The following is a 122,656-nucleotide window of genomic DNA, read 5'->3' on the forward strand; positions in this document are numbered from 1 at the left end:
GAGAAAGTCTCTTTTCGTTTTGTCCATTCAGTTGTTAAAACATTTGCAGACAGGAGAATTTGTGAGTTGCATAATCATCACATTCAAAATTCCAAGTTTTCATACATACACTGGAGTGAAATAAGTCAGAAAGTCGGTGGAAAAGGGTTTAAAAATTCCCGTTGAAAGCAACAGTCATAATAAGTCATAATAAATCAGGGTGAAAACATTATTATATTCAGCAGATCAATGATGAACTCAATCTGTCAATACCTCCGTGTTTTTCATGTTCCTCTGCACATGAATACGTCTGTACAGTAGAGGAAGACGCCTCGGCTGTAAACGATGATGCAGATTTAATGTGACACGTTGTGTCTGCGCTCCGTGCAGCAGACAGAGTAAAGCTACATCAAAACAGAGTGGGAACTGGGCGGGCCATCACGCTGCATTTGGATATAGGCAGAGAATTAGGCTGAAGTGAATCCATGAATAAATATGCGAGTCCTCAGAGGATCATTAACACCTGTCTGCCCGCTCATAGCTACTACTGTATGCTAATGTGTTGTACATTTATGACCTGCTGCTGGCTTTTAAATGCAGAATAATGGAACTCAGGTGGATTGTGAAGATGTGCAGACGGGATCAAAAAGTCTGGATGTTTCTCGTCATAGCGCGATGGTTAAAGATCACTATCACATTAAACATTGATGAAGTGAATCTATGAATAAATACATCTACATCACCTCTTCCTCTGTGCTCACTGTTACTACTGTACAGAGGAGCTTCTGTGTACTCGCATAGCTTCATTTTGGAAACACAAAATACTAACAAAGCACATTCTTTGAAAGGCAGAGTTCAACTATAACAAAACTATAGCTCAGGGGCAAATTTAAATCACAGTCAAAGCGTACAGGTTTGGCAGGAGATGTGGTGACGTGTGAGTCAAAGGTGTAAAAGACTGAATTAAAGGTGCAGCGAACAAGCAAGCGTCAGATGATAATCACTCTTCTGGGAGCCGTTTTGAGGTGTGGATGAGTCAGAGAGGTGGTTCTCCCAAACTCCCAAACGGATTACTAATTGCAAAACATTCTCAGATAAGTGAAATCAAACGCATCATTCTTATTTTATTATTTTCTACCTTTTTTTTGTCAGGGCGTTTAAATCCCTCACAAGTCAAGAATTCAATGCTGTAAAATCAAGCTGGAGCTCTAAGTGCGCGATCTCCGAACTTCTTCTAGAGCTTCTAAGACAGAAAGTAGTCCGAGCTATTCAAGTGAGGAGAAGCTATCAAGTTATCGTCTCTGTGTGTGTGTGTGTGTGTGTGTGTGTGTGTGTGTGTGTGCGCGCTTGTTTGTTCTAATGAGCATCTGTCAGCACTGGCCTGATAACCACGCTACCACCCCGGGGTGATTTCCCTGCCCGTGTTTACAGGAGCCCTGAGGCTCTACAGCGAGGTCAACATCTGGGCTTAAAGAACAACTGTCACACCCTGCAACACTTTTACCACCGCTGTTGTTAGAGTGATGTAACAGAGCTGGCCTGGGACTAGCTGTAGCACTGGTAGCACTAATATTATGTGTATTTGATGTCAATCACTCCTAATTTTATGAAGTTTGAGGGTATAAATGTCAGGAAACAGGTAATAGTGCTTAAGTTTTTACCGTGCATAACTCTGGCTACCATAACAGCTCTGGGTTTCGTGCCAAAGTCGAGTTAGGTACAAGTTACAAGTCATCAGTGGCGTCTGGTGAAAAATATTCTAGGTGGGGCTTTGCTGTGCCATACTCAGTTTTTAACAACCATCCTACTACGACAGTTTTAAAAAGTAAATACAGGAAGCAAAATAGTGCATTTACATGGCTACATCCAGCTAGCCAAGCCTTTCTGGTGTACCAGCTGTGAGAAAATCCTCTGGTGTAGGTTTTACCTTTTTCACTCGCTTGTTGGTTGATTTTAATATCTGGCTGATCCGGTCCAGTTTCTTTAATCTGTATAATTTTTCACTTAAACTTCTCCTTTTGAACGGATTTTGAAGAAGAGAGCGTACAGAGTTGTTTGCGGTGTCAGCGTCCATCATTGTCATTTCCATCACTCATAGACTGATCAGACTTCAACCACCGAGACAAACGGAATTTACTAATAACAGATTATTTTCTACGAAGCTGATTGGCCAAATTCACGTTGATATGCGCGTACCTTGCCCAAGCAACAGTCCCTGATTGGCTACTCGTCTCTGCTTTAGGGGCGCTAAAGCAGAGACGAGTAGCCTAACGCTTGTTTCCCACATTTCCAATGAACATTAATTAATGTATATATTTTTTTGTATATATACATATATATATATATTACATATTTAAATAAGTAATTTTGTTAATATTAGTTTTTTTAAATAAAATAAATGAAAATAAAAATAAAAACACACTCTCCACTAGGGAGGGCGGCGCCCTTGCGTCTTTCGGTTGATTGATATGATTACAATTAGTCCTCCGGATTGTTCTTCATCACAACATTCTGTTATCGAGAAATAACGGACCTTGGAATGCAGTAATCAATCAGAATCAATTATTTAACACAGCCGTGTAATAACACAAAATACAGTATACTCCATAAAGTACATACAGTTGTAGGAGTACTTGGCAAATACGTAACATTGTGTAATGTAATTAATTAATTGTGTTAAAGTTTTATAATTTAAATGTTCTGAAAACACTTACAAACACATTGTGCTGTGCTTTATGCATTTGTATGTGCAGCCAGTGAGTGATAATTGCTCTACGTAAATATTGTTGAGCTGTTTTCTCTGCAGATATGTCTGGGGACATGTTTGCTTTGCACGGTGTGTGTGTGTGTGTTTGTGTGCGTGTGTATGTGTGTGTGTGTGTGTGTGTGTGTCTGTGTGTGTGTGTGTGTGTGTGTGTGCGTGTGTGTGTGTGTGTGTGTTTGTGCAGGTCATGTAATATGTGTGTGGGTGTGTGGATTTGCCAGAGGATGATGGTTGTCTTTATTTGGACACCTGTGTGACCAGCACCAGCCACTGCCCCTGGAGAAATGGATGCTACATGTTACTGTGCGTGTCTTTGTGTGTGTCTTTGTGTGTGTAGTGTAGTGCAATGCACAGAGCTTCAGTATGTGTTTGTGTGTGTAAATGTGGTATTTTGTGTTTCTATTGGTCCATTAAAGTGAACAACACAGGATGTATGTCAGTTTGAAACATCGCAGGGGACACAGTGTGTTATCCTGAGGCCCCAAAGGTATTTGTGTGTTACGGTGCAAATGTGTGTCTGTGTGTGTGTGTGAGTGTGTGTGTGTGTGTGTGGTGCACAGAGGCGTGACTGAGCCAGTGGCAGAGCAAGGTCACCTCACGTGCACGGCTCAGTGGAACAGCGCCTGGCGACTGTGCGCGAGAAGCCAAGCACCAGCAGTCTCTCAAGGACAACAAAGTGCTTATCCAGGGGAAAAAAAGAAGACGGCTCTCTGATCACACACACACGCGCACACACACACACACACACACACACACACACCTCAGTATCTAGTATATAGTCGCACATGCATGGACATAAAGAGAAAAAACAAGCCTCTTAAATGTCTTTCTCTTTGTCCCATGATCTCTGTGACACTGTCTCTAACACTCACACGTGTAAGAAAAAGCACAGGTGTTAATAATAAAACTAAAGATGGCTGAATTCCATTTAGCTGCTTCAGTTTCAGGGTCCTGGTATTGTTCACTTTGAAAGTGTTCACTGGGACACATGAATAGAACAGAGCCTTGGTATTTCTATGATGTGGAAAAAGGTCTGTGGACTCAAGTTTAATTTAAAAAAGAATAGGCTTACCCATACTGTCACGTCTAACACAACCCTGGGAGCGGGTACACCAGCTCTCGTCTAGGGCTTCCAGGACTCTGTTGCGCGTGTTCATATGAACCCCTGGTGTAAGCAACATACATAAGGTTAGTGAACTTGAACACAAAACCTTACGGACCTTTCCTCACCTGGTAACCACCTGTTTTCTCCCCTAATCACTTCGGCCATCACTCTTTTAATTAAACACTGGCCGTGTGACTAGGCAGGCCCACCCCCCTTGCCAGCCATAAAGGACAGTCAATAAGGAGATAGTGCGCCATGACAATATGAAGTTCAAAGTCGATAGCTGTGTCCCAATCCATGGGAAGGCCATATTTGAAGGCTGACTGCGTCACAGCAGCGCATCGAAGTCTGTCTCATTTGGAAGGCTCCTTCAGATGTGTCCTCATTTTCCACGAGGGATCAATCGGGTGCATCCTTCACGGCCCAACATATCCTGAGATTCGCTGTGTGCCAATTCAAACAAGATGACGGACTCTCAAGCGGCCGAGGGAATACACTTTTAAATGTACAAGATTTTGGTTTCAACTCAATCAAATAGCTAGAGATACCAATGTTAAAAATAAAGAAAGGGCCCTTGAAACAAATTATCTTTAAAATAATTGGTGAAGTTACGTAAAGTTAGTTATGATAGCTAGTTAGCCTACTAGCTACCAGGTGCTAGGCCACAGGAGCTGCTTTTGGTGACGTAAGGGAAAAGGGCGGTAACAGCTGGTGACAGGAAAACAGGAAATCCTCCATAGACCAGACCGTCTCATTTCAGTTCGGTTCAAGCGGCAACCTCCGGGGTTGAAAAGTTAAGCCAATGCGAAAGTGCAAAAAACTGCAGTTCCTCGAGTGGCCACTTGAGGCTCCAGAAAACAAGAAATAACATTAAAGCAGGTGGGAAAATGCCGATTTTTACAGCAGAAATAAACATGTTTACAGCCTGGTACAAAGAAACGGTTTTGTTATAAATGGCTAATTTTATTGTTCAAGATAACTGTACGGGGGGTGAAGTTTTTTGTAACACACACGTTTTAATTATATTAAGCCTTAAATCATAGGGGCCAGCTTACTTGATTGACAGGTGGATCCTGCTGGCTGTCTGCTAGACGTCAACACAGACACACAGACACTGAGCTTAACTTCACCTGTTTGTGTTGTTGGAGCTTTTTGGGGATTTTTTCATTCAAAGTTTGGACAAATAATCTCTCTGTGGGATTTATGGAACTTTATGGCTGTGCAAGAAGTCTGAGCTCCAGCTTTTTCGGTGAGTTGCTAGTATTATTGTATTGATATACTTTTAGCACTAAGTAGCAGGTATACTGTGCTCGGCATTTCTGGCATTTCCAATATGGTGACCCCCAGAGCCGGCGCAATTCAGACTTCAAAACGCTTCTTCAGAAAACTATGGGTGACGTCACTGAGACTACGTCCATTATTTATACAGTCTATGGTTCGGCTTTAGCGGTCTACGCAGGCTTTGAATGTATCATCCTCTGTAGACCGTGTCCTTCGAAGGATGCAGCCCCTGAATTGAGACACAGCTGTTATCTGTTGTTAAAACACTCCAGGAATGGGTGCCAAGTTTTAAATCTTGCTTTAAAGAGCATGGACTTTAGTAATGCCACGATCATCAGTCCACTTCTCTCCTAGTGCTCTTCCACTTAGACACAAATGTTTAAACTTATTAATATGCCCCAATTTAAAACACTTTAAATAAAGAGCACTTCTAGACCATACTGTTTGTAATATTATTTACAGAGACCAAACATGACTCTGTCATGAGATAGCACTCGTAGCAAGGAGAAACTTCCTTTGAACTGGCAGAAACCTCGAGCAGAAGTAGGCTCATTGGTGGACAGCCATTGGTGGTGCAAATAAATTAAAGGGATAGTTCGGTTTGTAGGATGAACGTGCATGTCATTGTCATTCCCATCTACCACAAAACTCTGCATCAGTATATTCTAAGTCATATTACCCATCATACATTGGGGCCAGGCTTTTAGTCAAGGGCACATTAAACATCACCACCTCCGTGCTTATTTTCCACTAAGTATGGTGTCCTGTAACAACTTTCTATTTCCGTGCAGAAGCTTGTTTTGTACAGTAAGTGGAGCTGTCCATCGCCTGCAACCCTCCTCACTCTGCCATCGGTGCTTCAGCTGTTGTTTCTCATTATAAAAACCACCTTATTGTGTTTCTTATTATCCCAAGCTGCTCCGAGCAACCAGTATACTCTGTGCATCACTCTGTGTGTGTGCGTGTGTGTGTGTGTGTACAGTAGCTGCCAAATGGAGTCTTTATTTGCCTCCAACCTTCTCTCTCTCGCTCTCTCTCTCTCTCTCTCTCTCAGGTGTTTGTCTGTTCTGTCCCCTCATTATAAAAAACACTCCCCCCCCCCCACTTCTCTCCTCCCGTCTCTTTCTTCCTCTCCCTCCCCCTTCCCCTCTACTCTCAACCTCCTTTTCCTCCCTACCCCTCCCTCGCTCTTCTTCTTTACCTTCCTCTCACTCATTATCCAACAGCTTGAAGCAACCAGTCAGCCATATGTGGTTGAAAACTATCACCTCACACTGTTAGCTCGTGTTATATCGAGTCTGCTCTTCGCCTTAAACTCTGCCCCAAACCTTTGGCTATTTCTGTGCTTTTTAACGGTAAAACTAATTAAGCGGGCCGCTCGCAGCCAGCACGCAGCCATATGTGGATATAGCTCATAACTCTGGCTGGTTTTGAACTCTTGTTTGCCTTGAATACTTTTCTATTGTGTTTTATTATTTCTCAGTGTAACTAATTAGTGAAGGAATTCCTCGTCATCCATGTGTGAAGCGTGCTGGTGCTGACACAGTGTTGGCCTCAAGCGATCTCTCCCCCGTCCTTCATTGAGGTTGACCATTCTTCTTCTTTTTTTTTTAAAGCTGCTGTAATCAATATTTCAGTCAGACAACTCATGAACATAGCTTGTCTTTAGCGTCTAGGCTCTGACCTCATCACTCCTCACAGATTTATTTTACATGCACAAATATGAGGAGTGATGAGGTAAGAGCCAGAGCCTGCAGGTGGATGCTGGAGCTGAAAGTAAGAGCGCAGTACTGGTGCAGGGCAGCCGTGGCATTGACGGAGCAGAGGGAGAGGCTGGAAATCCTGCAGCTTAAATAGGCCGACAAATTTGGAAGAAGCGTTTGTCAGGTGCTCGTGGAGAAGTGTGAAATCAGCGCTGCTCGAGTTGTCTGCCTGAAATTTACCAATAAAAAAATGCATGTACATCTACATGTAGAAACTAAACAGCTAACACAGTAAATCATCACCAGATACCGTCAGCTAAAAGGATTGTTTTAGTGTCTATCAGTTGATTGTTTTGGTTTGACAGCCCACAGCTTCTGATCACTCTGAGGCAACTGATAACTTAATGGCACCCAATGGAATGAGCAATTAAAGTGAATGCTTCTATCCGGAACCGTGACTCAACAACTGTTTGCAAGTGGTTTAGCTCAGCAGTTAAATCGGCGGCCCACATACAGAGGCTACCGTCCTCGTTGCAGCGGCCCCAAGCTCAACTCCCTTCCTCGGCCCCTTGCAGCACCTCATCCCCCACTCTCCTCTGCCTTGTTTCCGACACTATCCACCGTCCTCTCTGTGAATAAAGGCACAAAAGACCAAAACATAATCTTAAAAAAGAAACATGAATTATAAGTTGATAATTATATGAATGTTGTATTTACAGCTTGATATGCTGCCCCCCAGTGGCCAAAATATGTCAGATTGGAACTATGTTCCTTTCCTTATACATCTTTCTGTGGATAAACTCTTGCGTATTTCCCTTACAGTTAAACATTTGATAAGACAATGTTAGCACGTTCTAAGTTAAAGTGTTTTTAGCGATGTTCTTTGTACAGTAAAGCTATTAAGGGAGCGTAGAGAAAAACAGGCCTCTGTCATTGATTGTTCTTTAATTCAGATTTGACAGTTTGTCCTCTGACAGTCATTAAAGTGAAACTGTCATTCAGTCCACTTCGACGCAGGTTAACAAGATAATTCTATTTCTTAAACAAGCCAGTCAGCAGTTTTTGTGAAAGTCCTCTCCACAGCGATGACAACGCTGTAATTCACTTCCTGTGTCCCAGAGGGTCGAGCGTGACTCGATCCAATCAGAAGCCATGCCAATTAGACGCCTCAACTGGCACTTAATTACCACTGTGAAGAGGCTGATGGGCCATTAATTAGCAGGACATTAACGGCACTGAGTGTTCATTAACAGCAGAGCATATTAGAGGAGATAAGACCCGATGTAATGGACTCTGGTGGAGGAGAGAAAGGCTCAAGCTGTCTGCAATAGAATTAGATGACCTGCTACGGCAGTCAAGTCTGGGATAATAATGTTAACAATGGCCATTAAAGGGGAATACCACTTACTTTTAATGTTGGAGTGTGTCACTCATATGGCTGAGGTCTGTATTAGCACATGGTGCTCCCTCATAGACAGCAGAGACACATCACCTCAATAAACACTTACAGAGTGATGAGGGCTGCTAATGATCATAGCCTGGGCAAGTGGTGTTATAAATACACAGATTGGACCATTGTTACTACACAGGGGTCAGGAGAAGGTCATCAGGCCACTTTCCTTACATAAAATAACTGACTTGAAGCCCTTGAGACTGTCTTTTCTTAAAGAGGGGGTATTATGCTGTTACATTTAAAGACATATACAAATGTTACAATGTTGGATGTTCAGAATAAACGTGGCTGAAGTTTCAAATCTGTAGGTAAAAGTATGTTGGAGTAATCCCCAGGCTTCTCAGCTCAGGCTGCAGGGTGCTGTGAACGGCAGGTTTCACAATGTTTTTTTGACACGCTGCACTTTGTGATGTCACAAAGTGCAGCCTCAGGCTCCAGAGAGCTGGCCAATCAGAAAAAAGGGGGCTTGTAGGACAGAGCTGACTGAGTCGCTTCAGGCAGAGGCTGTATGAGGGCCTGCACAGAGCACCAGTGTGAGATAAATGATGAGTTTTTTTAACTTTAATTATGCTAAGCTACTCAACAGGTATCACAGAGTGAAATATGAAGCTTGAAATTAGCATCATGTCACTCACTGCTTGAGAGGCGGACAAGTCAGGCAGACAATCATTCACACTCACGTTCACAACTACGGGCAATTTTGGAGTCACCAATGAACCTAACAAGCATGTCTTTGGACTGTAGGAGGAGGCCGGAGTACCTGGAGGGAACCCACGCATGCACAGGGAGAATGCAAACTACATACAGAAAGGCCCACTTCGTTCGAATCGGGATTCGAATCAGGAACCTTCTAGCTGTGAGGTGACAGCGGCACCACCGTGCAGTCAGCCCCAGTCAGCTCCCATTGGTCAATGTAAAGGAATGTATCAAATCAGGTGAGAGAAAGCAAAGACACTTTTTTTTTTAATCTGGATGGCATCCCTGATGCAGCATTCATTCTCATACAGTTTGATACACAACACATTTTAGTTCCCAACACCTCACGTCTGTTGGGTAAAGCTTTCATCAGGCTGATCTGATGTTGTCTAAACTCTGCATAACATGAAAAAGTCATTTATAAAGTGTTATAATTCAAGCAGTGTTCTCTTAATATATACAGTCATAAAGGGTTAGCATGGTAAGCGTCACACTCTGTCCACCAGGGGGCGTTTGGATGCAGTGAGACCGCAGGTCTGGTTTTACCCGTCCTGATCTCTCCTGGCCTGGTGTGTGTCAGTCCGCTGCAGAGGCTCCCTGGGGAAGGAATGTTCTAACATCTCTGACTCTTCATTTCACGCTTCATTTACCATCACACTCTCCCAAAACACTAACTCTGCATCTCAGTGTGTGCGCGTGTGTGCGCCTAGTGTGCGCTCAGGGTCGTTCTTCCTCTCCATCTATATGTACTCTTTCTCTCACTCCCACTCTTACATATGTGCACACATAAAGTATGCACACACACACACACACAGACACACACATGCTTATGAGGTAAATGATAGTGACCGGCCGGCTTATGTCTGTGTGCAATAGGTGCTTTGTTGTTCTCCAAGGGCATATGGCAGGATGGACTATAGCTCTTATGCACACTGATATGGATGAATGACGCACGCACACACACAAATACACACGCACGCACTAAGCCTGTAGCCTAACTGTTGTTTTACTTCTAAAGTCAATGCAATTACCTCTTTACTCTCTCCGCGGTGTATCCAATGTATGAATATGGCCAGGAGACATGTAGTAAATGTGTGTGTGTGCGTGCATGTGTGCGTGTGTGTGTGTGAAAAGGGGAAGAAGTTATTGTACACACTGTAGCTCATAAAGCCTCTGCAGTAACAATATAAAGTTCCTCTACAGCTGCAGGGGAGAGGGCTTTTACAGCAAGGTGGTGCTTTTTATTTTCATTTTGCAGAGAGGCTTTTATTTTTGCGGTATAAAAAAAGGGAGTTGTGTTACTCCTGTTCGTGCAGCACCGTGATTCATGGATTTACGTGAAATCTAATGGTCTAAATATCATCGCAGCACAGTCCCAGTAGAAACCAAACATTTAAAGTTCATTCAAAGCCATCCAAGATTATTTTCCCAGTCGGCGGCAGCCATCAGACGGTAAATTGGCTTTTGGAGCTGAGCTGGTGATAAAACGTCAGGGCTGAGACACAGGTCCAAAGACACACAAACACACACACACACACACAACAATAAGCACATTGAGTTGCATCAGCAGCAGCAGTGTGAATGGATGGGTGCTCTCATCACACACACAGACGCAAACACACAACAGTGGTAGGTAGGTGTGGATAGATGGTGTGTCTCGGACTGCTGAGATTGGTTCCATCTGTCGTGGAGAAGGTTGCAGGGTCACATCCCTCCTATTACCTCTCTCTCTGTCCAATGACACTTTATTCACCCGAGTGTAGGTCTGAGAGCAGGCGATGGATGGAGCTAATCTGAGCTACAGAAAGAGATGAGAGAGCAAGAAAAGATAGATGATAGATAGATAGATAGATAGATAGATACATACATACATACATACATACATACATACATACATACCTACATACATAGATAGATAGATAGATAGATAGATAGATACATACATACATACATACATACATACATACATACATACATACATACCTACATACATAGATAGATAGATAGATAGATAGATAGATAGATAGATAGATAGATAGATAGATAGATAGATAGATCACTTTCTATCGCTGAATGAGGTAACACAATGGTGATTGAGCCCATGGCCCACTGATGAAAGCCTTTGCATTTGCAGTATTACAGACTGGGTGTCTGTGGCGACTTCAGCGGAAAAAATCTCAAGCGGCACCCAGTTAGTGGCGCGTTTCCCATCAGCCAGCAGTGGTTGGTCTGCCAGAGAGGGTAGGCGGAGCTAAGCAGCTGCTTTTCCGGTCTCTGCAAGTGTTGCGAGTAAACAGTAATCTACTATGGCTGAACAAACAAAGAAAAGATCGATGACTACAGATGCAACTTCAAAAATAAGTGAAAATCCAAAGAAAAAGAAACAAATTTGACGCTCAGATGAAGGCAAACAGTTTAAAAAGGAAAGTGACCGTCAGCGAGGAAAATCAAGAGTTACAACCGGAGCCAACCGTGGACGTCACACATGCAACACTGTCTTGATATCTTGGAACAGATACAGTTTATCGCCATAGGTGCCGCCAAAGAGAACAAAACTGAGATCTTCGAGATACAACTTTAAACGTGTTTCTCTTTCAATGAGAAAAAGGGAGATAATGTCAGGCAAGACCCCATTCATAAATCTGCCATGTCCTGCTTGTAAGTAACCAGATTTATTTTCTGATAATTTTTTACATAGTTAACCTAATTTGTAAAACTGCTTCTAGCTGCATTTGAACTGACCGTTTATCATTCATTTCCAGTCATTTTTCATGTCTCTTGATAACACATGCAACCAAACACTTAACCCACATCTCAGAATCCACTCTTGAACCCAAACAGTCTCAACATTTATCTTACCATAGAAACACATGTAGCTCACTACATATTTCTATAAGTATCACCCAAAAACAGGCAGCATTACAATAAGTATCATTATTGTCAAAGTATCTTTATCTGTAATGTTGCATAATGTGCTTTATGCCAGTGTTGATTATCACTTGTGTCGTTGCGCTCCTCTTATGGTTTAATCTCTTCCAGTGATTGGCACCTTTATTTACCTGCTTATTTGGGTGGCGGGAGTTCAGAGATTTTCTGTTGACCATTACTGTTAGAATTCGGTTATTCCTTTGTTTAATAAAAGGTTCAAACTAATCTGGATTTTGGATTGTTTTTTTGTGTACGGACGTGTCACAGTGAAGAACACACTTAGCCTCTTAGCAGCACTAAACCATCTTAGACGCTACACCTAACACAGTCACCTACAGCTCCAGATGAAGATACACACATCACATACACGTATCACATTTTATGTCATCTGTTGCAATACTCTTGGGGCCCAATTAGGATGTTATGACATCATGATATTAATTACATAATAATAAGTCGAGTCTGAATGACATAACATCACTAAACACACCTTTATCACCTGAACGGTTTGTGATGTCGTATATGGTGTCTTTTTAATCGTGGACCTGTAAAACATAGATCAGCTTTTCTGTGGTGTCATGTTTGGTTCAGGAGATGTGATGAAAAACATAATGTATTTTTTTGAGCTGGCTCCATTTCCTAAAATGTTCAACGTTTTGGACTTGAATTTTGAAGGTATAATCATGAACAAAATGGACCGTTACACGCTACATGTGACATAAACACCACTTCCCGGACCTGAAACAGGCTTAGCTGGAAGTCGGCAGATAATATAACAGTCACTGTCTGTTATTTTCTACAGGCGACAGTCACAGCATGCTACGTTTTCACACACAAACAGGCCTGAACCAGAACCTCTACTGTTCATAACAAGCATGTGAGTGCTGGGAAATGCAGACGGCGGGGGATGACACAAACATACAAGAAGACAGATGGACTGACAGAAGTCTTATCAATCAAAGACCACAGCGGACAGCTAATCCTGCGGCCAGCGCAGAGAGAGGAAGAGCCAGGTGAGGGGAGAGGAGAGGAGACAGGAAAGGAGAGGAGAGGAGGGTGGAATGAAGAGAAGGAGAAGGACGGAGAGGGGACGTGGCCCACTGAAGGACAATCATTGTCTATCAACATGAAGAATTACCTTTCTCTTTGTCCCACATGTGAGCACACACACACACACACACACACACACAGAGGAGCGGGTTGACCTGTGAGGGAACACTGATGGAATCTTCAGTGGGATTAACAGGGATTTAGCCCAGTGTAATGATATCTGAATGAGTTGATTAGCTATCTGATGACACTTTGCTGTTTGACCTCTAAAGCCCAATAACAACTGGTAACTCATCACATTCACGCAGGCTGCATTCAAAGACAGAGGGGAAAAACGACTCCTTGAGGCAGTGATCAGGGTTTTTTCTCTCAGATAAATGAACCATGAAACTGTGTCATCGTGTGGGCAGTCATGGCATCATCAGTTATGGGGAAATCAGATTTCATTTGGTTTGTTCTTGTGTAAGCAACGGACAAATCACGCAAGCAAGAGACAAAGTGGGACCATGAAGATGGTGAAGGACAAAGGCTTCACAAGAATGCAAGCATACAAGAGCAAGCAAAGCGGCAAGTAGCTGCTAAAGACGACCAAACCTGCGAGGACATGTGATGTTAAAGGTGAAAAAGGGGCAGAGGAGGAGGGAAATAACTGCCCAAGCATCACTGGGAACAAATGCAACAGAGGCCTGTAGGGGCGCCACCTTCAACTGGATTTTGGTGTTTTATGGAGAAAATGATTTACAAAGGAGATTTTGGCTGCTGGAAGGACGAAGTTGAGCTGAGCAGGTGTTACTGTAGCAAAGCTATCTGTCCATTTGAAACTATTTCTTCGTAAAATATTATTCACCAAAATCAGGGTGTAAAGTTTCGTTTTTAAAGTTCTGCTCCAGCGATTTGATTTTGTGGTCTGATAATCAATGAGTTTAGAGCCTTTTTCTCCCTCCCAGCCACCATACTTAATAACAACATTGATATAGTTCAAACAACATAAACTGTAAAGTGTAATTTATTGCATGTACAAGTATATTCCTCCAGTGTTTGTTGAATACGAGCTGTGCCACGTCCCCGTTTGGGAGAGTCCCTCTGTTGTCTCTGGGCAGATCTGTCCCCGGCTGCTGTTCAGAACTTTATTTAGATATCAGCTGCACTCCTCCCGTCTCACACACAGAGGTTATGTGAGGATTATGGATGCTAGCTTTAAGAGCCCTTTGGGCTATCTACCCCCCCTTCTTTAACCTACCTGCACTTTAACATTCACTGCAAGAAGAGAGTGTTGTGACAAGTAGTTTCCCTGGATGTCAACTTCTCACTCCTTGTTTGTGTGAAACGTCGTGAAAGATCATAAGCACCATGCCTACACTACTGTTGTGTCTTTGTTAACATGGAGTAAAGAAGTTCACTCTGCTACTTCTGTTGTTCAAAAAGGTCAAAAACATAAATATGGAAGTTCCCCTGCTGGCTCAGCAGGCACTGGAGCTGCTCTATCGATCAGTTTACAGGAGCCGCTGGTTCAGTCCGTTTCTCTGCCTTGACATTTGAGGATAGTTCTCATGAAATGTTCTCATATATTTTCAAAAATAAGACATTGCCCATAAGTAATGCAATATGGCTTCTATCAATATGGCTTTTTAAGTCATGGCACAGGTGTAAAGCAGGAAAAAATGTATGCCCTGGGAAGGGAAGGAAAATATAGTCCTACTTTCTGTCGCCGTTATACGTCGAAGATGCCAGCTCTGTAATCGCTTAAATAGTGAAAAAAAAAACAGACGATAGACAGGACCTAAATGACACGAGATTACAGAGTGTATGTCCGAGCAACACGGCTGCAGAAGTTCAGCAGAGTATGCATTATGAAAACAGATCGGAGGAGTAACTGGTTGATTTCAGCTCAGTAGCTGTAACGACTCCTGTGAAATGCAGCAGGTGCCAAATCCTCCATCAAAAGAAAGACAAGCCATTTTATGCACACCACAATCAATTTCCTAATGATGGTTATTATATGATTGAACTGCAGCACTAAATTGCTTACATCCATTTTTGTGCCCGTGCTGAAACTACCAATGTCTGTCATCAGCCTGTTTGAATCAGTGTGCTCATGCTTTCATTATAGTTTATTAAGGATGCTACATGTTCTGCTGTCAATGTGCACAATCTGTCACTTTTATTCTAACTAGCTACAATATAACAGTAGTGTTTATAATGTGTACGTTGATTATATAAATAATACAAATATTTAGCCTGCTGATTTGATGTATTGCAGCCTTTCACTGTTGATGTGTAGAAGCAAAACCACAGCTGTGATTGGATACACATTTACCTTCTGGACAAATCTCAGACTCAGCTCAGACATGGACACACTCACGCAACCTGACTGACTCACTCTGGGACTGAGACGCCAAATACACTCAGCATGTCTGGATGGCAGCCTTAGCAGAGCTCTGGCACACCCAGGTGGTGACAAAATGTGACTGCAAGCACATGCATTTATTCTCCAGGGTTTCTTTCTTTCATTTTGAGGAGTTTTTATAATAAAGTCGATTTCTTAAATCTTTATCTTAGCCTGACTTTACTCATAGCCCTAAACACAAACACACAAACTCATAATAAAACTGTGTATGTTGTAGAGAAGACGCAGCAAAGGTGCCCAAAAACATTAAAGCGCACACACACACACACACACACACATGCTCGCAGACACACTCCAGTGGCTTGAGTGCTTGTGTAGCAGAAAGCCCTGGCACTGTTCATTAATCACTATGTTGAGGTTTTGATGCCACAGCAGGAATGGAAATGCTGCTCTGACTCTCATAGATAAACTATACTGCCTTCATCAGCTTCACTAAAGCCCAGAGCTGAGAGAAGTAACACTCAGGCAGGATTGCGACTGTTAAAAGTATAACTGTTGTGTGTTCTGGAAGTATTTTAATAGCTAACGACCACTGAAGGAATCCTAACCTAAAAGCAAGCTAAGCAAACGAGCTGAGCTAACGTTAGCAGCAGCTCTGCTAGCGGCTTCTCCTAACATCCTGTGTCTGCCAAAGGGCATCGGATAAGGACACTTTTTTTTTTATCATACAACTACTTAACTTTGTGTCTTCAGCAGCTACATTATCTTTACTTTGAGTTTAAATAAAAAATACAGCTCCAACATGTGTGACAGATTGCTGAGGCTAAAAGGTTATGGTATCAAAGTCGGGCATTTACTGGCATACTTCTTAATTATGGATATCATATTTTAGGCAGTAACAAAGGCATTTCAGATACTGGTACCTATATCAAAACCATTATACTGTAGTTATTAGGCGCAAACCGTTGTTGGTTTCATTCTTAGTCTTTTTGAGATGTGTTGGTGATAAGAATTACATAAAATATCACGTTAATATTCCTTGTTAGTACCACATAGACCTGACCTATTGCTAAGTTTACTGTGTTCAAAGCTCCTGTGTAAAGAAGGAGTCCCAGATGCTGAAAATGTGTTATTTATATTTTCTCTACAGGTAAGGACTCTAAGAACTGTGGGTGTACAAAGGTTTTTCTTGGTCAGTTTTTGCATTATAGGGATCATTCACATGAGAAATACATGATTCTCATTCATCAAGTTAGTGAAAAAAGGCGTAAAATCTACCGTGGGATGGATCCTGGATGCCTGCCATGTGTGATTAATGAGACGTCCTCTGTCTACCAGTATGAGAGCAAATCATACATCAAATGCAGCTGTGGAATTATAATCACATGGAACCAATTCTACATTTACATATGACATGTAAAATAGGCCTGCTTGGTGACTCTTGGCCAAGCTACATTTGCATAGCTTACAAATGTACGTGCGGGATACAGCGTATTACAGCAGATCTGAGAAGGGCAGCTGGTGTGGATGTTTCAGTTAAAGCACTGAAGCATCAAAATTAGCGCTTTCAATTAAAGTCCAACAAATGTGTTTAAAAGTTATTATCATCAAAATTGAAATTGAAACTAATTTCAGCTTGCAGTTATGCCTCTCAATTTTTAACTGCAGGAAATGCATGTTCATGCATTGAAGAAAGCAAATATGAAAAGAAGATGCTGGAATTAAACAAATTCAAACTTTAATGGACTCCTTATTAAAAAAAATAAAGTACCATTCAATCTGCAAAAGCTCTTTTCATCAGCTTTGCAACATTTTGTGAACAACTTTCCTCCATCACAACCTGATAGGACTTACATCTCTGGAAAAAAATAACTACCACTAGAGGGCCTCCTAGCCAGTAATGCCATTAAACACCAGAGACACAATGATACATTTCTCAAGGATTTTGCAGGAGCAAAGTGGTGCCAAGATCCCAAAAGTATCCCATCTTTATAGGAATGAGAAAAGGGGAAATAATATCAAGGACACTGGGAAATGTATTTAGAGATTTAAGACAGAGGTTTTATGGTTTTGATGATTTTTGAATTAAATTTGAAACCTCTTTGAAGTTTTCTCTTCAACAGTAACCTGTCAAAAAAAATAAAAAGGATGTTATCTCTCACTTCTCTGAATGAAAAAAAAATTGTTCCATTTATTTGTCACAGAGTAACAACTATCAAACTGCCTTCTTAAAAACAGCAGTGCACATGTGCAGCAGTGGCCAGCCTGTGAGCTCCCGTCGATTGGGATCACGACTCGGTTGCCGCTCTGGGAGCAGCCTGTGCTCTCAGAGTCTCCCATCAGGCCCAACAGCTTCTGACTGACAGAAGTTCAGTTCTGGTTTGAACCTGTTTCAGGTTTCAAGCCTGGCTCAGCTGTCAGGGTACGATGCAAGTTGCCTTTCGCAGGGCCAGGTAGCCAGTGACAACATCTGTGGGGAGAAGGCGGATGTAGGAGAACTCCTCAGAGGATGTGAAGCGTAGCTTTGTCTGAGGGTCTGTGTAGTTTGCCTGTGGAGATAAGAGAGAGTTTCAGTCTTTGCTTTATACAAGACTAAACAGTTATTTTGTTTGTTGTACAAAAAGGAATAAGCAATGTGAGTTCTCACAGGAAGTCCAGAAATATCAGAGTATTTCTTGGTCGGCAAAAAGGAGGGAGGAGCGTCAATGCTGTAGTCTGTGAACACATATTATAGAACACAACATTTCAGATTATTACATCCTTTAGAAAACGCATACTATCATAGGTCAAGTGACAGTATGGTGTCCTGCATTTGTAAAACATGTGTTGGGAATTGCTAAATCCCTTTTCTGGCATATAAAAAAGTATGGAAGTACTGATATTTAAATACAGCCTAGAATTTGTTATACACATGAGAACTTATTCATTCATGTCTTTGGCATTACTTTACATTCATGTTTGCATAAAATAGGAGGAATTTTGTTTAAAGAAGAAGGGCCAAATTGTTTAGTGCTAACAAATGTGAATGTATCAGGTAAAACAAGACAACAACACTCACAGCTGGGATCATTGAGCTTCCAGGGTAAAGTCCGCTCCAAAGCCAGAATCTGTTTGAGATTCTTCCAGGTCCGGTTCTTTTTACCTGCCGCTGCTCCTCCAATCCCAGAATGCTGCCATGGTCAAAATAGATGAAAAGTTGGGGCAGGAATCAATGAAAAAGCAACAGAAGCAGAATAACCAAAATAGACAAAGATACTCACCATAAATGTGGGGTCTTTGAATGGCGGAGGCTTTGCTGTAGACTCTGTGGGGGCAGCTGGACCGCTGTCAACTGTTCCCACTGCCTTCACCTCGGCCACCACCTCCACTACTGCTACCTGGGACATGACAGACAACAACTCTTCAGACAACAACTCTTCAGACAACAGTAACAATAATAATCTGAGTAGTAATCTGAGTTTAACCTGCATGTTTACATGCGTTCTAAATGTAAACAAAGTCTGATGTTGGTTAAACACAGTGTAACATGAACCTCAGAGAAACAAATTAAAAAATGTTAAAAAAAAAAAGATCTTGGTTAATTTTCTTTCTTGAACTTTGTCTTCTGAGAAGAAGTCATTACCTTTAGAAAAAAAAAAAGTATCCTGGTTAATTTTCTTGATGGAAAAGTTATGATCTTTAAGTAATAAGTTGTGCTCTTTGGCGCACGTTGGTGATAATAAGTTATTTTCTCACAGGAAGAAGTTATCTCTTGATTAATTATCTTGTGCACACAGGTTAATAATCTTGAGTGAACAATGTATTACCTTGTTGGGACAAGTTTTTGTATTTGTTAATTATCTTTATGGAACAAGTTACTAACTTGTGGCAATTATCTTGAAGGCTAAACCCAATCCGTGTTTACATTACTAGGTTCCCCGTGCAGAGAAAACACTGTGACCACTAAGATAAACGTTCATTTAATAATACTGGCCCATTTGTGATTAATATAGGAAGCAGGACACACATGTGGATTACCTGTGTTTGTGTTGTTGGTGTCGCTGTCAGCTGCCCTTTCTTCTTCTTGCTGCTGTTCCCGGTAGCCTGTGGAGCAGCAGAAACCGCCGGACTACTGGGACGTTTCTTCCCGCGTAGAGCGGCAGAGCTGCTGGCTGCTGGCTGGGCTCTGACGGTTATCGGGATCTGAGATGCCATGTATGATAATGCTGCTTTCTCTATGAATGGTAATGGTAATGCCGCTTTCTCTCTCGAAAGTTAGCTTTAGCTGTCCACCTCCGGAACCGAAGTCGAAAACAAAGCTTCACCCGGAAGTGGAAACATTTAACTTCCGGTTAAATAGTATGTCATGTAGAAATAGTTAACATATTGATTATTAATAACGTTAATACATAACCTTAATTTAAAATACTAAACGACTAAAATACCTTTATACGTTGTAAAACCTAATATGTCAATGAAGAAAAAAGACAAGACAAGGCATGTAGTTTAGTTCTTTTTTTTGTCAACGTTTATTTATTCTATATATTCTGAAAATATAATTTAAAAAAGAAGGCAACAGATCAAATAAAAAAACAAATGAAAAAATACTGACAAATTGTACATATTACATCTTTAGATGATGTTGGCTAGAATATGACTTGAAGGCCTAAAAATAAATGCTTATTCTAATTAATCAACCACTTTACAGCTGTGTGCTGACAAGTCTGTGTTGGCCAGGAGCGGGAGCTACAGATAGACTCCCCCACTTGTGTAGAAAACAGAACATTGTACCTGAACAAGAGAATTTACATCTTAATGTTCAACATTTTCAGTCAGTGAAAAGTTTGATAATGTAGTTGTATTGGTTCTTTTTTAAAATGTGTTTTGTGACACCATAAGCGATTCTTTCTTCAATCACAATCAACACTCCTAAACACTCATACCGGCATGTATTACCTCCAGTATTTCTTTGCAGCATCTGTCTTTTTTTACTCCACACAAATGTTTTGACAATTACCTAAAATGGCAAAGTTACATTTCCAGGAAGAGGTTTTTCCAAAGATGTTCCTTGTTTGTTTTTTGTGGACTCCACCATGTGAGTTTTATTTTTTATTTTTATATTTCAGTGAAAACAAATAGCCAAACCCTTAAGAAAAACATATTTTGAATACAGCATATTCTGGTTTGTTTTGTCAACCATTGTACTTAGTACTTCTGATTAGAGGTTGGAGGTCTTTGGTAATGAGGAAACCATCAAGGAACATGCATCATATACAATAAATGACCTGCCCTGTTTATCAGTTTTTAAGGGTTATATTCTGTTTTATGTACTGTGGATCTTTTGTTGTTTGTGTTATGTTATTCCATAGGTTATAGTTAAATGTGAAATTATTTCTTGAAGTTGTTACATGATCAAAAGTGTGCTCTTGTAGGATGGGAGGTTGTTATCATGATTTTATATATACATATACCACGTCTCCTGCAGGTGGGACCACATATAACATATGCAACAAGCAGAAACAAATAAATATGGTCCAAATTTTTTAATCAATTTTTTCCCCAGACTATTTTCAAATTAACCTAAGTTGCATTTTATTGGACTGTGGGAAGAAACCGGAGCCTCCGGGGAAAGCCCACGCTAACACGGAGAGAAAATGCACTCTACACAGAGAGAGAACTGGAGTTGAGCCCAAAACACCAATCCTTCCTCTGTGCGGCTACAGTGCTAGCCACTGCACCACCGTGCCACCTGCTGTGAAGGAAAACTGGGAACAAGAAGAAGAAATTATGACTTATGTTTCAGAATTTGCAGCAAAGAAAATATAATTGAAGGCTGCAAATTCCTCCACACAAGTAAAATTACACTTTCACATATGGACACTTACCTCTGGCTACACTTACCTGTCCACCACCTCTGCTCTGCATCAGAGGACGGTCTTCAGTCGGCCAGCCTCCCGTGGACTTTGAAGCTGTACAGGCATGTGAAGTCAGGATTTCCCCAGTTGCTCTCGACTTACAGTTTGATGAATTTGATGACCTTGTTTTGATGACCCTGAGAGATAAGAGAGGAGCAGCAAGAGAGAGTTAGTTGGGCTGTCAAAGCGTGACAGCAAAAACATGAGCAGATGGTTAGTAAGCTTTATTATGAATATAATGAAAACAGATTGGCCACGTCCCAAACGGGCATGCCATGTGAGAAAGAGCCAGATATCTAGTTCAGTACTTTGTTGTTCTTTATGCATGTAAAAAGTGAGCGGGACAAAAATGTTTGCAGTGAAATCATGGTAAACTTGTGACTTACGTAGATGGTAAACTCTTTTGGGGCGCTGGGGATAGTTTCAGTCTGGGACATTTTCTTTAAAATGTGTCCCAGTGATACATGACTGACCACAGCAGGGTGGGACAGGGCGATGACTATTTGGCCCCACCCACCTTCGAAGGGCCAGCAGCATCCTGGAACCAGATGTGAGTGTCCCTGAGGAAAGAAAGAATGAAAAGTTTGATTTAGGTTGTATGTTGGAGGTATAAAAAATAATAAGCAGTAAAATTCAACAAATCAACTACATGTAGACATCAGCTTGGTGTGTGTAGTACTTACCTGAATAACACAGTTAGGAGAAACTGGTTCTTTCCATATTGGTATTCCAAAAAAACGTCCGCCCTGTTTTTTTTAATTGGAATGTATTGGACGTCAGACGCTTTATAACACTTGCTCCTGCACACAAAAACACAAACACAGAGAGTTAGAAAAATCTCAAAATTAAAAGGCATGTGCATATGCAATACACTTTTGACTGATAAAAACAACAAGCATGATTTAGATGTCATACCTTGTGCCTGCAGAGCAAAGTTCGACCAAGTGTTGGCTACCGGAAGCAGGTAGTTCACATCCTTTTTAAGTGTCCGCAGCTCGTCCTGCAGCTCTTTCAGGCGCTAAGTCATTTCTACATATTCCGCATTAGTGTCCTATAAGTGAGAAGAGAGGAATTAGGACTGCATGCCGGCAACTTTGGGATGTTAAAATTCTGACATGAATGTGTATTTCACTTGTAGGTCAGTGTGGTTATAGTATGCACAGGTAAAATCAAACAAGTTTCTATATAAAAGAGAATAATGAGCTGGTTTTACTGGGGTGGGTGGTGGCTCCAGGTGGTTGTTAGAATTCATAAAGTAGGCAAGTCCTGATATAAGAGACACAAAGCAAAGGAAAAACAAGTTAGGGATTTTTTTTCTCAAAAGGCAGACACAAAAACTTGCAAAGGCATGTACCAGATAGGGGTGTTTGTGCAAGAAGAGATCACTTACCAAAACAGAGGCAGAGGATGGACAAAATGCAGGCAAAGTTGAACATGTGGCTCCTGCTGTTTCCGTCCATGTTCATATCAAAGCTTTCGATGTTGCTGAAACAGGGTCCATTCTCTCGTCAGCTATGAGATGTCCTCCTACGTCTTCTGAAAACAATGGATGTAATGAAAATGAGAAGAGTGTTAGAGCTATGAAGACCTTAAATGATGGACAAAATTGTATTTGACACATAATTACCATTTGTGCACAGAAAGCAGGACTGTGGCACACAGACACAGACAAAAATATCTTACCTTACCTGTATCTGTACGTTAAATATATTGCCTGGGAATCATAGAATTTAATATAAATGTTTGGGTTTTTTGTTTGTTTTTAAAGAAAACATTTAACAGACATCGAATAAGACAAAAAAATAAGCAGGATATGAATATAAAAGAAAACAAGAGCTTATGAATTAAAACCAATATTATTGTAAACTGGAGGCAGTTAAGTCCTAGCAGTGGATCACTGCTGCCACCACGTGTTTAACGGGGGTCATGACTCATGCACACTAAAAGCTGTAGAAAATCTGTACTAACAGCTTCTTATAGCTGTCCACTTGTTATTGGATCATCCAGGATACATGTTAGTACTGATTGTAAACAGGCTCTTAATGACAGAAACAGGGGGATAATGGAACACTCACTTTGAAGACAATTAAGTTTTTAGCTCCTCAGTGTTAAAGCTGCTTAACCTCCTGGAACGGTTCACAGTGCACTTGTGACTGATCTACTGTCTCACTTTGCAAGTTAAATAATAACCCAGGAAACAATTTTCGTATCCTTTTTCTTCTTTGTATATTCTTTCTCTTCTTTTGTCCACTTATGATCACAAATATGTTGCAAAATAAAAAAATTCACGCTGCTTCTGGGGCCTTGTTCAAGTGATATATTTTTGTTGATGGGAACCACAAAATTGGGCTAAAGTATGGCTCTCCGTAAGATTCTGAACAGGTCCTGTCCCTGTTCTATATATAATAACCAACATGTACACAAAGGTTGTTCTCCTTGTATATAAAAATAACTTTCACTCCCTGCAAAGATGTATGTCAAAGATGCATTATTTTGTGGTTAAAGTTAAACAAACAAGGCAAAATGCTACAGAAATATACTGACAATCAAGAGATGATGTTGTAAGATGCATTGCACCTCCTGCTTGTGTCAACACTGCTAACTCCAGATCAGTAATTCTAAATATTAAATGTACTCTTCATTGACAGTACAATGAAAAAGACCTGCCCTCCAATGGTTTTCACCATGTTGCGTTTAGGGATTATAGGTCCTGTGCTGCTATTTGCTTCACAATACAAACACACTTCAAGCCTTAATACAGGGAGTAAATGTCATACTATGGCTGTAATGTTCTTGGTAAATATAGAGCATAATGTGACTTATGCTAATGCTATTTATGGTTTTTACCATGTAACAGTGTGTCCCTAACTTTTGCCCGATAATCCCTTAATTAAAGCAAGCTAAGCCGATTTCACCAAAGAGCGATTTATAGCTATCAAAGACAGCAACCATAGAGTGGAAGTGCAAACCTTTCTCCTGCAAAGATCTATAAAGTAATTCTGCTAAAACTGAACAAGCTCACCTGCTACACTAACTGTGCAGGCTGAGGTGGCCTCTGGGTATCTGCTGCACGATTATAGCAGGGTGCCTTGGGAAGTACACTGTGATTCTCTTGTCGTTCAGTTTCAGTGTTTCACTCAAACACCTTTGAGAGGAAAGAGCCTCCAGCATATCCATTAGTCTGTGCTGGGACGTCACTGTCAGCATTGAGACATCGCGACACAATAAAGATCTACCACATCCACATTCAACACCGCTGCAGGGACATGGGTGAACCGAGGGATGCTGGTGTAACACTGTGTGTGGGGGCTGTGTTTTAGACACACACTCGGAGGCCTTACCGCTACTTTGCTGGCCTTTTCCTGTCTAACAGAGACTTTAGCTCGCAGGGGATATGCTGATTCATTGGAAGGTCTTTCCAAATGTCTCATTCATTTTTCAGCACTGGCACACTGCTGCTGCCAGCTACATGAATAAAGTATATCTGGAGACTCTGCTTGAGCTCAATTGCAAACAGATATGAATGTTTAATGTGTGAAGTTAAACTATGAGCTGTAACTGTTGGGCATTGGAGCAGTATAGTCCTCTCCTTATAAACACATCACCCACTGTATCAGACGGGCAGCAGGTGGGAGCAGCATGCTGCAACCCACGACATCAAAGTCTTTGCAGCAGCTGTACTCGTGCGTACAGTCGAAGCACACCTGGGTGCCACACAGAGCTCTGCTGTCAAACAAGGGAGGCTGTTTCATGTCGGTCTAAGCTGTCTGCCTCTGTCTATTTCCTACATAAAGACAGAAAAAGCTTTTCAACTGTGATGTTAACTCTCAAGTTAATACACACAAAGTGTATATACATGCTGCTTGTGAAGCAGATTATGTAAGCAGACTGGTAGAGCTTTCGGCTCTAGTGTCTCTGGGTGGTATGCAAGCCAAACATGGAAGCTGTAGCCTGAGGCACAACTTATTGATCCGTGTCAGCAGGCCATTGACTGGTGCTGGATATGTGTCAATGTTTGTAATGGGGATGGATAGCTGTCACGTGTGGGTGCAGGCATGCAGAGTGTGTGAGTGTTTGTGTGTGTGTAGGCAGATCCCACAGAGTTTTAAAACATTTGTATATGGAAAGATACTTTGAATAGTATTAGTCTGTGAAGTCAGATATTTGTTTGCAATTATAGAGTCCGCTGAAAACTGTATTAAAACAACATTCAAGCCTATACAAACTGTATATTTCACTACATAACTGTTTGTTTTTTCAGGTAAGCTTTACCTCACGATTTCTATACCTCTGATAAACCATAATAATGTTTAGCTGTGTTTAGGCAAAGGGCACAGACCCATTCCTTTCCCACTTAAACTTTTCCTGTCCACGCCTGCTTCTCTAACCCTCACACATTCTGTACAACGAATGTTGACAATGTTTATTTATGAAGAATAACAGAAATCAGATTGCTTTGTCAAATTTAGGTCTGCACAGCTTTGTAGTGGATTTGGTGCAGCCCACAAGCAGCTGACAGCAGGTTTTCTCTTCCAAATGAAAGACTCTAATTACAGAGAACCAAAAACCCCAAGGTTGTGAGAACCTTTCGCAGATGTATAATGACTAATACAAGATGGCGAGCTTGTCAGGGGAGAATGCAAATCGGCTGTGTGTATCACATATTTAATCATTCACCGCACTGAATCTGGCTTCCTGAATACATTCTGCATGACCTGACCCAGAAGCGCAGCTGTATTGCTATTCACATCTCATCAAGTCGAGGCAGAGTGTTTTCTGTCTGTGCAGGTAGAGAACGATGAGTCACAAAAATGAGACACAGCTTCTACCTGACTTCATTATGTGCAACAGGAGATTGGCAGTGATGCCGACACAAACCAATTTGCATGTGGAAGCCTAAAAGAGAGGACTTGCCCAGTTTGTATCGGCCACCTTGAACGCTTACAGAATAACACCCAGGAATATATTGCCAATCAGAAACATAATTTACCATCCCAGTGAGTGAGCGCTCACTAAAATGGAATCAACTGAAGAAAATGCACTCACTAAGTCAGGGAACCAGCTCTGCCCGGGACCAGCAGCAGTCTTAGCACTCCCAAGTGCTTTTCTTATTCTGGTAATAAATTGTGATGAAAAAAAGGTTGTGCCTGCAGTCAAGACTTTTAAACACTCCCCTGATGGAACAGGTAATAGTGAGCAATACTGTTGACATCTTATTTATAGTTTTCTTTCCCCATTTGCCATAAACACTCTTCCTCTTCCCTGTCGTGGAAAAGAGGAGCCAATTTCCTGTTCCAGTCTTATTTTCCCCCTACTCTTTCAGACCAATTTTTATCTGCAGTATATTGCAATATATTGCAATATATGACAGGCCCTTAGCTGCATCTGAGCTGTTATTGAATTGATGGTATGTTTGATAGAAGTGGCAAATAAACCAAGCTAAACATATGGCTCTCTGTCATACTGAGCTGTTTGAGCTTCACACCAGTGTCAGCAATTCTCTTCTTCATCTTATAGAAACATGCACCTTTTTGCAGTCAGTGTTGTTGATACTATCAGTGTAACAGAGCTTCTACAAAACTCGAGTTAAAAAACAGAAGGATAGAGAAAGCCTGAGGTTGTTTTCTTGTGTGTTTTGATTATTGATTTGTTAGAATGTGGATTTCTTTCAGATCCAAAATATTCAATGTGTAAGAGAGGATTGGGGTGCCTGTTTTCACACAGATGTGTGTGATACCAATGGATAATGGCTTTTTTTATCTTCTTTTTTGTTTCCACTTATAGTTTTAAAAGTTAGCAATTCATAATGTGAGTGTGTGTGCTGAAAAACATGTTTTCTAAATGAAAGACAGAAAGTTCAACGAGGGTCAAAGTCTTGCTATGTTAGATATAAACCATTGAAGCTCTTGCTACTTACTGCATAGCCTTGTAAACAGTGTATAAAATTGGCATTAGGCCTACTGAGAGGCTTACCCTTTCGAGATTTGTAATGTGTGATTCACAATTACAGTACAATCTGACTGTTTGCTTTTGGTGTGATTTATTATCCTATTGCTACCATCAGATTGTTCAAGCAAATATTGCTGTCACAGGTTAGATCCGCTATAAAGGACGGTTCAGCATTTGGATGCAGTTGTAATATTTGTGGATTGTGTAAAAGAGGATGGGATCAGTTATTGTATTTCTTCCGGGTTGAGGTAGTGAAGGGAGGGATGAGCAGTGATGCTGCCTCTGTTTGCCCCGCACTTCAGCAGCCAGGCTCCTCTCTCTCTCTTCCCCCCCCTCCCCTCTCTCTCTCAGTCACACAGACCCAGGCCAGGCAGGCAGAGGCAGCGCGTCCGCCCGGAGAGAGACACAGAACACCGCATAGGGTTGCTGCCGACTGAGCCGTAGCTTTGTCATATTCTGTCTCTTTTAAAATGGATGTCTCCTGTGATACTACCTTCTGACACTGGACTGCGCTCTTGTTGCCGCGGTCAGCGGGAGAAGAAACCTCCTCCCCGGCTCGCTTTTTGAGGTAACTGGTTCGCCTCGACGACACGGAGAGGACCACACTCCCCCCATCGTTAGCCCGCTAAGCTAGCTAGCCACGCTAACTTAGCTGTGATACTTTGAACCGTATCGGCGTCTGTTTTCTGCCTCGTAGCTAGCCTGCGGTCTCCTGCGCCACAGCGGTGGATTGAGGTGCCCCGTCACTCAAGGTAAGCCAACAATATACGCGAAAACACCGTATTATTGCTGTTTTTTCCCCCTCAAGCCTTACTGTCAATAGAGGGCTTGTTTCAGGGAACGTTATCTAGCAGCAGAGCGGCGCTATGGCAGAGAGCTTCTTGTTGACAGAAGCAGCCAAGCAACGGGGATGTGATGCGACTCACCGTTAAGCACACATTATGTCACTTTGCTCTCCTGCTAATTCGCCGACAATTACTGTCCCACAACCGGGCTGAAATGTGTTGAATGAAAGAGAGCTTGCTCTGTCGGTAACAACGACGCTTTCAAACACTTTTTAAGCCATCATATGTGAGCGTTTACTCTTGGTTCTTCGTGAATGGGCCACTGCCAGGTTAACATTATCTTACAGTTGCCGCATTTGACTGCAGCGAGTTCTCTAACGGTCCATTCAAATGACCGTTAGGAGATAACGCCCAGTAACAGCGATACCAGTACAACAATGTTCCTGTTAAAAGTTGAAGTATAAGGTTTCTAAATCGACTGTTTAGTGCTCTCCTTCCTGTTGGACGTTTCCCCATGTATCTGCGAACATTTTCAGAGCTTCAGTGTTGCATCACAGCCTGGAAAGATGAGCTGTACACCCGGAATTTAACCCCTGGTTGTGTCTACTGTGTCCTGATTAGAGGTCAGATGATCTAGAAACTAACTAATGGCCACGCTGAACCTCCTTCCTCCCTTGCTGGGCTGTAGCTTTTGAGGGCCCTCCTCCTCTGTTGAACAGAGGTTAATCACATTTTATGTAATTTAATCACCAGGAGACCTTTTATAGGGTTTGGTTTGGCCTGACCTCTATGTGTGAGTGTGAGAAAGTGAGACTCATTGAGTGAGAGAAAGAAGAGAGAATGAGGGTGCATGAGTGAGCAGGCATTAACTGTAATTATCTCAAGAGATAGGAAATGGATTCACTATCAATCCTGCAAGAGTCTGCTGTAGCAGAGAGGAGCAGATGAAGATGTAGGATTGACAGGGAACCAATTAAATTAATCTGTCATGTTCCTTAAAGTAAGCGAGACGAGGAGCATGTATTATTTATCCCTAGTGTGCGCGTGTGTGGCGTTGCTGGTACGTGTGCAGCAGCAGAATATGCTGTGTAGCTGGAGGGAAGCTGCTGTATCTTTGTGCTACCTGTAGCTTTGGTCCCATGGTGCCTTAACACGAGCTGATCGGCTTTGATCATGCTTTTAACAGCTGTGTGGTAAAGCTGAATTACGTAAAAGACGAATTGAACATATAGGTCAATATCATAAATGTGGTGGCTGTTGCCTTCAAATGTATACAGAACTGAACAGAAGAAGTGTGTTTTTCCTGACCTGGGAAATATGTGTGTCATGTGCAAGACCGTGCCTCAGAGCTGAATATCTAAACACAGCTCAGTGTTAAGGCATGACTGTCCAGCATTGAAAGGAAATGAATCATGTTCCTCATTTCAAGGCCGTGGAGTCGGCATGATGCGTTTCCTGCCCTGTGTGTGTTGACTGTGGTCAGGCCTCAGCAGATGTGTCTGCTTTTGTGTGTGCGACTCTGCTTTTATATCTGTGGCATCTGATGTGAGATTTTTGCAGATTTAGAACATTTTTGACGATCTTTGGGACATGTTTAGCGGGTGAGTATTTGGATGACGAATAAATTAGTTTTGCGTCTAACAAGTGAATGACATGAGGGCTTTAAGCATGTTTTAAAGAGGTGTGTGAGTGATGTAGGTACGTCACTGTGGTCTTAGCTCATATTGAGGGTATGTGTAAGTAATAGGTTGTGTTTCCACTGTGTAATGGTAATACAGGTGGTAATGATAATAATAATAACATGCAATCTTTACAAAACTCCCAATAATAAAGCATTTGCACGGATGCAACCATGATGTTTTATCTTTGTGAGTGTTATTTCCTTGATTTTGCTGCTCAGTGTACGAGATTGAAACTGATGAAATGCTGAAAATGTCTGATATCAGCTAGTATTTGTTAGTGTTTGTCATAGAGGGTGGCTGTGGGACATTTATTGCTCCAAGCGGGTTTGGAACAATAGCTCTATTCTGGCCCATGTCTCCGGAGGGAGGCAGCAGTGTTCGGCGTTCCCGGCACTCTGTGTGCCAGCGAGGCTTGATTTGGGATTGGGTTTCCACAGCCACCTGGAGCTCCGAGCACAGGAATGCCATTGTTCCTTCTTCCAGACTATGGCCGGATCAGACTCACATGCAAACACACACACATACAACGTAAACAGACACATGCATGTGCACACTTAGTACACAACATGCAACAGGAGCTCATACCGGCCTGCGTGTCCCCAAGTACTTAGGTCACCCTGCTTTGTGACGTTGTCATTGCTTATATATAAATAGACAGAACCACTGAGAGCTGACTTTAGCAGCAGAGAAATTAGCTTTCATTTTATAATCAAAGAAACAGTTAGTTTAATAATTTGTAGTTTCACTTTTTGTTTTGTTCAACGACAAAAAATGATCAAACTGCTTAAGACTTAAAGTGAATGAAAAGTGGTTTAAAATGCAATTAGCGCAGGGACAATTTCTCACTTAATAAATACGTTGCTTGACATACAATCAATCAACAGCAACACTGAGGAACAATTAAAAATTTTAGTCATTTATCAAGCAAAAATGTGAGGAATGTTTAGCCTTAGGCTCAGGGAAATGATGACAGATTCTCACTGTTGTCAGTCATTTTCTAGACAAAACCTTTCATAATTGGCAGATTGATTGATCATAAGAGTTATAGTTACCACCAGACTAATATGCAACTAAACTTGAGAAACTGTGACCTTGAAATTCTATTATGAATTCATTAATGTGGGTATAATGTCATAGTGAGAGTAGAGTGAGCGAAGCGACACCTCCTTTGATATCTGTTCCAGCCGGAGAAATGTCACTCTGACTTTGTTTACTCCGAGGTTGTCTTTTTAATCAAATCCTCCTTTCACAAGACAACGCCGAACAATCACCAGCTGTCAGTACGACATGTGATTACTGACTACTTCCCTGCCAGCTACTTCTCAAAAGTGGCTTTTGTTTTTTAATAATGTTGTCTGATCACAGCGCGTCAGGCAGACTTATCTCCATACTTTGCATCCATTGGTTTTTGCTAAAGGTCGATTTGCTTCTCACAGATGCACCTATTTTAGTAACATAATTATTACAAGTATTATTTAGCCTTTACTAGAGAGGCGATGGTTGAGAGTGACAGGAAATTTGTAGGGCGAGAGATGGGGTAATGACATGCAATAAGGTCATATTTATTGGGCCTATTTATATTTTTCTTACCTAAAAAGAAAGCTTGGATGTGCTTCCTGTCTATCTTTCCTACCCGTCTCCAAACTTCTCCTTGATAAAGTGTAGACAGTACAGAAACTCACTCCGGATGTTGATTACAAGTTCAGTTAGATCAGATATAGCCAAGGCCTAAACGGTTGATCTTCAGACAAAGTGAGAGAAACAAACGGCGAGAGAGATGAGAGGGAGAGAGAGAGAGAGAGAGAGAGATAGCCATCAGCAGCATTTAGTGCTTTTTCCTCAGCCCTCGAGGGATTGGAAGCCGGCACTTCAACTTTTGTGTTTGTGTATGTGCACGCGCATATGTGTGTGTGTGTGTGTGTCCTCCGGCTTTCCAGAGGGTCACATTAGGGATAGAGTTGCATGGAAGTGGGTCAGCTAGTGCCACCAGGGAGTCTTGCCAGCTCCCTGCTCGCTCTCAGGCTGGGACCAACTAAAGGCCAGCACAAACATGTGAACCTCAGTTGTGTTCAGTTTATGTTTATGCCTTTGTTTGTGTGTGTTAATTGTAGTTGTGTGTGTTTATGCAAAGACAGTGTGTGTATTTTATGTTTGTCATTCACTGAGATCACACGTTCCTGCCGTGTTCGCCGCACTTTGACTCCTCATAAATAGCTTCTCTTGAAACTCTAAAGCCTCGAAGACAAAAAGAGCAGCTGGTGTAGACTATGGCGCAGTATGTTCCGACTGCATATAGGGCCTCTACAGATGATTCAGAGCCTGTCACACTGTGTGTGTCTCAGCTGGATGGACACCCTGTTTCTGCTGGCATAATGATAAGGAAATAGGATTTAGCCCAGTATTCAGGGCTTATTTCATCTCCTCGCTGCAGTCTCTTGTTTTCTGCATTGGTTCTCCTCTGACAAACAGTGAATGGTCGACTTCTGTTCACGGTTTGCTTGCCTTATGTCCCTGTTGTTACTGTTGAATTGAGAAGACATCATTAGGTAATAAGTAGACAGTAATATAAGCTCAGTACAAAAGTGAATTATAGCACAATATCGCAGAGATCACACTTCCATTCAAAACCGCTGCTCCCTTTTTTTTAACAATGAGGAGGTCTTGTGGGCACTGCTGGTCAGGTGTGCTTAGGTGTGAAAATGGGAAGTGTCAGCTGCAAATAGTGCTCTGTAATTATTATTATTATTCTTCAAATCTTTGTGGTGAAACTTTCTGGGAACAGCTAAAATCTGTGATGCCTCATTGTGGTTAAGATTACATAAATATTTTGCAGAAGCTAGTCCCAACTTGTAAGTGATCTGCATTCCAGCAAATGAATGATGGCTTCCTTAGCAGACACTGTGACTTGCTTGTTGTTGTCGCTGTGAACAGGGTGGAAACTTTTAAGACATTTAGAATGGTTAACACAAATGAGGCAAAGTTGTAGCATTTGCTGAGACAAAATTTGTTTTAATGTAATTAGGGGCTTTTGTTTTGAAACGACTCTGATCATGGGAAAGTTTCTGCAGGTCGTAACAGTGACATTAGTGAGGATAAACGGTCAAATGAAATATCAAAGAGTGACAGGTTTCATGTATTAGCATCCCCTATAGACACGAGCTCTTTGGTTAGTTGTAGGATTTTAATTAAAGTGTATTTTAAAAAGTATTTTCAAAATAAAACTGGATCTACAGAGCTTTTCCACTTCTTTCAGCTCTTTTTTTGTTTGTTTTATGGGGTGCAACCTCTTCTTTCTTTTATGTTTACTCATCAATTTCAACATGTATAAATCACAAGAACATCAGTTTGTAAAGGTTTTATGTCCGTCATGTGTTCAGAGATCCAAATAGTCCAAAAAATCAGTAACTGCTGGTTAAAGAACAAAACCGGTTCTATAACCAGCAGGGACTCATAAATCCTAATTATCAGTGAGAACTACACAAATCAAAAAGACGAAGCTTCACCGTGGGAATTGCGTGTTAGTTTTGGGATGTAGATATTATGATGGTGAGTAAAAAGCATCCAAATCATTTTCTGTTACTGGAAAGACAAAATTCATTATTTATGTCAATGTTGAACCCAACTTCCTTTTGTGTTGTTGGTATCTAAATCCTATTTTCCCACATCCCCTTTACACCTGAACCTATCAATACAACGTTGTTAGCTTGAATGAAATCCAGTCAGACCTGAAATTACAATTGACTTCTTGTTGGAAGTGCAACAGGCTTTTCCGTCACTCTCTGTACTCTGTACTACTCATCCTACGACGTGTCTGACTTCATAAACAGAACCTTTGCGAGGAAGTTAAGGAGGAACCTTGAACACCTGAACAGAGCGAGGTAACAGGAACTGCAGCAGCTCGGCCGGACAGCATCGGGTAACCCTGGACACAACGTTCAGCTTAACGACAATTCCCGTCTTTGTAAGAGTGTTCATGTGTCCGTGTCGCTTACAGCATCTGTTTCAATGTGTGATATGACCCAACAGGAAAAGACATAGTTTCCATGGAGACAGCCCTCCTTGCCCCCCACACCCCCTCCTCATACACACACTCACCCCCACCATAGGAGGAAGTGGAATATGTCCAATTTCTGCTGACTCGCTGAGAAACAATGGTGTTACACCAGGATGTCTCTCGTCTCTCTGGCCAGGATTGAAAGTTTGTGGGCCTGTTAATGTGCACGTAAAAAAAAGATTATATTAGGAAGAACAGTTGCAGATATTTTTTACGTCTAATTTTGAATAGAGCTCAAGTTGATTTAAAAAGACTCCATCTTTTTTGTTGTACTGTTAAACAACCTTTTGGTCATGTCCAGAGTTTGGAAGCAGCCTGTATGACTCTATACACTGTATGACTCTCACTATCGAAGGTGAGACAACAATCTCAAGGTGCTTCAGATCATGAAATTTTGCAAACATAACCGTAGGCAAAATGTCTCTCCCAAATAGAAGAGTACAGAAAGAGTGAAGAGAACCAGTGGAGGGCATAAAGGACAGACCCCTGCTGTGGGAGCTCTGTGCTCTGTCTTCGTTGTGTGACAGAGCCAGCTATCTGCCCCAGGCTCACCCTGACCCAGGTACACTTCTCCCCCCCCCGGGCACACACAACCATCCATCTCCAGCTCTTATCTGCTACCAGGCTGCTCCTCTGACTGTCTGCGTGCATGTGTGTGGGGTCCCTGTGTTTGTGTGTGTGAGGACTCTTTGAGTGCAGTTGTTCTGGCCCGGTCACACTGATAGCCATATCAACAGTCACTCCTGGCTGATGGACTGCAGAACAACAGGCCCATTGTTTTTGTGAGTGCGCGTGTGTGCGCGTGGACGTGTATGCTAAGCCATCACAAATTGCATTTCTACGAGCCACAAATGTCAGATGCACTGTGCTCATGTATCTTGGGAATGTGTGTGTATGTTGTGTGTGCGTGCTGCAGTGTAATCTGCCAGAGGCTGGGATGTGGGTCAGTGTGGCTGCAGCTCTGCAAGGAGGGACAGCAGCAGGATACTGCCTCTGTGCTTACTGTAGGGGGACTAGCAAAAACATGTTTCGTAATAATACAAAGCAAATCAGAGGACAACTTGCACTTTGCACTTGAGCTTTGACTTTTTTAATTAGTGCCTTTTCTGTGCATTTTCACCCACGCCTGATACACAGTGCTTTGGCAGTTAAAGCCATTATAGCCTTCTTTGCGTGTGCTTTGACACATGTCAATGAAATGTGCATGTGTACAGAGCTAGCCTCATTAGAAACAGGGTCTCTAGAGGCACGGTGTTAGAAATGGAGATGAAGATCGGCATGTCTTAATAACGCTGGAATGGACGAGGATGGCCAGATTAGTCATACCTTGGGGCTCATTGTGGAATTCACCTGCAGCCATTAAGCCAAAGTTATTGCTGAACATTTAGAGCGCACAAAGAAAGCTGATTGGAGGTTATGTAGTGTGACAAGAAGCATATGTGTGCGCGTTGAGGAGCTTTTGACCTCATGACGGGGCTGTTTAAATGAAGTATTGATTGCACAGGCTTGAGTGGGAGATTTGTGTGTGTGTAGGAGTGTGCGTATGTTGAGTCGTATGATGGCTGGAGATGGATACTATACACATGTGAATTAACTCAGCAGGCTCAGCTCATCAGCTCTGTAATATTTGGTCTCCATAAGTCATCCTAACTCTGTGTTACATTAAAAGCACTTACTCTGCTTTGTAGGGAAAAAAGGATCATTAGTGTTTTTGCTGTGTAAGCAGATAAAAAAACAGCCTCCGTTAATAATCTGAAAATGAGTTAACCCTTTGAGCTGCAATAGAAATGGTCTGCCAGTGCCTATATTGGTACTTTGGCTTAATGTGATGCCTTTCTTGAAGTATTAAAAGCTCCTATGCTTATACGCCTTTCCCACCAAACTTAGCGCTTTGATGCAGGTTTTTCAGACACGGGAATGCCGATGGTCTTTTTTCCCATTGCCAGTGGAGTATACTCTTTTCGGTCTCTTTTCTGCTGGGAACAGGGGCGAACAACAAACTTCCCCTCGGATTAGAGGGAGCTCTCTCACCTCTCTGTCTTGCCAGTGTTGCTGCGTCTTGCACGAAACACAGAACAAATTCGCCGTTGTATGTTGTTCTTCTGTATTTACTTGACAGCGGCCGGAATTTCAAAGTCAATAAGTACAATTTAAAAATGTGTTTCATCAAATTTTCATCCATAAAAACAGAATACATATTAATAACAATATTGAATAATAAACATGAAAATTATGTTCTTAACACTCCTCACACTACATTTTATTTAGTGGAAAGATGTTTGGTAGTTTCATCTGCATTACAGACACATTTATTGTGATGTCATTTATTGAGTATCTTGAAATACCCAGAATTATGTAAGTTAAAAACAGTATTATTATGTAAGTTAAAACAGGATTATGAAAACAACGATCTCTCAGGGCCAGACTGCTGCCTCCAGCGCTGCCACAACCGCCCACACATCAGCACCAAGTTTTACATCACACGTATTGTAACATAATAATATTATCAACAAACATAGATAGTGATGAAGCGACAGATGGCCTGAGGCCTTAGCTTTCTATTGCAAAAAGAATAACTACTCTATTTTAGTTTTCATTGTAGAGTGATTTAAACAGAACCATGTGAAATGCACGTTGTAAAGAAGTGCGAGGAAGTCTTTCCTTGGTTGGGAATGTTGCCTGGAGCATCTGAACACACAGCTGGGGGCATGCGCGCACTTAAGCCTGATCCTGTTAACACGGCTGCTGGCCAGTGCAGAGACGAGCCTGGAGATATGGAACCGACAACCAATCACAAGCCTCCAGATGTCACCAAAACACACAGAGATGGATGGGAAAGTTTGGGGCTAAATCTGTTCTGTGTAATCAGTCAGGACACAGAGGAGGGAAGGTGTGTGTGTGTGTGTGTGTGTATCCCTGTCAGGCCTGTTAGAAGCATACCCTCTGTACTCTGTACTCTCCGTAAACAGGAAGCAGATCTCTCTTTCTCTCTGTTACTCTCTCCTTTCATGTGTCCTTTTCTGTCCTCCCTTGGTCCCTCTTTGTTCTTTCTCCTACCCTCCCCCCCTCTGTGAGGACATACAGTAGATCCAGAAAGTGACAGGTCCCCAGCTCCCATAGCACTACCTTATTATAGAAAGTAAAGCAAGCTGTTGTGTTCTATCCAGGTTAAGTGAGACAGAGTGGCGTGTCCAGCTGCTTCTTACCTATTTTTCTCCACGCTCTATTCCTGGTATTCCTGTTTTTCCTCCCTGGGCTTCCCCTGGAAAGCTGTCAGAAATGTTGAACTACAGTTGTTGTCATCTTTTGTTACTTTTCCTCCAGTCCCTATTTAGCATGGATTCGGTGTTTGTGCGTGCAAGAGGGACTGCAGGCTCCTCTGGGCCTTCCTTTCCCACACCACTGGAGAGTGTGACAGGCAGGCCTGCATGGAGGTGGAGGTGGAGGTGCAGTTGGCACAAGATTGACAGGGCACTGTTTGTTATCATCTTTGGACTCCCTCTGTTACAGCATATGCTACACGCAGAGTCACATAACACATGTAGAAACCCTGGCTGAGAACCAAACACACACAAACACACACTTCATACTCATAGGAAGCTCTCACAGGGTTTTAAGAAAAGACACCTTTCTTCCTGTCTCTCCTCTCTGTCTTTCTCTGGCCGTCTTTCGAGAGAGAGCGGAACAGTTTAGTTTTATGCTTCGCCATGGCCGGTTGGTCACACTGTGTTCACGCTGAGCTTGGAGAATTGTGAAGGACCGATTTAACTGTCTGTTAGTTTAGGCTCAGCCCACACTACCCTCTAAATTGTCCAGAGCAAAGGTTGTTTCAGGGCTCCTCAGCCTTGTCTGGCTCTATTCCTGCTTTCAAGGCCCGGAGCCCTCAAGCTTCAGCATGCCAACTTCATCTTGCAAGGTGTTATGTGGGAAGAGCATGCATAGACCACATGATGTGTGTGCTAAGTGATTTCTGGTAGCCGAAACAGAGCATGCGCTTGCGAGCAGAGATTTCATCATTAGTCCGCCCATGAGCTCATCCTCACTTCTGCACTTGTTAGTCTGCCTAACTCGCTGGTCTTTTGGATATATGACAGGGGTGACGTCCACACAGACTGAATGGAAAGAGGCCTGCGTGGGAGAAGAGAAAGACTTGGCGACTTCACTCAGGGAGTGTTCAGCGGGGAAAGAGATGGAGGCAGAGTAGGGTGGGATGTTGAGGACTCAGCCTTTTGGCTGCCAATGCTGCTTTCTCTGTTCTCAGCTGGTCACAGCTGAAACAAAGAAAAGTACAAAAGAGAGGAATTAAAAGAAAACTAGGAAGCAGAGAATTGGAGTTGCACTCATCCAACTTTTTCCCCCACAACACAAACTCTGAGACCTAGACTCAGGGTGTCTGCCAATTCACAACACAGTCAATATAATGCTTCTGTGTGCATTGATGTAAGTCTACACTATCATTCTGTTTGTGGATGTTTTTCTAACCATATTCGGCTCCACAGTTAAAGAGATTGTGTACCCATCATGCATAAACATCAGCTAGGTTTTTACCATATCCAGACTTGAGGGCTTAACGCATCAAAATAAGCTCACTGCAGGAACTCATTGGAGCAGAACAGAAAACTATATTTAATGTGGACTGCTTACGTCTGGCCAAAACCTGATCAGCTTTATAAGGTCAGTATGGGAACTGACACCAATACACCAGATTATCTAAGTGCATTCCTACACACAATGGGTGTTTTGGGATTGAATTGTTACGGTGAAAAATGTGATCATGTTATAGGACAGATTCTTGCAGGAGATTTACTGCGCCTTACAACAACACCAATCCCCTTAACCTGCAGTCTACACGCCGCACACACAGCACATCCGTGTCTCTGCTCCCTGCATGCTTGAGTCAGTGCAGTGTTGGCCTACAAAATGTCATGTTCCACTGGCACAGCTCACTGTTTGGACAGGTCCATCTCTGCTCACTTGCTCTGCATTACACATCTGACTAAGTGTCCATCTGTTAGCCTAACCACTGAGGCATCACATCTCGAGGTGTGTGCTTCTTTGTGTTGAGAGCAGGCCTGTTTTACAGCAGCTGTATGTATTACAACTCCCTTTTGTGGTTGTAAGGACAGGGGTGGGGTTTACATTTATTAAGAAAACAAATAATACCCAGGTGGCAGAAAAGCTGTGGTGGCTGCATATGTTGGAAGACCTCCCAGCTTTGCTGCACTGCTGGAGACGAGCCCAGTAAAACACACAGAGTATATCACTCATTCAAATTAAATATGTTGTATTAGCAGCGCAATAATTATGTTTATTATTGCCAAATCATTATGAACAAGGTTGACGTCCTAATTCTGCGCCTCAGTGTGTTAACTTGTCTCTTGTGCTCTATGTGGTTGCTCTTTTGGCAGTTTCGACTGAAGCATGAGACGGGCAGAGAGCAGCATGAGGAGAGGACGCGGGTTTCTCTGCAGGCAGAGGCAGAGATGGGTTGCTGTTTGCACTGCAGTTTTGTGTGTGGTTCTGTAGGTTTCTTTTGTGATCTGTCAGGGGAATCTCATGAGTATTTATAGACGCTCTCGCTCGTCCTGCTTCCAATTTGCAGATGGATTACGTTCCACTCAAACTTTGTGGAGGTGTGTGTAAGATGAAGAGGGAGAAACGAGGGATGGAAGAGAGGCGGTTTGCGACATGCATGTGAGACCGAGAGTGTAAAGTAGGGAGCAAACGAGGAGGGATGACTCACCCTGGAGGAGACACCTTAGGTGGCCAGGATCCTTCACATACTGAGGCATACCTGCACTGCAGTACAGCCTCCTCACACTCCGTAACGCAGGAGTGTGTGGGCTGGCAGGACGAGATTAATGGTACAGCTCTTCTTGTATTACAAACTTCTAATACACACATGCACATACACAGACTGGCACTATGAAATCCCAGTGGACCCGAATGATGACTTGGCTTTAAAGTAGGCCAAGGACCAGATTGAAGGACACACACACATAAGCCCAAACTGAGTCATATTCACTCTCATCTTTATTCTCTGCGGATTTTTCAAAAATAGCAGATTAATCCAGCGAAATGAGCAGTTCTGAGAATCCGTCAGTTGTCCATCCCGATATCCCTCTGTCTTCTCCCTCGCTCTCTTTTCATCCCGCTCCAAGGCCGGCAGAGTCTTTGGCTGTGTTTGACCTTTGGCTGGCGTTAAAGGAGGGAGGATGATGGATTTATATCAACACACAAAGAGAAACGGCGCTAGGCAGACAAATGTAAATGATTGACATCTGGAAACATGCGTGGTGACACTGTGACTCTGACTGTGTGATTATGTGAGAGGCATGAGTGTTATTACTGTGCGTGCGAGCCAGGAAGTGTGTTTGAAGCCGTTGACTGACAACCTTCTCTTCGTCTTCCTGTGGTTGCTCAGCGGTTAAACATCCCCAAGCTGCCATCAGCACGCTCTCTGCCTCTTTTCCAAGCCATTTGGTACAACCACAGTCCCCAATGCATGTACTGTTACTGAAATGCTAAAGAGATGAATGAGTGAGACAAAGCTCCTTCAGGATGTTTCCGGACTTAGACTCTCTGTGTGTGTCAAGATCACCCGAGGATTAAGAATTTATATTTAACTGCTTAGCATGCATGCTGGCTTTTCACACCCTTGGCTAAACAGTGTTTTAAGTCTCTGCCTGTTTCTGTCTTTTTCAAGGAGCATGTTTGAGTGACAAGAGGAGGAGGAAGTGGGATCTCTGACGCTCCGCCCCCCTGCTGGTGGAGCACCCTGCACATCTGACCAGAGACCGCTTTAGTCACCTGAACAGGTACGGGTATAAGTGTGATGTAACTGAGCACCAGGTTAGCTTAGCCTCTTCAGTCAACCTGCATTTTACACAAATACTTAAATACTATCACTTTTTTTTTTTTAATGAAACCTTTATTTAGACAAGTCATCTCATGGAGACACAAGCTAATACTCAAGAGAGACCCGATCAAGACAGCAAGCAGAGATACACACAGGCAGGATCAGCAAACAAAACAAGAAGTGCAAAAGTAGCAAGTGACAGTCTGATAAATAATAAACTGAGTTGCGTGCTTTAAATAGGATTGGGCAAATTTGTGAGTAATGCATTATTTGTAAAAGCACCATGTCCTGTCTTTTAAGAACAGCCTTTTTATCAGTTGACAATAGTCTCTGTGTTCTCTCTTCAAAGCCTCCCTGGTACAAGTTATACATTTGAGAAAGAGCTGATTTGAACGATTGTGGATTCAGTTTCTGGAACACTTTCTCTTATTTGCTCGTGGCACTCTAAGAGGATTTGGTTTGAGAAAGTAAAAGCAAAGTGTAATGTGAAGTCTGTCACATTTTTCCCATTTTTGGGTAGAGATAAAAGCTAGAGGTAGACTGTTAAAGCGGTTAGTAAGCAGGGAGGCCCTGCTGTGCAGCCAGAGCCTCGTAAATCCGGCCTAACGCTGAGAGCAGCTCACAAACAGGCGAGGCCAGGCACACAAAGCAGCCAGAGCAAACTGAAAGTATTGTTTAGTATTGATATGATCAAGGTGTGTGTGTTAACTCCAATTAACACTCTATTTTTGTGTGTTAATTGTCTGAATGGTGGTTTTAGGTTGAGAGTAAATGTGGGATAATGAGCTGTTAAATGAATAATTGGATAACACTGGCGTCACACTGACGCTGATGCTGTGGTTTTCTTTTCTTACATCTGCTGTAAATGTGTATTTGCGTGTGTGTGTCTGCGGTTTTCTGTCGTCAAGCAGCTGGGCTCACAACAGCCATCAAGGGATCCCCCCTGTGACAATAATGTGTATTGATTTTGGCCGAAAATGCCTGTATGACTGGAGATTGAAAGTGTTTAATTCCACTTTGCGCCTGTGCCAAGCTTTGCATTGGTAATCAATCGCTGCTGGGACTTTACCGCCACCGTGGGCAACTCTGTGTTTTACTTTCTGGGCCTTTCTTACTCTGACTTCTAAAAGTTCTGTTCCTCTGTTTCTCACCATAAAGCTATGTTACCCAGGGTTCATATTTTTTTTCATACATTAACTTTCATGATGAGAAAGGAGGTGGTCTGAAGTGATCCACACTGTAATCCCATGTGTTTTTATATAAATAGGACTATACTTATGCAAAGTAGACCTATATGTAGTGAATCCACAGACAGATGTGTGCACTCTCTTTTCCTCTCCTTCCCACCCAGACCTTGTCTCACTCTCCTGCTCTTTGCGACCGGTCTGTGTGTGAAGTCAAGGTTTTGACCTGGAAATGAAGTGACCCTCGCCAAAAGCGACTGTGTACTTTGACTCCAGCATAGAGAGCAATGGAGCTGGCCCCTCGATGTATTTCACTTCCCTTATTTTAGTCTGTGTCTTGTTTTGCTTCTCAGTTAAGAGACATAACCACTGTAAAGAACATCGCCCGGCCCATCAGCGTCATCGTGGAAACTGTAAAGCTTTGTCAAGCCCACATGACCCAAAGACAGCTTGCACACTTTAAAGGCACCATCTCTGCTTTCTCTCTTTGAAGACTGACAGCATGCTTTTTAATGACTGTGAGCAAGCATATAAACTATGTTAATAGTTTGTTATAAAGCAGCACAAACTTTTTAATGTGTTGTAAGTCAAATCCTCCCCTCTCATTGCCCCTTGCTCATATATCTTCCATCTCCCTCCCTTCCTCTTCATTTTCATTTACACATATAAAATGCCCAGAGGGGAGGCTCCTCGCTCCTGGTCGTAAACTGCAAAGCGAGCAAAGCTCTGGATCCTCTTGCACCAGACTTATTACCAAGTGGTTGTGAGAAAAACTGGTTGTGCAATCTCTAAAGGGGGATTAAGCCCGTGGAGAAGAGGAGAGGAGGGGATATGAAGAGAGACACAGAGAAGGATGTGAAGGGGGAAATTGTGTTCTCGTAGCGGAGTAGTGATGGCAACCGCTCTTGAAAGGAGACTACATCACTAGGAGACGGACAAGGTGGGGGGTGGGGTGGCTGAGAGAAAGAGAGAGCGAGATGCCCAGGATGGAGATATAAAAGAAGGATGGAGGGAACGTGATATGTTAATGGATCCGGTAGATGGAGAGTTGGAGAATTGTGCGGCTGTTTAGTGTCATAGTAAGCCACGATGTGAGAGAGAAGAGACTTCAAAGACAACATAAACTACACCGACGCACACACATGCAACACACGCAGTAAAGCACGACCCAGGGCTGTGAGGGTGAGCGCAGAGGAGACCTGAGGTGTCCGCTGCCATGCCTGATTAGAAATACTGTGAGAGGAGCTGTAGAGCCGAGAGACAGCGGCGGGAAAGTGTGTGTGCATGTGTTAAGTCAATGTACATGCGTATAAATCTTCCTCTGCTGCTGCCGGAGCGCAGCTGCCTGTTTTTTACCCTCACTGGGATCTAATAGCATTCAGGGAAGCAGGTTGACATCTCTCTGACAGCGTTTCTACATGACTTTGTGGGAGTATATGCAAGCGTTTGTGTGACGGAGTGCTTCCACGTCGGTGTCTGAGCACACTGATCTAAGTTTGGCATGTGTGCCTGGCTCTGCAGGGAAAGATGCAGGGTTAGGTGAAAGAAGGAGCCTCATCCAAACTTCTGCTGGGATATCAGACTTTTTCGTGCTGCTGCATTGGGGTCGAGCGAGGCCGGCACGATCCAGCAGAGGTCAGAGAGACATAGAGGAGAGGGATTGTGGTGTTGGAATTTCAGGCTTCCCACTGGTGCTGGAATTTCAACAATTTTGAGAGGAGCGATCCAAACAGAAAAATCTGATGAATTCTTTGAGGATATCCGGGTGATTATTCCAAACGGTTTCTTTGCAGTAAAATACCAAAAGGGCTTTTACAACCAGCTTGCCACTTCATCTATTTTATATGTTGCCTCCTACTTTTCTTACTGTATGTGTGTCTTGGAGTGTATCAAGTATGTGGTGGGAACCTTGAAAGTCGAGAAAACCTGCATCCAAACTGTGGCCTACAGCAAATACAGAGGTTATATATCAAACAGAGTAGACACTATATACAACAGCAAGTGGAAAAGCGGTGTTAAGATACGGTTACAAACGGTACAGCTGGGCAATTTATAGCACTCAGCCATCACCCACGCTCGCTCCACACTTACCGCACTGAGAGTAACACGTGTGTGTGTTAAGCACAACTACAGACGAGGGTTATCAGTGCAGTATGTTCACACCCTTAAGACAGCGCGAAACCTAGTGAGTCCTTTTTCTCTCCTCCTCCATGACACAAACACGCTAACACAGGATCCCACGTTTGTTTATCATCACCTTCTGTAGATTTAGAACTACAAATACATGTGTACATTAGGCTCTTAGAACTGCAACTAACCTGTACTGTTTTGATGAAAGGTTTTATATTTAACACGACTGCACCATTAGTCTAAAAACAGCTGTAGTACTGGAAACAGAAATCAAAGATGTAATAAAAGAGGATGAGTTTGTAAGCTGTTTATTTTTTTGCTAATGTAACTTGCAGCTTTTTCATTAGGATCAAATGATATAACATGAATAATATGGATATGATTTTCATACATTACCCTGTCTGTGAACGTCATTTCTGCCACAGTTATGTCACATAGATTTCCATCTGCAGTAGTGGTTGTTTAACAGTGAGGACGACACTCCCATGACCCCACGCTTCTTCATAACGTCATCCAACTACGTCCTTTGTTATTGTTATGATAAGAGAGTCCTGATAATTGCTTCTTGGAAGACTTTGCTGTTGGCTGACGTTAGGCCACTCTTGGCGCTAAAATTCAAGCAGCTCGGCTTTGTGAGATGGCTTGACCATCTATCTTCCTCTTGATCACATTCAGGTTGTTTTCAATGGGTTCACATCTGGATTGGGCCGGCCATGAAATGTAGAGAGAGATGCTGTTTGAACATTTGGAGAGGTCTATTAATTTTTTTCCAGAGCTGTATTTTCACTATCCGTTAGTCTGGAGATTTTTTTTTTTCATAATTACCCAAAGCCCAGTTTGTGGTCCTGAAATGTCTTATTTGTCTGATCACAGTAAAAAAGACTAGTAGCACAAAGCACAGTTGAGAAGCTGGTCAATGTTTGCTGTGATTGTGTCAGCACTAATAAACACAAACATTTATCTGTTAAGCTGTATACTGTGTGTTATGTTTAATTGCGTTTTGAATTAAACAGGTGATATTTTCTATTGTTTCAGTGTATCTGAGACTGAAAGGAAGGTCCTGAGGTGAGGATCAGAAAAGCTAAATTGAGGATAAAAGGGCCAGACATTTACGGCTCATCATAGCTGCCAGACCATTAAGAGATTTGTAAACCAGCGGTATCAATTTAAAACTGGACTCAGTCTGTGTGGAGTCTGCCTGGGTGATAGATAACACTGCTGTGACATGATGCTCTTTCATAAACTTGTTAAAACCCTTGTTGCTTCTGTGCTCAGCTCTGCTGCCTTTAGCTGGGTAGACCAGGTCAAGCTACTACATCTACACAGCATTGACACTGTGGGCCTCTACAAGTACTAAAGTTTGAGAGAAGACAAACTTTGACAGAACAGATCCACACTCTTGTTTTCTGCTGCGCGTCGCACTTTGTGCTACCACAATCCTATCAGGTGGAATTTAGAAATGCTGCTCTGCACTTCCCCATCCTCCGTGGCTGCTATGCAAAGCTAAACTAAGCTAAGCTAAGCTAGCTATGCACAAACACCTTCTTTTCTCTCCCAGGGGCACGAGAGAAATCACCGTGGCCAAATTAATTTTCTCCCTTCTGCTTGTGCTGTTGAAACCTGAGGGATCAGTGAGGCAGAGAATCAGCCACAGAGAGGAGAGATGGTGCTGGAGGAGAGAAGGAAAGGGGAGCAGAGGAATTTTAATGTGGCTCTGTCTGTCTCTCGCTGCCTGCCAAAGAAAAGCAATTACTATCGCAGCCCCCTCTCTCTGCTGCGTGTGTGAATCTGTGTGTATGTATCTGTGTTTACCTGTGAGTGTGTGTCTAACTGCAGGCGGGTTCTGGATTCTGGATTCTGTATGTTCAGCGTATCAAGTGTAGATTAGCTCTACACTGCAGGATGTGTAGGATCTGTGATACAGTACATGTCTAGCTCTGGTTTGAACTTAAAAGCAGCTGAAGCATTGCTTTGATACTATAAAACATCCTTTCCAAACGCTCGTTGTGTTTATAATGATTCCAGTGACTAACCTAACCAGTACAGTTTACAAATGCCCTCATAGATGAACCGTTTTGCTACTGCGGTGACGCTACAGAATCCAGCTATGCACTGTGCTGATTTTGAGTCGCTCTGAGTGTGAAGGTGACCATTTGAAGAGGTGCTGATAAACAGCAGACAGATAAGAGCTGAGAGTCAGACAGACAGACAGGTGGAAGGACAAATTGAGGTACTGAGAAGATAGTAAGGCACAGAGCTTAAGGAAGGATTGATGGAGTTTGAGAGGTGTGAATAGAGGGGATATGAAAAGGAATGAAGAGCGATCTCCCCTACGGAGCTTTGGAAAAGCCTGTGATTGTATCAGCTCAGGACTCACCATCACTCCTCACCTCTGTCAAACCCTTTAATGTTTCTCTGTTCTCTCCTTACAATTTTAGGATGAGGAGGTTTGCCTACTGTAAGGTGGTTTTGGCCACCTCTCTGGTGTGGGTGATGCTGGACATGTTCATTCTGCTCTACTTCAGCGAGTGCAACAAGTGTGACGACAAAAAGGAGAGAGGACTGCCCGGGAGATACGGTGAGTGTGTTTTTGCCAAACGCATATAAATGTGATCAGCGAGCATCCTCCAGCATCCCTCTTGAGTGGGTTGTATGTTTGTGTGTCTATTGCAGACGCTCTGACCAGGCCACGGGACGGACCCGGCGAGGGGGGGAAGCCTGTGGTGATTCCAAAGGAGAACCAGGAGAAGATGAAGGAGATGTTCAAGATCAACCAGTTCAACCTCATGGCCTCTGAGATGATTGCTCTTAATCGGTCACTGCCTGACGTCCGGCTGGAAGGGTGAGCAGCCTCCCTGCAGATAATCACCTGTCCTGTCACTTACTCTTAGTCCACTCATCAAGCTCGTCTCACTGCCATCCACTGCTGGGATGGTGCACACTGGTGATCAACTTTAACTGTAAGCCAAACGTCTGTCCTGAAACCTGCACAATCATTCACACAGTGACCCACTGTTGTTCTGCAAATGTTACAGGTGAGAGCATAATGGAGACAAATGTATAGATGACCAAAAGGGACTGATCACATTAGAATGGGTGCAATCATTGAAAATCTGAAAGACGATAATTAAGTTGAAAGTATGTCTGACAGTGGATTAGACAGGGTGTGGCGGCCTCAAAGAATCCATGTGCACTTGAACTTCCTGAAAAACAGCACAGCATGTCCAAATTCCATACCATAATCTGATAGTGTTTACTATGTACTAACTGTCCTTGAATGCTGTCCTGTAGTAAGAGTACAAAAATCTGAACATTTTACACAAACAGGAAAATCGTGCAAAACATGCAGAGATGTGTTTTAGTCGAACTGAGATTTTGAAATAACACCACTAATTGGACTCAACACACAGACAGCAGAATGCAACCCGAAGATTTAGTAGTTGGGGTTTTTTTTATTGATGTTCTGGGGCTGTGAGCAGCTCATCCATTGCTCTTCAGCAATGCATTATGGGAACATAAAGCACTCTCAAAAGTCAACAGCTTTTATAGTTATTTCAAAGCGGCTAAACCTAACTGTGGTGTATTTAACCATTTTGTGTGTTAGGCTGATGTGATGGCTGGTTTTAGCATGTCAGTGCGGACTACTATTACTACTACTAACTATTTGAATATCTACTTTTGTGCAATATGTCCACAATAGGGCATACCAGTACAACGAGAGAGAAACTTACATGCAAATACATATTTATTTAAACACAAACATGCCTTTCAAATGATCAACATAGGCTTCCTACACCTTGTAAAATAAACAAATGGACATTCAGCGCTTAGAGCGAGCCGTGCTGTGACAGGTATATTTATTTACACATAAACGTGTAAACAACACACCAATACCTGTCTGTTATGCTGGGGGTGAGAATTTCTCTCTTTCTCTCCGGCTGGGCTTGGATTTGAATTCTCCGCCTACATAACCACACACCACATGGTTGTTGTAGTAGCTTCTTTCAGTTCGAGTGATTTTAACATATCACAGAATAAAGTGATGTTGCGATGCATTCAAAGACGCTCCGTAACCAAGAGTGTGCGCGAGGACATAAGCGGTAGTGCTAATTTTTTTCAGATCAAAAATTAATTGTGATAACTGAATATCCGTTTTATATTTTCTAATTTAATATATTTGTTGATAGCCCTTGTGTCCTCTGTGTATTCTGATTATTTATGCGGTCCATTTAAAATGAATGAAATAGTAATATTGCCCTACAAAATGCATCTCTCCTTTTCTGTCGTCCTGTTTGTTGATAACATGCAGTAAATAAGCAGTGTATTAGTTTTAAAAAGGCTCATAATCACTTCATTGTTTGTGAGCTTTCTGTGACACCACAGAACAGTAATTAACACACAAGAATCGCAGCGTGACTTGCTGTCAGTCACTGGCTTTTAATTTGCCCTCACAGCACAATGTTGTACTGATGTTGTAGATTGAAAGACACAAATCGTGCAGCAACTAAAATACAACAATGTAAAAATGTGTTTCCTGTGGTGTGGACCAAATGAACCAAACTACAGGTGTGAGAGTTGGCTTACGTGTAGTGGCTATTTTTAGGATCATTATTTTGTCACATTTCCGTGTGTGAATACAAGCACAGACTCCAGAACTGCTCTGGATGGAGAATTGGGACACTGCTTGCTATTGTGTTTTACGAGATGACGTCAAGCTACACTAGTAAGTGTTAGTAAGAGCCAATAAAGTTATGACAGATTTTTAACAATCAAGCCTCTCTGGCCGTCCTATCAGAGCAGACTTTCTCTCCGTGAATCAAAGCCCATTGGTTCACCCAAAAGATTAGTCTCATAATGTCCAATTCAAACAGGAAATAAATCACATTATGAAAGCAATGATACACTTCTCATGAGATCTTGAGGGTCACAGTGCAATTACTCAGCTAAGGTGTGGTGCCTGAGACTAACTGCCTTACAGTTTCACTTATGTTTAAAGAAATCAAGACCAAACAAAAACAAGCATTACAGCCAGTTTGAAGGATAATGAGTACAATGGAGATTCTAATCATCACTTTTTTGCTTCCTCTTTTTTATTTTGATTCAGTAATACTAGGTTTTATGTACAATTCACATAATGAGGGGTTTAGTGTCACTAAAATGTCTGTCAGTGCCAGAGGCTGCAGGTTGTTCAGTCCTCAGACAGGCAGAGATGCAGTCAGAGCCGCAGACAGACAGAGAGGCAGTCAGAGCCGCAGACAGGCGAGCATCCGGCCAGCGGCGTGAAAGATGTGTCGAGGTTAGTTCAAGCAGGTGGAAACTAACTCCGGCCTCCCACCCCAGCCCGTGCCCCTTTCACTGCTTCAGTAAAGGAACATGCATAGATCAGCGATGAAGGTTTGTGCGATACACAGAAAAACTGACTGACAGGCACAAGAGTGACAGACAGGTGCACATGCACAGCAGACAGGCAGGTAAGAAAGAGGACATTGATCCGTGAAATGGGTTTTAGTCTTTGAGCGAGAGTTGATTACTAGGTGTGTTTTCACTCAGCCTTCCCTCCGTCTATCCGCTTTTCCAATTAGGAGATAAGAGAGAGTCAATATCAGGCCAGGCAATGTGCCTGCGTGTGTATGTACGTGTTTGTTTGTGTGTGTGCACGTGTGTTTGGATCAGCAGGTGCAGGGGGGAATTCTGAATGAATTCATCATAGCCAAGCAGGACGCCATTAGCACACAACTTTGGTGCGGAGCCCACAGACTGTATAAAAAGATGGCCGACATGACAGCTCCCTAAAAGTAAAGCCGAAACCTTTCAAGCGCCCCCTGCTGACCGGCTGCAGTATAGGTCATAAAGCCCGCCTCCTCCATGTTAACAGATGGGACATGAGTCAAACTATAAAATCAAAATACACGCCAAATGAATTTTTCTCAAACATGGTTCCTGTCATTATAGTTAGTTATTATCATGCTGATTTACGTCCAAGTGTTCATTTTTCTGACAGTTTTAGTACTAATGAGTTATTTGATGCTGTAAAAAGGATGATTGACAGCTCTGTTGACAAATCCAGCCAATGTGTTCTGGATTAGCAGAGTAGAGGATGAGCGGCGAGAGGAAACATAACTAAAACAACCACTACAGTCACTGAAGTTTCCATTTCTGTGAACGTCTGCTTCAGACCAACACAAGAAGCGGTTCTGCTGTTAAAGACGCCAGCGTGCGGGATCTTTTTTTTGCTAAGTTAAGTGTGTGTTTTGGTTAGCGGAAGTGGTTACGAGTCGACGGCTCCACCGGTCAATGTCTACTGCACGGCTCTGGCTCCAAATGACATCACCATTGCAAGATGGCAGCGCCCGACACAGGGGGTATTTTGGCTTTCATTTGTACAATAAGAGCAGATGGAGACTTGTCGTCCATCTTTATAGTTATTGGTGGAAACTCACTGATCGTTTATTTTCATTATGGTCAGCAATGCTGTTGTTGAGTGTACAAAAACAAGAGGACAGGTCATTCTGACTTTACAGTCTAGCCTGTGTGTGTGTGTGTGTGTGTGTGTGTGTGTGTGTGTGCGTATACATTGGTTGGGTGGATCTACAGTGTATAAAAACACTTTCCATGACCACACCTTTCAGAAAACTTGTCATTTTCTCCTTTTTAAGATCCTGCCTGCGACATTTTAATGAGACAAATATATAGATTTATATATGTGTGTGCCTGCGTGTTTGTGTTTGTGTGAGTTACATGTTGCAAGAGTGATTTAATCAGAACCATTCTGCCCGCCCATCCTAACTATCCCCACAATCCACTGGCTGGAGAAACAGCCTGCAACTCATTACCCTGCCTTACTGCTGCCAAAACGTTGCTCAGGCAGCACCCAGACTCTTCGGGACACACAGGACTCACAACCACTCCTCAGTTTTCAAACCCACATCATGTGACACATAGTCACAACATGTGTCAACACACATCCCACTGTTGACACACAGTCCTGCTTGTTTTCCATGAGCTGCATCATGTCTGAATACTGGAACGTCTGGGTTTTTGTGTTTATGTTTGTTACACAGAAAAATAACGAACTGACTCGTGTAGAAGTTGAAAGACTCCAAGGGTGTCTCTGTTTTGGCGATGAATCATCTTGTGTGCTCATCAACCCCTATCCTCGCAGAGAGCGCACACGCAGCACACACTGAGCATCACTGTGTGTGTTATTTAACATGCTCCAGAGGCAGCTGCGGGATGAAGTGTGTTCTTGACCTCCTCTCCTCTGTTGTTACATTCCTTCAGTCAGAATCAGTGAGAGATCAGAGAGAGAGCGTGCAATCCTGCATTCGTGGAGGGAGGGCGTTATGAAGACGGAGGAAGGAGATCATATTCCTTTTGGCTATTGTGACAGTTGAATCAGTCAGAGGAAGGAAGTCACAAGCTTGTTTCAGTATTGTCGTCAATTGATGACAGTTTGAGCAGCTCTGGGAGTCTTTTAAATATAACACTGACACTGTTTGATGTCAGAGAGCTCGTGTACAGGTATAATGCCTCTGTGACTCTAACTGCTGTTTTAAAAATAACACCGAGCCCTGCTTCATTGTTTTTTGGTAATTTGAGAGTAACATTTAACATTCATTTGGAATTGGATGAGTCCATTTTTCTCTGCCATCTGTTGTGCAAATCAATCCATCTGTAGTATGTTTATTGTTCCCAAAGAGTGAGAAAGCTTTCAAAGCTGTTTCCTAGAAAATAATTTGGTCGGTGAGATGATCATTAAAGGCTTGTATGCATTGAGAAAAGGTGAATATGATGTGACAAAGGAAGACTGGCTTGAGTAGTTAACGAAGCTCTGCTGTCATGCCGCCTTTGTCGTTTTACATTAAGCCAATCGACGCCGGTGTAAAGCGGAAGCAACACATGCACGAGGTGTAAACAAACAGTGCGTGCTTCACGTACACACACACTTCCGCCCTGCCGGTTTACACAGACGCCGTTTCCCCTCTGTTACTACCTCCAATGCTGTCTCAGAGACGTCCGACACTCCTTGTGTTTTACATAGAAGACGAAATGTAACAGAGGCGTAATAACCCCGCCTTGAACTGGCAGTGTAAAAGGGGCTTTTGTGACCCTTGTGGCGATTTAGAGATGTCTTTTATCCCTAAACATTGCAGTGCAGTGTGTGAATATGTGTTATAATCTAGTCTGCATTCTTAACACTGAAATACAGCTGCCTAAAATGTAATTTTATTACTTGTACTGGAACCCGAAAATTGAATCATTGTCTTTATCGCAGCCCCAAACCTGATTTTGTTTGCATAAGTAATAAAAGGTTTTGTAAGCTACAAGCTAGAGACAGACAATATGGATACAATCCTCTGTTACAGTAATATTTATCATAAAAGACACATGTTTTCGATTCCTGGAAAATTACATGAGAATCCATTTAGAGATAAAACAACCAGAAAGGAATGTGTGCGTCATTAGCATAAGACATTAAAATAACTAATCACAATTATCTCTGGAAGCTGATTTTCCTACAACAATTAAATAATCCCTAATCAATGGCTGCCTGGGAAGCATCAAATCCATCTTAAAAGCATGGATGTGCTTTGAAGAGTGACCTGGTATCATTTAAACAACCTCCGTTCTCCATGGCCTGAACAATAGAAACCCACCGAGTATTTAAATGAGCATGTGACAGTCTTCACTTCACTCACATCCATCGTCTCTGATCTCCACTCTCCTCTGCGTCTCTCAGTAGGAGAGTTTGATGTGTGTGCCGCTCTGCACGGCTATAATAATGACTCACACTCTAATTAGCATCACTAATCAGCTGTCATCGTGCTGACCCCCGCTATTTCTGTATCCACTTTCTTCGTCTAAATTTGGGGATACACGCTCGGTTTGCGCGCTCATTACTCCCTCTCGGTTTCTCTGTTCGAAGTCGCTAAAAATATGATTTTTCACGAGGCCATAAATGATGATCTGATTAGTGCAGCGACTCCATGACTGACTAATGCGCTTTAGCTGATGTTTTAGTCCCAGCTTTTCCCCTCTTGTTCAGCTCTCTCTCTCTCTCGGCCCTATGTGTAGATTTGGTTTAGCTGCGGCTCTGCCTCTCCGTGTAGCAGTCTCTTACAATCAGACAGAGGCTGGATTGTGATGTCTCTACGCCACTGTTTTTCTCTTTTCTCGCTCTGTCTCTGTCAGCTCAGTTTTGTCTGTGTTCAAAGCCTACAACTTCACTTATTGCACATGTGGTTGTCTTGTTTTGTCTGTGTGGGTTTCAATGCCTTTCGCACACTTCCTCTTGTCTGCAGCTGTGCGATAAGTTCTGTCATTTTGACAATGTGCTGCCTGGTCCATGTTGGATTTGCAGTTTGCTTTCCAGAAGCATAACACATCTTATTTATCTATTCTTTTTTTGAATTAATATTTAATTCTGATTGTTTTCTTTTCTCTTTGTAGGTGCAAGAATAAGTTATACCCCGATAATCTTCCTCGCACCAGCGTGGTGATTGTATTTCACAACGAGGCGTGGAGCACGCTGCTGCGAACGGTCCACTCGGTCATCGACCGCTCCCCACACACGCTGCTGGAGGAGATCGTCCTGGTGGACGATGCTAGCGAGAGAGGTATATATATATACACACACACATACACACACACACACACTGCACATAATTCCTTCAGTGCTTGTGCCTCTTGTTTGAGGCTTAGCCTATTTTTTAGAGCTACTGTATGATTTTGCCGGGTTAGCGTGTGTGTGTATGTGTGTGCTGATGCCCAACAGCCAGTCAGCATATATGAGCTGTGTGTGCCACTCCACCCTGTGCAATGCTGCTAATCCCTGTTTGGGGGAGATTAGGTCTTTAATTCACCAGCCGCAGGGATTACACTCTGTTATTACCCTCAATCCCCCCCTACCACCCCCAAGCCGCCACCACACAGCGCCTTTTAACCCTCTGGGCCCTCAGGTTGGAGTGTGCGAGTCAGAGGGAATCTGTCTGTGTGTGTGTTTGGGGTGGGAGAGATCTCTACAGGTATGATGTCATCAGACATGTTAAGACACATTCACACAGGCACTCATCTGCCTCTGATCTCTGTTACTAAAGCAGTCTGAAGGAGTAGCTTCTAATCCAGTGTCTGCTTCTGTCCATTCTGTGTTTATTAAACTCTTTGATTTTCTTTATTTGTGTGTTTCAGACTTCCTAAAGCGGCCGTTGGAGCAGTACGTAAGGAGGCTGGAGGTTCCTGTCAGAGTGGTGAGGATGGAGCAGCGCTCTGGCCTGATCCGTGCTCGCCTCAAGGGAGCGTCCATCTCTACTGGCCAGGTGTGTGTGTGTGTGTGTTTGTTTGCACATGTGACATCCACTGACCGGTGACCTAATCTCCATATGGCGTGTGCACTGTTGGGGTTGTCTCATGTTTTCTCTCTGTGCTTCCAGGTAATAACCTTCCTGGACGCTCATTGCGAATGCACAACAGGGTGGCTCGAGCCTCTGCTGGCTCGCATCAAGCAAGACAAGTAAGAAGCACACACACTACCAAAGACACACACACCCATTGCAAACATAAAAAAATCAATAAACTATGTTGAGCTTGCAGGGGGCCTGCCCTTGTGTTTATTTGATGCTTAATTACTCATTCTCTGTTAACTGCTTTACACAAGCAGGTACGCACAAATGCCAACACACACACAGAACACATAAGGTCCTATTTTAGACCTGACGCACAGCGGCCAACAGCGCAGCCACACTGGCATCGCTCGTTTCCGACCTCCCCGACTGTCCTTTACATGCCCAGAACAAAGATGTGTGTTAATGGCAAATGTTCTTGCGCCCATCTTTGCTCCCTTGGACGTGTTAGACTAACAAAAACCTTGTTTAAAGTCACAGGGGCAGTGTCCTGCTATTTAAGGTTGCATTATTCTGATATTAAGATGCACCAGCATAGGCTGGTTCACAACACACAGAGGCACCCTGAGCAGTGCCCCTACTCCTCGGTTAAATGATAATCATTTGCTCATAGGCAGTCAAAGTGTGTTGTAGAATGTAGCTCTTGTGTCCCCGTCTCCTGCCGTCATATACCGCTTCTGGCTTTATGCAGCTGCTCATGTGATGACAGAAGAAGCTTCTACCCTGCAGTGCAATGCTGTGTCCTTGCGTCTGTGTTGATGTGTTTGTTTGTGCTGCAGGAGAACGGTGGTGTGCCCCATCATCGACGTAATCAGCGATGATACGTTCGAGTACATGGCAGGGTCTGACATGACATACGGGGGCTTTAACTGGAAGCTCAACTTCCGCTGGTACCCTGTACCCCAGAGAGAGATGGACCGCCGCAAAGGAGACCGCACGCTGCCTGTCAGGTGGGTGACTCAGTTGGATGAAGCATCGAATCAGCTGATCTGTGTTTGATACTTCATGAAGCATCTTTAATCCCTACCAGCTCCAGTTAACACCGACCTCTTTGTTTGTGGCAAAGAGAGAATTTGCATAGAGACAAAATTTCATCATGAGTAAAATAGCCAGTGAATCATACACATTAACTCAATGAGTCCGCTGTTTAAGATAACTTATATCCTGTGAGCTGTGCTGTTGCTGATAGGCATTCACAATCGATGAGTGCAGAGTAATCGCACATTTAATCTACCACAGTTAATATCTATAAAATGCTCCGAAGGCAGAAATGCTGAAGCAATATATTGAACTTCCTCTGGCGCTGAAGTCAAGATGTTTATGTAAGACTGTGTGTAATATTGTTTCTCATGACCCGGGTCCTGGAACCAGAATGAAACATATTTGTGCCTGTCCATCATCTCTTCTTCCTGCTCTTGTTTTTAAGCTTTGCTTGATGCCAATATCCAAGGTCACGCACATAATATACCTTATGTAACTGCGCGCCCCTGTTTTTCTGCTTGTTTTTCACAGCTCTGCATGACAAAACTTTCCTAAGCGTGTCTTCTAAGTGGCCTAAAAAAACAGAAATGGATTGTATTGTCAGGGCAGGGAATTAAGATCTACTATACACTAATGACGTTATTTACATAAGCCCCGTCCTTCCACAAATTACGTCAAGAAGAACTGAAAACTAGTTCATTTAAACACGCTTTCAGAATTATGCATGTGTATTAAGTTTCAGTCCAGCTCACAAAGTGTAAAGTTAACCAGCAGGAAATGAGTAGAGAAGCAGAAATCAGTTATTTCAACAGTACTTTTGCTTTCACTATTCAAACCCTCACAGACTGACACTACAGAAGGAAACCTCGACAGCTGAGCTGCTCATTATGGGCTCATCTAGCTTGTAATTTACTGTACCGGGCAAAAGTCTGAGGTCATTCGGAAAATCTCTCTTCAAAAGTATCCAAGGTCTGAAGGAGACTTAAAAAAAGAACCTCTGAACATGTTCAATGGCCTTGTCTGAATCAGGCGCTGTAATTACTACCGACAAAAAGCTGAGAGAATTCACCGCAGGATCACCAAAGGAAATCAGGCAGTCAGCCGTGTGGAACATTTTTAGGCTTTTATTTTAGCAGTCTCATTTCAGCAATGACTTTTACTTTGTCTCGTAAGTTTGGAAAATATTTAGGGGGGAATTCACTACAGCGTGGCCTTTGCGCTGACTAAATCTGTGCGAATGACACAAAAAGACTCCGCCTCATTCTGGAAGCCCACGCGGAGGGTTAAATGCACACCATGCAGAGCAAGCAGCATCTCGGTGCTCCTGTGCCGTTTGCATGTATTTAAATGAGTCATTATGCAAACATTTGGGGAAAATGTGGCCTCTTTCTATGCAAATGTTTCCAGTGATCATGACGACAATTCCACCTTTTGTGTGATCAAAACATTTATTTGTCTGTAAAAACAATCTGTTTTACATTATTATAATCAGGAGACCAATAAGTCCCGGGGCTGTGCGAGGCTCAACCCTGGCACACGCGCACACTTTGTCCCGTGTGTGGAGACGATCTGGAGCCGTTACGCATGACAGGGATTATTATTTGGAAGAGCTGCTATCACGCGCTTGTTTAAAAAACAAAAATGAAGCTGCGTTACAGAGAGTTGAACAAGCTAACACTTGTCGAGTCTGGACTGCTCTCCCTGCTTATCATCGATCTGTGCATGGAGTTGAGATCCATCAGTGTGCGCTGAGCACGGAGCTGCAGAGAGGGGAGGTGCTGACAGCTTCTCTGCACAATTATACACACAAGAGCAAACTGCACGGATCTGCTAAACTTCATGGGCGTGTTTGCGCTTGAATATCATTAGTGCAATTTGCTTTGTGAATCCGACCTTGAGACGGAGCCGATCGCGGGGGCAAATGATGCGCAATTTATGGCGCTATAAGCGGCCGCAATTCATTCTTAGTGAATTCCCCACTTAATGTTTACCAATATTATTTCTTAAATTCTATTGTTCTCTCCTTGAAATGTTTGATTTGAAACATAATCTAGTGTTTCTACAAAATCCATCATGTAAACCAAATTTGAAACAACCCTGGCTTCATATTTTATTGGCTCCTCGTGGCTCACACCAACGTAGATGTGCAAGGGTGCAACTGCATTTATCGGAACATGTAAGACGGGCTAATAAAGCCTTTAAGAGTCTGGAAAGTTTCGGTTTAGGAAACTTTGAAGTGGATGATAAGTGCACCAACCCTGGTGTTTATTTCAGCGTCACATTGTGGTTCAGACAATAAACACTGTTTTTGTGCAACTCGTTGTAAGTGATAGAGACTAACTGTGCTCTAAGTGCTGCAAGCAAACCTTTACCCATATGCTCTCAGGATGTGTTTCTATCGTCGGCGTGTGTGCAAGGTGTAGTTTGTTTAGTAAAGGAACTTGGATGTGAAATGAAAGCAAAGACTATCTTTATACAGGAGGGAACACTCTGTGAAGGGAGAGCTTTAACGCTATTAAACTCAACCAACAAACAAAGAAAACAGTGAGAGATGTGAAAAATACAAAGGTGTGATCTGTAGAAACTGTGGGACCTTTAGAAAGCAGGCCTTTGGTGAATTCAGTCGCACCAACCAACCATGCTCTTAATTTACCCTTCCTTAATGCTCCCCTGTGTCTCTCTCCAGGACTCCCACCATGGCAGGCGGCTTGTTCTCCATAGACAGAGATTACTTCCAGGAGATCGGCACGTATGACTCGGGCATGGACATCTGGGGAGGAGAGAACCTGGAGATCTCTTTCAGAGTGAGTGAACACACCCACAGCCGGTCGACGTGACTGTATTCTTCCATGCCCCGGCAGGAGTGTCTGAAACACACACTCACTCATGCACATTACACTTGTGAGTTTCACGTCTCTGACTAAATTGTTGACTTGACTAAGACTTTGTCAGGCGTCATCCTGACTGCCGTTTAATCAAACGTGCTAAGACTGTCACAACAGAGGCAGCACCAGTCTGCGTCATGCGTCTCCCAGCAGAGCTCACTGGTCGCTCTCTGCTTGTCCAGGCCTACAGTGTGCCTGCTCTGGACAGTTGACACTTTATATGTGTGTTGACGAGGTTTGTGCTTCGACAGATTTGGCAGTGCGGTGGGACTCTAGAGATCGTCACATGCTCCCACGTCGGCCACGTGTTCAGAAAGGCTACGCCCTACACGTTCCCCGGAGGGACGGGGCAGATCATCAACAAAAACAACCGGCGCCTGGCAGAAGTGTGGATGGATGAATTCAAAAACTTCTTCTATATCATCTCTCCAGGTGAAGTTGTGCCCCATGTGTGTGTTTGTGTGTGCGTTTGTGCACATTAAAGTATGCATGCATGTGCTCATGTGTGGAGGTTAATCTCCGTGGCAGTTTTGATCTATCCATTAACCCTGCGAAAGTGTGATATAGCAGTGGTGACCCAACAGTGCGGCACGGGGGGCGGCGAGTAATTTCACGCTAGGCAGCATCTATTGACTCGCACACTCACACTCACACTCACACAAGCTGGCTCAGGGAAAACACCCAAAAGTAAAGCAGAAGTCCCCAAATAGAAATGTTTTTAGAGGCAAAGCTGCTCAGAGAGGCTCGGGACTCACTCACAAGCTCAGTCAATCCGTTCTGGTTTATCAGGCTGCAGATCCTCCACAAGGGGGAGCTGTTCTGTTGTTGTTAAACCAGTTCTGAACTCGGCAAATGTGGGCAAACTACAAGAAACAGAGCAGCAGCGGGTCAGACCGGTTGGTGCCGCCACCTACAGGCAAAGAAACTAACTGCTTCTTCTTCGTCTTTATTATTGTGTAATGATGAGTCAGCAGTAACTCGTGTTTCGTGTAGCAGCTTCTCAGAACAGTTACTACCATGTTGTTGATGGAGGGAGCCTTCATCTGATGCCTCTTTCCCACCTAAATTCAGCATGTTGACGCAGGTTTTTCAGACCCAGTCTACAAACAACCTGCACAGCTAGTCGCCTTTAGCGTCCCTATTCTTCTCGCTATGACACAGGAAGAAGTCGTCCCCATTCTTTATGCTGCCCACAAAGCTCTGTCTGTCTATTTTTCCACCTGGGGAAACGCTACACCAGACGGGGAATGCGGACAGTGATTCAGAGGTCTGGAACCAGGCTGTTGAACATACTCGAGTGCCTGCTTCCTCTGTTGTAGCTCACTCGATGGCTGCTCTGACCCTGCACATCCTTTAAAAACGGAGCATGGGATTCCTCATGCTCATCAGAGAGGGTCTGAGCACTGGAGGAGGCATGAGAGAACAAACCAACAAACACCTTATGCTGATTGTTTAGAGCACATATATCACTGAAACATCAGGCTGTTAACATACTTGACCAACAGAGAAGTGAGCTCTGCAGCTCACTGACATCAGATCTGGGTTTGGGTGCTTCAAATCAATGTGTGTTCTCAATCTGCTGTGAAAATGACACCCTTCTGATAATACTCAAATGAAACATTAACACTGGATTGTAGTTTGATGATGTAGTTGCTGACCTTTATGTTAACGTCTGTCCGTGTGTGTGTGTGTGTGTGTATCCAGGTGTGACCAAAGTGGACTACGGTGACATCACGTCTCGCACGGCTCTGAGACAAAAGCTTCAATGTAAACCCTTCAGCTGGTACTTGGAGAACGTCTACCCTGACTCCCAGATCCCCAGGCACTACTACTCCCTGGGAGAGGTACGCTCATCTACACACACACACACACACACACACACACACACACACACACACACACACACACACACACACACACATAAACACACAGACATTTCCTCACAGACAGACAAAGGTGAATCTTTGATTCACCACCTTAAGGCTTAAGTCGGAGCAGACACAAAGACTCTTAATCTGTTATACAATGAGGTAATGGTCTTTTCTTAATGTGGTCTCTCTGTGTGTTCTTCTCAGATTCGTAACGTGGAGACCAACCAGTGCCTGGACAACATGGCCCGCAAGGAGAATGAGAAAGTCGGCATTTTCAACTGCCACGGCATGGGAGGCAACCAGGTATCTGAAGACGGAGAGAGAGGAGAATACATCAGGAAATAGCATACAGATACAATTCTGCCATTAAGTGAACAAACTGATATTTAGGGCTGGGTATTTATAAGGATTTCTCATTTCGATTCGATTCCGATTCACAGGGTCACGATTCGATTTTCGATCCGTTCCGATTCGATATCGATTTGTTTAGGGGTATTTCATTTACAATATCAATGCACCTCTAACCTGGTGCATTATCAAAATGTGTACAATAAGAATTGACCCCAAAGAAGTGACATCATGTACTTTTTATTTAACATGACAAAAACACAGTAGCAACATAATTTTATGAATTAGACAGCTGATGAACTTTTTGTCCAGTTTCAGATTTGTAGTCTGAACATCTGGCTTGTGGTTTGATTAAACAAACTGGGGTTCAACTCATGCAAGATTTGGCCACGAGATCTCACAGCGCGAAGAACAAAACCACACGTGACTAAAACTTATGGAGAAAGGAATACTGTTCAACTTGCCGAAAATATACTTGCGGCCAAAGCCGACGCTAACAGAGAGTAACATAAACATCAGTGCAAAACTAACTTACATATTCATGGACGCACACACGATAAAAAGAGCCCGTCTGCGATCGCTGATGTCTCCGTAATAGATGCATTAAACAAGTCCGGGCATGTCTCCCTCACTGCCGTGTTTCGGGGGATGCGCTGGGTTGTGCTGTGTTCAGGAGCAGTCAGAAACGTGAGTGATCAGACACGCTTTGACATATTTTTAAAGATCGATCGTCATTCAAATGATAATTGATTCGAATCGGAAATATCGATTTTTTTAAACCCAGCCCTACTGATATCAACCTAATTCTTGGCAGCTTTGATGAAACAGTGAAATTCTTTTAATAATACATAAATGTAAAATAAAAATACATATTTTTGTAATCTGGGAACTGTTCGTGTCTCACGCAGGTTTTTTCCTACACGGCAAATAAGGAGATCAGAACAGACGACTTGTGTTTAGACGTGTCCAAGCTGAACGGACCTGTCATGATGCTCAAGTGCCATCACCTCAAAGGCAACCAGCTGTGGGAGTACGACCCCGTGGTGAGTGGAAGACATCATGTGAATGTACACGTAAATCTGAATATACACATGCCAACATACGCAGAGGGATCACATACAGGCTTTTCAAGGTTAAATCTTCACTTTTGCCTTGTTTGTTATATTTTCTGGAGGTTTCTCTTGTTTGTTTGTTTCTGTAATACCGATGACATGAAGACAATAGATAGATGTGATGTAAATATCAGACAGCAATAAAGCAACTCAAAGATTTCCTCACTCAAAATGTTCCTGTTTACGTCACCTTAAGTGCCTGACCCTATAACTACTGACTTTTATCTATGCAGTGTTTGCATGTTTGTGCAAGACCCTGACACTGCAGTTCTTTGCAAACAAGGTCCTCTCCCAACAAGCAGAGCTTAGATAATGCATCCCATAATAAAAAGTCAAGTTAACATTTTCTTAAAAACAAAACAAGGTGCAGCTTATGCAGCAAACTTCCTCTTTTCAAGTTCTTTTTAAGGTTTCTAATAAACAAACAGGAACAGAAATTAATTCCCTTTTATAACTTCTGTTTTTGTGCTGTGCATTCACAATGCACACATATAGTAGAACATTAATTTAAGACCTTCTGTCATTTCAGTTGGAGGGATATTTATTGTCTGGAGTTTCATATATCTTAGCTGACACATTACTCAACTTAACCACAGAGTTTCTCTCACTGAGAGCTGAGCCAAAACTCAGCGGAGCCTCATAATGAAGTCTGATAGAGTTAAGAAACAGAAAACTGTGGGAATAGATATTTATTTACTTGCTCTTGTGAATAAAAATGATCCAGTAAGGAGCTGATTTGTATCCCCTCCCCGTGCGTCTCTCTCTCTCTGAGCAGAAGCTGACCCTGATCCACGTCAACAGTAACCAGTGTCTGGACAAGGCCAGCGAGGAGGACAGCCAGGTGCCCAGCGTCAGAGACTGCACACACACACGCTCCCAACAGTGGCTACTGCGCAACGTCACACTACCAGAGGTCTTCTGACCACACTCCGCACACGCACAAACACACACACAATCACACACACGGCAGCCCAGAGCGAGCAATCAGGGGAACGGACAGTGTTTAATAAAAACGGGCTCAAGGAGAGAAAAGACTTCCCGAGAAGGGATTCAAGAGGATAGGAGGACAGATGGGACGGTACTACCTCTGCCCGAGATCAGAGGGAGGAGCGTGTTTGAGCCTCCTCAGTGCGACGCGAGAGGAGAGACTCCCACGAGGAGGCGCTGGCTGTTTGTTTTACGTTTGTTTTTTGTTTTATTTTAAGTCTTTTAACTGCAGAGTGTGACCTCACTCCCGGGCGTGAACACATGAGACTGTCCGATGGAGTGGAGGCTCCTGCGCTCACAGCTTCCCTGGACAAAGCAGTCCATCCCTCAACTCATCACTTAACATTTACTGACTGCCTCTTATGAGAGAATGTGTGCACTTATGTGTGTGTGTGTGTGTATTCTAAGATGAATGTATGCTTTGAGAAGGGGCTGAATTCCTTGTTTTTTTTATTTAAATTTGTAATGAAAATGAACTCCGGAGAACTCCTATGAAGAAGGGTGTATGTGTGAGTCAGCGCGCGTGTATGTGTGTGTGTGTCAGAGCCCCTCCTACAGTCTTGCAGCAGTGTGTGTCTCCCTCTGGTGTTACTCCTCGGTATTTCACCCCACAGACTGAAGCCTCCCCGCTGAGGAATTTCCAAGGGACTGCACATAAAAAAAGGAGAGGACCGAACACGAGGAGCCGACATCTGCCGCCGGCAGAGAACTAGAGATAGAGAATTATGCTGTTTGTGATATCTTGAGATTTCTATGTCCAGTTTTTTATGGTTCTGTCTGTTTCTACAGTCCTGTGAGAGTGCCACAGAGCAGTAACATTAGTCCGTCTACCTGTCTCTGTTGACTTTTAAGATGTTTAACATAGAGCTAACACACAAACAGGATCTCTGCATATGTAACTGATGTTCACTGCCTAATGATGTGTTCAGCATAAGGAACTCGGCCATCAGGCTCTACATAGTCACACACACACACGTCCTGTAAACATATAGGAAACAGGCTGCACCAGTCTGATACTTTAATCCATTTTGTCATATCTTCTCAATGACCTCTAAAATACACTCCAAGGGCTTCTTTCCTCCAGTGGAGTGTGTGGATGGATGTGTGTGTGAGCGTGTGTGTGTGTCTTCAGTACTAATCCCAGTCCATCAGCTCCCTGTTTACCAGGACAAACAGCTCTCTGATTCCTCGCTGTCGGACAGCCAGACTCCGTAGCGTAGACCGACGGCAGACCCGTCGCATAAAAGAGCGAAAATGCTGCTTTTATTTTTCTCTGCGCCGTCTGAGGACCTATCTACAACAGGACAGGAAGCGTTTATCAGAATATCAAAGAGACGTCGCTGAGGGGTGTGAGGGACAGAATAATAAAAGCAGAGCGGAGGGGAGTGAAGGGTTGAACTGTGGGTTACACAGAGCGCAGCAGCAGACATATCTTTAACTGTATATCTCACTTTGCAAGCTCACCTGCAGATTTTCACTTTTCATATCTCAAAGGCAGACAGCTGAACAGTAACATCAGTGTGTCCTTATTTCAACCATCATGCTTTCTTTACTCTCTGTTTTTTTTTAAAGTATCACTCCTGCTGCTGCGAGTCGGGGCAGGAGAACAGATTTCATAAAGGTTTTTACCATTCGGGCTTCCTCCAGTGGAGGAGCGGTTTACACATAGGACGAGTCCCCGGTTCATGTTGTCGTGGACGCGGTAGCGAGACGAGGCCATCGACTGATTTCATGTCTGAGCGAGTGACTGTGTGGTGAAGATGTGGACCTTTTGTTTTTTTTGATTGTGAGATAGAGAAAGTGCATCGATTGTTCTGATATTTGGCGGAGGGGGTTGGGGGTTTGAAGTTAACTGACATGTCCAGGCTTCCACACTGAGCTGATCCAAATGTAGAAAATAAAAGTGAAAACGTTTACAGAACAAGACGAGAGAAACGCTGATTTCTGCCTTTTTGTCCACACACACAGAAAACACACATGTTGTGTTCAGTCTGAAACAGTTTGTACTGAACTTTTGGGTAAACATTTATACTTGAGAGTTTAAAAAGTTAAAAATAGTAAATATGACAGTCTGAGGTTAACATTCATATATGAATATAGCTTTCACCAAAAGGCCCTCTGCGTATCCTTTGGGTGTTACAGACGTCTTTAATGCACTCCTTTTCTCCTGAAACATTTATAATAAACAAAAAAGTCCTTGGAGCCAAAAAAAGATTTGGGCTTGGTGACCCAAATACTACCTGGTCAATGGGTGCTGCTGAATTAAAGTTAAAGTTATAATCTTGATTTTCCTTGCTGACAGTCGTTTGCCTTCATCTGAGCGTCGAGTTTGTTTCTTTTTCTTTGGATTTTCACTTTTTGTTGAAGTTGTATCTGTAGTCATCGATCTTTTCTTTGTTTGTTCAGCCATTGTTGATTACAGTTTACTCGCAAACACTTGCAGAGACCGGAAAAGCAGCCGCTTAGCTCCGCCTACCCTCTCTGGCAGACCAACCACTGCTGGCTGATGGAAAACGCGTCACTAACTGGGCACCACTTGTGATTTTTTCAACAAAAGTCGCCACAGGCACCCAGTCTGTAATTCAGTGGGTCATAGGCTCAATGTGTTACCTCATTCGGTGGTAGATAGTGACTTAACAGACATTTATTTAAATAAAAATCTAATCTTCATATTTCCCTCTGTGATACCTGTGGAGTAGCTTAGCATAATTTACAGTTAAAAAAACTAATTATTTTTCTCACACTGGTGCTCTGTGCAGGCCCTGCCTGAAACGACTCAGTCAGCTCTGTCCCTTTAAGAAACCCCGCCCCTACAAGCCCACATTCCTCTGATTGGCCAGCTCTCCGAAGCCTGCTGAGGCTGTTCTTTGTGAAGTGCAGCGTGTAGAAAAAACTGTGTGAAACCTGGCGTTCACAGCAGCCTGCAGACTGAGCTGAGAAGCCTGGGGATTACTCCAACATACTTTTACCTACAGATTTGAAACTTCACCCACGTTGAGTTTGGACATCCAACATTGTAACATTACATACATATCTTAAAATGTGAAACAGCATAATACCCCCTCTTTAAAGATCATTGCCTCTCTTATCTCCCTCACGTTGCAGACTCAGAGAGACACCAGATGAGTGTTTTGGGGAATTGTGAATCTTTTTAATAAACATGACAGTGTTGTGTGGAGGTAATAGAGTCGGGCAGCAGACTCACTACATGTTGTTTGGAGAGTGGATTATTCAGACTGCTTCACTTGATCTGTTGAATTATTCATTTGTGAGGATTAGAGCGAGCGCAAGTCATCAGAAAGACATATTAGACCTCAGTGTTTTGCATTCTCGTCTTAATACAGGTTGCTTTTGTTTTCTGAGGGAGAATCAGTCCAGTGAGAAGTCTCCAGTAAGGCCTCAAAGATGGACCAGGCCCTCAGAGTTGTATTGTTTCCACATGTTCAATGATGAGAATGGAAGAAAACAGCTCCTCCATGAAGACTAATCCGAGTCTTCTGCAGGGAGACACCTCCATGCCAGTGAAACGAGTGATTCTAAGCAGAGCTCGAGCTGTGAGAGCGGAGGAAACTGGGCTCGGGTTTGTGCGCTGCAGACTTCAGAAGGACTGTATGTCGAGTCTTTGATGTGAAGAAATGGATCAAAGCTGAATCAGACTGCGGCCCGGAGGAAAACTCCAGCAAGAGACGGAGTAATGAAGAACAGAGTGAATTTATGAACCCGGCAGTGTGTCCCTCTGATTAACTCCTTTTATTGTTTTATTGATCCTTGTTTGTTAATTATTATTGAGACGCTGAGCTGACTAATTCATTTACACTCCTCTTTGATTGAGTGAAACTGTGGGTTGGATTCTTGGACACGTTGATTTTCTCACAAAGAAATTATAACTTTGGTTTCCTGAAAGCTCCTGTTTAGTAAGAGTCAGTCCAGGTGAAAGTTTGTCTCCAGTAAAGTCTCAAAGATTACAGATAGATTATAACTATAATCGGCTGGTTGATAATATGAGTGTGAGAGCTAAGTGTTGCAAGAGTAATGCAAGATTTTCTAAGATTAAGACGAAAAAAAATGTCATTCAAATTAATCAATAATCTAGATGATTTTATAGTGTAGTTTATAGATTATTTTTTAATCAACCTTTATTTAAATCTGGAGGAAGCACTGAGGACACGCCCTCATTTTCAATGATGTCGAGAGTAAAACAAAACAGAATAAATACAAAGAATGGCAACACATTTAAAAACAGTTACATACAAAGGTAGTTTATAATTCACCCGGAACACCTTTGTGAAGTTTTTAGGCACGTTCAAAGTGTTTCATGTCAAAGCAGCGGAGAAGCTAAAAGCTATTTCATCCAAATAAGGTGTTTGTCCGCGGGACTTAAGAGCATCAGCCAGTTGCTAACGTGTTGAGTAGTGACTATGAGACCGGATTAATGAGCGAGATATGACAGAACTAGTAGAATTTGTACTTCTTTAGGTGGAGGTTGCATTGTTCTTGACCAGCTGTTACATTAACCAGCAGCAAACCTGAAGCCTGAACCTGACTGACGACCACTGTCTCCATGTTGAGTTTAACTAAGGTTAGTAACTATTATTTTCTGGCCCATTGCTCATTTTCCTCTATAAATTGAAGGAGTCTCTGAAGCCTGAATTGGGTTTTATTACAATAAATGTCCTGTCATGTTTTATAGATATTCAGTGTGTGAGGTCACCTGGAGGACCGTGTTTTAGATCATCATCAGCTCCCAGGTAAGATCATTTTATTCTGTGATCTAAACACAAACCTTTTATGATGTTACACGTGCGCTGTCTTCAATTTGTATTTATATTTTTCATACTATCTTTCTTACCTTGCTCCCAAAACATTTAAAGTCTCATACATCCCACAGTGTGTTTATATGTAGAATAGCTACATACTTCAACATTAACTGTACCACTTTTTTGTGTCCACGTTCAGCACTGATCTGGTATAAAGATCAGAATGCTAGAGGTACTTATTTATAACCACTTCCTACAATTAGAACATTCTGTTAAATTCCTCTGATAGCACAAGCTCGAGGCTTCTTTCACGCACATATAAGAGCTCTGATTATGGACGTTAGTAACATGACCATCATCCTGTGATCACTGTGTTTGTTAATTAGTTTGCTGGAGACTTCAGATGAGAGGTTCCTGTCTGGATTTAGCAGCAGCTGCACCGAAGCTTTATTTATTCTGTCCATCTGTCCGGAGCGGCGCTGACACATCGACAATCTGTAAAGTGCTCACGGAACAGACGACAACGTCTGACTCAGCTCTGCAGACGCAGGAAGAAGATTTTACTTTGTTTATGCAGGGGAAGTTAGATTTTGGCTGCGGCCTTTACATTCACACGTTTCATCATAACCTGAACTGAGTCTTCCGCTGCTGGAGAGTTCACCGTCTCTGAATGGGTCGCTAGTTTAAGGAAGATTTCGCACATTTAAAAACACTTCAAAAGGTGAAAAGTTCAGAACAATATTCTCCTCTGTCTCATGCTGACATTAAAGTACGTGCACATAGCGAGATGTTTGTCAGTAAATATTAAAGTGTTCAGCCTAACCTGTTTGGCGTTTGCATGAACTGACGTCGTGACTATGACGGTGAAATGATGACGTAAATATTTCCTTCAAACAAAGTGTTGAAATAAGGAGTTAATTAATCCGTCAACAGAACATTAAGTCATCTGATAACTGATGCTTCAGTTTAAACGATGTTTATTGAGTCAGTGCATATCCAGTGATAAAAAAATGACAGTACCAAATGCAAACTACAGCGATTCAGTTAAACTGTTAAACTATTGCAAAACACGTCGCTGGATCACACCTCACAGCCCCCCCAGCCCTCCCTCAGGCAGCTAACACAGTAGCCATGTTTGTTCAATGTGTCACACACACTATTCATATGTATAGCTTCTTCATTAAAGCTTCAAAGGATGTAAACTTCTTCATACTCTCTGTTCAGAAAAGTGTTCAGAAAAGTGCTCAGACTGTGGTTTAGATATGGAGCGAGCAAGTGCAACAGTGGAGGAGGTGAATAACAATCTAAAGACATTTTTAATGGGTTTGAAAACAAACAAAATCACAGTTAAAACCAAACCATTCAGTTCTAACAAAATATCAGTCAAGCTCGTCGATGTGAAGGTAGTCTGGGCGTAAACGTGCGTCAATACTGGTGAATCAGCTCAGCGTGTTTGTGTGTATGTGCGCTCACAGTGTTAAAAACAAGGCTTATATAATATATAATATAAACGTAAAAACAGTCCCTCGTTAATCCCTGGTCTCAGATACACTAAGCAGGAAGTCTAATCTGACCCACTAACGTAGTCGTCATCAGTCTGAACCTGCAGCCATTCAAAGGAAAAGAAACATTTAGCAAAAGGTAAAAAGGAGTGAGAGAGTGGTGACAAAGCCTGGTGCAGGGGAGCAGGGCAGGGAGTCAAAGTGGAGTTTTAACTGAAACGTGAATGATGCATGAAATTAAACTATAAAACAGTCATTGACTCCTCCTAAACCAGGCTCGAGGACTTAAATTTGCCTTTACACAAACCAGCCGTCACTACAAGCTCTACTTGAGCCTCCATGAGGAGAGAGGTAGGGAGTACAAACACTGCACGACCACGTTCTGGAGCTTAGCCGCAGCCGGGGGACTGCAGGAGGACATCAGGGGCTTTGGAGATAAGACTTATATTCTTACGATTCACCGCACGGTAATCTGAGGCTTCTCTAAACATATCAAAATCAATTGAGGCGTATAAAAACAGAGCGATGATTGATTAGCATCAACATCTCTGTTATTTAAAGCCCAATGTGCAGTCATTGGTCCGAGTTTGGGATCAGGATGAACGCTCACATCCGTCATCAGGTCTTTAGTGAGAGCAGCTGGAGCCGCACTGCTCAGAGTAAGGGCTCTGGTAAGCAGGCGGCATCGTGGGTAACCAGCGCTTAAGCCACCATCTCTTCTTGGTCGGGGCGACTCCTGTAGAGCCGGGCGGGCGGCGTGGGGAGGAGCTTCAGGGAGGAGAGCAGTCCCACTGAGGAATCAGCCAATAGGAAGTCTTGGTTGTTCCACCTCTTGCTGTCACTCACCGGTCTTCTTCAGGACAGAGGGGGTGGAGTCAGCGAAGGTCCTGAGGGCGACAATAAAGAGAACAATGATGGTCGGGAGGCAACTTCCTGAATGTGTGTGTGTGTGTGGGGGGGGGGGGGGTATTATGCTAATTTCAAGGTTCATATTTCACTCTGTGATATCTGTGGAGTAGCTTAGCATAATTTACAGTTAACAGAAACTCATCATTTTTCTCACACTGGTGCTCAGTGCAGGCCCTCATACAGCCTCTGCCTGAAACGACAGCTCTGTCCCTTTAAGAAACCCAGACCCTGCACTTTGTGATGTCACAAAGCATGTCGAAAAAAACTGTGTGAAACCTGGCGTTCACAGCAGCCTGCAGACTGAGCTGAGAAGCCTGGGGATTACTCCAACATACTTTTACCTACAGATATGAAACTCACATTTAGTCTGAATGTCCAACATTGTAACATTATATATACGTGTTAAAATGTGAAACAGCATAATACCCCCTCTTTAAAGTATTAATGTTCACCTCATGGGGTGCACTGGCCAGGTGGACTGCACGGGTGTCGGCAAAGCCGAGCTGGGGCTCATCAGCATGGCGCTGTAGATGTTTGCTGCGACCACTAAGATGCAGAGGAGGATCGGCCCGATGATGGCGCCCTCCAGACCCAGATAGTACGCTCCGCCTGCCACCGCCAAACCTGTGAGGTATGGATGTCCACCCCTGAGACACAAAGACAAGAGATCAAAAAGAAACTTTCATATTTGATGATATAAATGTTTAACATGTTTAAGAAGCTGGTGTTGAAATCTGCTTCCTCCATAAATTTGTTTCGTGTCTCTTTAAGCCTAATCCAAGCAGCCCTTTTAATAGCATCTAATCATAACCTAAAGATAATCTCAGTGATGTAAAATTAAACATTAAGGGCAGCGCTCCAGGAAACCCGCTTGGACACAAGGCTTGGCAGCTAATAACAGCTGAGCTGGAGCATTATCCGGCCGGCTGTCTGGTGTTGTTTTCATTCGATCTCAAACAGCAGATGATTATGAAACTGACCGACTGAAATAGAAACACTGTTTTTAGACTTCACTAACAGAAAGCTTTCCTTTCTGAGCCGTGTTCATGTACCAACACGGCAGATGGTTTATTGAAATGTGTTGCCATCCTGAAATGTGCCCATGCTTCACAGGGAAGCACACACAACAAACATAGGAACGTGCTGTACTCACCCCGATATGTCCGAGTAGATAGCCGTGTCTACAAAATAGGTTGGAAGCAGGTGGCAGATCAGCAGCAGCACGGCCTTGACGCCTTCTCCCTGTACCAGCCACAGGTCGCACGCTGCTGGCACCGCCGCCCAGTAAGTCCCCAGGAACGGCACTGCGCCCAGGATGGCAGCCATGGCTTCAGGTCAGGAGGGATTAAAAGAGTGAGAAAACACTTAAGGGTGGCCTGGCAGGCGCAGGTAATGTGACGGCAGAATCACGCAGACTCACCTGAGGGAATGAAGACGATGTTGATGCCAAAGATGGTGTGTGTGAGCCAAGTGTAGAGGCCGTAGAAGCCGGCCATTTTAAAAGAGGCGTCGAACACTCCTCTGCAAGACAAACACACACAAAGGTCAAAAATAATGTTACGGTTCAGATTGTTAGGGAGGAGTGTTAGTGTGTGACTACCTGATGGCCTCTTCCACAGACTGGCCTATGATGTTAGACGAGGGTCCCGGCTGGGAGAGGGGAGTCAGGCTGATGACCCATTTCACAGGTTTGTAGTATTCACCGCTAGAGCTCAGCAGGTAGAAGAGTGTGGTCAGGAATATCACCTGCATAAACATAGGAAGCATGTTGACTAAAAAATAAGCAGGAAATGTGATCATCAACTGGGAAAGTATTGATTAGAATGATGAGTTTCACACCAGACTGAGGGCGAAGTTGAGGAGAGCCGTGCCGCTGTGAAAGAGGACGGTGAAGAGGGTCGTCGTGGTGGAGATGAGGAGACCGACGTTTCGACTCATTACCACCCACAGAGACTCCAGGATCTACAAAACAACCCGGCGACAGTAAACATGTCAACCACAGGAAAAATGCACACCCCTCGGAGACACGGAGATGTAAATCTGTCAACAACTTCCAGATGATGTGACAGCCATTGTAGTTAAGAACAGGCATGGCTGACACGAGGAATTTCAACATGATTTATCTCGATCTCCTCTCTGGTTGTTGAAGGGACCGGGTCCTATTCTCGCATGTGCGTTAGCCAAATGCTTTATAATGAAGTGTCAGTAATATATATACACCAAAGAGTAGTATTAAGAGTAGCAATTGGCTGAAAATATAATTACTAAATCATTTTCCGACACATTGATTCACCGGGGTCTCCAACCTGCAAGTTGCTCTTTAAACACACAAACACTTACAGACAGCAGCGTCTCTATGTTTTCCTGCAGAAAGGAGGCGACGTCCTTCCAGTCCAGGATGTCGACCAGCCAGCTGTTCTGCCTCTGAGCCATCATCTTCTGACCGCGAGGGCGTCCAGTGTGCGTCGTGTTCTGTAAAATCCAAGGAAATATTTTATGAATGCGACATTTTAAGAGGACAAAAAAAGGACATAAGCGTAACCGATCTGACCGTCCTCACGCTACCTTCACAAACCAGGAGTGGTACAGTCGGTCCCAAAGCTCCAGAACCTGCTTCTCAATCACAGCTGTGTGGTTCACCTTGTCGCCTAACATCTTATGAAGCTGCACGAGAGAAGAAAGATTCAAGATTCTCTTCCATATTTTAAGTCAAAGAAATCGATCAAAGCGATCATTATTCTTACCTTTAATGTTATCCATTCTCTACCGTGCTGATAGACATTAGTAGCAGCTGAATTGAGAGCTTTCTGCACCACTCGAGCCTCTGGAAGCCAACTACAGGAGGCGAAGGAGATGTTAATTTATGAACTCTTCAAGACAAGAAGTTAAAAGAGTAAAACCATCATACTTGGCCCATTCTGGATGGTTGGATACAGTCTCGTTGATGAGGTTACTTGTGACGTCGATGATGTGAGCACTTTCGTGATGAACCTACAAACATAACGGTTACTTTGTTTTGTCTCTGAGGTGCAGTACAGTGATTCAAAGGAAGAAAAAAACAGTACCATAGCCGTGAGCAGAAGAGCCATGAGCAGTGTCCCTGTGACCAGCAGGAAGATGATGAAGATGCTGATGATTTTATCCAGAGATCGCTCCAACCACACGATCATCTGCAGGGCGCAGAGAAAGGAGGACAGGGAGGTAACAGAGAGAGTAGAGAGAAAGTCAGTGACATCTGAAGAGGTTGAAACATACAGTGATCAGACACATGGAGAAACCTGTGTCCTTCCAGTGTGAAGAGGCCATTTTGGATCTAAATCTGCCCACTTGGGTCCTGAAACGGTAAAGACTGAGTCAACCAGCCGTGACGTTCGAGCATGCATGCACACATCCTTGCACTTTGAAACATGCAAGTGAAAAACGCACTGTGTGCTTCTGAATGCATGAATTATCCGTCAGTTTATCCCAGCCTAAAACTTCTGCAAGTTAATTCTGTTAAAAGTGGTGAAACTCAGGTTTCTCGATGCTCCAAAACTGCAGCAACAGCCAACTTATAAGAGCTCAAGTCTCCAGTTGTATTTGTGTTAATGTCATAAAAATCAATGTGTTACTGGAGTCAATGAGAGGTTACTGAATGGAAAAGGATCTGTTATAGTGGAAACTTCTCTCCCATAAGGCCCAGATGTAAACAACAATGGAGCTCTTTGGCCCAGAGGAAGCTAATTCAGGATGTATTACTTATTACAGGGTTCCTACACATTGTCAATCACACTCACAGTACAGAGGTACTCATCCAAATAACTAAGTGTTGGGATGAGGGCACAGGGGGAGGAGTTTCTTCACTGAGCGCTTATCCTTATCATTAGGGCACAAGTATGTTCTCGGAAAACTTGCAATTCCCCATTCCAACCGTTCAGTCCACCAATCAGGTGTGCCTTGCTTTAGACATCAAGCTCGCTCTGACCCGCGCTCTCCCACACACTACACATTTTGGTTGCGCTTGCTGTCTGCACCAAACGCAATGCATGTATGATCAATTTGTATTTAGAAGTTCTGATTTTGCAGGTTTGACTCCCGGTCTGTGATCATTTGTCACCCCTCACTCTCCCCTACTCCCCACGTTCCCCACGTTTTTTAATCTAGAAACTCTGAGCTTTATAAAACAGAATAGGGCTAATAGTCTGGACACACAAAATTTTTCCGCACCCTCTTTTCTCTTTTCCATTCTTATCCAGACCTGGAAATTACTAAAATCTAATTTTTCTTCCTACTTTTCCACACTGCGTAGGAACCCTGTTATTAATAAGATTAATTTATTGGTGTTTTTTTTCATGGAATTTGTGAAAAATTAGAAACTTAATAAGGCAAACCGTACGCTATGGAAGCCCTCAGAGGCAAGTGAGAAAAACATTCTGATTAGAAGTTTTCTAAGTTTGATCTAAATCGTTGCATCGCTCGTGTTTATCACTAAAGAAGACGTTTTCTCACTTACTTCTTTCACATGTGAGAAACAGGAGTTCATGTTATTATGTTGTAAACTCAGTCCAAAGGGGTCAAAGTGCAACACTGTCACATGTTCTACACAGTGTGACGGTCACTGACTCCCCTTCTTTTAAAAGGCTTGTCTGTATGAAGGTATGCCCCTCTCCTTCCCTCCTGGATTCATCCCAGCCATTACCTGCACATTCTGCCTGCTTATCTTTGTTTGCTTACACCTCACACTTCATTACGTCAGACATCCAAACTCACATGACTGATTTTACTTATTCACACACTCCGTATTTGCAATTTATAATTCAGGTGTTTACTTTATCACAATAAATAACGACAATTTACAGTTGTCTATTGTGTCCATGCCGTATTTGTCATGGCCTTGGAGCCGGGTTATGACAACAGGATTAAAAGCAAAGGTAGTGAATGATTAATGGAACAAGATAACAAGAGAAACTCACACCTAACAGGTTTTTAATTACAAAAAAGTTAAAATAAATCTCCAGGAAAAACATGTTTTTTAACTTGTGACAAAAATGTAAAGACTATCCAGGTATATTTTTATCACTTCTTGCCTCTCAGGGATTCCATATGACCCTTTAAGCAAAGTTAACTTCGTCCTTATAACCTGTAACGTCTTTAAGAAGCATGTAATATGCAGCTCAGGCTTCATATGACAGCACCGGGTTAGCACCCCTACCCCACTCTCACCCATACAAGCTCCTTAAACCTAACGACAGTGCTTCTCCTCCATCTCTATTAAAAACATCCGGCTTATAGACCCACATGTGTTCAGAAAAACTGCCCTCTCCTCCCACTCAGCTCTGCTCTGTCTACATCAGCCATCTCTCCATGCAGCTCATACACTCTCAACGCAAACCTGCCAGTTAGGTCACAGCAGGGAAGGTACAGGCGAGGCTTAGGGACCAAAAAGTCCCCCCTGCCTGACTGTAGCTTCCTTTCAAAATAAAAGCAGGCAGCAGGAAAGCAGCGAGAGGACAGACATATACAGAATGAGGGGGTGGTGACAGTGGATGGGTAAAGTGCCAGTCCAAGCTGCTACAAGGTGTGCTCACGCCTTCACTCACACACTCGCACACTTATAGATGTGTTATTTCTGTATCTTTGTTCTCTCTCTCTGTCACACACACTCTTTCTCTCAGCACGCTGCTCCTCCAAATCATTACCTGCTTGTTAAGCCAATGCCAGAGCTTGGGGAGGAGACAAAGAGACATTGGGAAGATTATTTTTGGAAAGATCTGTGCAGCAGTCATCACAAGTACCCGTGCGACAAGAACACAACCTCTGTCGGTACGGGCAGTGACGGCTGAGGAAGAGAAGTGTGGCAGGCAGGATTTAACGACGACACACAGTGTGGACAGGAGTGTGGACTGGCCGTACAGTGAGGTGTTACTCTTGATTATCAAACAACAGAACATCAGGGAAAGACCTCCTGTAGTGTAAAAGGTGTCAGCAGTGAGGCCATTTTGGCAGCTGATAACAAACATCAACAGTACGGATCCGGCACAGGGTGTTCTGTTAGTAAAAGTAAAAGCTGTGTATCAAAACAATGCTTTGTATGGTGTCCCTGAGAGCTCAACGCACAGCAACTTAAAAAAACATGCAAATACAAAAACGAGCAGCAAATACTGAAACGTTAACGTTATCCTATAAGATTACTTGACTTGGCAGGATAATAATAAGCAGAATGCTTACACTAGCTACAACATCTAAATCCTGTCTAAATTTTGTATTTTGTAGCATTTTTGGTTTTACAGTGTTTTTGTTTGAACTGCATTTTTGCAGCATTTTAGTTTTGTAGTGTTTTTGTTTTTGCAGTGTTTTTGTAGCATTTGTTTTTGTAGTGTTTGTATTTGTAGCGTTTTTGTTTTTGCCACATATTTCTTTTTGCAGTGTTTTTGCAGCATTTTTTTTGCTGCATTTTTGTTTTTGTAGCATTTTTGTTTTTGCTGCGATCTTGTTTTTGCTGCGATTTTGTTTTTGCTGCGATCTTGTTTTTGCTGCGATCTTGTTTTTGCTGCGATTTTGTTTTTGCTACGATTTTGTTCTTGCCGTGATTTGGTTTTTGCCCTATTTGTGTTTTTGCAGCATTTTAGTTTTTGCAGCTTTTTTGTAGCTGTAGCATTTTTGTTTTTGCAGTAGGTTTTCTAAATGCTGCGCATGCGTTGTCAAATTGATGAAAGTGTTGTCTATATTTGCTTGTGTTTTGTGTATTTGCATGTTTTCTTAATTTGCTGTGTGTTGAGCTCTCAGGGCCACCGTAGGCTATGTGAGCATTGAAGTACAGTCAAGTTTCAGCACTGAAGAGACAATGAGCAGGAAAATGCTATAAAGCTCTGTAGCACTAAAAGAGACAGCAAAGTGACGGGACCCTCACGATGAGTGACACCTTTTTACATTACGCATCATACATAGATACTCTTTTTTGGTCAATTGAGTCCAAATGTTAGAAAATAAATATATATTTTTGTTTCTTAGTCACTTGGTTTTTGAAGGAGATGACATACAAGAGATGTCCTCCTGCTCTCACAAAGCTGCCCTGAAACTTGTTCAAGAAAATGTTGTTGCACGCTTCCATTCCAAAGCTCCAGTGGGCCTGACCTGCCTGAGTGAAAATCAAAGAGAGTAAGAAAAGACAGCGCCTGCATCAGCAGCACCTGAAAATCGGTCAGAGACGTTACCTTAGTGTCGATACGCAGCATGAACTGAGCCAAGCCTTTGATCGGTCCAGGCAGCAGGGCCTCCTCCCGCTCACGTCCGAGCTTCTCCAGCACCGCCCACCACGAGCTGAGAGTCCGCTCCGCAAAGCTCTTCAGACCAAAGTGGACCACCAGCTTCTTCAGCACCCACACTACAGTATCAACGCAACGTTAGTTTGAGCAGATGTGAGAAAAAGAGCGTGAAAAAGAGTGTGCATATATGAGCGTGTGTGGTGTTACCAGCCACAGGGATCGGCAGTAGCTGCAGGATCCACAGGTTGAGCCACACCTGAACCAGCACAATGGCCCACACCAGCAGAATGAAGTAGATATCACTGGCTCTGTGGGAGCTTCTCTCACTCTGGAAGAGGCCAGCCGGTAACGTACGAGAGCCCCGAGGGAATCCAGGTGTCGCAGGAAGAGGGCCGACTGTATGGGCTCCATCTTGAAGGAGAAGAGGAAGAGGTCATGGAGAAAGAATATTAGAGGAAGTGGAAGAAAGAGCGAATGCCGACCACTGTTGCTGAAAGGAAAGCTAAAGCAGAAGTGTCTTAAGCTGTAGTTCCCCTGTATGTTCAACTTCTCTACTGAACATTACTCAAACATTTTCAACAAGATGGAAATACATGTAAATACTATAAAGCTGCCTTATCTTACCTGTCGTAGAGTTTTCACTGGGCTCAGTTTTCAGCTGAAGGTTGCTACAGGAGATCGCCATGTAAATAGTGTTAGCAGCGAACGACAGCACCTGCCCCGACAGCTCTCCTGGGGTGATGAAGAAAAACATTAACACATTAGGGCAGAGGATGTGCAAGGAAAAAGGAACACTCGTATTCTTTGTGTGTCTAATGGGCATAACTGTTAGTCCACTGCTTGCAGAACAAACCATCCACCTTATGTCACATACTGTATGTATAAATTATAATCAAGACAAATATTGGAGGTGTATTTATATGAAATACACCTCCGCTTTTTTGTTTAGACTTAGATGAGAAGATTGACACCACTCTCTTTTTTGAATAGCAAATATGAAGCTACACCAAGCTACCATTTAGCTTAGCTTAGCTTAGCTTAGCTTAGCTTAAAGCCTAAAACTAGGGGAATCAGCTACAGAATCTTACAGAGAAATGTTATATCTATATTGTTTTATTCATAGAAAAACATTTACCAGCTTTTATTTAATTACACGTATTAAAGCCCAGCTGATGGGGAGGAGAGGCGTCTTACTGTAGTAAATGTGTGTGTGTTTGTATGTGTGAATGAAGATTCACCTCTGCCAGGGACTGGTGGTTTCTCCAGGGAGCCCACGATGATGAGAATAACCATGAGCACAAATAAGGGCACTCTCCACGAGCCGGTGAGAGACACTAAAAACAGATCAGAAATCAGAGGACGAATATGCAGAATATTTTGTTGACATTAATGGCAGATTATATGCAAATATACTGACTTCTGGTACACTCTTCATGTTTTTACGTAGAATTATAAGAATGTATAAGGATCAAATAATAACTGAGATAATATCCCTCAACTTGGCTAATTGTGTGGTGACGTTTTCACACAGGAAGATGCCAAACAGAGATTTTCTATCATGTTAAAACCCTCCTCCTCGCTCTCCTTGTGACTTCTTCGTAGCTCTCAGTCACTTTTAACATTTAGTGCCTGAAGGTCGACACCTCAGCACGCCTTATGTGTGCTATTAATACTGGGGACTTCCTCATCTACTCGGTATGCTCTCCGCCTGATGGGACTCGTGGATCTGTAGAGACTCCCATTTATCTTGTCTAGAGAACTAGTGTGTATTCTCCTTCTCTGCAGGCTGCATCGAGCCTCCTGCTACCTGTCTACTCAAGTTCACAAAAATGCCAAACATTGTCCCAGCAGGAAAAGGCAGAGTTCACAAAAATGTAGGAAATGAAACAGGTCTGGGCAGGCATCCCCTCTAACACACACTCACCAATGTAGAAGAGCAGGACAGACCAGACAGGAAGAGCCAGAGCCCGCAGGTAGTGCTCAGTGTGCGGACCCCACTTAAAACAAACTGCTAACAGGTAGCCAAACACCACAGTGCACACCTGAGGACAAACATGAGAGGCAGAGTGAGGATGCATGCAAGATTGATTCTCAACAGGCCACATGATTCAGTAAATCAACAATAAATATCATAACATCCACGTGTTTAACAGAGTGTGTGCCTCCAGGACCTCTGATAACAAACTTTAGTGGGTAAAGCATGAAATATGATGTCTATAATCATCTGATCTCAAAGGTCATTAACTAGTTTCCACACAAAGAAATCTTTCAATGTAATTTAATACAGTGTCCTCCATCCTATTTATAGACAAGGCCTCTGTCGATCCACCTCTGTGTCTAGAGAAAGGACGGACTGTCTGAGGAGGGACATTTAATGCAATTTGTATCCAGTTAAAGCGTAGCTGTGCTCAGGCCCCTGGAGCTCTTTACAAATAATAAGGTATTGATTGATCAGATGCTGAAACTGCAGGAAAGTAGATCAGCTGAGAAACAAGTTTAAGCAGAAGTTCCAAGAAAAGGACTTTGCATTAACCCATTCGACACGTTCAAGACTTTATCCTACACTGATGTTATATTCTTTCTTTTTAACTTGAACACATTCAACTTATTCTTTGAGCTCTATCTCTATTAGTAGGATACATGTCTGGATTTCACAGCTAAACATTGTTCTGTCCACTACATCATTTTGTGACTTTGCTTACATTTCCTATACAGTAAAATAATAAATATTGATAATATTTTTATTTGATATCAGCCATATGTTATAACTGCAGCCCTTTTAGTGTGACTCAGCTGACAGACTGACATCACCCACCCAGTTGCAACCACACAGAGGGGCTTTTGTTGACATTAGGGAGGGGGGTGTGCCCAGTTGCCACTGTCCATTCACTTACCCACACTGTGTGGAAACAGTCCAGGAAGGCACCGATGATCCCACAGACGTGCCCGAGGATAACCTGCATCCCGATGACGCTCCAGAACAGGTAGAGGAAGTAGACCAGAGGAGCCCCGGCACCGATCACCAGCAGCACCGTCAGCCTCTCCAGCACCAGCCGGCCCATCGCCTCCACCCCGTAGTTCACACACCACACCGGGACCAGTAGTGTACCCAGCACGATGGGCGTCCCGGTTTCCTGCAGGCCGTTAAGCCACGAGCGGCCGAGCCGGGCAAGAGAGTGCTTGAAAGGGTGGAGGAAGGTGCCACAGAGCGTTGCCCACAGCAGCGGGCGGAGGAAGGCCTCAAGGATGAAGTAGACTAGCACCGCCGCTCCGCAGCAGATAGCCACGAAGATCATCGCCCCAGTGTTGTAGAAGGCCTGTTTGATGTTTTTGTCAAACTTCAGGGACAAGGGCTGGCTCAGCAGCTGGCTCATCATCCCGACGGCCGGCTGGACGCTCTCGGAGAAAGAGACAAAGTGAGGCCGCTCAGAGTGAGGGCTCCGCGGGGGAGAGGCAGCGGCAGGCTCCGGCGCCGAGTCCTCCTCGTCTGCCATGTTGCCCGTCTCCGCTTCGGTTAGGCTGATCTCCCTGAAAGAGCCACCGCGTGAAGGAGGAAAACATGTGACGTAACACCAACGAGACCGCAAGCGGAACTATGGGAAATGGGGTCGATGTGAAAAATAAAACACTTCCGGTAGCCCCTTTTTTTTTTTTTTTAATTGTATTATTATTATTTTTACTATTTTGTATTACTATTTTATTTTCATTATTATTATCAGTAAAGGTTACATTGGTAAATGTAATATCAAACTTTAGTGCCCCTCAGTGGTTGTAGTAGTAAGTAAGGAAAGTTGGAGGACAGCCTTGCAAATCACATCAGAACAATTTAAAGATGGTCTAATCATATTATTTGTTACACCATACCACTATAATAAGTATTTTAAGTATCATTGACTTCAAGAGTCCTGCATGAGGCTTTCATAGACAACGGCTGTTTTTATCTAGTGAGGTTAAATGAATAACCTTCCTGTTGGTTTAGGTTTCCTGTTCATGTCACAGCTACTTATGACACATCTTTTATGTAAATGTTGCAAAAAATATGTGCATGGAAGCCAAGAAAGCAGGCCCCTTAAAGTGATGTATATAATACAATGCTCATTTTTATTTTATTCATCTTACATGGCAAGTGTGACTTTTTGTGCTTTCAGCTACACTGAAAAAAAGGTTCCTGTTGGAGGCAAGTGGCAAGAGTGTAAGTTGGGGTAGTTGCTAAGCACTACCCTGGAAGACTGTTGAAATGAAATGAAATATGAATTGAATTTGCTTAAGCCTGTGCATTCTTAAAAACAGAAGATATTGAATAAGTTATGTCACTAAATACAGCTATTTTTAATCAAAATACATCTCATAAGGCTTAATAGTGTTTGAATGTCAAAGCTGCCTATTCATGCACAGCAACATCCATTTCTTCTTGTGTATACTTTTATTTCTTAAAAGGTTTATTGATAATAAACACAACCATGGCAGATTGTTTCAGCGAGAGGACATTTTAGCATATTCATTCATTTTTCATACAGATCAAAAAGCTACAATAACAACCTGGGGTATAAACGAGTCCAAGTCCAAGCAAACTGTGGTTCAGTCCACAGTTTGCGCCCGTTCAGTCTGTTATTGCTTGAGTAGGCAATAGTAACTCTTTAAGCAGTCTCTTTCTGTGTGTTGAACTCAGTCTCAGTGGCACAGCGACAGCCACTGTGCTGAAGAAAAAAATATTAAAGGGAAATTATTCTAACTTAAACTTATAAACAGGACTAAAAAACCTTTATACTGTGAATAAAACCTTGATAATGCTGTTGTTTTTGTTTAAATCAAGAAATAGACCATCATCATTGTTCTGTTTTTGCAAAGGATGATACCTAAATAAACACAACAGGGTGGGACAGGAAGAGCGGTTGCATTTTTTTTCTTTTTGCACAGAGATCCTTTGTGTTTTGGCCAAATTCAACATGAGGCGCTGTCTTCTCATCACCAGTGAACTGTTTCTGAAATCATTCCCAGATTTTCCAGTGCATGCAGTATTTTGAAGACTAGTGAAGTTTATTCATCGGCATGTGTATGCATATTTTTAAATACTCGGAAGGTATCATATACAGTCTGAAAATAATAAACCTGTTTATACTATAACACTACTCTTATCAGACCTCTTGTTTTGTACTGTATGAAACAGCTCTACAATACTGGTCTAATACTGTCTGTATTCTCTGTATGAGCTCAGAGTAATAAATATATACTCTCTATTGTGTTTAATATTTCTAATACAGTGTCTCTTTGTGCAAAGCACACACTTGATTGTGGCGTCAGACAAAATTGGCAACTTTTTTATTGCTACTTCATCCTCTCTTCCCTCTTTCTTCCAGCTTGTGCTCCGCTGTGCCTCATTATGGCGACCCCATGAGTAGATAGAAGGTGAGAGCTACTATGAGCAGTAAGCAGAGGGGAGAGTTGAAGGTCTGGTAGGCTGTAGATGGCATGAAGATGTCCTCGTACTTGTAGATACTGATCATGCGGTCGCTGACTGGCGGACTGTCAATGTCATGCCTCGTGATGGAACCTGTCGGAAAAGAAAAGAGGGCGTGTAAGAAGTCATGATAGACAAAAAGGAAGTCAGCTAACGTTATGCTAAAGCTGGAGAATTCACCTTGTATGGCAGGTCCCCATGCAAACAGGTAATACCACGACAGGTGTAAGTCCACGAGTGTTTCCTCTCTGGGGACATATAAAGGGCGTTTGAAGCGGCAGGTCACCCGGTTGTTCTCAAAGATGCCCTCCTCGTCTCTCGCCGGGTTCCTCTTTATTTCTTTGGCCCACTGGCCCACGTTGTAGAAGTGATGGATTCGAACGCGTCCGTTGTCGTCGTGGACACAGCCCATGACGTCGTCTCCACCCTGAGGAAATACGAGGCAACAAGAACAAAGAGCTAAATCAGTAACATGTTCATCATTTTTGTGGAACATGTATAGTTATGATGCAAAATATAAATATAGTAAGTGGGACAGAATCATTTCATAGTTCATGAAAGTAGGCCCCAGTGGTTCCTGATTAAAAACTATTGAACTGTGAATGTAGTTACTTTAGGCTGGGGACATCTTTGACTTTACAGCTGTGAGAACGTTACAAAGCACAAGAGCTACTTTTCTTCAGCTCGCAAATGTGTAAAAGTTTATTCTTGGGAGGAGTGTTGAGAATCTCTTTATGTGCTTATCGAGGTGAATCATAATCACAGACTGACACTTTCTTCACAAATTATGTATGGACTGGACTTAAAGTATGGACTGCACGTAAGGGGGACAAAGGTGCCTAAGCCGCCTTCGACTGTCCCAACCATGGAAATGCAAACGCATTCGATTGATGGTAAAGCGACCCTGAGAGGTATCCAGTGTGTCACAATAAGGAGACAAAAAGTAAGAGGAAATCAGAAAACGTGATGTTATATTTTAAAATATCATGTTAGAATTCTTATCAAATGTTTTTATTTACTGTGTAGAAAATGTTGTAAAAGCATGCTAGATAAAAATGATGTTAACAACGAACAACTGCACTTTGAATATAAGCTTTTAACACGTTGTGTAGTTTCCCTTCAGTGTGACACCAAACTCTTAAATAGATGCATAATTTTCACCATACCGATGTGATTTCGATTATGCACCGTGCATCTGCAGAAACTCTGATACAACAAGTAAAAGTCAAAAATTGTCCTCCCATAGATGCACTAATTATTGATCAAAGTCCGAGAGGTTGTGCAGCTGCTCACCATCTTTTTGTCAGAGGAGAACCCGACAGCCACCCAGCCGTCCGTGTCTGCACTCATCTCGTACTCCACATCTGTCCCAATGCGACGATAACTCAGGAAGTAGTCACATGTCTCTGCATCACAGCCTGGCTTCCCATACCTGTATGTAGACAAATAAATGTAAGCACTCTCTTAAAGGGCAGTAGAGAGATCTCAGGTAAGAACGCGATGCTCACAATATTCAGGCCAAACTAGGACATCTAATAAATGATTTTCATTCAACATGAAGATGTCCATGTTTGGCCGCAGTTTTCTGAAGTGAGGACACAGCATCTAGGATAAAGCGGCCTCAGGGAATACAGCTGCACTGGAGCTCTGATTTCAGGCAGTGAGCTGGCAAAGGATGTCTCCTCCTCTCACCTTATGCAGCCTTTGGTGACTCCACAGTCGCTCACTTTGATCCTGGCAAAGGGGTCCACTGGTGGGGCGGTGGGGAAGGGATAACCTGCAAAATGCAAAATCAGCTATTTTATTTGGTTCCACACCAAAACAATTAATGCTTGTTTTCGAGAAAAGGGCCAACTAGGGGGAGGACATCTGCACTTTCTCTCTCTTTCTATGTGTGTGTGTGTTTCTCTAAGTGTGCGTGAGAGGAAGAGGGGGCTGGGCAGGCACCACAGGGAGCTGGCCTAGGTCCTGAAAGGCCCTGCACACTGAGGACAGGTTGGATGCAGGACAAAATAAACAGCACATGTTCAGTTTCTTCTTCTGTTTCCCTGGGCTATAGCCTACACTAAGCTTGTATGTTATAAGTAGACAAGTATGTTTACGGCTCGTGACATGTAAACAAATCTACAAGCTGGGAATCTTCAGTACAAAGCACTACATCCTTACCGTCGTCGGACAGATATCTGGACTCCAGGAACTCGGACGCGAAGGTGCTGTAGGAGTCCTTGTGAGGCTCCTGGTGCCCGGGCTCTCCGTGCTCCCCCTGGCCGGCCCGGAGTGCTCCTTCATCGGTGGGGCTCGGAGCGACCCCCCACCATCCGCTCTGGATCAGCAGCACCGACAGCTGCAGCAGCCTCCGTGGGAAAATCATGGCTAATAATGTTTTTTACTTAAATAACGGCGATGAAACGATAAAATAACTTGAAATTAAATCGTTTAGTCATGATTTTTTGAATATCTTCGCAGGTATCCATCGCAGCGTCACCAGGATCATCTCCGCATCCTAATTGCCTGTTTGGATATTTATTCGCAGGGATGTGGGGGGATTCAGAGCAGATGAGCGCGTGATTCAGACGCTAATCCAATCCGAAATTAGCCACATCTGTAATCTTACTATCTAATTCAGCAACACGCCTTTAATCCTCTTTGAAATCCGAATCTCGTTGCCTTCTTACGCGAATTAATCCTTTTTCAGTCGTAGTCTTGAATGGTTTCGTCCGGCCTCCCTCTCTTCTCCCTCTTCAGTCAATCACAGAAACAGCCAATCAGGAGCCGCTACGTGCAGATATCCGGATCGATAAATTGGGCATTATGCCCCATAGACACAGATGGAAAAGTGTTTCCAAGAAACTATATGAACAGTTTTTTCAAAGATTTGGAGTTTATGGATCGTATCTAATAATGTAATATTAATAAATTACACGTGAGCAAAACAAAGGTATGAATATACTTAAGTATAAAGGGGATTTAGATTGTAGGAGTCAAATTATTGACAAAATCAAAACCATAGCTAGAATTTTAGTGCCCTCAAACTTAAACTCCCCCACCAACATCAACGTCATATGTTTACTGGTCATTTTAGCTGCAATCATAAATGCTGTTTTGGCTACCGCCACACTTCTCACCACTCACATATTCGTCTTGATCTAAAACAAGTTACATTCAAATGGCGTGGGTCTAAAAAATTTAAAATCCGCCTATAAACACTCACCACGTTTCTAATGACCTTATGAAAATTATCCTTACGACTTCTTTATGTCTAAAAAAAAATGAATTCAGTCTAATAATGTGTGAATTTAATGCATGTGCAACTCTAGATGCAAGGACAAAATATGGGGAGCATTTTATGAACTTACTTTTGTGTAGCTCAGCTTTAATATGTGAATTTGGTTCAAAAGGTCTGCATGAAGAAAATCAGGTGACCCTGCAGGTGTAAGCATAGTGCTAACAACTAGTGCAGTGCTGGTGAATTGTAATGCTTACACAACTTGTTTGTAGATTGTATATGCAGTGTTGAAGTATGAATGTTAACAGTTTCAGATGAACTAAGAGGGTAATTCATCGGTTTCCCCATCCTCTCTGTGTCTGACAGCGGTTGTACACAGTCCTGCCACTGGATGGTGATATAAAACCACAGTTTAAACTCCCTACACAGATCAGCATCGAGAAGGTCATCATCAGCTACTTTTTTCTCTTTTTCACCGTCCTACTCATGCAGTTCAGTGGTAAATATCTTTGAGTGCTGTAAACAGATGTCTCATCACCTTTTTGGTCACTTCAGCGAGCCTGTGCCTTAGCAGATGATAAATAGCTCTTAAACTATGTGTTGATTAATGTTCACAGTTGAGAACAGAAGAGTACAGAATAAATCCAAAGAATCTGTAGCCCTTTGATAGATTATAACTGTGAAATAAACATTACAGTTTGCAAATGTCTCTGACTCAGAATGACATGGGTGAAAGTCATATTTTTACACTTGATCTGTGTCCAGTCATCATCCTTCTTTAATTATCTTCAGTCTGCACTCTCAGAGCTGTCAACGGAGCTGTGGAAGTTTAACGCGCTAGATCTCATAAGGAATTTAATTCTCTTAATCTATAACAATCACAAGAAAGATCTCATAATCGTGTTATATTTAAGTGTAGACGTTAGACAACCATTTATTGTATAATCACACACTTTTATGAAGTATAAATAAAGGACATTTGGATTCGTACATGAGGTTAAATTTATTTAAAAAACTAATTTAAAGAAAAGAAAAGAAGTTGCTTAAATCGTTTACTTTTGTTCAGTTTGTACTTGAAGGAGTTTCAGTTAAAAAGCATCTGCAGGTGAGGGAGACACTAACACAGCTGTTCATGTGAGTCACCTGCAGGAGATGCTGGTGTTTCACAATCTGACACACACGAAACATTTAAATAGAAAATAGTGACTGTCAGAGAGATCAAAGGCTGATTGACACCTATAATTGCGCGTGCACACACACACACACACACCTTAGCAATTGAAATTCCACATCACATGAAGTCTGCGAGTACAACTACTGTTGATTGACAATAATACAAAGATGACTCAAATAACAATAGAAACTTTGACATTTGTTCACGCCTCTGTCGAGTTTCCCTTCATATTCCAGCATGTCTGTGTGCGTCGCTGCTTTTAAACTTACATTGGACTGTCTGCAGGTCGAAGCAACATCCACTCATGCATGCAAGACATGTGTGTTTGGTGTATTATGGGTGTGCACAGACGTGTGTGTACATACATACAAGAGTGTGCGACCTTTGACCCTTCCTCTCTGCAAACCGTCTCTCTCTGCAGACACAAATCAGCCTGATCAATCGCTTCTCTTGTTCTCGATCTGCCCAATTATCCCTCGTTTATCCTCCCATTATTCCCACTACTAACCCCCTATCCCCCCTCTTCCCTCCCTCTCCCTCTCCCTCTCTCTTCCTCACACTCTCTCTCTCTCCTTCCCAATTACCATTCTGCGTAGGGGGCAATGCTTGCTGGGTAATGAGGGACTCTGGGCGTACCAATCTTATCTTAATAGCCTTAAAGGGCCACTCATTAACACAAACACTCACTCTGTCTCCACACACACACACACAGATATCCACCCACATCTGTCCCCGCACATCATGAGAGAGATGGAGCGACAGAAAGAGAGAACGAGCGAGGGACTTGATATAAGTAGGAGAGAGAGAGAGAGACAGAATGAGACAGGAGAGAGGTAGAGGATGTTGTGAGAGAAGCGATGAGGAGAGGGTGAGGAAGAAGGGGGAGGGAATGGAGGAAGGGGGGGTCTCTGGTAAATGTCAGCGGTGTGTCTCCTGGGCCTGAGAGACGAGTTAGTGACAGGAGAACAATGACTGCTGGATCCATTCAGAAACACAGCTGCTATGAGCGCATGCATGGATCTGTCTTCTGCTTAGCCACCAGCTTGCACTTGTAGAGGCAGAGCTGAACACACACACACACACATATAAACACACACCAATAGAAAATGACATGCATGGTGCACATCTAGAAACCCACAGTATGTCTGGACACACAAGTTTAACCCTGGATGTTCACGTGGATCAGCAGCATGTGGAGGGTTCAGTCAGGCTGTCAGTCAATAAAAGCCCCTGTAGACTCATGAGGACGTCCTGCATGCTCATATCTACTCCCCGATATTACCCAGGTGGTTGTTCATGGCTGATTCTGTATGTGTCGTAGAAATGCAGAGGTTCATTTTGTTCCCCTCACAGAGCTGCAGAAACAAACCTGTACGTTTGCCTTATTTTGGCGTCTTAACTCAATAAAGACACCTCCCACCTCATTCTCTCTCACAGAGCGCTTAGATCACTTATCGACTCAACTCTTATATGGCCAAGCTATTACCTCCGTCTCTAACTCTCTCTCACACACACACACAAACAAGTCATAAAGCAGGCCTGTGATCCAGCTGAAGGCCTCCCCACCCCCAGGGCTTCATTTAGCAGTTGTCAGAAATCACTTTACTCACAGAGGACAGTAAGCACTATTGGCCTCTGTCTGCAGGACAAATGCACCTCCACCCCTCCCCTCCGCTCCCACTCTCACACCCACAGAGGCGCTGAAAAAGACACGCATCTTTACTGGAGTTTGCTTATTGCACTTATTGGGCAGTGGGATTTGAACAAAAGCATGTCTGTCTTTGTCTCATTTGCATGCGTCGTTTTGTTTGTGCAGTTTGTCTGTTGGGGTCTCTGTGTGTACCAAAGGCTGAGAGGTTCCGTTGTGCTGATGAAATGTTTGCTTTAGAGATAAGACGACACAGATGAGACATCGATCAGCGCTCATTAAACATCTCCAACTGTGCGCACACAAACACGGAGGCACACATTCACACACACACAGTTGACAAACAGAAAAATGATTGAAGCTGTTAATGTATTTGATCTCATTCCAGCCTCTCATGCGCTGGTCTTGACTCTCAAAGCTCGTATTGACAGCTGACTTAAAGCGCTTGTTGTCAGTAGACTTATCCATTAAGCTGTGACACTGCTCTCTCTCCATATAGACACGCAGACCGGCCGGGGCCTTAAGCAGTGATTATGGTGTTGGGCAGTGGGAGCTGGGGGCCACAGCGTCATTAGTCTGGTTAATCAGAGCCTTGCTCCAGGTTAAGCTCCGCAGCCTCCAGAGACGGGCTGATGAGCAGAGAGCCGTGCCCAGCCTACAGTTCTCGGGGTCTGGGCTCCAGCGGCTCCCCTGGCCCCCTGCCTGCTCCAGCCAGTAATCTATAACTCTCCCCTGGAGCTCCGCGCGGAGGCTCAGCCTGCTGGACAACACTGACACACCATGCATAGTAATGAGACACACACAGAGTGACACACTGTCACACACACCTGTTCGCACACACCCACACTTTACACTGATGCAGTGTTAGCGATCAACACAGAGTTTTTATGAGTTGCTCTGCCTGGCCTCCACAGGCATTGAATTATTGACCATATTCACACAGCGGCCATTTTCCTCTGACTTCATGCTCCACACAGGAAGCTAAAATGCTGTTATGAATAAAGGATATGTGACAGATCATTATCGTTTCACCTTCTTGATGGGTTCAAGAAGAATCCCAAAGATATCTGTCCATATTTTAAGTTTAAAAAACATGATCGATAACCTATTAGCACCAGTCAGTTAACCGCTAACATTAGCATTAAGTCATTTGCTAGCTAAATATAACATTAGCTAGGAAGTGATTGAAGATAAGAGAAGATAATCCTTTACTGATCCCCAGGGGGGAAATTTGGGGAAATGTATCTTACTGTTCAGTAGTACGACACGACACAATAGTTAAGGATTTAATTCCTAGATTAATGTTAGCTAGGAAGTAGTTGAATGCTAGCATTACCTTTTGTTTAACAGTAGCTAATGGGTTATCAAATATGCAATTTTACCTTGAAATATAGCCAGACAACTCTCCGGATCATCACCATAAATTGTCTTTTATGCCGTTCATTAATTGGGAAACAGTGAAATATTAACAATCGTCAGATATCTTCCAATTATACAACTTACAACCTAGACGATAGCAGTGTTACTGCTGCATCCTTCAAAAGACGTATTAGAAGGCTGATTGCGTCACAGCGCCATGTTGAAGCTCATCCCATTTTGAGGGCTCAATCGGGTGTATCCTTTGTGGCCCAACGTATCCTGAGATTCAATGTGCGCCAATTCGAATGAGATGGCGGACTCTCTATCAGCCGAGGAATACACTCTACATGTAAAAGTTTTTGGTTTCAACTCAGTCGAACAGCTAGCGATACAAATGTTGAAAATAACGATAGGGACCTTGAAACAAATTATCTTTGAAATAATAGGTTAAGTTACGCAAGGTTAGTTATGATAGCTAGTTAGCCTGCTAGCTACCTGTTGCTAGGCAACAGGAGCCAGGTTTGTTGACGCAGGGTTAAGGGCGGGAACAGCTGGTGACGCAAACAGGAAATTCTCCGTAGACCAGACTGTCTCATTTCAATTTGGCCTTAGCGGGACACAGGCTACGAAACACTCATCCTCCGTAGCCTGTGTCCTTTGAAAGATGCAGCCCCTGAATTGAGACACAGCTTATAACAGCATTTGAGCTTCCCACAATGAGCCAGACATCGAGAAAATGGCCGTCATGAGAGTACGGTGAATAGCAAAAAACTAAAATCCCTCTGTGCATTAGCAGTTAGCATTGACCTTTAACCTCAATCTGTCTTCATGTGTTGAAGATCAGTTTATCAGCTGCGATAAGAGTTCGAGGTGGAACTGAGTCTTCATTTCTGCATCAGCAAACATGTTAGAACATGTAGGGCATCAGTTCAGTCTTTTGACCTCACACCAATATTTTGTTGTTTTTGTTTAAAATGGCAATTCATTAGTGAAATGAAGGCAACAGAATGAGCGACTGCAGTCGTGAGTGAAGAAGCGGAGTCCTGTAAGGTGGCAAAGTTTAAGAATAACTCAAACAACAGGCTGCGACAAAATGCTTAACTACCCCTGTCCACGGAGCGCATAAACAACCAGCTCAGCAGAAAGAGTGCATAATGACCGCAGGGACCTTCAGACAGGAACTACCCAGACACACTCACACTCATATACAAACAAATCCCCCATGGGAGCACGGGGGTCCCAGCTCAGCAGGGACCCTCTGGAGGTGTGTATCTGAGCCGAGCCTGCCACTGCCCGGCCTCCTCCATCCCAGCGTCCCCTGTGAGCTCATTAGCCCCAATCATAACCACTTCCCTATGTCTACATTACATGCTCCATCCATCGCCACCCTGCCACACAAATTACACCCTCCATCAGGATCCCATGGATAGTGATAGTGTATGTGTGTCTGTGAGTGTGTGAATGTATGTGTGTTTAAAGGACAAGGAAGGTCGGAGGGCCCCGTGAGCCCACCCGACATCTCCCAGTGGACGTTGCAGACCCTAGTCGAGCTCGGGGGGCGGCAGGAGAGGAGACAAGCAGCGGGTGGAAAGTAGGTAGGAGGTTAAGAAGTGAATGTTCAGGTGATTCGGGGGCCCTTGTGTTTCTCTTTTGTGCCGTGTGACCCAGATGGGCGGTGAGGGAGAAAAAGAGGAAGGAGGGGGAGGCAGGGAGAAATAAAGAAAGAGGTTTTTCATTTAAAAAATGAGTGTATGCTGCAGACACAGGAAGGACCCCAGAGGACAGCAGAATGGGATGAGACAACAAAGAGCCCCATCATCAGTTTAGTGAATAGATCTGTCCATCCTCCCCTTTTATCTCTTTTTTTCACCACCTCTTCCTCTCTTAATCAGCCTCTCATTGTGCCATTAGCTGAACCTGTACTCTTAATCAGAGGCTTGGCGCAGACATCATCACTTACCACTGCCCTTCTCACACACCCACCCACACACACACAAACACACACACACACACAAACGCTAAATAAACACATTTTAATGCGACACCAATCATGTCATCTACTCAATGAGCCCTCCCTCCCCTCCCTCTTGTAGCCCACAACCCAAACATAACACATGGGACGCCCGTCCATCAGTCTGCCAACACACCGCTGGTCTGAAACTGTGTGTGTGTGTGTGTGTGTGTGTGTGTGTGTGTGTGTGTGTGTGTGCGTGTGTGTGCGCGCTTATTTGTATGAATCCCGAGGGGAGGGAGAATGATTTTAACTCAGTAACCTGAATCACCTCGTTTCCCAAATCTTTGCTGCATGAATACTGTACACACACACACACACACACTCTTCTGCATGTCAGCGAGTGTGTATTGATAATGGCCATTAGCATATTTATGATCATTGCCAGCCTCTTATTGTTTGCACGCTCCATTAATCTTCATCTGCTGCCTGCCGACTGACAGCTCAATCTAACAGGCCATCACTGGGCACTGGGCACGCACACGCACAAACACACACGCACATCAAGATTGCATAGTTGTACATAAAGCGTACTTGCATCAACAATCGTGGGGCATTGTTTCACACATGCAGACACACACACACATTCAGGCAGACAGCGTGATTGACATTCACCCCTGTGAGTGTAATCACTGGAGGTTATCCTCTCCAGCTGTGTGGGGGTCTGCTCGACTGTGGAGTCGCACCCGCAAGCGAGCGTGAGTTTCTTCTGGGCCATAGGTGGGTGACGGTGTGCCTCCCTCATGGTGCACCGCCTAGTCCTCACCAAAACTACACCTCAGGCTAACGTCTGTAAAGAGACAAACGCTCCTTCTAAAGCAAGAAAATCAGAAAAAAGCAGCAGGTAAGAGTGCAGCAGAAACACCCAGGGTGATCAACCGCGCCTGGTTGTGTGCGTGTGGGTGTGTTTAATGTGATGACAGCATGAGGGTGTGTGTGCGCAAGTGAAAGCTCGTGAAACATTCGCTCAGATGTTAATGTGTTTGTTTAAAGCCAGTGTGACTGACTGACTCACAGCTGATTACTGGATGAATGAGTGCTGGAAGAGAGCCAAGTTCAATGGGAGGTCTGTTCTACTGTTGCCTCTTCCTTTCTCTTCCCCCCCCCATCCTCCTGCATCACCCCGCTGCTCCAGGAAGAGCAACCAGGGAGACAGGATGTCAGTGTGTGCATGTAAGTGTGTGTGTTGGCAGATGCTTATCTGGGACATATTGAGGATAGGAGATGAAAGAACATGTAGTATTTCTGAATTCACAGACAAACTGAAGACTAATCAGCACGTTCACTCATCTTAGAGGAATAGTTCGACATTCAGTAAAGTACCACTACAGTGAACTATCATTTTGTTAGGTGTGAAAATTGATATCACTTTCATACCTGGGCTGAAGCCAGGAGGCGATACACCACATGGCAGTCGTATTCGCTGCAGTTTGTAAGTCACTCAAACTTAATGTATCTGACATCGTCATCTAACTGCTTCTTGATTGACATGACATAACCAGCTAAAATACGGAGTGAAATCTCACGCTAAAACCCATAAGCTAAGGTCCTACAAAAGCTAACTTGAGTATTCAGCCATTTGCTAGCTTATATTTCCGTTCGCTAGGAAGTGGCGCAAGCTAATGGGTTATTAAATATGTTGTTTTCCTTTGAATTATGGCCTGAAATCGCTCCACATTTCACTATCTCACGTCTATTCACTCGCTTATTAATCGGAAAGCAATGAAATGATAAATATTTGTCATATTACATACATTAATATGACTTACAACCTGGAATACAGCCGTACATTATAACAGCATTATAGCTTCAGAGGAGAATGGCCGCTGTGTGCATATGGTCATTTAGCTTGAGCTGATAGACTAAATAGGCATGTTGTTTGACTACACTTATTTAGCCCAACATGGTATTCGAGTTAGTCCAGCTTTGTTCTGTTAAGTCCTGGATCAGTAGCAAGTGACTTCACTGTATCTGTACCCACCAAGTCATTTTCAGTTGACACAGACGCTGCCGTAGCAAATGTTTTGCTATTCTCTGATTAAAGTAGCAAGCTAGCTAGCTAGAAGCAAAAAGATAACACTCATGCAAAGTTGGCGGATTGGAATCCTTCTCGGATTCTTTTTTGGTGTCAAGACATATCCAACATGGTTACCCCTGTACCAGTAACCTGGTAGAATCAGCCTAAATGAGCTTATTTTGCTGTGTTTCATGTTTCCACCGATTTCCAAGTAAGTGAAAGTAAGCTCCGTAAAGCTACTTTTGAATTAGCTTTATTGATCATTCACCATTTTCACACACACTGTTCTGCTACGAAAAAATGTTTGCTGTTGTTAGACAACAGCTAATACTACTAGCTAATGTTACTATTTGCTAGTGGCTGAAAGCTGGCAGCTGTGATGTCATTTTGCCACCAGGTAACCACTCACATAGTTCTCTAAATTAAGATATCGCCACTCTAAGAACTTCGCGATATCAACAACTTGGAATTACAACCAGAGGCTATATTATTGCTAGCTGTTAAGGATAATGCTTTTCTATTCTGATTAACCCGTTAAAGCTCTAATTGGTGTTTTGTTTCTTCACCCACAGGAAAGAGTTGTCTATGAGCACAACACCAGCCCATTTGAACCACTAAACAAATCTGAGATGTGGGCAGTGATTCAAAATTCTGGAAGCTGGCTAGGTTAGCCTAACTAAGCATAAAGCCTGGAAGCAGGTTGAACAAAATTAGCTCTATCCAAACTTTAAATAAAATATAAACTCCTCCAAAGTTAACTTACTGGAGACGCTTATTTTTAAGGTGAAACTGCTTTATTCAACGGATAACTAATTCAACATTTTAGGCTGTATCTGAGATATTTCTATTACTGGTACTTGCATGAGAACAACCCCCCTTTAATGCTGGTGTTCCATTTTTGCATCTGAAACAAAACTCCTTACATTTTTATTGGTAAGCCTACTGTGAATTAGATGACGTCTTATGTTTAAAATCTATGGACTCGTTTATCTTGAAGCTATAAGATGGTTTAAACACACACAACACAGCGTAGAACAAGTCGTAACGCTTCTCTTTCCCGAGCCATTAAGTTATTTTTATAGAGGCTATCTATAATATTCCACTATCAGAGATTAAAGAAGTTTTATTATGATCTCCCACAGAGAGAAGACTTTTATGTAGCTTTAGTAAATCATTCCTCAGCTCTGAAATCAGCTGCTGAGACTGTTTGCCTGTGTGAGTGTAAGAGTTGCGCAGTGCTAACATTTATGAGGTGTAAGCTAATATATGTGAATAGTTTATGGAAGCAGTAAAGAGTGAAATACATAATTTGCTAACATGTACCATGTAAAACAGCTCTTAAAGATGAGCTGTGAATACAAATGCAGATTTTTCTACTGTTTAAGCAGATTCTATCATTCATGAGCGGGGAGGCTCTTTCTCTGCTCTGCGTTTATCCAACAGTAAAACTCCTCCTGTCTCTATATGAGAGCAAGAAGGAAGGCTCACATGTCACAGGAAATAAGTAAATATAATCAATCTCTTCACCTATTGATTGGTTAAGGTTACAAACGCTGGACCTGTGCAAAGTATCTAATGCACAGTATTATACATCTAAGTGTACTATACAAACTAATACTGTTGCACACCTGAGTTATTGACAAATGTTATGTGTCAGCCTGCACAATTCACACTAATCTTCTTGAATAGTTTTTACACATATACTGTATGTAAAAGTCAAATTGGGGTTTCTTATGCGATCATTTAATTGGGATTCTTGCTTGGGTGTCTCTGTGCTACAGCAGCGCTCTTATAAAGGTAGTAAGTTCACTGTCAAGGTCAGGTGTTTGATCCCGGAGGGGCAAACTGTTTGTGACCGCTGAAGCATGCAGTTTTGTAGTCAGTATGAGTTGTGTGTTTTTGTTGCTGTGCATTGGAAATTGACTGTAACTCATCCAGGATTTATGGATAAATTAATAAAGTGTTTTGACTGCAATCCAGGTTTGGCTGCTGATCATCATTTAAGGTTGAAAGGCGAAGGGTGTCAACCAGGACACTCCTGGCTCTATCATCTCAATAGCCTCAGTATTAGACTGAGCTCCTTTAACGCTGTATAATTACCTGAGTTTTTCAAACTTAAGTATTTTAATCCTATCAGTGGAAATCAGAGAGAAAAGCTGGTTTGTACAGTGACGATACAGCTTTGAATGTTTCATATAAAATGACATTTTTATTTTGTAAGAGATGCTGAGAAAGAGTGGTTATAATGTTGCGCATTTTAAGCAACAAACTACATTCTTTATTTTGTAAAAGAAAAATTATTCAACTTATGGTAATTGGTGTTTTTCTTTAGTAAAGTCACATGACTAGTTTACAACCAACATAAAGTAAATCCACCTCAGAAACCAATTAAGGCAACTTCATGGAAAGTGACTGTGTACAGAATATATAGATGTAGAGGACTTGTTCTATTGGTTAACTTCTTGTCTTAAATACATTTTCATTTGGAGTAATTCAAATGTGAACTACTTGCCTTAAAATTTACAATTGCCCTAATCTTCAACTTAGTAGTTGCACATTTTAAAATTTAATTTGTATTTCATATAACAAAATTTAACATGATCATCACTAATTATAAAAGAAAAGAAAACAACAATTCTAAAAAATCTTAACCCTACATAAACCAACTTAATCACACTGAAACCTGCGTAACACACCATCCACTGCTCTACACACCATCCATTGCCTTCCATATGTTTAAATGTCAGGTACATTTCTCTGTTTCGGGGCAATGAGTCCGTGACCTGGTTAGAGGCTGGAGGAAGAGTTCAGATTGATGCATTAGCACTAACTGTGTTTCTCGCATCATCATCTTCATTTAGCCCATGATTAACTCCCAATCATGAGGTGTGATTAAAAGTCAGAGTAAAAATATTCCATACATACTTAATATTCCACTAACAAGGAAACCAGCTCCCAAACTGCCAACAAAATAGATCTACACCCGTAACACACACACACACACACACTTACACCGGCACATATATCTCGCCTGAAAACACACACCTAAACATTTCACGGCTATCTCCCCCACACCCCGGTGCTGGCTAGGTGGAATTAGAAAACCAACCCCGCGGTCTCATTAATTAATTAAACAGCATGTGCCAGTGGCACCTGGGTACCGGTTATCACTGCCACTCAGACACACCATGATCTCAATATCCACCCCACCACAGGGCAACCACAGAGGGGAGGGGGGCTGGAAGGGAGGGAAGGGGCATCACTTCTTCTTTAAACTTTGAGTTAAAGACAGTTTCTGTTAAAAGTGAGGGAACAGGAAGAGATAGAGAGCAGCTCTGTGTGTGCAGGCAGTAAAGTGGGACACGTTTACACTGAACGGAGCCTGATGAGTGTTTACTGCTGTGTGTGTGTGTGTTTGAGGCTCCACGGGGCCTTTTTATCATCTTGCCTAGCGGGGCCCCTAAATCACTGCAGCAACGCCCTCCTCATCATCTACTCCTAATACATCTGCACGTGGACACGCGCACACACACACACACACACACACACACACACACATACACACACACACACACACACCCTCTGCTTTTTTATTCTTTCCCGAGCAGCAATCTCCTTGACTTCTTTTGAGCATCTCATGTACTTTGGACACACAAACGTGTCTGCTAAATGAAATTGTGACTTTGTAACAGTAGCAGTTTTCAAAAAGCTATGTTATATCTGCGTTGTGTAATCCATATTACCTTTGAAAACGTGGTTAAAAATCACATGTATTGGACTTAAACAGGAACGTGGATTTCATTAGGTCATAAAAGAAACACTATAATGGACAAATTTGTTGCATTTTATGATCTGTACACCACAGAGCTCACTCATTACAGCTAAGTCACGAATGTTACACCCACATATAGTAGGAACATTTAGTTTTACAGTTTCAAGATGTTCATTTTTATGCTTCTATAATGTTGAACGTCAAAGGTGTGGTCAGGACAGGAGGTGTTTTGTTTTTAATACCTCACAAAGCAGATTCCTAAAGACCACCTGACAATGGGAATGAAGTATCTCATTTTCAGTGTTTATTTATGTGAAAGATTATCAATAATCTGTGTGTTTCTTTTTGAATACACGAGCAGTGACAGATCGAACAACCCACAATAAATGTCACATTTGAAATAATCCACTCACCGGATACTTCCTTAGGTACACCTCTACAATCGAATGCAGTTCAATACAACAGCGCTTCCATGGATCTTGCTTTTATGAAGTTTAATTTTTGTTGACTTTTGTTTTGTTGAGTCTGAAGTGTGTAAATGAAATGATGTTTACTGAGGCCGTAGTTAAAGGTGGTGTTGTACTGAACTACAATATACTGAGATGTGTCTCCTTTTTATTTACATACATACTTACAATATAATGCAGCTCAGTCTAGCCCCACCACCAATTATGACCTTGAAAAGCCTGTACATTACAGGCAACAAAAAAGCAAATCTTATGGCTGAGCTGCTGTGTTGCTTACATTCGATTTTTCAGGTGAAGTATAATATACACACACAGCTTTTAAATTCTATTTGCGCACATCAGAAATATCATAATCCATCTCTGTATGTTAGATATTGGAATCTATTTTTAACAGGCCACCTGCACTAATTAGACCTGTAGGGACAAATCATTTTCACTGCCGAGACACACGAGTGGTCCCACCGCTGATTTCTTCGCATTTCCGCTTTTTAAATTGACTCTGAAAAATAATTAGATCGATAGTAGGAGCAGTGATTAAAAATCAATACATGTTAAAGGTATAATAAGTAGGATTTTCCTTACATTTTGTCAACAACACGTTCAAACTGGGCCCCTCCTCCTGGGCTCTTCGTCACCAGAAGCTCACTCTCACTCTCTCGCGCGAGAACACGCCCACCCCGCCAAGCTAACACCGACACCATCGCGGTTACCTTTGCGCTCGCATGCTAACCGCCTGTTAGCTTGTTTTACCCGATTTGAGGTACTTACCTGTCCAACAGAAAGAAGGCGAACTCTGCATCGCTCTTTCGCCATGTTCCCCGGTCTGAATGGGGCCCAGTTGCTTATTTGAACCACTCCCACACTCACCTATACGCTGTGATTGTCTCAGGGAACCACAACAGCGCCCCTCCTGAAAACGTCCCGTGCAAAGCAAAACAACAGAATAGATGCAGAAGGAAGGGTCTGCACACACACTCACCAACACACACGTATAGAGGCCCATAAGTGCTAATTTATATTATATTATATTTGTAAAAGTCTAAATTTAATTTTTCTAGGAAAATCCTACTTATTATACCTTTAACACACGTTGTAAACAAACACGAGAATAATTTCACTTTTGAATAACTGTTTTACAGCGTCTGAAGCGCTATTGGATTATTAGGTTAGTTGGTAACTTATTAGGCTGCATTTCCTCTTGAAAATATTAAATTGAAGGCTATGTGTGTCTAATAAAGGCATGCAACTATTGCTTAACCTATTAGTTTCCCAATGATTAAAGAATGCACTTCAATCCTACAATTATGGTAATTTTAGGAAACTGAAACAGCGTTTTTACCCAAATGACTTTGCAACAGGTAAGTATTTTTAACTATATTCAAAACAGTTGAAATTGATGTATGTCGACTGTGTTTGAGATGTGGTGTAAGCAAGTTCATTTTACAGAGTGACGTCTTTTAGGGGACAAGAGCTTAAAAAACTAGGATAGATAACGTATGTGTGGTTGTTAACAAGAGGAAGAGGAGTAGAGACTCTTATTACATTTGAGTCCAGTTATTTAAAGAACATCCGATTATTATTCTCCGTCATTCTCCAGCCCTCCTCCACCTCAGCCGCTCCCCAAATAACTGTCAAATTATTTGATTTTATGCCCATCCGTCTTCAGTTTCCCAGATTTATATCATAAATATTACTTTCTCATTGCTCTTTTATTTCTTCAGATTGAGTGTTTCCACAGCAGCGTTTGGAGACTTGCACATTCGTGGTCAGGATTGTCTCTTTGGGCCTTATATGTTGGAGAAGGCGAGTTGGAGGCGGAAGTAAGAATAACTGTCTTAAAAAGTGTTACTCAGAAAACTAAAATGTGTATAACTTAAATTAAATCTCTTTGATGCATTTTCCTAATGTAATTTTAAGATGAGAACATGACACAGAAAGCCTGTCGCAGCTTCCTTCAACAAATGGTGCCAAAGTTGAAAGGCGATCATGTTCTGAGGAGCATCAGAGTCTGCACTCAGGGCATTACGGAGAGCAAAGTGCACCCAGGAACTTGCATCAGGGTCAACAAGAAGAAGCACAACCTGGTTCCATCTTCACAGGAGATGATGAGGAGGCGCAGTGACACGTTTCTGCACCAGGAGTTCAAGTACGACCTGATGAACTTCAACAGTGACCATTTGGCTACGCTGTGTCTGACCAGGTGGGATGAGTAAAACAGTGAATGTGTGGTATTTCAATGTCCTTTAAGAAAAAAGAAAAAGGAGCCCGTTTGGCTGTAACTGAAATGATAAATGATAATGCAGCAGCGGATGGAGACAGAAACTTCAAATCTTCTGCTGTGGACTTTTTTAATGAGCAAAAATACATTGTTTGTGAATGTTTTGAGTGAAGGAGAAACATTAACAATGTTTCCTTCCCTGCATTCTCACCCACAGAATCCTTAGCTTACTCTGTTAAAGGCCAAAAAAAACTTACCCACAAAGCAAACCTCATAAGAGTCAGGAAACTATGTGTCCTCTTGTTTATTAAGACTTCTGGAATGTCAATAAGAGCATTTCTATACAGTAGGAGGGCTGAGGAGGCCAGCGCTCAGACACAATGACCTTCTGCTATTCTCCTGCTTGATAATGACCCAGACAAACACACGCTGCCCATCAGCCAGACCTCTAATAAAGCCAAACACTCTCTATCATCTGCTAATAACCTCCACGCTGCAGCAGGAGTCACGGACAGGCCAGCGGCTTCTGAATGCGAGGAGGGGAACAACAGGAAGTAGTGGAAAGCATCCCGTTTATCGATCTGGGACTGTGCAGTGCCTGATGGGACATGGTGGTAACTACATTCCTCCTCTTCATCCCCCAAACACACAGAGACAGAGAGTAAAAGGACATACACAGTGCAAAACATTTCACTCTAACAATCAATCCTGTTGGTACACTCATTTGCTAGCCTCGTGGTTGCTGCGCTGCTACACATACAATATTGTACACACACACACACACTTGCAGAGGAGGTATTTTTCTTGAGATAGGGAAGGTAAACTCGTTACTCTTTTCTTAATTGGAGTACAGATTCCAGCCATTTTTTTTCATCTCAGCAACCCCTCCAGGGGAATGCTGATTGATTGTGCCATAAGTCCTCATAATACCCCTCCACCGCCTCACTGCACACACACACACACACACACACACACACACACACACCCTGTTAGTAGACACACACTTCAACTCCCTGCAGTTGTATACACACAATTCACAGTTCAGTAGATGATAATTTTCCGAAGTTTCACTGTCTGTCTCCAGCCTCTACATCACTGGCTCAGCCTGACAATGTACCCATACAGCTGGTCTGAGAAGGCCTGAAGAGAGAATTTATCTTGCACCCTCCTCCTCCCAGCTTGTCCCATGTCCCCGCGGAGCTGCGGCTCCCCCACCAGCTTCCCCATGGCCTCAGAGAAGGCCTCTGCCGTGGGCTCGCACAAAAAGCCCGTCTCCCCGTCTGCCACGCTCTCCAGGGGCCCCCCGGAGTTCACGGCGATAACAGGGCAGCAGCAGTACATGGCCTCTACGGGGACTATACCAAAATGCTCTCTGCTCGGGGTGTACAGCACGGCTGCGCTGCCCCGCAGCAGCGCCACCTTCAGAGAGTCAGAGGGGGAGCGCAGGAAGGTGACACAGTCCTCCAGGTGGAGCTGCGCTGTGAGCTCTTTCAGTTCAGTATAGTGTTGAACGTTCTCGGTAACGCGGTCATCGTAGCCCCCCGCCACCACCAGGTGAATACCTGCTCTCTGGGCCGGTAAAAGGCTGCTCATCAGGGCTGCAAGAGCCTCCAGGGCCAGCCCCAGATTCTTCTTTCTCTCGTATCGGTTCAGAGAAAGGAACAGGCAGGAGGTTCCCTCGGGAAGCAGCCCCTCCAGGCTCTGTTCCTCCGAGGACGGCTGGTCGAAGGTTCGTGTGTTGAGGGAGGGATAGAGGACGTCGGTCTGGACTCCTCTGAGACCTTGAAAGGTCTCCCTGAAGATGCCAGCCGTGAACTGGCTGTTTACCAGAATCTAAGAGGAAGTACAGAGAGATGAGTTCACAAGGATCTCACATACATCAGAGGTGTTTTAATTAATAGAGTTGGATAACAGCCTTCGGTCTTTGATTATCCAAAAGTCCAGCCTGACATTGAAATGTCATTTCCTTTCTATTAGGGCCCTGAGCCTTTAACTCTGCGGGCCTGAGGAGATGAGGGTGTAACCCATTTTCAATAATCACTTTGGTTTATTTAAGCTGTTAAAAATAACAAGCACTATATTTTCTATTAATTCTATTACAGCAAAGATTGAGCAGTTAACAAGAGCCGATCTCAGTCAGGAAGAGACACTCAATCTCTCTGAGCTGGTTAGACAACATCTGGGTGAGATAAAAACAACTGAGCAAATAAAATATGTGTTTGTTTTTTTACGCAGCAGTATCTTTAAGTGTGTGGTAACAATCTGATTTGATTGTAGGCACACACGATTCAGCTGACAACAGAATTTATTTCTGGATAAATCACTTGAGGTTTGGGCTGTATGCACTGCAGAAACAGAGTTGCATTGTAGACGGACAAAAACATAAAGACATCTTCATAAAAACATAAATGACCGAACTATAAAATATATATCACTTGTTTTTTATATTTGTATGTATTTATCACATGCTTTGTTTATATAGAGCTACATCTTTGCATGATTATAAGGCTCAGCATACATAACAAGAATACATCTGTAATGTGTTTATTAGAAATTCAAAGGAGCTAACAGAACTGTTCTGCAGAGGAGACAATAACAGAATACTTAGGGGCTGATCGTGTTTTAGGTATATCTGCTATCACCACCAGTTTGCTGTGTAACCTTTCATAACATTCTAAGGATGCTTTAATGTTGTATGTACGGCACTGAGAAGTCCAATGTATAGTTTATCATATGCATTATCTCTGAGAATTGTCTTTATATATGTAATATATGCATCAGAATTACCTTCAATTCCCAAACTTTGTAACTCTTGTTACTGCTGTAAAACTCAGTGTTAACTGTGTGCAAAATGCAAAAACAAGGATTTGAAATAAAATTGAAAAAAATAATCATATGATCTTATTAAAATTGAATGATTTTGAATGTTTCCTAAAAGGCATGCGTGGTTTCGGCCCGTGGCTCTCCTGCAGACTCAACCTGTATCCTCACACAGGACCTTGTGGCCACTCTCTGCATAAAACAAACTTTCAAAATACTCCACCTGAGGAGCTTACAACTATCTTTATTGCCACCATGCTGTATTTAATATGCAACAGGGACATAATATGTCCTGCAGTGAGAAAATAATAACCTGTAGAATTAATTATCCTAAACCCCCAGCAGTTACGTACCATATCAGCCATGCCAGTGGTGCGTTCTTCCAGCCAGTCGATGGGAGCGCGGTAAAGCTTCTTCAGGAGTGACTTCCTCTGGGTCAGCAGCTGGTCGGGGAAGTGACAGTAAAACAACACTTTCTTCCTGTGACGGGACAGTCGCAGCACCGGGATACACGCCGACACCTGGAGAGGAATGAGAAGGGTAAGGAACAACCTAAATATAAAAAATAAAGAACAAAGCGAGAACATACAAACAAATAAATTAACTAAAATCTAAATAAAAATGGTATGTTTACATGTAAATAATGACTTTTTCCCTGTACTATAATTATGTGTGAGAGGAGGGAAGTACCTGTGGAAGACAAAACAGTAGAAAATAAACAAAGGAGTGTCCACTTTATGGAATGGTTTAAAGGTGTGACACAATAAGGGAGACTCAAAGAGACAGGCAACTTTTAACAATGGAAGCTTTGCTCTGAGAGATTACTTTGAGATAAGGAAGGCTCAGAAAAACCCAAATGATAAAACCAAACAGACAGGTAGTAAGGGCCTGTAACTCACTTGATCACAGAAGATGACATCGTACTCCACCCCGCTGAGGAAGACCAGGTAGAGGGCCACATAGATCATCCTCAGGTAGGCACACAGGGCGTGCAGGTAACCAAACACACTGGTGGGTAGCCAGTCCCCAACACATACCTATATGAAGAATAATAGAAACAATTATACATGTGAGTCTAAAAAAAGGATCATTTTAATGGAAAAATATTGCATTGTAAAATGTACGTTAACATACCACAGGCAGTTCTGGGTCCAGGGTCTCAGAGAAGCAGTGTGTTGGGTCATAATGTGCCGTCCAGATCTGAACGCTGCATCCCTGAGACTTCAGTGCGACAGTAGCATCAACCACCAGTCGCTCAGCTCCACCAATGCCAAGGTCTGGATGGAGGAACACCACCCGAACCATCCTGCGCGACAAAAAAGAATAAGGTTTAAGCAGCTCATGTACTTTCTTAAAAGACTATACTGGTTAACATTATGGGCTGGAAATACTCTCAATCGCATTGTTCATGGACAGATTAAGTGATAAGTACAGATAGCCAGTATATAAAAAACAATCCCAAAAGAAAAAAAGTAGTTTTCAATGTCATTCAAACTATCAAAAACGTGAAACACACAACTCTCAAAAAAGGAGCAGGGATTCCCAGAGGACTTTACCCAACATTACATTGATAAGATAATGGACACTAGCCTTTGTTGCTAATGACATTTTGACCCGTTTTGATAACGCTATATTGGTGTTCACTTATCTGTTACTGAACAGCAAATCTAAATTTCTAAACAGTATAATTACAATGCAGTTTTCATTACCTTTCAATCTCTTGACCACCCTGTCCAAGTTTGGAAACCTGTGATTATGCTCGACTAGATGCCCGTGGCAGCAACATCAACTGTCAAGAAACTCTACCGTTGGGACGCCATGTTGGCTCAAATCAACCACTGTGGTCAGGCTTATAGTGCTTCTTGTTTGAACCACAATGGCGCTTGTTTCCTCGCTTTAGAGGACAGCGCTTCCTGTGAGACACGTCTCCCTCAGAGTGAAGTCTGACCAATTATTTGCCTTTTAATTTAAGTACATTTTTATATACAAATGCAATATATTCCAAATTCCCATATGTACTAAAAGTGCTGTTTATCAAAACAAAAGAAAAGAAATTCCTAAAATTACATTTAAGTGATTATTTTTTGCAGTGAACGCTCCCAACGAGTCAGGCATCTGCTCAGCCTCCTGCAGTGGTCTTGTGTTTTGCAGTCGTGTCCTTTTTAGACAAGCGTCAGCTTTGTGGGCTCTCTTCTCAAGTTTTGACCAATTCATACACCGACTGTGTGCTGTTCATTTGACGTGGACATCAGCTTGAAGAGGGGATCAGGGTTTCAGCTCGCATCAGGACAAATAAAACAAAATGGTAAGATTCGGAGCTTCATCTGACACTGTTAGTACTGTTGAAACTAGCTATCCAGCTCTTTTGTATTCATTTAACGTGAGCCCTGAGCTAACGTTTTGCTATCTGTTAGCTAGCTTGCTAACATCAGCTCATCACTTGTGGACGTGGCTTTATTTAAGCACCGCAAAGAGTCTCAAAACACATATTTTGGGCTGGCCCAGCACTGATCTATTAATTATATGTGCAGTTTAAAACATTTGGTTCACAACCTACGTGTTACCACTAACTTAGAAGTTGAAAGAAAAGAACAGGCTAATAGTGAAGGCCTTTGCCATCAGTCTCTGACATAAACAAAGTTTAGCATCAAATGCGATGATATTGAGGAATCACAGTTAAATCTCTTTTTTATCTTAATGCTGTAGGTTATGTCCAAGTGATTTTCTGAGTTTTTTTTATATATATATACATATGTGTGTGGGTATGAATGAGTTGATCCCTGACTACATGTATAAATTCTGGTTTCTCCCCACAGCCTGGACCAGCAGCAAGTGCAACCAATGTTGGGGCGTCTAGCCGTTCCCCAAGCAAGACAGTGGCTCCCCGTGCAGCAGGCTCCACAGTCAGACAGAGGTACATACATAGACTCTGCCAAACTTTTACCTCCACTCTTTAGACTGATGGGTAACATTTTGAGAAGTTCATACAGATTTTCAACAAATCAAAGGAAAGACTTGATTTAATGGGTGCAGTAACAGAATGAATGAAGATTCTTCAATGTAAGACTTAAGGGTCTCTTAATTGCTTGATAAAAAAATGATGACAAAATATTTGCCAAGAAGTCACAAGATTGAACAGCTTTTTAGGTCGGCTCTGCCAATGACCATTTTAAAAAACACCACATGAGGTTACATCTTTTGGACCAGTTTAGTTTAACCCCCCAGGAGAGTCCAGAGACTTATCTCTGCTAGGAAACATTTAGGCTGATGTGGTGACTTGTGGTCTTAATTGTACCAAAAAGCTTTTGAGGACACTTGAAGGACAAACATGAGATGTTTGTAAGGACATTATTCCAATGATCTGTCACATCTGTGTTTGGCACCCCTGTTATAAAAGAAGAAGCCCTTTGAGACCGCTTCACATCATATAAAAAGTTGTATGATCGTCTCATTCTGCACACATTTGTCACAGTTATTTGCCAAATATCCCCAGCATTAAACCCGCCTGCTTGTGGCATCACACTGTAATGAGTGATGGATGATTTTCGGACATCCCTTTCCTGTATTTCATTGTGTGCCCTCCTCCGTAGATTAAAGCAGCAGATGGATGTTGTGCTGTGGGCTTTAATCAGTGTGTAATCACAGGCTAGCTGTTACCTCTCTCATTACCCATTACTATCACCCTCTTCATTACCTCATTAACCTCCATTTAATCTCATCACATGAGTGAGGCAACCATGATTCACTCAGCTTTTTCATCACAAGCTACTGTAGTAACATACATTCTAAATACAGTCTGTTATGGCCAGGACTATACTCAGCTTATCAGATAAGTGTTCCCTTAAATTGCGTCTCTGTTCATTTTCTACAGGGTACTTTTATAACATGAAAATTGCTCTTAAAGAAAGGGTATCATAATATATTTCTGGACAGCAAATAATTAAGCATTTTAACAGATTGAGATCAAATGTGTTGTTGTGTAAATCGTTTAAATGACTGTAACCTGAGTTGTTTGTGTTTCACAGGAAAGCTACCAGCAGCGGCACACGCAGCGGTGGCAGGACCACAGGATCGGCAGGCACCGGCGGCATGTGGCGCTTCTACACAGAAGACTCGCCAGGCCTCAAAGTGTAAGTGGAGTTTATAGACGCAGATGTATACTCCCCCCAACCATACACAAGCGCACACATGCAGCGTTTCCAGAACTCTGGGAACATTTACTCCCAAACAAATCTAGCCTTTGACCTCTCTAACTTTAATCCACTCACAACACTAATTCACAGGATCTCTGACACTTTCGCTTTAAGTGTTATTAAAGTTCATCAGGTAGAATAAGAGGAGAGTGTGATGGCAGGAAATTGGACAGACGTGCCTCTGTGGTAAACCAAATCATCTCCGATCAGTGGCTCTGTCTGTACAAACACACACACAATTATGTGTGTAAGGAAAGTGCAACCTGAAGAAAACTCATAACTTCCTAAAGTTGTATTCGGCTGCATCCTCGGCCCTCATATTAGAGAAGGCGTCCTGTCTCCGGGACGTAGCTGGCCGTGGTTGATCGATGGTGCTGTGGTGGTTATTGAGTGCGTCTCTCCAGCAGTCGAAGGAGGGCAGACCGGCCATACAGTGCTGTATATCGAGTGCGTGTTTGTTCCTGCGTTAGACGCCGGCCTCAAAGCTTCATTAAAGGATCCACTCTGAAAGGTCAACTCAATTACAGCCTCCTGACAGGGGGAGGAGGGGGCCGCTGAGGAGCCGGTTGGCATGGCAATGCTGCTACTTAGCGATGCGCCCCCCCTGCACCCCACCCCCCACTCAGTCCCTCCTTTAGCGATGAGAGCCCCTCCTTGTTTCCGCAGCTCATCAATAAAATCAGCCACTCCACTAAGACTCTCGATCTGGTCGGGGTTACAGCAAATGATGGGATTTTGTGTGTGTGTGTGTTAATCAGTGTGTCTTTGTTGTTGTGACAGCGGCCCGGTGCCAGTGCTGGTGATGAGTCTGCTCTTCATCGCTTCCGTCTTCATGCTGCACATCTGGGGGAAGTACACCCGCTCTTAAACCCCGCCTGACGACCTCTGACCCTGCGCCTCTGCTTCTTAACACATTGGACCTGGACCAAACAACAACAACACAACCTTACTCCCCTTTTTTTTTTGTTTGTCCATGATCACTACAACTCACACAGACACACAAACTCCATGTTTTTTTTATCTGACCCTTCAGTACATGATCTTCATCTACTCTGGCATCGGTATCCACCTTGTTGCTTTTGTTCATCCCGTGTTTGTGAGATCGGACGGGATGAACGGGAGGAGGCCGTGCTGTACGTGTGGCCCTCCCTCCGAGCAGCAACAGCAGCATGTTTACGCCGCTGCTGCGTCAAGGTTTAGTGCCGCGCTAAAGGACATTGTTGTTTTCAGGCCCCGGCAAACATTTCTTCTTGTAGCCTGAATTGCATTCTTTTTGTACAAATGTAATTGTAATATTGTACAATAAAAAAGGAAAAATCTACTTTGGTTGAAATTTATCCTCATTTTATTTATTTTTTCAAAACTGTCTTATGGTTGACAAAAAGATGAATGGTGCTGTTTGTGTAATATGAGAACTATTTTCAGTGAAAAATAATTTTATCACTTCCCAGGGTATTGAAATCTGTACATTTTCCCCGAAGACATTCACATACGTCCATACTAGAGAAACTTGCATTGTGGATGGTTGTGGCTTTTCAGGACATTGGGAATATTAGAAAGGAAAACCACAGAAATGTTAAGTGGTATGTTTCACTCGCATGCGGTATCGTCTTATCTACACGAGACCAACATCCCAGGCTTGTCTCTACGTACAGTATGGGAACCAGCTGCTTTAAATTGAAGTGTGACTGCAACAAAGTGTTCACACCTCTATGGGAGTTTGGAGGCATTGGCCATGGGGTTCGTTATCACCTCCCAGAAGCTTCTTTTATTTTTGCTGACAGGAAAAATAGCAAGTAAAGTCTCCATAATGTCGGAGTAATACCAGAAGGCACAGACGTGCAGGACGTCAGAAGTCGTATGACCTACATACTGAATCTTACATATTCTATATACCTCATCACATGTAGGAGAAAAGAGCAGGCCAGTCAGCTGATGCTGTCAAGAACGCAAAAACCTTCCTATATGAAGCATAGTTACAGTTCTGGGTTAAATAATTCCCTAATCTTTAATATTTGCATGATCAAAGGAATATTGTGTGTGATAGTGCAGCTTTTCCTCCCCTAAAATGTGCTCCTGTACCTGTGCTGAATTTTGCCCAGGTGTGTATCCGTGTTGTCCTGCGGGGGGCGCTGCAGACTACTTTTCTGAACATCACAGGCTGAGAGGATAGTAAGATATAACTCGGCATGAACACATGTCCAGCGTGGTGATCCTATATCATTATAAAACTGTTACCTGTTTGAAAATCAAAACAATTTTTAAGTCTATAACTGAGTAAATGATGAGAGACAACGTGTGATCTGATTGGTCCACTTTAAGTATAAGGGCCATTGCTGTTCGTGGCTGCTTGATTGTTGTAGAAGAAGTTCTGTCCCAACCTGCATCACCCGGTTATCTGTGCTGAATATGAAACAACCAGCTGGCTCTGCTTGTGCTTATGCATCTATGTGTGTGCGCATGTGTGTGTGTGTGAGCTTGTACCTTGTGTTAAACGCAGCATTCAGATCTCCTGTTCATTAATTCATTGTGTTGCTATGGCTCTGCTTTCCCACAGGCCTCCAGTGTTCGTGGCAAACTCGCCGCTCCTGCCACATCACTCTCCCTGTCGTCCCTGTCCTACACACACACACTCACCAACTCCACGGCCCAATTCATGGTGGCACAACACGACAGTGAGCCCGAATAATTCAACATAACTATTAAATATGAAGGAGCCGTGGTGGAGCTGTCCCTCAGTGTTCAGGAGTGAAACATGCGGAGCGCTGTGAGCCTCCACGCTGCTGCAACCTGTAGTTCCAAACTCCTCCTGACGCCGTCGACACAAGTCAGCTCAGGGTTTCATCACCGGGTACAAATGAGGTTTTAATATCCTAAGAAATAAGTCCTAAGTCTTTGTGTTTTAAGAAGGTAGACACACTTAAATTACGCTCTTAAATCTCTTACTGGCCTTAGTGGAGATGTGTGCACAAGGTAACATTTAAAGGTCTATAGCTTTAAATACAACTTTTAGATTAAATAAGGGGAAATAGGACGGAAGGATAGGACGGTTTCACTTGCTTTTTTTTAGCTTCTTAGGTGAACTTTGCTTTCTTTGTAGGCAGTAGTTTCTCTTTAAACTGGAATTTACAACTGAGTGATTTATCCCCACTGCTGATTATTAGATAAAAGGTGTCTGGATGCTTTTTCATTTCCACTACATCAAAGGAAACGTACATGTTAAGTTATGAGACAAGCAAAGCCAACATTCAGTATCGCTCTCTTATTTCTACATAAATCATCCCGAACATCCACGTGAGACAACGTTCGTCTGGTGGAAAAGAAACAGAAAGGAGCGAGCGATGAGAGGAGAGAGAGAAAGAGAAGAACAAGAAGCTTTCTTTCGAGCTACTTCCTCTCTGTGTCTTTTTCACCAGAAACCCATATCCTGTGAAGAAACCGCACGCTTTTACAAGGGATGGTCCCTAACGTGGGGGGTGCATACACATGTGAACGCGGGCACACACACACACACCGAAGGAGACCTGTAAATAGGTCACATGCATTTTCTGTTCTACATAACAAACGCCTCTCTGTGGTTTGGCATGGAGGGGAAAAAGGTATTAAGGTGCACATATTAACCGTTAGCTAGCTGCTTATTAGCGTGCACATTAGCAGCACATTTGCTACATAAAGAGCAATATGCTAATAAAATGTATGCTAATAAGCATAGACTTAATGGTGAACATCCTAATTCAAAGTGTTCCCAACAGAAGAAACTGTGTACTCTCTCTCAGGCTCTCACTCTCTCGCTCATCCATCACCCTCATGTTTATGCCTGTGGATGTTCCGCCCTGCAGGTAAACACAGCTATCAGGATATCAGGTGCATCAGAGGGCTGCAGATCTGTAACTCTTCCTTCCTTTCAAACACGGTGCAGATGAATACCGCTTCTTCACGTGAGCGAGAGCGCCCAGTCATGCACACATGCACGTATGTCATGTCAGAGTGTGTGTTTTTGAACAGATCACATGGTCGGCAAAGCGTGGAATGAACGGAACAGGCGGGTGGAATCGATCCACGCTCGCTGCCCAAGTGAATCCTGAGGGACGTCCCAGAAGATGAGGGCTGGTTCAAGGGGGATGTGGGGACACCTGTGACAGGAACTGAAGCTGCATGCACACAGGCCCGGTCAGGAAATATCGTCACTGTTAACAAGATGCTGTATGTTGTAGTATACAAGAAGTAGCTGTGGTGGAATATGTAGCAACAATACAAGAATGAAATGCACATGTTTTTAATTTAGTCTCAAAATTTAAAGTACTCATTCTAGGAGAAAGAACCTTCAAGGGTTAAATTACTCATAATGTTAAAGAGCAGCTCCAATCATGTATTAAAACATAAAAATACTCGGCTTCTCCTTTCGTAAAATTACAGCCGAAAACAAAACACTTCTCTGACATCGTTTAGTGGCAACTTGTTGAAACTTAGCTAGCTTGAAATGTAATAATTAGTAGTCGTAACATTAACGTTAGTAGTCAGTCGTGAGTATGAATTACGATTACGAAAAATGACGATGACGGTTACAGCTGGCTCGCGTATCACCAAAGTGGTTGCCATAGGTACATTATGATATGCATAGCATCCCCCCGTCCATTCACAGGATTGGGATTTGTGATGTCACAAACCCTGCCAATCTGAAGACGTATTGTTCAGCCTGTCCTTGGTGCACTGCAGTTTAAAAGCAGACAGGCCCAGCCATGGAGATGTCTGCTGCTGTTGTCCCTGATATGTCTTGTAGCACATGAAGAACACCACATGGAGATGTTAACAAGGTTAAACACTTGATTTTCACTGGTGGGGGTCTTTAAAGAAGGATTTGAATAATGTGAGGGTCAATGTGATGCTTAAACAGACCATTTTATATTCTGTATATTACTCAATAAGAATTAAAGGGACACATTTTTTATAATAATCGCATGATCTACTGTTAAAATGAAGATTTTCTGAAGTCAGATGATGTTTAAAGTTTGGATTGTGAAAGCTGAATGTCTCCTGCCTTACGGTGACCCAATACAACCTCGCACTTATGAGTTATATTTGTCCATATTGGTATTAGAAACATTTAAACTACATCTGTTCCTTTAATAGATATTATAGGGAAGGCAGTTGTTGTACATGAATATGCTTTGTTCAGTATTGTGGTACTACCGCACAGCATATTAGGCTTGTAGTTCATGTACAACAACAATTTAATTACTATTATTTAGCAGTAATTGAAAGGTTATAGAGGGAGAGTTAAAGGCCTAATAGTTGTAGAATAGCTGTCATGTAGAATAAGGCATTCATGAGTAGTGTACTTTTGGGACGCTTAATCAGGGGAAAAAATCTGATTTCTTGAGCTTATCAACGTTTTCGCTTTGATGATTGTTCCCTGTAAGATTACTGTGACATCAGCCTTCAGAGGGATGTGGTCTATGTCATACTTTTGATTTTATGGTATTTTGACTCAAATAAGAGACAAAAAATGCTTTTACATAGCGACTCTTCTTAACAACTTATACTTTGTCTTCCTTTAATACTTATACTTTGTCTTCCTAGCTTTTTTGTTTACTGATTTAATCGGGAATTTTAACATTTTTTAAGGTTTATTTGATATGGATCGATGTACAAAGAAAATCTACAAAAAACACACTTCCCTTGAAAAAGTTTAAAGAAAATAAAAGTTGCCAATTGAAGAAAGAAAACCGAACACAGTAATAAAGCACACTTCTATAAACTTAACATTTAAAAACATTTTTGTCTTTTTCTGTTGCTTAAAAAGTACTAAGTAATAATTCAAACCAAATGCTACCGAAGTTCATTTATTAAAGAACGTACAAAGTTCAAAGGTCAGTGCATCAGAGTAGCGTATCGTACATGCGTGTGTTTGTGGGATCATAAGACCCGTGATCAGTCAGTCACATAGCAGCCAATTGGTGCAAGACTCTGTTAATGGGAGCTGATCAGTAGCTCCGGCTGGTCTGCTGAGAGGTGAGAGCTTGTTCACTGTAAATTTATCTGACTCCATATCCTGCCCTCCTGACCACATGGTCCCTGTGATATAACTGTATGTGGGTCAGGAGGGTCCGTGTGTGTGTGTGCCAACACAACCTTCTGTACTTGGACCCTCGGCCGTTGAGAAATAAGAGAGTCAGTGTGGGAGCCAAGGCTGAGTGTGCATCTATCAGAAGCTCATCTCTGCCTCGCTGATCCTCTATAACACACACACACGCACACACACACACACACCTCGTGATTTATGCATGAAAGATGAACCGTATGAAACCCGTTCATCCTACAGAGAGGAGTGACTGCTCAGGAAAAGAAGTCTTAATAACTGATCACCTTCTATTTAGTTGTGTTGCATGTGTCCATTGAGTTCAAGAGATGTAATCATAAGCAAGAAATAAATACATCTGAAATCTACCAAATCTTGTTTAACTGTTCTGTTAACAAAGTTTTTAAATGTAATAACATCAACTGTGAATTGAGTCCTTTTTTATATTATGTAAGCTTGTATTCTGGGGCTGGTAGCTACAGTACCTCTTTCATTCATGGACACACTGTTCATTCATATTAAAGACAAAATTCTCACGAGCACACTGAAACTCTGGCCTTTATCTGTTCACAACAAATTACACAAACTATGACGATTCTAACAGATTGGTTATTCTAAGTACAGGTGGGAATCACTGGGTAACGACACAACACGACACGACACGATACAACACGATATGATACCTGGTCCACAATAACGATAATATCACGATACAGCGATTCTACAACAATTGATTTATTGCTGTATCAGGACGACGATATATTGCTGTATGGATATCTTGTCACACTCCTAATTTTAAGACATAAAAAAGTTATTCAAGATATTTATTGTCACTCCAGTTATACAAGTACAGCTGTGGGGAATTCTTAAGCCAGGGGCTCCATTTAAAAAGGGGTAAATATTCAATATAAAAGACATCAAATATAATAAAATAAAATATATACATACAAAATAAGGAACCAGTACTAAATCTCAAATAAGAACATTTGAGGGAAAAGAAGAAAATGTTCATCTAGAACAAAATTCAAGTGTGTCTTGCAAAAGAGGTTGAATTGCACTTTTGTACATTTGAAGTTTTATTTGAAAGTCTTATGACTTATGGTGGAAGAAGCTGTCCTCAGTCTGCTGGTGCGTGCTTTGAGGGACCTGTACCTCCGGCCTGAGAGCAGGGACAACAGGCTGTTGTGATGTGTTTAAGTGTCTTTAGAGGTCTTTCTTTCCTCACAAAAAGTGGCACTGTAAAACGACTTGTGTGTGAAAGAAGCTGCTCACAGAATTATCTCTGAATCTGCAGCTGCCTTTGACTTAAATAAAGCTTCATGTTAAATTTCAGGTCATTATTTAGCTGACCGGCCCTCTATTGCACGCTGTGGTTCACTCTAACTGCTCTCACACGCCTTTTTGACCACGACTATTTTCATTGTTATAGCTCTAAAAAACCCACTGTACAATGCCTGCTCAGCACCAAACAACAGGAAGACACAGCTAGGGGCTCGCTGGTGGACTTAGCGGAGCACTTAGCAGCTAAAGAGACAGATTCTATTGTTTCTCTGCATGTTTTTGCTGGATGTGTGAATAGCAAGTGTTTGCTAACAAGTTTGTTATATCGACTTGAAAGGTGATACTTAGTCAATGTTTTGTTTTAGCGTCCGTTATTGTAGGTTGAATTTAAAACACCTTCAGCAACTGTGCTTCACAAGAGTTGTTGATTACGTACATAAAAGCAAAGAGAACATAAGAAAGAGGTGAAACAGAGAGAGGAAGAAACGCAGGGCGCAGGAGGGAGATATGAATAACTACAGGAAGATGGAAACAAGTGGAGACAGTTTATGGTGGGAGAAAACCAAAGAAGAAGAGAAGAGGTCTTTAGTGAGACATGAAAAGGACTTAAAAGGTTGGAACAATGTGGAGGATTAAATAAAGATAACAGATGAGAGATGAATAAACTTTAAGAGAGGAAACCAAACATCTCTCCCCAGCAAACACAGGCCGAGAGATCAGTTTAAATATAACAACACAATAAAGTATTTAGTGTGCTTATACCTGCCGTAGTGTGTATGTGCGTGTGTGTGTGTGAGGGGGCTTACAATTAGGTGTATCCCCGGAGTGAGGGCACGTTGGTCTCTGTGACCTCTTCACCCACATCCCCCTCCCAACAGCAGCCAGAGCGCGTCAGGCCTGGTGATGCCCCGTGTGACTGCCACTGGCATGCAGGGCCAACTGGGCTGTGATGTCATAAGCATGTGTCCCCCTAACCCCCCCCGAAACACACACACACTCCACTCCCTGCCAGCCTGCAGAGCGGATCAGACTGGACCCTCAGGGACACCACCGGCCACGGCTGCACTAATTTAAGGAGGAGGGTGAGACGGCTGCCCTGAGTGTCTCAGGTGTCAGCCTTGTGTTTTCTAATATTAAAGACACTTGGTCTGCGCGTGTGTGTGTCGCCATGTGTTTGTAAGTGTGTTGTTTATGTGCGGTGTATTTTTAGGTGACTGTATTTTCCACTCCTTGTGCAGCGCTCCAGGGCAGCGACAGGGGGGAGAGGTGAGGCAGAGGGGGGTGTACAGTGGATCTAAGGATCGTCTGGCACTTCCACAATAAAATCCCTTATTAAAATATTTTAATCTTTATTTTATCACATTCATCTATGTAAAAAACAAAAGCCATATTTGTACCAACCTGTTGCATTACGGCCTAAAACAACAACGTGCCGACTTGTTTTCATTGATCGTACTGTTATCGTACATGTAAGCCCACATGAGCAGCAGAAATAGTCCAAATAATGACGTCTGTCTTTTAAGGCTGTTATTAAAGATAGAGCCGACAGCTTCTCTCTCTGAATCTATGACTCATATTTCTCATTTTCTTGGCTTGTTTGTCTGTGCGGTGCTCCTGAATCTAAGGCTTCCTACATCATGTAAAAATAAAACAATATTCTGAGATCAATATTCTGAATTATGGAGCGACGAGGTGTAATTCTTGGCACGGACAAACATCCTGTCAAAGTGCTGAATGGAACGACATTAAGTTCAATTTTCTCTCCATGAAATTAAAGTGTCAGATTTATGACTTAATTGTGTGTGTGTGTGTGCATAGTACAGATGCATGACTCGGGTGTGGTAGATGGAAGTTTCTTTAAGGGGATTATTTCCTCTATTGTTTATAATTGTTCATAATCTGTCTCTCTCTCTCGGACCCACGCCAGGAGACTACAGGTGTGGTCGTTTTGTGGTTTATTATTTCATCAGCTTTCCACACTTGATCGGCAGGGTTAATGCGCTGATGAGTGAAGGAGGCTGGCCGGAGCAGCTGTCAGTCACTTGACGGACAGGACTCGTGATGCTTTGAATATAAACTAATAAACGTCATTTAAATAATAGTAATTAATGACTTGTCAACATTTACCTCTGTTGCTGTGATTAGCATTCAGCTTTCTGCCAGGTTGTGTTTCCTCTGGATTTAAAGCTGCTATAACTGATTATTTAAAAACGTAGCGGTAGCAGAAACGAGCTGGTAAACCCAACCCTGACACATGGATGATTTTTACATTGTATGGCTAACTTGTCAGGAAACTGTCGCTTTTTTTTGGAAATCCAACAAATGGAGCAGCATTAGCTTTCAATTGAAGGTGCGTTTCTGAATCAGATGGGGAAAAGCAATGCCGCGCTCCAGACAATTGGGAACTCGAGAACTTCCCAGTAGAAATTTCGGACTTCCGACCTCGGAACATTCCAGGTGTACAATGCCAAACGTAACATGATGTTTCTTTCTTTCAGCGATTATCTATAGTAACCAGCTACCTTATCACATTAGCAACATTTCTGTGTTACTATATGATAGTAGTAGTTAGCAGCTAAATATATATAACGTTGCTTTTCAGTTGATAGTCTACCATTAATGTGTCTCACCATGGGTGCGGCCATTGTTGTGTGATGTCAGACATCTGATTCTCGTGAAGTCGGGGTAGATGAATCTGCTCCCGAGTAGGAACTCTGACTTTGAATGGCGTTCCAGGGCAATTTTTCTTGTCGGAGGTCGGAAAAACTCGACTTCTGAGTTGTCTGGAACGCAGCAATAGATGTGCGTGGAAACTGCTTTCTGATTGGTCAGAATTTTCACGTAAACAGAGAGAACAAGAAGAGAGAGAATCGCAGACATTAATGTTTAGTTGTTTTTTTTCCTTGTAAGCGACGTTCCACAATTTGAACAATTCTCCTTCAGTTTTTCACTGAACAGTTTGAACACCTCCGTATTCTTGGGCGTTTCCACAAGCATTTGTGGAATTGTTTGGTCAGCCTTTATTTCTATTACAGCCCTCACCTCGTCACTCCCCCACGTCCTCTACTCATCTTGCTGCGTGGCTGTCTCTGTTTACAACCCACAATGCACAGTGTTTTGGTTTGCTTCCTATAGTAGGTCCTACTTTGAGGGCGAGTTCGCACCAGCCTTGTTTAGTCCGATTGAACCGAACCCTGGAGCGGTTGTCCCCTCGGTGTGGTTCGTTTAGCTTAGTGTGAACGCCGCAAATGGACCAAAACCACAGGACCATGGTCCGCCAGAAAAGGCGGGTCTCGGTCCATTTCCATGCAGAGTTTGAATGTGTGTTCTCACCTGTCCAACGAAAGCTGTGAGGCCTGAATGCAGCCTTATTGTCCTCTATTAACAGGAAGTACATCAGATAAAAGGCTTTTTTAAAATACACTGATTCAAACAACATCAAAACTTGTCTGAAAGACACATTTTTCTGAATGACTCCACTTTATAAAGAGGGGTGAAAAGTAGGCCGTCACGAAGATGAGAGAGACATAGTGATTGTTTCAACAGGGCAAACAGTTTTCAGACATGTCCAGTCAGAAGCCATTCGTGGTGATGCACTTTTAGTAAGAAAAGTGACGGTACTAGCTTGATGGTTTGGTACATGTTCTCACCTGTCCAAACAAACTGACTTTAGGAGTTAAGTCCGATGGTCCGGACCAAAGCGGTCAGGTCTGAACGCACCCTTAGTCCTATTTGGCTCTTTTTTCTTCTGGGGCAAATGTCTCACTCTTAGCCTGCTGAAAGTTCCACTCTGTTTCCCAGCTAGTTAGCTTGTTGCTAATTTCCGCAGCCTGTCCTTAGAAGCATAAAGTAGGTTTAGCAAAGCGCTGAAAAATGGCTGCCTCATGCATCTCGAAATTACGCTAATGAGCCGGTGATTGGGAAATTTGAGGGCCTAAAAAAACAAAACAGTGAGCTGAAAGATGCTATAAGGGTGAGAGACTGAAGAGTGATATTCTAAGTCAAAGGTCTTGTAACCTTCCCTTCGCAGTAGATTTCCTTATCGTGTTAGGCCTACTTTGTTACACAACAATAAAAGATGTATTAAACACTTTTAAAGCATGTTATATAACCTCTGCATCACAATAACTTCTGCCAGCCAACTTTATTTGCATATAGTAGCTGCCTGCTTTGCATAGTATTGGATCTCTTTTAAGGCATGTTCATTCCTTCTTAACAGGTCTGTCAGGGCAGGTTATTGCATGCTGTGTGTGTGTGTGAGAGAGAGAGAGAGACCGCAGCAGGTGAAGGTGCATTATGTAATCTTAAGCGATCAGGGAGTGGAAACGCTGTGGGGCTGTGTTTGTGGGTTAATGTGAGATTTGACAGCGTCTTCGCTTGTGATTTACTCGTTACGTTGCGTCTTTTAAGGAGTGTTTCTTGGTTTTCCGCTCTGGGCCCTGCGTCAGAAGACTTCTGTGGATGCAGAGAACGTTAACCGCTAATCAAACTACACTTTCATTCATAATTCTCCCACAGCTGGTGTCACAGCGTCTCTAACCTCTCACCTAGTGTCTCGCTGTGACCCGGCAGGCGGCAGCTACAGTTTGACACAGTGCCCTGACTTACACATCCTCCATAGCTGTTATGCAAGCTTTCCTCTCTGCTTACAACGAGCAACAATCTGCACATCAGACCACTTTGCTCTTCTTTGCAGCTTTGTGCTGAGAGAGCACATACTGTACTACACTCCTGGGATGCTTGCTCATCTATCTCTCTCTCTCAGCTGCCTACCTGCTGCAGGTCTGAGCAGGGAATCCCCTCGTAGCGCCTTAACGTAAATCAGGGTAAGTATTTCGGGGTCTTGCATGGGTCTGGTCATGAGTGTGGATGCGTGTGTGTTAACATACACATGTCAAAACGCAGGCTATAGAGAGGATGATAACATAATGACAGGCCAGTCCTGCAGTCATAATTCTGCAGATGCCTCAGGGTGAGGTGTGTTTGTGGGCGATGATGTGCCAGGAAAAACACTGATAGGAACTTTCTCTTCTTCTGTTTTGCCGAGGTCTCATAAAACCTTAAACCCTTCCTGTTTGCTTTCTCTACTGCTTTTCTTCCCTCCATTTCTGACAGAGGTGGAGTCAGATCTTTAACTTCAATAAAAGTACCAGCATAACACTTTAAATTACTCCATCATTTCAGCATATTTAAGAAAAACTAAGTATTTATTCCATCTTGTGAAGGGGTCAGGGGAGTGTAAACTCAAAAATGTCTCCTTTAAAAATCAACTTAGGTTTTCATCCGGGTCGTGACCTGTGTGATTACTGCAAGACCCAGCAGCACTTCTGCTCCTTTGTCTCACCTATCAACACATTTCTGGAAGAATTTAAAGTCAACTTAATACTGAAAAATGGCCTCTGCAACTCATACATTATGCTGCAGTTTGATAGGAGTTTAATGCTGTGTTTTTCAACCTTAGGGTCAAGTCCCTACAAAAGGTCACAAGATTAATCAAAGGGGTCGTGAGGGGAAATTTTTTTTTTTTTTTTTAAAGATTATTTTTTTGGCTTTATTGGACAGAAAAGCTGAAGATAGACGAGAATGTGGGGAGGAGAGAGTGGGGGATGACATGCACCAAATGATCGCAGACCGGGAGTCGAGCCTGCGATCAGTGCGTCGAGGACTGTAGCCTCTGTACGTGGGGGAGCTTCTTCACTTACAGAGCTAAACAAGCTCCCCCAAAATACTTCTTTTAAAGGACTTTTTGGGAATAAAAATAATGTTAAATCTCAAACAATAACGTAGAAAACAGATTGAAAAGGAACATTTAGTGGAAAGCAATCTCGGATCCTCGGATACAGCCTCTGGGGGCAACGATGAACATGCCGGGCGTGTAGCCAGCGGTAAGTGATAAACAAATTCCAGTCAAGACTTTAATTAACGGGTCTTATATTTGCTGAAATTTCAACATCATGACGCAGATTGGTAAACAGTAAGAATGAAGCTTTGTCAGGTCTGTCCTCAAGAGGAGAAGGAAACTACTTTTAAAATGCTCGTTTGTTGAACGGGGAAGTTGGGAAAACTGAACGCTGAGCACCAAGGGAATTTATCTCATGTTGAATTTTAGCTCTAGAACAGATTGTTAGCTGTCAGCATGCAGATGTCACTGCTGGGATGTCATTATGGCGGATTAAGTTGCGCCTGCTTTTGCTCTCCACACGGACTGTTTTTCCTGCATTCGCCGCAGCCTGCTGATACGTGATTGGTCAATATCACTCGGACTACAAGCGTAGCACAAACGGAAATCAGAACACTCGCCAGATTTTACATTTCTATGTAGAATCTGTAAATAGAGATTAAATGGAAAGGCTGACAGCTCGCATCTAAAGCCTAGTCTGAGTACACAAGTTGTTTGTAAGTGGCAGAAATGTTGATTTTTATAAGCTTATCGTGAATTATTTTAAGTTTGTTATCGAAAAGCAGCTGTCAGGTAAATATAGTTAAGTGATAAGAACAACTAAAGGTAGAGTAAATCAGGCTAAGTACTAAGTAAAGACAAAGTATGGTTAAACTGTACCTAAACGCAGCACGTGCTTCCCCCTGCTCGTCCTTCCACCTCAGCCTCTCTGGGCTCCTGCTTCCTCCCCGATGTTCACCAGTTGCTCGCATGAATGAATAAGTGAGAAGAGGAGCAGGTAAAACAAAGCCGAACATACGATCTGCTGGGGGAGAAAAATGCAGACTTGCACATTTTTCTCACAGAGGTTTGTCACGGTGAATGAGTGATGAGCGGAGACATACAGAAACATGACAGCAGCAGCATGTGTGTGTATTAGCTCAGAGCACCGAGCTGTTTCCTCATGTATTATTGAGGAGCTGAGAAATACAAAGAAACACCGAAGCTTGTCTTGTTTAGCAGAGAAATAGTTATTCTTTTATGAGGCTGTTTTCATATTGATGACTCTTTTGTGAGTCAGTGATTTGTAGCCAAACGGAAATAACTTTGATTCAGCTTAGTGGGAACTTATCGTTGACCTTTCAGATACTTTTTATTTAAATTGCTTTCAGACGGGATTAGTGACCGACTAACAAGGTAGCACACAAATATGCAAGTGTGTGCTTGTGCGCCGCTCTGAGGAGTGGCGGGTCCAGGCTGTCGGTGGATGTCACGTCGGATACCGTCACATGGCTACTGGAGCTCTATTATTCATGAGATCAATGCTGAGATTCAACCAGGCCTGATACAGGAGGATCTGTCCCCCCCCCCAGGGCCCTTCCCCTCCGCCCCTCCATCCTTCCGCCTCAACATTTCTCAGAAGATTATTTTCTCTTTTCTGCTCAGATTGAGTTGTGGGACATGTGAACATGAAAACTGAGTGTTTACCTCCAGGGAAGGCAGCCGGTGAGAGACAGTGAGAGGGAGACACCCAACCATGAACGGGGGAGGCGTGAACCTGTGCTGTGCGTCCTGCAGCTCCTTAACCCTGGGTCACTCATTCACCACATGATGAACACTCAGTAGATGACCCTGAATTAACCTTGAGATTTCAGACACTTATGAATCATCATTGCTGTACGGGACTGACAGGAGTGGTGTAGTGTTGCATAATAGCATCATCATCACTTCATCACTCTGCCTCAGCTGTATTGTTTTTCCCTTTATTTTATGTGAACCCCCGACCTTAAAGTTCAAGCGTTGCATCTTTTCGAGTGACTTGAACTGCATTCGATTGTACAGGTGTACCTAATGAAGTGGCCGGTGAGTGTAAATAAATAGCCAGCAGGAGTTTGCATAAAGCAAGTGTCTAAAATGTAAGAAAGAGGACTGCTCCATGCTACACTCCATCCTGATTATCCATCCACACATCCTCCAACACTTAACAATCACTCAACAATCCCACCCACGCAAACACGCACATTTATATTCTGCGATGTGGAAAATGTGACTGTTGTGGCGGGAGCGGGAGCTTAAGGGAAAGAGGGACCATCCATGCATGCTGCCTGATGCATCACAGGTCCATCGAACGTATCGCTAACAGTCAACACTCATTCAGTATGAGACTCTGAGAGCTAAGCTTTTATCGTGTGTTTATGTAGACGGGGCAGGTTATA

At 42.8% G+C, this 122,656-nt stretch overlaps 6 protein-coding genes across 7 annotated transcripts; 2 read left to right on the forward strand and 4 right to left on the reverse strand.

Annotated features, from left to right (window-relative positions):
- Nucleotides 1-17,027: 17,027 nt before the first annotated feature.
- Nucleotides 17,028-19,597, reverse strand: ino80c (INO80 complex subunit C). The gene is made up of 5 exons (XM_069656866.1): nucleotides 19,324-19,597; nucleotides 18,567-18,683; nucleotides 18,365-18,476; nucleotides 17,954-18,021; nucleotides 17,028-17,855 (listed from the first exon to the last, which is right to left on the reverse strand). The coding sequence occupies exons 1-5, from the start codon at nucleotides 19,498-19,500 to the stop codon at nucleotides 17,724-17,726; spliced, it is 606 nt and encodes a 201-aa protein (XP_069512967.1). The 5' UTR covers nucleotides 19,501-19,597; the 3' UTR covers nucleotides 17,028-17,723.
- Nucleotides 19,598-27,549: 7,952 nt separating this feature from the next.
- Nucleotides 27,550-64,362, forward strand: galnt1 (UDP-N-acetyl-alpha-D-galactosamine:polypeptide N-acetylgalactosaminyltransferase 1). Its single transcript, XM_069656059.1, has 14 exons — nucleotides 27,550-27,901; nucleotides 40,377-40,488; nucleotides 46,282-46,421; nucleotides 46,517-46,685; nucleotides 53,294-53,460; nucleotides 54,032-54,159; nucleotides 54,274-54,353; nucleotides 55,023-55,193; nucleotides 57,911-58,028; nucleotides 58,361-58,541; nucleotides 59,814-59,953; nucleotides 60,185-60,283; nucleotides 61,237-61,371; nucleotides 62,216-64,362. Exons 3-14 carry the CDS (start codon nucleotides 46,283-46,285, stop codon nucleotides 62,360-62,362), a joined length of 1,674 nt encoding a protein of 557 aa, XP_069512160.1. The 5' UTR covers nucleotides 27,550-27,901; nucleotides 40,377-40,488; nucleotide 46,282; the 3' UTR covers nucleotides 62,363-64,362.
- Nucleotides 64,363-68,470: 4,108 nt separating this feature from the next.
- Nucleotides 68,471-80,373, reverse strand: tmem245 (transmembrane protein 245). 2 transcript variants are annotated; one of them, XM_069656593.1, is made up of 18 exons: nucleotides 79,734-80,373; nucleotides 78,764-78,881; nucleotides 78,078-78,173; nucleotides 77,464-77,571; nucleotides 77,047-77,250; nucleotides 76,789-76,958; nucleotides 75,274-75,297; nucleotides 72,661-72,765; nucleotides 72,504-72,586; nucleotides 72,340-72,430; nucleotides 72,161-72,259; nucleotides 71,936-72,067; nucleotides 71,435-71,557; nucleotides 71,196-71,341; nucleotides 71,016-71,116; nucleotides 70,749-70,923; nucleotides 70,048-70,242; nucleotides 68,471-69,573 (listed from the first exon to the last, which is right to left on the reverse strand). In XM_069656593.1, exons 1-18 carry the CDS (start codon nucleotides 80,331-80,333, stop codon nucleotides 69,525-69,527), a joined length of 2,619 nt encoding a protein of 872 aa, XP_069512694.1. In that variant the 5' UTR covers nucleotides 80,334-80,373; the 3' UTR covers nucleotides 68,471-69,524. The 2 variants fall into 2 exon arrangements, with proteins under 2 accessions (XP_069512694.1, XP_069512693.1); XM_069656592.1 differs by lacking the exon at nucleotides 75,274-75,297 and having other exon boundaries at nucleotides 79,734-80,363.
- A 556-nt stretch (nucleotides 80,374-80,929) lies between these two features.
- On the reverse strand, nucleotides 80,930-84,803 carry LOC138584069 (DOMON domain-containing protein FRRS1L). Its single transcript, XM_069656201.1, has 5 exons — nucleotides 84,464-84,803; nucleotides 83,990-84,074; nucleotides 83,591-83,729; nucleotides 82,478-82,724; nucleotides 80,930-82,390 (listed from the first exon to the last, which is right to left on the reverse strand). The coding sequence occupies exons 1-5, from the start codon at nucleotides 84,666-84,668 to the stop codon at nucleotides 82,218-82,220; spliced, it is 849 nt and encodes a 282-aa protein (XP_069512302.1). The 5' UTR covers nucleotides 84,669-84,803; the 3' UTR covers nucleotides 80,930-82,217.
- Nucleotides 84,804-100,321: 15,518 nt separating this feature from the next.
- Nucleotides 100,322-104,769, reverse strand: alg2 (ALG2 alpha-1,3/1,6-mannosyltransferase). The gene is made up of 5 exons (XM_069656618.1): nucleotides 104,719-104,769; nucleotides 104,144-104,315; nucleotides 103,909-104,046; nucleotides 103,363-103,530; nucleotides 100,322-102,022 (listed from the first exon to the last, which is right to left on the reverse strand). The coding sequence occupies exons 2-5, from the start codon at nucleotides 104,312-104,314 to the stop codon at nucleotides 101,282-101,284; spliced, it is 1,218 nt and encodes a 405-aa protein (XP_069512719.1). The 5' UTR covers nucleotide 104,315; nucleotides 104,719-104,769; the 3' UTR covers nucleotides 100,322-101,281.
- A 424-nt stretch (nucleotides 104,770-105,193) lies between these two features.
- sec61b (SEC61 translocon subunit beta) lies at nucleotides 105,194-108,523 on the forward strand. Its single transcript, XM_069656576.1, has 4 exons — nucleotides 105,194-105,314; nucleotides 105,826-105,923; nucleotides 107,035-107,139; nucleotides 107,983-108,523. Exons 1-4 carry the CDS (start codon nucleotides 105,312-105,314, stop codon nucleotides 108,068-108,070), a joined length of 294 nt encoding a protein of 97 aa, XP_069512677.1. The 5' UTR covers nucleotides 105,194-105,311; the 3' UTR covers nucleotides 108,071-108,523.
- The last annotated feature ends 14,133 nt before the right edge of the window (nucleotides 108,524-122,656 follow it).

This window comes from Semicossyphus pulcher, unplaced genomic scaffold (assembly GCF_022749685.1).
Source record: "Semicossyphus pulcher isolate SPU_LCO1_2020_fin unplaced genomic scaffold, fSemPul1.0.p SCAF_9, whole genome shotgun sequence".
Lineage (NCBI taxonomy): Eukaryota > Metazoa > Chordata > Actinopteri > Labriformes > Labridae > Semicossyphus > Semicossyphus pulcher.

Coding starts and splice junctions, on each gene's coding strand:
- ino80c (XM_069656866.1), bottom strand. CDS start 19,500: ATGGCATCTCAGATCCCGATAACCGTCAGAGCCCAGCCAGCAGCCAGC. Junction 18,684..19,323: donor CACCAACAACACAAACACAG/GTAATCCACATG, acceptor GTCATGTCCCAG/GTAGCAGTAGTGGAGGTGGT. Junction 17,856..17,953: donor CTGATATTTCTGGACTTCCT/GTGAGAACTCAC, acceptor TTATCTCCACAG/GCAAACTACACAGACCCTCA.
- galnt1 (XM_069656059.1), top strand. CDS start 46,283: ATGAGGAGGTTTGCCTACTGTAAGGTGGTTTTGGCCACCTCTCTGGTG. Junction 46,686..53,293: donor CCTGACGTCCGGCTGGAAGG/GTGAGCAGCCTC, acceptor TTCTCTTTGTAG/GTGCAAGAATAAGTTATACC. Junction 58,029..58,360: donor ACCTGGAGATCTCTTTCAGA/GTGAGTGAACAC, acceptor GTGCTTCGACAG/ATTTGGCAGTGCGGTGGGAC.
- tmem245 (XM_069656593.1), bottom strand. CDS start 80,333: ATGGCAGACGAGGAGGACTCGGCGCCGGAGCCTGCCGCTGCCTCTCCC. Junction 72,260..72,339: donor GAGAATGGATAACATTAAAG/GTAAGAATAATG, acceptor TCTCTCGTGCAG/CTTCATAAGATGTTAGGCGA. Junction 71,342..71,434: donor TCAACTTCGCCCTCAGTCTG/GTGTGAAACTCA, acceptor ATGTTTATGCAG/GTGATATTCCTGACCACACT.
- LOC138584069 (XM_069656201.1), bottom strand. CDS start 84,668: ATGATTTTCCCACGGAGGCTGCTGCAGCTGTCGGTGCTGCTGATCCAG. Junction 84,075..84,463: donor CAGATATCTGTCCGACGACG/GTAAGGATGTAG, acceptor TGCATTTTGCAG/GTTATCCCTTCCCCACCGCC. Junction 82,391..82,477: donor ATGGGGACCTGCCATACAAG/GTGAATTCTCCA, acceptor CTTTTCCGACAG/GTTCCATCACGAGGCATGAC.
- alg2 (XM_069656618.1), bottom strand. CDS start 104,314: ATGGTTCGGGTGGTGTTCCTCCATCCAGACCTTGGCATTGGTGGAGCT. Junction 104,047..104,143: donor TGGACCCAGAACTGCCTGTG/GTATGTTAACGT, acceptor TTCTTCATATAG/GTATGTGTTGGGGACTGGCT. Junction 103,531..103,908: donor ATGTCATCTTCTGTGATCAA/GTGAGTTACAGG, acceptor ATTCCTCTCCAG/GTGTCGGCGTGTATCCCGGT.
- sec61b (XM_069656576.1), top strand. Junction 105,924..107,034: donor GGCTCCACAGTCAGACAGAG/GTACATACATAG, acceptor TGTGTTTCACAG/GAAAGCTACCAGCAGCGGCA. Junction 107,140..107,982: donor GACTCGCCAGGCCTCAAAGT/GTAAGTGGAGTT, acceptor TTGTTGTGACAG/CGGCCCGGTGCCAGTGCTGG.